This window comes from Panulirus ornatus, chromosome 2 (assembly GCF_036320965.1).
Source record: "Panulirus ornatus isolate Po-2019 chromosome 2, ASM3632096v1, whole genome shotgun sequence".
NCBI lineage: Eukaryota > Metazoa > Arthropoda > Malacostraca > Decapoda > Palinuridae > Panulirus > Panulirus ornatus.
Window position 1 is genome coordinate 14,925,552 of NC_092225.1, and position 137,450 is coordinate 15,063,001.

The 137,450-nt window shown below is 41.8% G+C and overlaps 4 protein-coding genes across 6 annotated transcripts in view; 2 read left to right on the top strand and 2 right to left on the bottom strand.

Annotated features, from left to right (window-relative positions):
* Nucleotides 1–5,100: 5,100 nt before the first annotated feature.
* On the top strand, nt 5,101–7,503 carry LOC139753632 (uncharacterized). The gene is made up of 2 exons (XM_071670245.1): nt 5,101–5,819; nt 6,577–7,503. The coding sequence occupies exons 1-2, from the start codon at nt 5,397–5,399 to the stop codon at nt 7,384–7,386; spliced, it is 1,233 nt and encodes a 410-aa protein (XP_071526346.1). The 5' UTR covers nt 5,101–5,396; the 3' UTR covers nt 7,387–7,503.
* Nucleotides 7,504–7,764: 261 nt separating this feature from the next.
* LOC139752003 (uncharacterized) lies at nt 7,765–8,190 on the bottom strand. Its single transcript, XM_071667776.1, has one exon. The coding sequence runs from the start codon at nt 8,188–8,190 to the stop codon at nt 7,765–7,767; it is 426 nt and encodes a 141-aa protein (XP_071523877.1).
* Nucleotides 8,191–12,571: 4,381 nt separating this feature from the next.
* Nucleotides 12,572–88,570, bottom strand: Cmtr1 (Cap methyltransferase 1). The gene is made up of 16 exons (XM_071670255.1): nt 88,413–88,570; nt 85,963–86,180; nt 79,802–79,960; nt 77,248–77,415; nt 74,332–74,499; nt 67,163–67,370; nt 65,547–65,762; nt 62,316–62,448; nt 58,840–59,019; nt 54,884–55,080; nt 52,411–52,542; nt 49,314–49,536; nt 28,168–28,290; nt 22,769–22,896; nt 21,854–21,962; nt 12,572–13,566 (listed from the first exon to the last, which is right to left on the bottom strand). The coding sequence occupies exons 1-16, from the start codon at nt 88,450–88,452 to the stop codon at nt 13,440–13,442; spliced, it is 2,529 nt and encodes an 842-aa protein (XP_071526356.1). The 5' UTR covers nt 88,453–88,570; the 3' UTR covers nt 12,572–13,439.
* Nucleotides 88,571–104,858: 16,288 nt separating this feature from the next.
* LOC139753649 (post-GPI attachment to proteins factor 2-like) overlaps nt 104,859–137,450 on the top strand; it is a 377,354-nt gene continuing 344,762 nt past the window's right edge. The window contains exon 1 of one of the 3 annotated variants that reach the window (XM_071670296.1): nt 104,859–105,138. The gene's annotated coding sequence lies outside the window, so the exon portion shown is untranslated. Of the gene's footprint in view, nt 105,139–106,290; nt 106,595–137,450 lie in introns of those variants that run through there. The other 2 variants (XM_071670276.1, XM_071670267.1) reach the window with 2 other exon arrangements.

A 137,450-nucleotide genomic window follows, 5' to 3' on the forward strand; every position in this document is an offset into this window, starting at 1 on the left:
CCAGTACTTCCATTGATTCATCTCTTGCTCGTTTTCCATAATGAATACGACGTACCATAATCTCTTGTTATTCTTTAAGAAATACTGTACATTATATAACACCCAGGATTATCAAAGTACGATACTCGGAAGAAATGAAGGGGCACTGAATGACCACAAGCCCCACAGACATCTTGATGATGAAACAGACATTATTGTACAGTGAATCATTATGACGCAATAAACATTATGGTGAATCATTATAGTGCAATACAGAAATTGTTTCACTGATTCATTTTCAGATGATGTAGGTTATGGCACATTGAATCATACTTCAGCGAAGAAATTACCTAAGGTAATCTTTTCTAATAAGCCATGTGTCAATGGCGGGTCTAGGGCCTGACTTGCTGTCTCAGTAGAAGACTAAGTAAACAAGTCATTTGCATTATTCTCCGCTGCATGTGAAGAATATCCATGCACAGAAATACCAAACTCATTTCTCCTAATCCATTGCACACAACGGTACGACCCTTTGAGAACAACGCTACGATATTTGAGCACGACGGTACGACTCTTGGCCGTTACATAGTTAAGGGTTATCACTGGCTGAGACCTAAGTCAAAAGTTACATCTACTCGATCTAAGACTCCAAAATGAGAGATTTAATGTTGCCATCGTCGTAGAATGGAACTTGTCATAAGAGAATACCTGCAATTGTCAAAGACTGAGACAGGGAAAAAGATGTGGCGAACCAAGAAGGCATCAAACAGAAGCATTAATGATTACCTTTCATCTCCATCAACATGACGGTAAAACCCTTGAGCACGACAGTATGACCCTTGGACACGACAGTACGACTCCTCTGATCACGACAGTACGACCTTTGAGCACGGCAGTACGACCCCATGACCACGACAGTACGACCCCTTGATCACGACAGTACGACCTTTGAGCACGTCAATACGACCCTTGAACACGACAGTACGACACTTGAACACGACAGTACGACCCCTGCTCACGACTACGACCCCTGAACACAACAGTATGACTCTTGATCACAACAATACGACCCCTGACCCTTGGACACGAAAGTACGACCCCCCTGATCACGACAGTACGACCTTTGGACACGACAGTACGACCCCTTGATCACGACAGTACGACCCCTGAACACGACACAGTACGACCTTTGAACACGACGGCATAACCTTGAACAAACGGCACAACCTATGAGTTTTAATAGTGTAAGGACGCCCCGCCCCGTCATACCCCAGGAATGTTCTACAGTAAAGCATGACTTTACCTGACATGTTTAGACCCGTGGAAGTATTAAATTTACCTGACATGTTTAGACCCGTGGAAGTATTAAATTTACCTGACATGTTTAGACCCGTGGAAGTATTGCCTTAATATTTGTAATACGTGAATGATAAATAACATTTCGCCATTACGTAGTTATGAAATCCTTCAGATGTAAATTATAATTATTCTTTGTTATGATAGGGGGGGGGGATCTTTGGTGTAATCATATTCTTCAGTGGCTATCATTAAATGTTTAATACGTTCAGTAATTGGGAAGACAGCATTGAGATCATAGGGATTCATAATGTATATCCAGGCTGCAGCAAGGTTGGTGGGGACAACTGCGCAGCCTTGGCGGCACCACTCATGGCAGCCTGCCCTGGCGGTTATCGATTTTGTCGCCATGCGCAAGGTGGGCCGAGGTGTGGCCAGCTGGGTTGGGGATGTAGGTCATCCCTCCCATGTGCCAAGGCAGCCCTAGGTCTATGTCCTGACCAAAATCATGGTAAAATAAGAAGTTTCAATGGATCTGTTTCAGGTATAATTTTGATATAGCTTTCTGTACACTAATATGTAATATTTTTTAAGTACACATGTCTGAAGTAGCTTTGGATACACTCGTAAGTAAGCACTTTTAAGTACACTCATGTTCTAAATAGCTTTGGATACACTCATAAGTAACTTCTTTCAAGCACACACACTCATAAGTAAGCACTTTTAAGTACACACGTCCTAAATAGCTTTGGATACACTCATAACACTCATAGTAACTTCTTTCAAGCACACACATATCTTGAGAAGTTTTGGATCCACTCATAAGTCAGTTCTTATGAGTACACACATATCTTAGGTAGCTTTGGACACACTCATAGGTAAGTACTCTTAAGCACACATATCCTAAGTAGCTTTGGATACATTCATTAGTAAGTTCTTTTAAGCACACACACATATCTGCTCAATATAATTATGTTTGTCTCAACGTATGAGTCACCAAACACATGTATGACAATTTATGACAAAATGGCGTCTGAAGAAGTTCTAATTCTCTCCTGCCCATCATTGAGGACTAGATTAAGGGAACACGTGAACCTTTTAATTACCAGATGTTGACATCTAGTTTTTCGAAAGGAGAAACTCTGCAACCAGTGTTACCAAGAGGAAGCTGTACAAAGGACGGGTCAAGAACGACGCAAGCAAAGTTCCTTCGCAGTGGTGTAGAGGACAAGTAGAACAATCTACATACAGTAAGATTATGGGACAATGTATAGCTTGTATGATTAACACAATTTGTTGAGAGGTGGAGCCCACGAGAGTCAAAGTCCTATCACATTGCTTCAGATGTAATCGGGGGGGGGGGGGGGCGAAACAACAGGCTAGATAAAAATTAAGACTGTATCAGAATTGTTTTACTTAGACAATCATTCAGATTCAGATAACACCTACGATTTTTTAGTTGATGGTGGAAATATGCCCTTTTCAACTCTTTAATCACGAAAGTTGGAGTATGAATTATGTTAACAGCGCAATCAAATGAGCTCCTTGAGTAAGCATGCCAATTCCACCTCTCCTTAAGTAATCAATGATCTGTCATTGCAATAGGTTCCTCGACTGCCATGGAGGCCACCTTAGTTTCCAGAAGTCATGCTATATTTTTCACAAAACATTTCATTTCATATCTTACTAATCAAATCAACATATGGGATGCCATAACTACAGGTATGAGACACATAAGGTGGTATTGATAAGTATTTCTCAAAGGGAAACGGACATTACTAAGAATTACTCAGACGGCCATGTGACACATCTGTTTGCCACTACGTCATACACGTGAGGCTCTGAGCCCTGATTGGTCGCGGCACGTCTCCTACCATCACAGCTCTTAATTTCTTTATTCGACGCAGATAGTGTTCAACACATTCAGTTAAAGACATGTCATTTACAGACCACCACAATGACTAAATCGAGTTATCGATTTGTTCAGTGGTTATCTGCATAGAAATATCTACCAGTAGACTTTAAACATGACTGACCGAGCCACGCCGCCAGTTCACATTAGTCCGCCACACAACATAGTTCTCCTCTGGGATGTTTTTATTTCTCTTACAGCACTAAATGTGATGACCATGAATGTTTAAGATAAGCGATTATCAATATTTGGATATCCTATCTCTACAGTCCTTGACATCAGAACAAGTTCATCTACACACGTGTTGTGAAGCACGTAGAGTCGCGGTCAGAAATTTAACTTCAATATTCGTTTATTTTTTTGTTCACCAGAAACCTAAAAGGTTTGGAGAAATAGAAATGTAGTTTTAGTATGTAAATCACAAATCACAGAAATGTTAATCAAAAGGACTTGTGGTTTTCCGGAGTCAATTCAAACTTTCTACGAGCCCATCCTTTCCCTGCTTCTAATTGTAGCGTAGCCTTTAAATGCAGGACCCAATGAAAGTGGTATGGCGTTCATTATCTATATTGGGGCAAATAATCACAATAGGTAAGCTCTTATCAGTTACTTATAGATAAGTATTAAGCCGCGTTGGCTAATAATAAGCCATTACAAATGGCTTTGTATCAAGCATATTTCTTATTGTTTGCATCTCTTGTTTTTGTAAAGTCAATGACTAACATATGGATATATATCCATTTTTCCCTTAAGACTGTTTGCTAATTTTTCAGTACCAAATTCGCCTTAATGATGCGGTGTTTCGAAAATGGCCAATCTTTTTGTGTAATAATAATACTAAATAGAAAATACCCCTTCTAATGAAATAACGTCAGGCTAGTGATTGGGTAGAGCGTGTAACGGCGAAAGTTTGAAACAAATAAGAGAATGATGAGTAAAGTATATTGCTTTACGCCACAACAAATCCACTGTTGAATTCAACAGATGGAAACCACTATGTAGATGCATCAGTTTCGTTTAAACAGTTGCAACAGATTGGCTTCGTCCGTTCTGATGCAGTTTAAATATAAAACACGGTAGACGACTGTGTAGGTTGTTGTTGTTTGTCCAAGAGAAAAACAAGATAACGTCTACGTGGGCCCCTGATGTTGCCATATTACAGCCACATAATCTGTTTTATTTTACGTTTCGCCTTTCTACCTTTGTTATATATTGCGGGCATATTTTTATCGTCCTAACAGTATATTAACCAGATGTTACAATGTAAGGAAGTTCTCACAAGATCCTGTTTGTGGCCTACGTGCTGGCGGAGAAGGATGGTCTTATGTAAGGTCTATTATCAACTGCGACTCAACGCGAGACGTGCTCAGAGTAGTTTCCAATGTACAGTTTAAGATTTATTTTGGGAGTTCTATAGTATTATTTGCTTTGAAAGGAAAACAGTTGCGGCCAGTGTTAAGAATAATTGATCAATCGGACAAATTTAAAGGTTTCGGAAAAGGAAGAACGGGAGACGTCAAAGTTTACTAAAGGATATTGGGTAAGCAGAAAGCATGTGGGCTGTCCACATAGCTCATATGATGTTACCCCATGACAAAGCTACTGGAGGGACAACAAAAACGCGCAGTATAACCAGACATCCAGGTATCAGATGATCTGGATGGCAAGTATGTGTGTGATGCCATCACTTGGGCTCAGATTATACGTCAAACATGTGTCGTAATATTTAGCTTCCTTCAAATATGTAGTGAGTTGTCTCACGTACGTCCCATTCTGTTTCATATCTATATAAGATAAAATGAAAAACACTTATATGCTCTCAAATGCAGTGCAACACTGCCCCCCTCCCCCCCCTCTTCCCCAACGACGCGACGCCCTGGTTGCGCCAGGCAAGTCACGTGGTGTCATGGCCACATGTGGCGGGCTCACCCAGTGGGCTGCCAACCCACGCCACGTTTGAGTCTTTGTCATGTTATCTCAGTGTACAGCTTTATGGTCATTTTAATTTACTGCTATTCATTTCATGGCCACCCTTGACTGATTTTCTTGATTTCCATATGTTTTAAGAGTGTTATACCTATTTTACACGGTCAAGCATGTTGGCCAACACGCTCATCAAACCTCCAACACAACATGTTTGAAGAGTGTTTACACGTTCAAACCAAACTGACAGACAACCTCAGTCGGTGCCAAAAGGAGAAGGAGCAACATGTCACTTACCCAAGACGAGGTGATGGCAGTCGGGATAGTGATTGCCCTCAACGAAAAGAAAAGGAAGCGTTCAAAGTGGACAAAGGACTGGTTGCTGAAAAGGGACCAAATTTCACATACCAATTTAATGAAAGAGCTGAAATTAGACCCAGATGAATGGCGCAATTATATGCGCATGGATGAATCAACATATTTAGAACTTTTGAATATGGTCACTCCGTTCATTATATGTAAAGACACCGTAATGAGGAAGTCCATTAGCCCTCATGAACGGCTGATCGCAACACTGCGTTTCTTAGCAACAGGCCGATCTCTGCAAGACTTGAGATTTTCAGCTGTAATGGGAACTAGCACCTTATCCAAGATTATACCAGAAACTTGTGTTGCCATCTACAAAGTACTTAAGAAGGATTATTTAAAGGTGGGTTATGATATGCAATATGTAATGTTCATTTATTGAGGAAAATCAGTACATAGTAATATGTGAAAAATACTGAAACCTTCTGTTGAAATGTGCAATGCTTTCTAACCACAGTGGCAAACGAAGGGACAAAACCCAAACCAATCCAAAATTATAACCCTTTATATCTCACTCTTTGATTGCCAGCCACATATGAAATTGTTACAAGGGCTGAAAATTGGCAAATTATTGTGACATATTGGAATCACTATTAGAATTATCGCTTACATGAAAGGAACTTGACGACTGTGGTACTGGTGTTGCAAATGATTCATGTGAATGGTATGTGTCAGTTACAATTTTAGAATAGGCAGACAAATTCCCATTCTCTGCTTCAAAAAGCACATCATTTATCAGTTTCCTAGCAAAGCCTGCTGTTTTCTTGTCCAGGGAGTCGAGTGCTTGGCCTACGTACTTCCCAAATGTCTCGTTAGGAGTATCATGTCTCTCAGATCTCTCTTCTAAGTTACGAGCGACCAGGTTTAAAATGTAATCTGCCTTAGTAGTGTTTCCCCTGCTCCGTTTCACTACAGGAGCATTGCTGCATGAAGGTATTTCATCAGCTGGTGGCTCAGCAACACTCTAGAAAGGAGAACACCTATAAATATAGTGCAAGTCTCTCTCTCTCTCTCTCTCTCTCTCTCTCTCTCTCTCTCTCTCTCTCTCTCTCTCTCTCTCTCTCTCTCTCTCATAGCATTGTATCTTTTATCTGTTTCAGTTTCCGGCAACAGAAAAGGAGTGGAAGACTGTTGGAGAACAGTTCGAGTTTAGATGGAATTTTCCCCACTGTCTCGGTGCTGTTGATGGAAAGCATGTATGGATAACGCCGCCATCAGAATCAGGGTCTTATTATTGGAATTACAAAGGATACAACAGTCTTGTGTTAATTGCAGTTGTAAATGCGAACTACGAATTCATTATGGCAGACATTGGAACTAATGGTCGCGTATCAGATGGAGGGGTCATTGATAATACAGAATTTGGTAAGCGACTCAAAGATGAGAAGCTCTGCATCCCACATGAGTCAGTAACAGCTACTTCAAATTGTGTTTTGCCATATGTATTCGTGGGAGAGGAGGCATTTGCATTAAGGACAGATTTCTTGAAACCTTATTCTCAAAAGGACCTACATAGTGAGAAGCGAGTATTCAACTACAGGCTGTCAAGGGCACGGAGAGTGGCAGAAAATGCCTTCGGCATTATGGCTTCCCGGTTTAGAATTTTCCACACTTGTATAAATCTCAAATTGACAAGTATTGACAAAGTTGTCATGGCATGTGTTGTGCTACATAACTATTTGCGGCAAGCATGCCCTTCAGACTATTCCCCAGAGGAATGCTTCCATAGGGAGGATAGAATAAGCAAGATGATTTTGCCAGGCTTAACTGCAGATCCTAATTATTTAGCAGGTTTGCAACACGGTCAGGGATCACGAAACTATCCTGAAATTGCAAAGGTAGTAAGAGATAGATTTAAGGATTACTTTGTGAATGCCGGTGCAGTAGCATGGCAAAAAGACTTCATATAAATCATGAAAATAGGAAAGGCTAGTCTACACCTTCAAACTCAAACTGTACAGTCTGATTGGAATTGGCTTAAATAGTGTGCTGTAATATTTCTTTCCAAAATAAATTAATACAATGGTTATGATAAGTTTAATTGATTCATTATTCAAATGGCTGGCTCAAGTTTAGCCTTCAGATCCAGATTGACATGTTGGATTCTTAATGAAATGATGACTCATAATACAAAATTGTCTGAAACTTCAGACTAATATACCAGAGAAGTCAGGAGACACATGTTAAAACCTACAGATTATATGAAAGCACCCATGAAACTGAATAAAGTCATCTATGCATAGCCAATAAAAAAACGAATAAATAAACGGCCACTCTGGTTCTGAAGGTTACTTGTTATCCAGTTTTGGCAAATCCTTGCAACTCACCTCTTCATTAACAGATTCCATATTTGATGTACTCTCTCGTGGCAACTCTTGATCACATATGAACATCATGTCTTCAAAATACCAGAGAGTGGGCGTGTAAATGTCATCAGTTGAATTTCCAGACTTTTTAGAGCTCTCATGCTTTCGAAGTTCTCTTCTAAACGAACTACGGAGAGAATTTATTTTTTTCATCACATCATCCCGCGTACAATGTGGGTCAAGTACTTGTAGCTTTCCATGCAGTTCATCTATACCCTTATTTCTTAAATTCCTGTTTGAGTATTCTTTTGATTTCACCTTCCACAAAGCCACATGCTTCCTGTATATATTAATGAAATCCACCATTACTTCCCTTTCCTTATCCTTAACGGCACACGTGTCACTCATTTTGCAGCTGATACACTACGCCTGTCACTGAAGATGTTACAGATGTTACCTCGGCGAGATTTGAGTATGTATGACGGTTCAAGACTGATGACCGTTCACACGTTCAAACATGGACATGCACCGAGCAAGCTCCGCCCACAAAAGTCAGGCCCCGTCAGACATCCGTCCAACACCTTGGTCAAACATGTTTACCCCTTTCACACGTTCAAACATTCTCTCAAACGTCGTGTTGTCAAGCGTGTTGGCCAACATGCTTGACCGTGTAAAACCCCCATTATGTAACTTACATTTCCGCAAATCAATATTTAACCCAAAAAGGAGCATGGAAAACATGAGAGGAGCAATATATCTGCATCTGCGCGCTGGTGCGCACTTCAGAACTAACAAATGACCACTGTTGGTGTGGGCGGAAAGATTGGAGGGATGACATGATACCGGACAGTATTCCTTTTATTAGGGATAGACTGGAGATGAATACGAGAGCCGAGCAGAGAAACTGTAATTTGAATTATGAAAAGGACATCAGGATGAATATTTATGAATATTTGTATCAAGGTTGGCAGGACTCAAAGCGGGGGATCCGAGGCCACCGGCTGGTTCCCCTTTGCTCAGGGCCAACACCTCAAACTTTCACCGTACAGTGAATATCGTCACTCCGTTTTCTAATGAAATATAAATTTTGAATAAAAAATTCTAAATATCAGTCTTTGAGGTAGTATTCAATTCGATAACCTAACAAATGACAAAAAGGCCTCGGATGATGAAGAGGCAATGGAGTCAGTGATGTGCAAGGGGTTCGTCCTTAGACGTTATGATGTGAAATTCGTGAATCATCTCAGAGAACGTCCTGTGCATCACCTTGACAGTAGCCTGCTGGTTTACCCACGAAGAAGTTGGATATGCCAAAACTACAAATGGTACAGTATCCGAGATTATTCTCGCCTTTGGATGTCCAATAAGTGTCTCATTGATCTCAATAAGAATTTCCTAATGAATAATATCTTTAAAGTCTTTACGAAGGTGACTAAATACACACACACACCGTCGGCTAAGGAATTAAGGGAGCATCCCTAGACACGGGATGTACGGACCAAGAGGATTCAAGCGTTATAAAAAACTAATACATATGGAGTATTCACTGCTGCCTTCAGTGTTACCTGTACATAGGATAATCCTAAGCTTCGGCATCCATACGATGCTAAATTTACTTTGTTGTTGATGTTCAACAAACAAACCATGCAGAAGTCCCGACATGCCGAAAGCCGGACATGCTCACAAATGTTATTTTTAGTATATATGGCGCGGCAGAAGGACACCTATTCACCTCATTATCATTGGTGGGCAGCTGTGACTTGTGGAATAAAGAACAGTTTGCAGGGAGAACAAACGAGTGGCCAGTCTCATGGGTGAATTTTACTGGTTGTTTGTGTAACTGCAAGAAATTGCCACATTTTGTGGAATGATGTTTTTTTTGCGGGATTTACCTATATGGTTTGAACATCAGTCGTGGGACTTTTGTTCATAAAACCCATCTTCCCTGCTTCCATAAAAAAATCCACAAGTGGATATATTAAAATTTCTTGAACCATTATGTTAGTCACAATGGTAACACTACCAATGCTACTAACGCTGACAGCAGCCATCTCTTCTCTCCTTTCTGAAACCATTGGGTTGCTAGCCTTAAAGCTCATTTAATCCATCCATCCATCTTTTCGTAGCCTGCTAGGTCGACAGCTGGCATGCCAAGAAATGATATCATCTAGTTGTTAAATCTTACAAGAAGACATGCAGCACGCATGGGCGATTACTAGTTAAGGGGAAAGTTCTACACCCGTGTTGCCTCGTCTCTTAACCTTGTGTGTACATACTGAATCTTTACTCCCATATGTGTGTAGACACGCCAGATTTCTCCAGTCCATGGCATTCTGAAGAAATATATTTACCCCAAGACAGCGCAAAGGAGGTTCTTTCGCTATTAGCTTTCTGAGATTTATGCATTATCTACTTACGGACGTCACTTTTTGAAAGATATTGATAAGCTGATGTATATATAAGATTGGCAAGTATTCCATTATCGATGCCTAAATAAACTATAACCATTGAACAAAGTGTCCTGTGATAACATTTTGCTATAAACAGTGCTTTAAAGTTCTGCGTGTGACGTACAAACGGAGGGATTTTTCCCCACTTAGAGGCTTTAACAGGTTAGTGCACGCCATTTGCCGTGTCTGAAGAGGGTGAAAGTGAGTTTAGATCGTAATCTATTATACATATGACAAATGCACGGTTTCAAGATTTCTGGTAAATGAAAATCTGTTAATCTACAGAAATCCAAGTTTTCATAATGGAATCATCACTCAGGCCTGGGTTAGAGAAAAATAAAAACGGGCAACATGGCGTGGTGATACAACACTCAGCGTCTGGGGGAGAGCGTTCCAACCGCCACATGGTCGGTGCAGCTGCTGGTACCTGGCCTTGCCTCCAGCCCTCTCCTGGGAACTTTCCCCAAACCTTTTTATAAACCCAGGGGCGCTCAGGGGGATCCTTTGTCCGCTTAATACCCAAGATGTTGAGGGTAGCCCATGCTTTGTTGGTCTTGAAACTCAAAGGGGGATCTAAACGGCGACGGGACCAAGGGAGTGGTTTTGCTAGAGCAGATAAATCTAGAGAACCTCATATGGTAACATTGTTACCGATACCTGGGAGGCTCGCAACCGTCAACGGCTCCACCACCCAAGCCCCACGATGCATCTGTAGCTTCACACCTTTGGTGCATGAATGAACACGTAGTTTTCGCTCCCGAGCACTGCCTTTGGTAACATTTATTTCTATGTTAAATTTTTGAAAAGCCTGGTTGCGACAGTGGGGACGTTTTGTTGGGAGAAAGGCATGCACAAGAGTAAATTAGAGCGATGTGGTATAGAAAGTAGGCAACGCGGTGTTAATGGAGAGAACCAAGGCGTCCAAAGCAGCTGGGGCAAACTATAGAGAGGTCTGTGGGGTATGCTGTGGACAAGGAAGTTGTGGTTTCGGTGCCTCACACGAGAGCAAGAATATGATCCAATGAGGCCTAACACGGCGATGCGACATACAGCAAATAAGTATGAAAGATAAACGATTGCCATGAAGGACCCAGCCTTTGCTGTAAAGACCATCTGTTTAGCTAATAATATGTACTGGTGACAATCTGTAGGCATATGATTCTAAAAATATAAGATTCCAAAATCTGCTTGTTCACAATTACAAATCATTTTTAAACAACCTGTATTACCAAAAATATTTTTAGGTACCGTCATGTTTTTAATGAAACAACAGAATATTTATTTTTAGAATTTATATAAATTGTGTACTTATTAATGATGCAGGACTTTGCAACCCTAATACTTACCATGCGCGAGAAGTTCTACGGCAGTAAAGAAAGTTTACAATGTAGGACTACCTCCTTGTGCAGTACAGTTTATAAAAATGTAATTATGCAAGTAGCATGGACATATTTGAACCTATGAAAGAACTAAACATATAAAAGGTATGCAGATATGTACCCCAAGAATGTCCAGAAAATCAATATCAGATATATTATTCAAGATATCACGTGAATAAGATTCTTGAAGTATTACAGAGTCAAAACTACTAATTTTCGAGAAGTCATAAAAAAGTTGCCTCAATTACGTACAAGTGTCACGAATAAGCATGGTCTGCTAACTAATGGAAATAATAATAATGAGAGATGGCAGCAAATATTAGCTAAGAGGATCTATACTTCTGGTATCAACAGATTCAGAGGAAAGACATAATGTCTTTATATCGATATTTTATGAGGAAGCAATATAATCTTGGAAAACAAAGTTGTATGAATATGAATTTCTAGAATGCCAAAAGTTGGCTACTTCTTATTGTACTTTACAACTGGCTAATAAAAGAGGTCGATTTCCAGCTAGAATTATGAACGGAATCTTTACATAGAATGAATGGGGTGTCACCTTGTTTGAAAGGGAGGAAAAATACCTTGGACCCTTAATCTAACTGGTGTAAAACACTGGTCAAAAGAAAATGAATTGTTATGGAAAATGCTTGGAAGTAATGCAAGACATATCAAAAAGATGTAAAGTTAGAAGTGCTGTAGCTTCCAATATGATGTGGAGAAACAGCAAAAATGGTTACGTAAATGGCTGGTGAAATTTCACACAAGAACATGAGAAATGGGGAAAAACAAATTGAATTTTGAATGATCATACATGCTAGAACCATCAATCTGTAAAAGATTCCAAGTTCCTGCATTGCTTACCTTATCCTAAAAAGGCTTGCAAGGAAAGTAAAAAGCAAACCTTTGAAACTCAAAATAGCATTTATGGATAAGGTCAAGAAGATAATTAACAAAATGTCAACTGCGTATTCTTTATTTACATGAATGTGTGCATCACAAGCTTGGTCTCCACATAAGGAAACACATAATACTACTCGAGAAAGTCCAATGATACGAAAACAAAATGGTGTCATAAGTAAGAGGGATGAATCACAGGCAGTGACGAACACTAGAGAAATGGGAATCAAATGAAGACATGATAACATTTCATACTTCAAGGTTTATGATGATAATTACAAAGGTTATCTTTCAGATAAAAAAATGACCTTTTGTCAGAACAAAATACAAAGCAATAGTCATGGAGGGTTTGCAAAAATAATTCTTTACTTTCACAGCAGTGGATTGGTGAAACAAGCTAACTTTAAAAAAATCAAATCTATATGATGAAAACAGTATTTGACATACTGTTTTCATCATATAGATTTCACAAACGCAAAGGTCCCTCTTCGCATTAATAGATGAAGTAATTTAAGATGTACACAACCACATTCATACATTTGCTCACACTGACAAAAACACATACTGTATATAAATACTGTACATAACACTGTACCTCATTGATGAAAATTCCTTTGGAACTTTCTTGTAAAAAATTAATAATGCTCACATATGAAACTACCATAGGTATACGTAAAAAGATGATTATGGTGGGGATCAGAGCATATGATTTGGACATGTTTGTGCAAATACTGGGTGTGTGAAAATCACTTCAAATGGAAATGATCTACTGTTCTCTAAGTAAATCAATCATCAAACCAATACTCTTAAGAGGGATGAGTATGGATGAGTAAAAATGTGAAACAATTAGTGTGAGATGATGTGCCTCATGAAAAAAGGCATATTCAATGACAAGATGTGATGACATCTGTAGACAGAGATGGACGGATCAGCGATTTGCAGCAAGATGGGCTAGAATGTCTACACGATTAAGCTTGCCTCTTGTGGGTTCCTCAGATTCAAGGACTTGAACACCATTGTCCCACCACCAAACAACCCCTCCACCATATGATGACCTGAGGAACAGGAAATGTAATAATGGATATCTGTGTAATTACTGATAGTATTACATGATTCATAAATGAAGAGGCAAAGTTAATGCATTTCATTAACTCGAATCATATTAAAATATCTGAAGCTGTATAGATTCAAAGTATCATGTCAACATTTGCAACAGTTTTCAAAGCTAGTTCATGGACTTCATGAATCATGCAAATAAAAATTCAGAAAACTAGGTAAATATTTGTAGTATGTTAATGGCAGTCAAAGATTTCTTTGGGAAGATAAATTTACTATTCTTATATACCCTCCTATGCAAAACAAGCAACCATGACATGCAGGGTGTGATGTAATTTCTAGGAACACTAACACTCATCAGGTTGGCAGTACATCCATCAGTGGTTCCCATCTACAACCTAACATCCATAAAATGTGGCAACAATTTTAGTTCATACACTTGAGGATAATATCCCAGCTATCACTGAAAATCTTCAGTAATCTATCCTTTAAACACTTTTAAAACTCAATTATTGATGAAAATGAGTCTTAAAGAATTAAAAACTGTTTATTTAAGGGGCAGTGTCCAACAGAGAGAAAATGGCCATGATCTTACGATGTTAGAAACATCTGTTTTCATGAGAGTGTCTTTTACCCTATTAAAATGGCCAGTTATTGAGAAGAAATTTTGTTAAAAAAAAAAAAAAAAACGGTTTCTCTCCAGAGCAGTGTCCAACAATCTGAAACTCTCCATTATCCAGTTGTTAGAAACCTCTATTTTGGAGAGATAAATGTCCATCCTCCTTCACTAACCACCATACAGCATTAGTGGCTATGGCTTGCTCCAAGCATGCTCTCCTCCAATCATCAGTCATCTGGTGATAATATCACTATGGCTTGCTCCAAGCATGCTCCTCGCCCAATCAGCAGCCATCTGGTGATAATCTATGGCTATGAGGCTGCACAGGCTGACCATTTCATAACTGGGGAGTCACCCTAACAGTGACTATTGTCATTGATGGGGAGAGGTTTTCTAAAAGGACAAGAAACAACAGGAAAATTTGCTCATGAGACACTGCCTATGAGCAAAACTTTTCTCTTCAGGGTCAATTTGTCCCATGAGATATGACACCATAACAGCATGAAGGTGCAGGGTTCCTCTCTGGCTGATCTATTTCCGTGGTTTTGAATGGATTAGCCCCCCTTTCTCCATCAACAGTAATGTCCCCCTAGGGTGTGTCCTGTCTCCTACGCCTTTTTCTTCTTATCAATAATTTCCTTTCTTCTACAAATAACCAAATGCACTCATACGTTGATGACTCAAACTAAATTCCTCCACATCCTTAATTTCTGCTCCTTCTCTCACTCCGTTTGCATCTCATCTCCACATAAATTCCTCAATCATCTCAGACTTGGATGGGATATTTTGCTGGGGTAGGTGCATTCTGGTTAAGTTTAATGCTTCTAAAGCCAAGTTTTTGCCCATCTATCAAATATTCTGCACATCTTTGCTCTTCCTTTTGACAATTCTGTAATTCCATCTCTTAACTTGGTAAACATACTTAGCAATACTGTAACAGCTACACTATCTGGGAAACCCCACATTGTGGAATTAACTTTGTCTGCTTCGTAGGAAACTAAGACTCTTGTTTGAATGTTGAAACTGTCCTTGTATAGAGTACTGCTCTAACATCTGAGGTGGTTCTAGCTCTGGATCCTAACTTAACAGAGTTGAGTCAAAAACAGTCTGACTTATCAGCTCTCCCACACTAACTTTAAAATTTGACCCACATGCCTTGTGCTGCAATGTTGGTTCAACATTGGTGTCTAAACTAAGTGTTGAGGAATATCAAAGACTTCTGAAAATATCTCCAGAAAAAGCTACCTTAAAAAGGCTACTGGAGAAATTAATATTCTGATATAACAAAATGTTCCTTTACAGAGGGGTTGTAAGCTTCCTGGGCTAATATAAAAAGGGGCTACCTTGGTGACCTCTGAAGATTTCATGGTATTCTCTGAATTATTCAACTGGACATACAGGATGAAGTTCTTCAAAGAAGCAACAAAAGTGGATGTAGTCCAAACTTACATGTTTTCTCTTGTGAAAGCTGTGCTTTGAAAAGAACTTATCCCAGGACATGCTATCATAAGAAAATGACAAGCTTCTTTATGGCTGGACAGCCAGTAAAGTCTCTGACCATAACAACACCAAGACCTTTGCCAATCCCCATGCAAGTTGAAAGGAGTAAGGAGAGAAGGACCAGGTCTCAGGAAAAACAACCTGTGAGGCTATCCCAGTGAAGTTCCCAAATCTTGTTAATCCCAAAGCTACTGACAATGAAACCAAAAGGAGTTCTTTAAGATATATAATTTTTACTAACTTTTTTTGGAAGGGAGGAGAGAGGGGCTCAAAATAGCCTAAAATTCAAGAGAGCTTGAGAAATACAAAAAGAATCTGATTCTTTATGGAAATGAGGAAAAACTTTCAAAGCTGTTTCATACACTCTCTTAATCGACACTGAATGCTATGTAGCAAGTTGTCACATATTCCATAAGTTGCAGGCTAAAAGAATGTCTGAGAAAATCCATTCACTTCAGTCTCAAACATCCAATGCTTTCATGCTGACTTCTTAACCCAAGGATGAAGGTAATCTAAGGACACTTGCAGAATCAGCTGTGGGTAACTCCACAACTGAATTTCTGGAACCAAGAATGTCTCTCCAACTTGGGGGGTATCAGTCAATAAACCCTATTTTCTATGGTCTCAATTTCAGTGCCCCCCTAAACTATTTAATTTGGAATTGCCTCTCCTGACTTCCTCTTAATATGCCATTGACACTTTATGTTTCTTGACATTTATTCAAATGTTTTAAGTGAAAATTATGTTGAGAAATCTTCCCAAGGAACATAACACCTCTCTTAACCCACTAAACTCTATGATAAAATGGGATTCACTATTCATTGATTCCACTAAGTTGCTTTTTTCCAGGAATGCATTTCCGACATTAAGCAGGGACTTGGTGTATGTAATGAATTCAATGAAAGTACAAATTATTCAAAATAATACACAGCATACTATTATACCTCGTCTGAACTAAATCTTAAATGGATACTCATCCATGGTATGGTGAAAGAAGTTGGAATAAAGAAGGTTGGAACAAAATGTTCTGAGACTTATGATGCAACTAATGTGACAAGTTAATATGACCATGATGTTATCATTGAGTATAGGTTGCTGACTGGACAGAGTATGGAATCAGGTCGTGTTAGTAAGCCACCAGCACTGAATAAATGGTTAGCAAAGGTTGGGTGGCATATACCTTATCAAATGGTGAGGAGCTAAAGGTTTCTTATGCTTCCAAGATTCTTTTAAGGCTTGAGGGTCAAAATGACTTTGGAGAGAAAAGGTTTTCTGCATTCTTAAGGTCATTTTAAATATATTTGGGGGCCAAATTGTTTTTTCTTAAGGAAGAAATCTCCAATTATATAAAGAGAGTCTCTGGGAAAGTGGGTTCCATTTACTGCAATTCAGCTTTTCAGGAATGTATATATTCTATTATGTGAGGGATACTCACATTATGCAAAAGTATGAGAACAATTTAGGAGTGTATATATTCTATAATGTGGGGATACCCACATTATGCAAAAGTATAAGAACAACCAATGAATATGTTATGGTATTGTATATAGTTTCATGATAAGAGAAGTGGTCCAGGCAGTATGATACAGTGGTTAAATTGATGAAAACTACTATTGACGTTTGTGTAAATAAATCATACATTCCCCTTTTCCATAGCCAGAGGTTGAACCAATATGTGACATTCATTTTTTTTAATTTCATTTCAAGATAGAAGTTTCAGTTTTCTAAATTATTTCTTACATTTTTCATATGTATATATATATATATATGTGTGTGTATATGTGTGTATGTATGTGTATATGTGTATGTATGTTTGAAGGAATAGTGGTTCCAACAATGTTGTATGGTTGCGAGGCGTGGGCTATGGATAGAGTTGTGCGCAGGAGGATGGATGTGCTGGAAATGAGATGTTTGAGGACAATGTGTGGTGTGAGGTGGTTTGATCGAGTAAGTAACGTAAGGGTAAGAGAGATGTGTGGAAATAAAAAGAGCGTGGTTGAGAGAGCAGAAGAGGGTGTTTTGAAATGGTTTGGGCACATGGAGAGAATGAGTGAGGAAAGATTGACCAAGAGGATATATGTGTCGGAGGTGGAGGGAACGAGGAGAAGAGGGAGACCAAATTGGAGGTGGAAAGATGGAGTGAAAAAGATTTTGTGTGATCGGGGCCTGAACATGCAGGAGGGTGAAAGGAGGGCAAGGAATAGAGTGAATTGGAGCGATGTGGTATACAGGGGTTGACGTGCTGTCAGTGGATTGAATCAAGGCATGTGAAGCGTCTGGGGTAAACCATGGAAAGCTGTGTAGGTATGTATATTTGCGTGTGTGGACGTGTGTATGTACATGTGTATGGGGGGGGGGGGTTTGGGCCATTTCTTTCGTCTGTTTCCTTGCGCTACCTCGCAAACGCGGGAGACAGCGACAAAGTATAAAAAAAAAAAAAAAAAAAAAAAAAAAAATATATATATATATATATATATATATATATATATATATATATATATATATATGTATTATCCCTGGGGATAGGGGTGAAAGAATACTTCCCACGCATTCCTCACGTGTCGTAGAAGGCGACTAGAGGGGACGGGAGCGGGGGGCCAGAAATCCTCCCCTCCTTGTATTTTTAACTTTCTAAAAAATGGGAAACAGAAGGAGTCACGCGGGGAGTGCTCATCCTCCTCGTAGACTCAGGTTGGGGTGTCTAAATGTGTGTGGATGTAACCAAGATGTGAAAAAAGGACAGATAGGTAGTTTGTTTGAGGAAAGGAACCTGGAGGTTTTGGCTCTGAGTGAAACGAAGCTCAAGGGTAAAGGGGAAGAGTGGTTTGGGAATGTCTTGGGAGTAAAGTCAGGGGTTAGTGAGAGGACAAGAGCAAGGGAAGGAGTAGCAGCACTCCTGGAACAGGAGTTGTGGGAGTATGTGATAGAATGTAAGAAAGTAAATTCTCGATTAATATGGGTAAAACTGAAAGTTGATGGAGAGAGATGGGTGATTATTGGTGCATATGCACCTGGGTGTGAGAAGAAAGATCATGAGAGGCGAGTGTTTTGGGAGCAGCTAAATGAGTGTGTTAGTGGTTTTGATGCACGCGACCGGGTTATAGTGATGGGCGATTTGAATGCAAAGGTGAGTAATGTGGCAGTTGAGGGAATAATTGGTATACATGGGGTGTTCAGTGTTGTAAATGGAAATGGTGAAGAGCTTGTAGATTTATGTGCTGAAAAAGGACTGGTGATTGGGAATACCTGGTTTAAAAAGCGAGATATACATAAGTATACGTATGTAAGTAGGAGAGATGGCCAGAGAGCATTATTGGATTATGTGTTAATTGACAGGCGCACGAAAGAGAGACTTTTGGATGTAAATGTGCTGAGAGGTGCAACTGGAGGGATGTTTGATCATTATCTTGTGGAGGCTCAGGTGAAGATTTGTATGGGTTTGCAGAAAAGAAGAGTAAATGTTGGGGTGAAGAGGGTGGTGAGAGTAAGTGAGCTTGGGAAGGAGACTTGTGTGAGGAAGTACCAGGAGAGACTGAGTACAGAATGGAAAAAGGTGAGAACAATGGAAGTAAGGGGAGTGGGGGAGGAATGGGATGTATTTAGGGAATCAGTGATGGATTGCGCAAAAGATGCTTGTGGCATGAGAAGCGTTTGAGGTGGGTTGATTAGAAAGGGTAGTGAGTGGTGGGATGAAGAAGTAAGATTATTAGTGAAAGAGAAGAGAGAGGCATTTGGACAATTTTTGCAGGGAAAAAATGCAATTGAGTGGGAGATGTATAAAAGAAAGAGACAGGAGGTCAAGAGAAAGGTGCAAGAGGTGAAAAAGAGGGCAAATGAGAGTTGGGGTGAGAGTATCATTAAATTTTAGGGAGAATAAAAAGATGTTCTGGAAGGAGGTAAATAAAGTGCGTAAGACAAGGGAGCAAATGGGAACTTCAGTGAAGGGGGCTAATGGGGAGGTGATAACAAGTAGTGGTGATGTGAGAAGGAGATGGAGTGAGTATTTTGAAGGCTTGTTGAATGTGTTTGATGATAGAGTGGCAGATACAGGGTGTCTTGGTCGAGGTGGTGTGCAAAGTGAGAGGGTTGGGGAAAATGATTCGGTAAACAAAGAAGAGGTAGTAAAAGCTTTGTGGAAGATGAAAGCTGGCAAGGCAGCAGGTTTGGATGGTACTGCAGTGGAATTTATTAAAGAAGGGGGTGACTGTATTGTTGACTGGTTGGTAAGGTCATTTAATGTATGTATGACTCATGGTGAGGTGCCTGAGGATTGGCGGAATGCGTGCATAGTGCCATTGTACAAAGGCAAAGGGGATAAGAGTGAGTGCTCAAATTACAGAGGTATAAGTTTGTTGAGTATTCCTGGTAAATTATATGGGAGGGTATTGATTGAGAGGGTGAAGGCATGTACAGAGCATCAGATTGGGGAAGAGCAGTGTGGTTTCAGAAGTGGTAGAGGATGTGTGGATCAGGTGTTTGCTTTGAAGAATGTATGTGAGAAATACTTAGAAAAGCAAATGGATTTGTATGTAGCATTTATGGATCTGGAGAAGGCATATGATAGAGTTGATAGAGATGCTCTGTGGAAGGAATTAAGAATATATGGTGTGGGTGGCAAGTAGTTAGAAGCAGTGAAAAGTTTTTATCGAGGATGTTAGGCATGTGTACGTGTAGGAAGAGAGGAAAGTGATTGGTTCTCAGTGAATGTAGGTTTGCGGCAGGGGTGTGTGATGTCTCCATGGTTGTTTAATTTGTTTATGGATGGGGTTGTTAGGGAGGTGAATGCAAGAGTTTTGGAAAGAGGGGCAAGAATGAAGTCTGTTGTGGATGAAAGAGCTTGGGAAGTGAGTCAGTTGTTGTTCGCTGATGATACAGCGCTGGTGGCTGATTCATGTGAGAAACTGCAGAAGCTGGTGACTGAGTTTGGTAAAGTGTGTGAAAGAAGAAAGTTAAGAGTAAATGTGAATAAGAGCAAGGTTATTAGGTACAGTAGGGTTGAGGGTCAAGTCAATTGGGAGGTAAGTTTGAATGGAGAAAAACTGGAGGAAGTAAAGTGTTTTAGATATCTGGGAGTGGATCTGGTAGCGGATGGAACCATGGAAGCGGAAGTGAATCATAGGGTGGGGGAGGGGGCGAAAATCCTGGGAGCCTTGAAGAATGTGTGGAAGTCGAGAACATTATCTCGGAAAGCAAAAATGGGTATGTTTGAAGGAATAGTGGTTCCAACAATGTTGTATGGTTGCGAGGCGTGGGTTATGGATAGAGTTGTGCGCAGGAGGATGGATGTGCTGGAAATGAGATGTTTGAGGACAATGTGTGGTGTGAGGTGGTTTGATCGAGTAAGTAATGTAAGGGTAAGAGAGATGTGTGGAAATAAGAAGAGCGTGGTTGAGAGAGCAGAAGAGGGTGTTTTGAAATGGTTTGGGCACATGGAGAGAATGAGTGAGGAAAGATTGACCAAGAGGATATATGTGTCGGAGGTGGAGGGAACGAGGAGAAGTGGGAGACCAAATTGGAGGTGGAAAGATGGAGTGAAAAAGATTTTGAGTGATCGGGGCCTGAACATGCAGGAGGGTGAAAGGCGGGCAAGGAATAGAGTGAATTGGATCGATGTGGTATACCGGGGTTGACGTGCTGCCAGTGGATTGAATCAGGGCATGTGAAGCATCTGGGGTAAACCATGGAAAGTTGTGTGGGGCCTGGATGTGGAAAGGGAGCTGTGGTTTCGGGCATTATTGCATGACAGCTAGAGACTGAGTGTGAACAAATGAGGCCTTTGTTGTCTTTTTCCTAGCGCTACCCCGCACACATGAGGGGGGAGGGGGATGGTATTCCATGTGTGGTGGGGTGGTGATGGGAATGAGTACAGGCAGACAGTGTGAATTGTGTGCATGGGTATATATATATGTATGTGTCTGTGTGTGTATATGTATGTGTACATTGAGAAGTATAGGTATGTATATTTGCCTGTGTGGACATGTGTGTATATACATGTGTATGGGGGTGGGTTGGGCCATTTCTTTTGTCTGTTTCCTTGCGCTACCTCGCAAACGCAGGTGACAGCAAAAAAAAAAAAAAAAAAAAAAAAAATTATATACAGACAAAGAAATACTAAGTCATTCTCATACAGAATTGATATAAATTAAAAAGGGTTTCATGATACTTACCTGAAAGGAGCAATGACTTCTTTCTGGCAATCAAATGTTGCCTGTCGAGTTAAAGTGTTAAACCAATACTTTCTGCCTCTGCTTCTGCTGAATGCCATCATCCAAGGTTCTAGAAAGATATAATTATCAAAAACAAATGGTATAAAATAGATTTTGAAATACATGAAAAACCATTTTTTTTTTTCAATAAAGGTAAAGCCCTGTGAACACTAAAGAGAGCACTTTCCCATAAGAAAGGGTCAAAATACTATTTCACTCCCAGAACAGGGTGTTTCCACAAGTATTCATCCTCTCAGACTACCAAAATATCTGGGAGGTTCGTTAAACTTTCTTTATAGAGACCAAACAACCATATAGTAACCTGCCCAGGAATGTCATGTCACTGGCATAAAGGTGCAGGTGGAACATCTGGCCACCAAATATGCATCACTCACTCCCCACTGGCCTACTACTGTAAGGTGAGATGAGTTGGTTTGAGTGTGATTTTGAATGGAAAGCATGGAGGAAGTGGAATGCATGAATGGAACTGGAGGAGGTAGGTAACTGAAAGTGAACATAACAGCACAAGGAGCTATTGGAACTGTTGTGAACCATAGGGTGGGAAAGAGGTCGCAGGTCCTGGGTGCATTGAGCAGCATGTGAAAGGATATGTCAGTCTGTAAGGGTACATATGGGTATATCTGATGTTACAGCAGTCCCTGTGGTGTTGTATTACTGAACATTTTTGGCCCTATATGCAGAGTGGAAGAGGGTCGTCATGATGGAAATGAGTAAAGACGTTAATTTCATTAAGCAAGCCATATTTCAAAGAATGAACATTAATCATCAAATACTGAAACCAATTAAAGCAGAGATCAACTTGTACAGACAACTTATTATGATAAAAAGGATAAAAAAATACACAACAAAACAAACCTTTAGTTGCTTTGAGAAATAAGAGAGCAGTGGGAACTGTGTAGAATGTATCACGGTCCGAGTCTCCTTCCACCTCAGTGAAGACCCTCTTTGGCACTGGCCCTCCCTTCATCAGTCGGTAATGCAACCTATCAGAATTAATATCTTTTCTTATTTTCATTACTATATGAAATATCTTTGGCCATCACTGAAACTATGCAATGATCAAGTGAATCCAAAGCATATAACTTTTTCATCCCATAATCCAGATCCTATTAATCATCCATTTGATGAATTTAGCTCTGCAACCATTTAGATAGGAAATATTATGCATATGGAGTCTTTTCGTTCACTCCACATATCTTCAGTTTATATCTTATATAATAAAGTAAAAATCATTACATCACTTTTCAACAGGGAATTAAAAAAGACAATTCAGATCCTTTGCATATAATAAAAATCAGTAGTACAACTTTTTATTTCTATTACATAATACTTAACCAGTCTCCTGTGTTAGCGAGGTAGTGCAAGGAAACAGACGAAGAATGGCCCAACCCACCCACACACACATGCATATACACAAACGCCCACACACGCACATAAATATTTCAACATATACATACATATACATACATATACATATACATATACATATACATACACAAGAAAATTTTGGGAGCCTTGAAAAATGTGTGGAAGTCGAGAACATTATCTCGGAAAGCAAAAATGGGTATGTTTGAAGGAATAGTGGTTCCAACAATGTTGTATGGTTGCGAGGCGTGGGCTATGGATAGAGATGTGCGCAGGAGGATGGATGTGCTGGAAATGAGATGTTTGAGGACAATGTGTGGTGTGAGGTGGTTTGAGCGAGTGAGTAACGTAAGGGTAAGAGAGATGTGTGGAAATAAAAAGAGCGTGGTTGAGAGAGCAGAAGAGGGTGTTTTGAAATGGTTTGGGCACATGGAGAGAATGAGTGAGGAAAGATTGACCAAGAGGATATATGTGTCGGAGGTGGAGGGAACGAGGAGAAGAGGGAGACCAAATTGGAGGTGGAAAGATGGAGTGAAAAAGATTTTGTGTGATCGGGGCCTGAACATGCAGGAGGGTGAAAGGAGGGCAAGGAATAGAGTGAATTGGAGCGATGTGGTATACAGGGCTTGACGTGCTGTCAGTGGATTGAATCAAGGCATGTGAAGCGTCTGGGGTAAACCATGGAAAGCTGTGTAGGTATGTATATTTGCGTGTGTGGACGTATGTACATGTGTATGGGGGGGGGGTTGGGCCATTTCTTTCGTCTGTTTCCTTGCGCTACCTCGCAAACGCGGGAGACAGCGACAAAGTATAAAAAAAAAAAAAAAAAAAAAAAAACATACACAAGACATATACATATCCATACTTGATGCCTTTATCCATTCCCATCGCCACCCCGCCACACACAAACCAGCATACCCCCCCCAAGCAAGGCAGCACCAGGAACAGACAAAAAGGCCACATTTGTTCACACTCAGTCTCTAGCCGTCATATGTATCACACCAAAACCACAGCTCCCTTTCCGTGGAACAAGGGCAGGGGAAAGGAAATACGAGGTAAAATCATATAGTGTGAAGGCAGAGAGATTTTGGAGGACAGGATGGATAGGCTAGGCCAGAGATTAGGATTTGTGGCAATTTAATGGGATTGTATAAAGGAGAAGAAAGTCGGCGGGAGGGGTCGGGGTTGGGGGAGAGAGGCATTCTCTGAAGTGGGGGTATAAATCTATGAAGATGGTAAAGGCATGGGTAAGGTACGGAGTTGAACTGTTAATACGATATAATCGTGTAGGGAAGATTTAGCGGGGATGGAATTATAATTACCTCAGCGAGAACCACCTAAGAAATATATTGCACATGCGGGATAAGGAGGGATCTCTATTTTTGTTGGGGTGGTGTTCTGGGGGGCGGTGATAGTGGAAGGATTTCATGTTAAACTGGTGGGGGGGAGAGGTGTGTTTAGGGAGATGCAAGGGATATATGGAGATGAGGGAAAATTGTTGGGTATGTTGTTGACTGGGTTTGTGTTTGTTGTTCGTTGCTTGTTTTGTCTACTCTTGTTGTGTTAAGGGGGGGGGAGGGGGGGGAACGAACAGAACTAAAGGGGCAGTGAAGAGAAAAAAATTGTTTTTAGTATTGGGGGTTTTTTTTTGTTTTGACGAGTTTTTATAGGATGGGAAGAACTGGGAGGACAGGATCCATACTTTTGTTTTTTCCACAATTGGTTTATGTGCAAAAGCTTCGCGTATGTGCGAGGTTGAGTTTTTAAAGGGGAGAGGGGGGGGGGTGGATGGGGGTCGAGCGCAGCATTAGGGCGGAGGGATATACATAGGGAGGGGCTCAATTATTCTTGGGAATGCATGATGGGTACATGGGGTTTCATGTGCTCAAAAGCCGTTGATGGAACACACAAAAAAAACACACAAAACAGAAACAAAAAAACACAAAAAAAAAAATAAAAACGTTAATGAGGTCGTGGTGATATGATGTTATATTTAGGGTGATTAGGGGGCACCTTGGAAAAGAGGGAAGATGATCTCTATGCGTGTAGGATGTTAGGGCAAAAAAAAGAGGAATTTTTAGAGGGATGGATAAGAAAAGTTTTAAATAAAGTAGATGTAAATTTGGGTGGTTTATTAATGGAGGTGTATAATATATAAAAGGAGGATATGGGTATGTGATGGATGGGCGGGGAGACTAGGGTTCATGTGACTGGGGGAGAGAAGAGAGGAAGTCGGATGTATATGGAAGGTATGAGGGGAGGTGTGGGGGCGCCCCCTGGGGGGGGTTTTTAAGGGATTGAGGAGCTGCTGCAGGGGATTAGGTAGAATACATAATGTGTAGAGGGTTGGAAAGGAATGGGCTGAATGAAAGAAGAGTAATGAGGTGGGATGGATTGGTGAGTTGTGGAAAGAACGCAGAAGGTGAATGTTTGGAGTATGTATTTTGGATGAGGGGGGGAATTGCGGGGGGGAGGTATGTGTGGCAGGGATTTGCGATTTATAAGGTGAAATAATATGAGTAATAGGAGGGTTTAATATTAGGGGACGTGGGAGAGGGAAGATTGAGGTGGGGAGAGTGTATGAAGAGTTTGGACTACTCTATTTCCTAAAAAGAACTACCTACACACAAGAGATTAATTGTAAAAAAGACATGTGTTGGGGAATGGTTCTGAGAGATGAAGTGTTGAGGGAGGTGGAAGAAGGGAGTGGTGCGCGGTTATAGTTAAGCGGGGGGGTGAAAACGGGCGGAGGTGATGGTGTATTGGGATAGCCTTGAGGATGGATGGGCGGAATTTAGAAGAGTGGTAGGATAATGGTTGAATGATTGTTTAGGGGGTTGTGAAATAGGCTTAACTAAGTTAACTAATTAAAAATCCGTGAATAGGGGTCTCCATAACATTCTGAGTCTCAGCTTACAAGACGGGGGTGTTATGCCACTCGCATTGTGTAATAATTTAAGGAACGAAGGGACTGAGTGAGCGGTCACCTAGCGACACTTTGAATGGAGGGAATGGGTAAGAGGAGAGCGGGGGGGTCAATTTTAATGGGTGGAAAGACCTTAGAGGGATAGGGGAGACTCATAATAAAAAAAATTGATGAGGTAAAGTTTATTTTTTTACTTACATAAATGGAGAATGTGGGGGGGTGAGGATTAGAGTCATGATTGTTGGTAGTTTTATGGATATTGAAGGGCATTTTGTGGATGAATGAAAAGTAGGAGGATGTAGTGGTGGGTACAAGAAAAATGGGCGAAAAGGATAGGTTGGGGGGAAATGGTGACAAAAAGGATAAGTGCGGGAATGGGGGGAGAGGGTAGGTGGATAGGGTGGGTTGAAGGCATTTTATGAGGGGGTGAGAAATTTATGGGTTTGGTGTAGAGGATAAAAAATTACGAGATGGGGAAAAGGAGGGAGGGGGATACGCAGGGAGAGGGGGAGAGGTTACGCAGGCTGGGGGCAGGGGGTGTCTGCTCACATGGATGGGAAAGTAGGACCCGGGATTTTTATTTGGGGCAATTGGGACAGCGCGAAGGGAGGGATAGTTATGAGGGTAGGAGGCTGAAATAATGGTGAGTTTAAAGGGGAGTCTTGTAGAAATGAAGAAATCAGGGAGAGAGGGACTAATGGCATGAGAGGGGTGCATTGAATGATCGGACGGAAAAGTTCTGTATGATTGGGAGGGAAAATTAGAAGAGATGATCTGTGCGAGAGAGAATGGGGAATGGAGGCTAGGCTTGCTGGAGCACTCCTGGTTTTGAATCAATAAGGGTCTCCTGGCACCAAGATCACTTTACGCGCAACACTCTCTTCTCCCCATCATTCATCTCTTCTGGATAAATCATATAAAATATTTCTTCTATTAAAAACGTCCACCACCCTAGTACTATGTGAGCTACACATCCCTCCAGCTACCCCTCTCAGCACATTAACATCCAAAAGTCTCTCTCTTACATGCCTATCGATTAACACGTAATCCAATAATGCCCTTTGGCCATCTCTCCTACTCACATAAATACACTTATGTATATCTCTCTTTTTAAACCAGGTATTCCCAATCACCAGTCCTTTTTCAGCACAAATCTAAAAGCTCTTCACCATTTCCATTTACAACACTGAACACCCCAAGTACACCAATTATACCCTCAACTGCCACATTTCTCACCTTTGCATTTAAATCACCCATCACTATAACCCAGTCTAGAGCATCAAAGCTGCTAACACACTCACTCTGCTGCTCCCAAAATACTTGCCTCTCATGATCATTTTTCTCAAGACCAGGTGCACGGGCATCATTAATCACCCATCTCTCTCCATCCACTTTCAGTTTTACCCATATCAATCTGGAGTTTACTTTCTTACACTCTATCACATTTTCCCACAGCAACTGCTTCAGGAAGAGTGCTACTCCTTCCTTTGCTCTTGTCCTCTCACTAACCCATGACTTTACTCCCAAGACATTCCTAAACCACTCTTCCCCTTTACCACCGAGCTTCATTTCACTCAGAGCCAAAACATCCATGTTCCTTTCCTCAAAAATACTACCTATCTCTCCTTTTTTCTCATCTTGGTTACATCCACGCACATTTAGACATCCCAATCTAAGCCTTCGAGGAGGATGAGCACTCCCCGCATGATTCCTTCTTCTGTTTCCCCTTTCAGAAATTTAAATACTATACTGTATGGTAATATATATTTTCCATATTTTTCTTTTTCAAAAAGCACAACTATTCATGATATAAAATATTTGAAGGCTAATAGTAAGACAGATCAATAATCATTCTGTGTTAGGTGATATAATATAGACCAAAGTTTAGGTATTTTTCTTCTTTTATTCATACTGTGCATGGAAGGATTTTATACATGCAATCAACACATGAAAATAAACTTACCTAAGAGGTGCAAGGATGTCTTCAAGTGTTTCAAACTTATACAGCTCTTTACATCTGATTGGGGCAAGATCTGGTCGGCTTGTCTTGTTCAACGCTAATGCAAACTTCTTCAAATAACCGTGCCTAAAAATGCAGAAAAAATCAGTTTTAATATGGGTAAATCTTAAAATCTTCGAGTGGTTAAAAAAACTAAGAAAATCATGGTTCATAATTTCAAAGCTATTGTCCTTGATTGAGAAAAGCACTGAAGGATGCAAACATTTTCAACTGAGATACATGCTTTCTCACCACATGTTGAATTCTGTGCATACTAGGCATGAGTTGCTGGAGCAGTCTGGAGGACTCAGCAACCTGCTAGTGACCAAGGTGGGCAGTTGTGCTCCTTTTCTTGAGACGCACATTGTCTGTTGCACTTATTGCCATGCCCCCTCCACCCTCACTTAGGATGGGTCAGTTTGGTAAACAATGTTTTTTCTTAAACTAAAAATACTCAAATCTTTATTCATATGAAAACAACAACACAACAACAACATTGTTTTAATAGCTTTTTAACCTATTTACGTCAAAGAAAAAGTTATGAAGTGTAATTGAATGAAACTTGCATACATAAGACTAGTCAATCTAGTATATAATGTCTTTCCGTAAAAAAATCATAATTTTTTTTGTGCAACTTTTCAGTTTTTTTCCTCATACCTATTTGTCATTTCCCATGTTAGAGAGGTAGCCACAGGAACAGATGAGGACAGGCCTCATTTACTCACATATATTCTCTAGCTATCATGTGCAATGCTTCCAAACCACAGCCCACTATTCACAACCTGGAACCACAGACCTATCCATGGGTTCCCCAGCTGTTCCATATGCCTTGGTTCAGTCCCCAGATGGCATGTCACCCTCTGTATACACCCCTCTGCTTGTTCAAGCCCTGATTATTCAAGATCCTTTTCACTCCATCCTTCCATCTCCAATTTGGTTTCCCCCTTCTTGTTCCCTCCACTTCTGACATAGATATTCTCTGTCAACCTATCCCCACTCATTCCCTCCATACCTTCAATCCATTTCAGCACACAGTCTTCAACTCTCTCAACCATACTCTTCTAATTACCACACCTTTCTTTTACCCTTTTATTACTTACTTAATCAAACCAAATCGTACAACATATTACCCTCATACATTTCATTTCCACCACATTGAACCTCCTCAACACATCCTCAATACAGCCTATGCCTCAATCCATCCAACATTGTTGTGACTACCATACCTTCAAATATACCAATTTTCACCCTCCCAGATAGAGAACTCTTTCCACTCATTCCTCATTGCTCCAAGAACCTTCACTCCCTCACCCATCCTATGATTCACTTCCAATTCCATGGTTTCATTTGCTACCATATCCCTTTTTTTTATGTGAGCTGACACGGCACAAGCAGCTGAGGCCCTAATCAAGGCTATCCCATTAACACTATATATATAAATATATCTATTATTTTTTGATGGAGAGAGGTGGGTGATTATTGGTGCATATGCACCTGGGCATGAGAAGAAAGATCATGAGAGGCAAGTGTTTTGGGAGCAGCTGAATGAGTGTGTTAGTGGTTTTGATGCACGAGACCGGGTTATAGTGATGGGTGATTTGAATGCAAAGGTGAGTAATGTGGCAGTTGAGGGAATAATTGGTATACATGGGGTGTTCAGTGTTGTAAATGGAAATGGTGAAGAGCTTGTAGATTTATGTGCTGAAAAAGGACTGATGATTGGGAATACCTGGTTTAAAAAGCGAGATATACATAAGTATACTTATGTAAGTAGGAGAGATGGCCAGAGAGCGTTACTGGATTATGTGTTAATTGACAGGCGTGCGAAAGAGAGACTTTTGGATGTTAATGTGCTGAGAGGTGCAACTGGAGGGATGTCTGATCATTATCTTGAGGAGGCTAAGGTGAAGATTTGTATGGGTTTTCAGAAAAGAAGAGTGAATGTTGGGGTGAAGAGGGTGGTGAGAGTAAGTGAGCTTGGGAAGGAGACCTGTGTGAGGAAGTACCAGGAGAGACTGAGTACAGAATGGAAAAAGGTGAGAACAATGGAAGTAAGGGGAGTGGGGGAGGAATGGGATGTATTTAGGGAATCAGTGATGGATTGCGCAAAAGATGCTTGTGGCATGAGAAGAGTGGGAGGTGGGTTGATTAGAAAGGGTAGTGAGTGGTGGGATGAAGAAGTAAGAGTATTAGTGAAAGAGAAGAGAGAGGCATTTGGACGATTTTTGCAGGGAAAAAATGCAATTGAGTGGGAGATGTATAAAAGAAAGAGACAGGAGGTCAAGAGAAAGGTGCAAGAGGTGAAAAAAAGGGCAAATGAGAGTTGGGGTGAGAGAGTATCATTAAATTTTAGAGAGAATAAAAAGATGTTCTGGAAGGAGGTAAATAAAGTGCGTAAGACAAGGGAGCAAATGGGAACTTCAGTGAAGGGCGCAAATGGGGAGGTGATAACAAGTAGTGGTGATGTGAGAAGGAGATGGAGTGAGTATTTTGAAGGTTTGTTGAATGTGTTTGATGATAGAGTGGCAGATATAGGGTGTTTTGGTTGAGGTGGTGTGCAAAGTGAGAGGGTTAGGGAAAATGATTTGGTAAACAGAGAAGAGGTAGTGAAAGCTTTGCGGAAGATGAAAGCCGGCAAGGCAGCAGGTTTGGATGGTATTGCAGTGGAATTTATTAAAAAAGGGGGTGACTGTATTGTGGACTGGTTGGTAAGGTTATTTAATGTATGTATGACTCATGGTGAGGTGCCTGAGGATTGGCGGAATGCATGCATAGTGCCATTGTACAAAGGCAAAGGGGATAAGAGTGAGTGCTCAAATTACAGAGGTATAAGTTTATTGAGTATTCCTGGTAAATTATGTGGGAGGGTATTGATTGAGAGGGTGAAGGCATGTACAGAGCATCAGATCGGGGAAGAGCAGTGTGGTTTCAGAAGTGGTAGAGGATGTGTGGATCAGGTGTTTGCTTTGAAGAATGTATGTGAGAAATACTTAGAAAAGCAAATGGATTTGTATGTAGCATTTATGGATCTGGAGAAGGCATATGATAGAGTTGATAGAGATGCTCTGTGGAAGGTATTAAGAATATATGGTGTGGGAGGAAAGTTGTTAGAAGCAGTGAAAAGTTTTTATCGAGGATGTAAGGCATGTGTACGTGTAGGAAGAGAGGAAAGTGATTGGTTCTCAGTGAATGTAGGTTTGCGGCAGGGGTGTGTGATGTCTCCATGGTTGTTTAATTTGTTTATGGATGGGGTTGTTAGGGAGGTAAATGCAAGAGTTTTGGAAAGAGGGGCAAGTATGAAGTCTGTTGGGGATGAGAGAGCTTGGGAGGTGAGTCAGTTGTTGTTCGCTGATGATACAGCGCTGGTGGCTGATTCATGTGAGAAACTGCAGAAGCTGGTGACTGAGTTTGGTAAAGTGTGTGGAAGAAGAAAGTTAAGAGTAAATGTGAATAAGAGCAAGGTTATTAGGTACAGTAGGGTTGAGGGTCAAGTCAATTGGGAGGTGAGTTTGAATGGAGAAAAACTGGAGGAAGTGAAGTGTTTTAGATATCTGGGAGTGGATCTGGCAGCGGATGGAACCATGGAAGCAGAAGTGGATCATAGGGTGGGGGAGGGGACAAAAATTCTGGGGGCCTTGAAGAATGTGTGGAAGTCGAGAACATTATCTCGGAAAGCAAAAATGGGTATGTTTGAAGGAATAGTGGCTCCAACAATGTTGTATGGTTGCGAGGCGTGGGCTATGGATAGAGTTGTGCGCAGGAGGATGGATGTGCTGGAAATGAGATGTTTGAGGACAATGTGTGGTGTGAGGTGGTTTGATCGAGTGAGTAACGTAAGGGTAAGAGAGATGTGTGGAAATAAAAAGAGCGTGGTTGAGAGAGCAGAAGAGGGTGTTTTGAAGTGGTTTGGGCACATGGAGAGAATGAGTGAGGAAAGATTGACCAAGAGGATATATGTGTCGGAGGTGGAGGGAACGAGGAGAAGAGGGAGACCAAATTGGAGGTGGAAAGATGGAGTGAAAAAGATTTTGTGTGATTGGGGCCTGAACATGCAGGAGGGTGAAAGGAGGGCAAGGAATAGAGTGAATTGGAGCGATGTGGTATACCGGGGTTGACGTGCTGTCAGTGGATTGAATCAAGGCATGTGAAGCGTCTGGGGTAAACCATGGAAAGCTGCGTAGGTATGTATATTTGCGTGTGTGGACGTATGTATATACATGTGTATGGGGGGGGTTGGGCCATTTCTTTCGTCTGTTTCCTTGCGCTACCTCGCAAACGCGGGAGACAGCGACAAAGTATAATAAAAAAAAAATATATTATTTTTTATTCATGTATTACACTTAATCGCCATCTCCCATGTTTGTGAGGCAGCGCTAGGAAACAGACGAAAGAATGGCCTAAACCCACCCACATACACATGTATATACATAAATGCCCACACACACACATATACATGCCTATACATTTCAACATGTACATATTCATACTTGCTGCCTTCATCCATTCTCATCGCCACCCCGCCACACATGAAATAGCACCCCCTCCCTCCTGCACATGTGTGAGGTAGCGCTAGGAAAAGACAAAAAAGGCCACATTCATTCACACTCAGTGTCTAGCTGTTGCGTGTAATGCATCTAAACCACAATTCCCTTTCTACATCCAGGCCCCACAAAACTTTCCATGCTTTACCCCAGACGCTTCACATGCCCTGGTTCATTCCACTGACAGCATGTCGACCTTGGTATACCACATCGTTCCAATTCACTCTATTCCTTGCATGCCTTTCACCCTCCTCTATGTTCAGGCCCCGATCGCTCAAAATCTTTTTCACTCCATCCTTCCACCTCCACTTTGGTCTCTCACTTCTCCTTGTTCCCTCTACCTCTGACACATATATCCTCTTTGTCAATCTTTCCTCACTCATTCTCTCCATGTGACCAAACCATTTCAATACACCCTCTTCTGCTCTCTCAGCCACACTCTTTTTATTACCACACATCTCTCTTATCCTTTCATTACTCACTCGATCAAACTACCTCACACCACATACTGTCCTCAAACATCTCATTTCCAATGCATCCACCCTCCTCTGCACAACCCTATCTGTAGCCCATGCCTTGCAACCATATAACATTGTTGGAACCACTATTCCTTCAAACATACCCATTTTTGCTTTCCGAGATAATGTTCTCACCTTCCACGCATTCTTCAATGCTCCAAGAACCTTTGCCCCCTCCCCCACCCAGTGACTCACTTTCGCTTCCATGGTTCCATCCGCTGCTAAATCCACTCCCATATATCTAAAACACTTCACTTCCTCCAGTTTTTCTCCATTCAAACTTACCTCCCAATTGCCTTGTCCCTCAACCCTACTGTACCAAATAATCTTGCTCTTTTTCACTTTTACTCTCAGCTTTCTTCTTTCAAACACTACCAAACTCAGTTACCAACTTCTGTAGGGGGCAAATAATAAGTAGTAGTGAAGTGAGGGGGAGATGGAGTGAGTATTTTGAAGGTTTGTTGAATGTGTTTGATGATGGAGTGGCAGATATAGGATGTTTTGGTTGAGGTGGTGTGTGAAGTGAGAGGGGTCAGGGAGAATGATTTGGTAAACAGAGAAGAGGTAGTGAAAGCTTTGTGGAAGATGAAAGCCGGCAAGGCTGCAGGTTCGGATGGTATTGCTGTGGAATTTATTAAAAAAGGGAGTGACTGTGTTGTTGACTGGTTGGTGAGGATATTTATTGTATGTATGGTTCATGGTGAAGTGCCTGAGTATTGGTGGAATGTAAGTATGGTGCCATTGTACAAAGGCAAAGGGGATAAAGGTGAGTGTTCAAATTACAGAGGTAAAGGCAAAGGGGATAAAGGTGAGTGTTCAAATTACAGAGGTATAAGTTTGTTGAGTATTCCTGGGAAATTATATGGAAGGGTATTGATCGAGAGGGTCAAGGCATGTACAGAGGACCAGATTAGGGAGGAGCAGTGTGGTTTCAGAAGTGGTAGAAGATGTGTGGATCAGGTGTTTGCTTTGAAGAATGTATGTGAGAAATACTTAGAAAAGCAGATGGATTTGTATGTAGCATTTATGGATCTGGAGAAGGCATATGATAGAGTTGATAGAGATGCTCTGTGGAAGGTATTAAGAGTACATGGTGTGGGAGGTAAGTTGCTAGAAGCAGTGAAAAGTTTGTATCAGAGATGTAAGGCATGTGTACAAGTAGGAAGAAAGGAAAGTGATTGGTTCTCAGTGAATGTCGGTTAGTGTTAGCGAGGTAGCGCAAGGAAACAGACGAAAAAATGGCCCAACCCTTTTAGAAAGTTAAAATACAAGGCGGAGAGGGTTTCTAGCCCCCCACTCCCGTCCCCTTTAGTTGCCTTGTATGACAAGTGGGGAATGCGTGGGAAGTATTCTTTCTCCCCTATCCCCAGGGATAATACATATTTATATTTATTTATTTTTTTTTTTTTTTTTTTTTATACTTTGTCGCTGTCTCCCGCGTTTGCGAGGTAGCGCAAGGAAACAGACGAAAGAAATGGCCCAAACCCCCCCCCATACACATGTATATACATACGTCCACACACGCAAATATACATACCTACACAGCTTTCCATGGTTTACCCCAGACGCTTCACATGCCCTGCTTCAATCCACTGACAGCACGTCAACCCCGGTATACCACATCGCTCCAATTCACTCTATTCCTTGCCCTCCTTTCACCCTCCTGCATGTTCAGGCCCCGATCACACAAAATCTTTTTCACTCCATCTTTCCACCTCCAATTTGGTCTCCCTCTTCTCCTTGCTCCCTCCACCTCCGACACATATATCCTCTTGGTCAATCTTTCCTCACTCATCCTCTCCATGTGCCCAAACCACTTCAAAACACCCTCTTCTGCTCTCTCAACCACGCTCTTTTTATTTCCACACATCTCTCTTACCCTTACGTTGCTCACTCGATCAAACCACCTCACACCACACATTGTCCTCAAACATCTCATTTCCAGCACATCCATCCTCCTGCGCACAACTCTATCCATAGCCCACGCCTCGCAACCATACAACATTGTTGGAACCACTATTCCTTCAAACATACCCATTTTTGCTTTCCGAGATAATGTTCTCGACTTCCACACATTCTTCAAGGCCCCCAGAATTTTCGCCCCCTCCCCCACCCTATGATCCACTTCCGCTTCCATGGTTCCATCCGCTGCCAGATCCACTCCCAGATATCTAAAACACTTCACTTCCTCCAGTTTTTCTCCATTCAAACTCACCTCCCAATTGACTTGACCCTCAACCCTACTGTACCTAATAACCTTGCTCTTATTCACATTTACTCTTAACTTTCTTCTTTCACACACTTTACCAAACTCAGTCACCAGCTTCTGCAGTTTCTCACATGAATCAGCCACCAGCGCTGTATCATCAGCGAACAACAACTGACTCACTTCCCAAGCTCTCTCATCCCCAACAGACTTCATACTTGCCCCTCTTTCCAAAACTCTTGCATTTACCTCCCTAACAACCCCATCCATAAACAAATTAAACAACCATGGAGACATCACACACCCCTGCCGCAAACCTACATTCACTGAGAACCAATCACTTTCCTCTCTTCCTACACGTACACATGCCTTACATCCTCGATAAAAACTTTTCACTGCTTCTAACAACTTTCCTCCCACACCATATATTCTTAATACCTTCCACAGAGCATCTCTATCAACTCTATCATATGCCTTCTCCAGATCCATAAATGCTACATACAAATCCATTTGCTTTTCTAAGTATTTCTCACATACATTCTTCAAAGCAAACACCTGATCCACACATCCTCTACCACTTCTGAAACCACACTGCTCTTCCCCAATCTGATGCTCTGTACATGCCTTCACCCTCTCAATCAATACCCTCCCATATAATTTACCAGGAATACTCAACAAACTTATACCTCTGTAATTTGAGCACTCACTCTTATCCCCTTTGCCTTTGTACAATGGCACTATGCACGCATTCTGCCAATCCTCAGGCACCTCACCATGAGTCATACATACATTAAATAACCTTACCAACCAGTCAACAATACAGTCACCCCCTTTTTTAATAAATTCCACTGCAATACCATCCAAACCTGCTGCCTTGCCGGCTTTCATCTTCCGCAAAGCTTTTACTACCTCTTCTCTGTTTACTAAATCATTTTCCCTAACCCTCTCACTTTGCACACCACCTCGACCAAAACACCCTATATCTGCCACTCTATCATCAAACACATTCAACAAACCTTCAAAATACTCACTCCATCTCCTTCTCACATCACCACTACTTGTTATCACCTCCCCATTTGCGCCCTTCACTGAAGTTCCCATTTGCTCCCTTGTCTTACGCACTTTATTTACCTCCTTCCAGAACATCTTTTTATTCTCCCTAAAATTTAATGATACTCTCTCACCCCAACTCTCATTTGCCCTTTTTTTCACCTCTTGCACCTTTCTCTTGACCTCCTGTCTCTTTCTTTTATACATCTCCCACTCAATTGCATTTTTTCCCTGCAAAAATCGTCCAAATGCCTCTCTCTTCTCTTTCACTAATACTCTTACTTCTTCATCCCACCACTCACTACCCTTTATAATCAACCCATCTCCCACTCTTCTCATGCCACAAGCATCTTTTGCGCAATCCATCACTGATTCCCTAAATACATCCCATTCCTCCCCCACTCCCCTTACTTCCATTGTTCTCACCTTTTTCCATTCTGTACTCAGTCTCTCCTGGTACTTCCTCACACAAGTCTCCTTCCCAAGCTCACTTACTCGCACCACCCTCTTCACCCCAACATTCACTCTTCTTTTCTGAAAACCCATACAAATCTTCACCTTAGCCTCCACAAGATAATGATCAGACATCCCTCCAGTTGCACCTCTCAGCACATTAACATCCAAAAGTCTCTCTTTCGCGCGCCTGTCAATTAACACATAATCCAATAACGCTCTCTGGCCATCTCTCCAACTTACATAAGGATACTTATGTATATCTCGCTTTTTAAACCAGGTATTCCCAATCATCAGTCCTTTTTCAACACATAAATCTACAAGCTCTTCACCATTTCCATTTACAACACTGAACACCCCATGTATACCAATTATTCCCTCAACTGCCACATTACTCACCTTTGCATTCAAATCACCCATCACTATAACCCGGTCTCGTGCATCAAAACTGCTAACACACTCATTCAGCTGCTCCCAAAACACTTGCCTCGCATGATCTTTCTTCTCATGCCCAGGTGCATATGCACCAATAATCACCCATCTCTCTCCATCAACTTTCAGTTTTACCCATATTAATCGAGAATTTACTTTCTTACATTCTATCACATACTCCCACAACTCCTGTTTCAGGAGTATTGCTACTCCTTCCCTTGCTCTTGTCTTCTCACTAACCCCTGACTTTACTCCCAAGACCTTCCCAAACCACTCTTATCCTTTACCCTTGAGCTTCGTTTCACTCAGAGCCAAAACATCCAGGTTCCTTTCCTCAAACATACTACCTATCTCTCCTTTTTTCACATCTTGGTTACATCCACACACACACATATATATATATATATATATATATATATATATATATATATATATATGGAAAGCTGTGTAGGTATGTATATTTGCGTGTGTGGACGTATGTATATACATGTGTATGGGGGGGGGTTGGGCCATTTCTTTCATCTGTTTCCTTGCGCTACCTCGCAAACGCGGGAGACAGCGACAAAGTATAATAAAAAAAAAAAATATATATATATATATGTAATTTTTTTTTTTTTTTTTTTTTGCTTTGTTGCTGTCTCCTGCGCCTGTGAGGTAGCGCAAGGAAACAGACGAAAGAAATGGCCCAACCCACCCCCATACACATGTATATACACGTCCACACACACAAATATACATACCTACACAGCTTTCCATGGTTTACCCCAGACGCTTCACATGCCCTGATTCAATCCACTGACAGCACGTCAACCCCGGTATACCACATCGATCCAATTCACTCTATTCCTTGCTCTCCTTTCACCCTCCTGCATGTTCAGGTCCCGATCACACAAAATCTTTTTCACTCCATCTTTCCACCTCCAATTTGGTCTCCCACTTCTCCTCGTTCCCTCCACCTCCGACACATATATCCTCTTGGTCAATCTTTCCTCACTCATTCTCTCCATGAGCCCAAACCATTTCAAAACATCCTCTTCTGCTCTCTCAACCACGCTCTTTTTATTTCCACACATCTCTCTTACCCTTACGTTACTTACTCGATCAAACCACCTCACACCACACATTGTCCTCAAACATCTCATTTCCAGCACATCCATCCTCCTGCGCACAACTCTATCCATAGCCCACGCCTCGCAACCATACAACATTGTTGGAACCACTATTCCTTCAAACATACTCATTTTTGCTTTCCGAGATAATGTTCTCGACTTCCACACATTCTTCAAGGCTCCCAGGATTTTCGCCCCCTCCCCCACCCTATGATCCACTTCCGCTTCCATGGTTCCATCCGCTGACAGATCCCCTCCCAGATATCTAAAACACTTTACTTCCTCCAGTTTTTCTCCATTCAAACTTACCTCCCAATTGACTTGACCCTCAACCCTACTGTACCTAATAACCTTGCTCTTATTCACATTTACTCTTAACTTTCTTCTTTCACACACTTTACCAAACTCAGTCACCAGCTTCTGCAGTTTCTCACATGAATCAGCCACCAGCGCTGTATCATCAGCGAACAACAACTGACTCACTTCCCAAGCTCTCTCATCCACAACAGACTTCATACTTGCCCCTCTTTCCAAAACTCTTGCATTCACCTCCCTAACAACCCCATCCATAAACAAATTAAACAACCATGGAGACATCACACACCCCTGCCGCAAACCTACATTCACTGAGAACCAATCACTTTCCTCTCTTCCTACACGTACACATGCCTTACATCCTCGATAAAAACTTTTCACTGCTTCTAACAACTTGCCTCCCACTCCATATATTCTTAATACCTTCCACAGAGCATCTCTATCAACTCTATCATATGCCTTCTCCAGATCCATAAATGCTACATACAAATCCATTTGCTTTTCTAAGTATTTCTCACATACATTCTTCAAAGCAAACACCTGATCCACACATCCTCTACCACTTCTGAAACCACACTGCTCTTCCCCAATCTGATGCTCTGTACATGCCTTCACCCTCTCAATCAATACCCTCTCATAAAATTTACCAGGAATACTCAACACTTTTTTTTTTTTTTTTTTTTTATACCTCGCCGCTGTCTCCCGCGTTTGCGAGGTAGCGCAAGGAAACAGACGAAAGAAATGGCCCAATCCCCCCCCCATACACATGTACATACACACGTCCACACACGCAAATATACATACCTACACAGCTTTCCATGGTTTACCCCGGACGCTTCACATGCCTTGATTCAATCCACTGACAGCACGTCAACCCCTGTATACCACATCGCTCCAATTCACTCTATTCCTTGCCCTCCTTTCACCCTCCTGCATGTTCAGGCCCCGATCACACAAAATCCTTTTCACTCCATCTTTCCACCTTCAGTTTGGTCTCCCTCTTCTCCTCGTTCCCTCCACCTTCGACACATATATCCTCTTGGTCAATCTTTCCTCACTCATTCTCTCCATGTGCCCAAACCATTTCAAAACACCCTCTTCTGCTCTCTCAACCACGCTCTTTTTATTTCCACACATCTCTCTTACCCTTACGTTACTTACTCGATCAAACCACCTCACACCACACATTGTCCTCAAACATCTCATTTCCAGCACATCCATCCTCCTGCGAACAACTCTATCCATAGCCCACGCCTCGCAACCATACAACATTGTTGGAACCACTATTCCTTCAAACATACCCATTTTTGCTTTCCGGGATAATGTTCTCGACTTCCACACATTTTTCAAGGCTCCCAAAATTTTCGCCCCCTCCCCCACCCTATGATCCACTTCCGCTTCCATGGTTCCATCCGCTGACAGATCCACTCCCAGATATCTAAAACACTTCACTTCCTCCAGTTTTTCTCCATTCAAACTCACCTCCCAATTGACTTGACCTTCAACCCTACTGTACCTAATAACCTTGCTCTTATTCACATTTACTCTTAACTTTCTTCTTCCACACACTTTACCAAACTCCGTCACCAGCTTCTGCAGTTTCTCACATGAATCCGCCACCAGCGCTGTATCATCAGCGAACAACAACTGACTCACTTCCCAAGCTCTCTCATCTCCAACAGACTTCATACTTGCCCCTCTTTCCAAGACTCTTGCATTTACCTCCCTAACAACCCCATCCATAAACAAATTAAACAACCATGGAGACATCACACACCCCTGCCGCAAACCTACATTCACTGAGAACCAATCACTTTCCTCTCTTCCTACACGTACACATGCCTTACATCCTCGATAAAAACCTTTCACTGCTTCTAACAACTTTCCTCCCACACCATATATTCTTAATACCTTCCACAGAGCATCTCTATCAACTCTATCATATGCCTTCTCCAGATCCATAAATGCTACATACAAATCCATTTGCTTTTCTAAGTATTTCTCACATACATTCTTCAAAGCAAACACCTGATCCACACATCCTCTACCACTTCTGAAACCACACTGCTCTTCCCCAATCTGATGCTCTGTACATGCCTTCACCCTCTCAATCAATACCCTCCCATATAATTTACCAGGAATACTCAACAAACTTATACCTCTGTAATTTGAGCACTCACTCTTATCCCCTTTGCCTTTGTACAATGGCACTATGCACGCATTCCGCCAATCCTCAGGCACCTCACCATGAGTCATACACACATTAAATAACCTTACCAACCAGTCAACAACACAGTCACCCCCTTTTTTAATAAATTCCACTGCAGTACCATCCAAACCTGCTGCCTTGCCGGCTTTCATCTTCCGCAAAGCTTTTACTACCTCTTCTCTGTTTACCAAATCATTTTCCCTAACCCTCTCACTTTGCACACCACCTCGACCCAAACACCCTATATCTGCCACTCTGTCATCAGACACATTCAACAAACCTTCAAAATACTCATTCCATCTCCTTCTCACATCACCACTACTTGTTATCACCTCCCCATTTACGCCCTTCACTGAAGTTCCCATTTGCTCCCTTCTCTTACGCACCCTATTTACCTCCCTCCAGAACATCTTTTTATTCTCCCTAAAATTTAATGATACTCTCTCACCCCAACTCTCATTTGCCCTTTTTTTCACCTCTCGCACCTTTCTCTTGACCTCCTGTCTCTTTCTTTTATACTTCTCCCACTCAATTGCATTTTTTCCCTGCAAAAATCGTCCAAATGCCTCTCTCTTCTCTTTCACTAATACTCTTACTTCTTCATCCCACCACTCACTACCCTTTCTAAGCAGCCCACCTCCCACTCTTCTCATGCCACAAGCATCTTTTGCGCAATCCATCACTGATTCCCTAAATACATCCCATTCCTCCCCCACTCCCCTTACTTCCATTGTTCTCACCTTTTTCTATTCTGTACACAGTCTCTCCTGATACTTCCTCACACAGGTCTCCTTCCCAAGCTCACTTACTCTCACCACCTTCTTCACCCCAACATTCACTCTTCTTTTCTGAAAACCCATACTAATCTTCACCTTAGCCTCCACAAGATAATGATCAGACATCCCTCCAGTTGCTCCTCTCAGCACATTGACATCCAAAAGTCTCTCTTTCGCACGCCTGTCAATTAACACGTAATCCAATAACGCTCTCTGGCCATCTCTCCTACTTACATAAGTATACTTATGTATATCTCGCTTTTTAAACCAGGTATTCCCAATCATCAGTCCTTTTTCAGCACATAAATCTACAAGCTCTTCACCATTTCCATTTACAACACTGAACACCCCATGCATACCAATTATTCCCTCAACTGCCACATTACTCACCTTTGCATTCAAATCACCCATCACTATAACCCGGTCTCGTGCATCAAAACCGCTAACACACTCATTTAGCTGCTCCCAAAACACTTGCCTCTCATGATCTTTCTTCTCATGCCCAGGTGCATATGCACCAATAATCACCCACCTCTCTCCATCAACTTTCAATTTTACCCATATTAATCGAGAATTTACTTTCTTACATTCTATCACATACTCCCACAACTCCTGTTTCAGGAGTATTGCTACTCCTTCCCTTGCTCTTGTCCTCTCACTAACCCCTGACTTCACTCCCCAGACATTTCCTAACCACTCTTCCCCTTTACCCTTGAGCTTCGTTTCACTCAGAGCCAAAACATCCAGGTTCCTTTCCTCAAACATACTACCTATCTCTCCTTTTTTCACATCGTGGTTACATCCACACACATTTAGGCACCCCACTCTGAGCCTTCAACAAACTTATACCTCTGTAATTTGAGCACTCACTCTTATCCCCTTTGCCTTTGTACAATGGCACTATGCATGCATTCCGCCAATCCTCAGGCACCTCACCATGAGTCATACATACATTAAATAACCTTACCAACCAGTCAACAATACAGTCACCCCCTTTTTTAATAAATTCCACTGCAATACCATCCAAACCTGCTGCCTTGCCGGCTTTCATCTTTCGCAAAGCTTTTACTACCTCTTCTCTGTTTACCAAATCATTTTCCCTAACCCTCTCACTTTGCACACCACCTCGACCAAAACACCCTATATCTGCCACTCTATCATCAAACACATTCAACAAACCTTCAAAATACTCACTCCATCTCCTTCTCACATCACCACTACTTGTTATCACCTCCCCATTTGCGATCTTCACTGAAGTTCCCATTTGCTCCCTTGTCTTACGCACTTTATTTACCTCCTTCCAGAACATCTTTTTATTCTCCCTAAAATTTAATGATACTCTCTCACCCCAACTCTCATTTGCCCTCTTTTTCACCTCTTGCACCTTTCTCTTGACTATATATATTTTCTTTCTTCTTTTCTTTCATACAATTCGCCATTTCCCGCATTAGCGAGGTAGCGTTAAGAACAGAGGACTGGGCCTTTGAGGGAATATCCTCACATGGCCCCCTTCTCTGTTCCTTCTTTTGAAAAAAAAAAAAAAAAAAAAAAAAATATATATATATATGTTCTTAATGCTACCTCGCTGATGCAGGAAATGGCGAATAGTTTAAAAGAAAGAAAGAATATATATATTGGGAAGGATCACAATTTTGCACGTGATCAAGATATTCCTATGAGTCCACGGGGAAAATGAAACACGAAAAGTTCCCAAGTGCACTTTCGTGTAATAATCACATCATCAGGGGAGATACATGAGAGAAATATAACAGTCAGTTGATATACATCGAGGAGACGAAGCTAGGACACCATTTGGTAAACATGTTATCCCTGGGGATAGGGGAGAAAGAATACTTCCCACGTATTCCCTGCGTGTCGTAGAAGGCGACTAAAAGGGAAGGGAGCGGGGGGCTGGAAATCCTCCCCTCTCTTTTTTAATTTTCCAAAAGAAGGAACAGAGAAGGGGGCCAAGTGAGGATATTCCCTCAAAGGCTCAGTCCTCTCTTCTTAATACTACCTCGCTAATGCGGGAAATGGCAAGTAGTATGAACATGAACATATTGAGGGGATTGCGGAAGGAAACAGGTATTAGACATACCACTATGTAGATAAATAGATAGATAAATGACTACAGCTAGTCAAGGGGTATTATGCAAAATTGATTGCAGCATTATTGAGAGAGAATGGGACAGATATACAGTAAACCCTTCGTGTAACAGACTATTCGGGGGGGGGGTGTCCATTAATGCCAATATATACAATATACAGTAATACAGTATACAGTTGACATGCTTTCTTTTAACTCCTTTATCACTTGATGCCATTGGGAATTGTAAGGATTGTAAAGTTGTTTAAAATTGTTTTTATATCCCTGGGGATAGGGGAGAAAGAATACTTCCCACGTTTTCCCTCAGTGTTGTAGAAGGCGACTAAAAGGGAAGGGAGCGGGGGCTGGAAATCCTCCCCTCTCGTTTTTTTTTCTTTTTTAATTTTCTAAAAGATGGAACAGAGAAGGGGGCCAGGTGAGGATATTCCCTCAAAGGCCCAGTCCTCTGTTCTTAACGCTACCTCGCTATCGCGGGAAATGGCGAATAGTATGAAAAAAAAAATATATATATATATCTATATATATATATATATATATATATATATATATATATATATATATATATGTTCATGTTCATACTACTTGCCAGTTCCCACGTTAGCGAGGTGGTATTAAGAAGTTTTTATCGAGGATGTAAGGCATGTGTACGTGTAGGAAGAGAGGAAAGTGATTGGTTCTCAGTGAATGTAGGTTTGCGGCAGGGGTGTGTGATGTCTCCATGGTTGTTTAATTTGTTTATGGATGGGGTTGTTAGGGAGGTAAATGCAAGAGTTTTGGAAAGAGGGGCAAGTATGCAGTCTGTTGTGGATGAGAGAGCTTGGGAAGTGAGTCAGTTGTTGTTCGCTGACGATACAGCGCTGGTGGCTGATTCATGTAAGAAACTGCAGAAGGAAGATGGTGACTGAGTTCAGTAAAGTGTGTGAAAGAAGAAAGTTAAGAGTAAATGTGAATAAGAGCAAAGTTATTAGGTACAGTAGGGTTGAGGGTCAAGTCAATTGGGAGGTAAGTTTGAATGGAGAAAAACTGGAGGAAGTAAAGTGTTTTAGATATCTGGGAGTGGATCTGGCAGCGGATGGAACCATGGAAGCAGAAGTGAATCATAGGGTGGGGGAGGGGGCGAAAATTCTGGAAGCCTTGAAGAATGTTTGGAAGTCGAGAACATTATCTCGGAAAGCAAAAATGGGTATGTTTGAAGGGATAGTGGTTCCAACAATGTTGTATGGTTGCGAGGCGTGGGCTATGGATAGAGTTGTGCGCAGGAGGGTGGATGTGCTGGAAATGAGATGTATGAGGAGAATATGTGGTGTGAGGTGGTTTGATCGAGTAAGTAACGTAAGGGTAAGAGAGATGTGTGGAAATAAAAAGAGCGTGGTTGAGAGAGCAGAAGAGGATGTTTTGAAATGGTTTGGGCAAATGGAAAGAATGAGTGAGGAAAGATTAACCAAGAGGATATATGTGTCGGAGGTGGAGGGAACGAGGAGAAGTGGGAGACCAAATTGGAGGTGGAAAGATGGAGTGAAAAAGATTTTGTGTGATCGGGGCCTGAACATGCAGGAGGGTGAAAGGAGGGCAAGGAATAGAGTGAATTGGATCGATGTGGTATACCGGGGTTGATGTGCTGTCAGTGGATTGAATCAGGGCATGTGAAGCGTCTGGGGTAAACCATGGAAAGCTGTGTAGGTATGTATATTTGCGTGTGTGGACGTGTATGTATATACATGTGTATGGGGGTGGGTTGGGCCATTTCTTTAGTCTGTTTCCTTGCGCTACCTCGCAAACACGGGAGACAACGGCAAAAAAAAAAAAAAAAAAAAAAAAAAAAAAAAAAAAAAAAAATATATATATATATATATATATATATATATATATATATATATATATATATATATATATATATTTTTATTATACTTAGTCGCTGTCTCCCACATTAGTGAGGTAGCGTAAGGAAACAGACAAAAGAATGGCCCAACCCACCCACACACACATGTATATACATAAACACCCACACACGCACATATACATACATATACACTTCAATGTATACATACATATACATACACAGACATATACATACATAAACATGTACATATTCACACTTGCTGCCTTCATCCATTCCCACCACCACCACCGTCACACATGAGACAGTACCTCCCTCCCCCCGCACGCACGCAAGGTTGTGCTAGGAAAAGACAAAGGCCACATTTGCTCACACTCTCTCTCTAGCTGTCATACGTACATGCCTTTACCCTCTCTGTCAATACCCTCCCTTATAATTTCCGAGGAATACTCAACAAACTTATACCTCTGTAATTTGAACTCACCTTTATCCCTTTGTACAATGGTACTATGCATGCATTCTGCCAATCCTCAGGCACTTCGCCATGAACCATATATATATATATATATATATATATATATATATATATATATATATATATATATATATATATATTATCCCTGGGGCTAGGGGAGAAAGAATACTTCCCACGTATTCCCTGCGTGTCGTAGAAGGCGACTAAAAGGGGAGGGAGCGGAGGGCTGGAAATCCTCCCCTCTTTTTTTTTTTCCCCAAAAGAAGGATCAGAGAAAGGGGCCAGATGAGGATATTCCCTCAAAGGCCCAGTCCTCTGCTCTTAATGCTACCTCGCCAATGCGGGAAATGGCGAATAGTATGAAAGAAAAGAAAGAAAGAATATATATATATTTTTATTTATTTTGCTTTGTCGCTGTCTCCCACGTTAGTGAGGCAGTGCAAGAAAACAGACGAAAGAATGGCCCAACCCACCCACATACACATGTATATACATACACATCCACACATGCAAATATACAAACCTATACATCACAACGTATACATACATATACACACAGACATATACATATATATATATATATATATATATATATATATATATATATATATATATATATATTTCATTTTTTTTTTTTTTTCATACTATTCGCCATTTCCCGCGATAGCGAGGTAGCGTTAAGAACAGAGGACTGGGCCTTTGAGGGAATATCCTCACCTGGCCCCCTTCTCTGTTCCTTCTTTTGGAAAATTAAAAAAAAACAAGAGGGGAGGATTTCCAGCCCCCCGCTCCCTTCCCTTTTAGTCGCCTTCTACGACACGCAGGGAATACGTGGGAAGTATTCTTTCTCCCCTATCCCCAGGGATATATATATATATATATATATATATATATATATATATATATATATATATATATATATATATATATATATATATTTTTTTTTGCCTGGGGATAGGGGAGAAAGAATACTTCCCACGTATTCCCTGCGTGTCGTAGAAGACGACTAAAAGGGGAGGGAGCGGGGGGCTGGAAATCCTCCCTTCTCATTATTTTTTTTTTTTTTAATTTTCCAAAAGGAACAGAGAAGGGGGCCAGGTAAGGATATTCCCTCAAAGGCCCATTCCTCTGTTCTTAACGCTACCTCGCTAATGCGGGAAATGGCAAATAGTTTAAAAAAAAAAGAAAAAAAAATTTTTTTTTTTTTTGCTGCTGTCTCCCGCGTTTGCGAGGTAGCGCAAGGAAACAGACGAAAGAAATGGCCCAATCCACCCCCATACACATGTATATACGTACACGTCCCCACACGCAAATATACATACCCATACATTTCAATGTACACATATATATACATACACACAGACATATCCATATATACACATGCACACAATTCACACTGTCTGCCTTTATTCATTCCCATCGCCACCTTGCCACACATGGAATAACATCCCCCTCCCCCCCTCATGTGTGCGAGGTAGTGCTAGGAAAAGACAACAAAGGCCCCATTCGTTCACATTCAGTCTCTAGCTGTCATGCAATAATGCCCTAAACCACAGCTCCCTTTCCACATCCAGGCCCCACAGAACTTTCCATGGTTTACCCCAGATGCTTCACATGCCCTGATTCAATCCATTGACATCACATCGACCCCGGTATACCACAGCGATCCAATTCACTCTACTCCTTGCCCGCCTATTTTATTTATACCCGAGCCTGAGCCACGTACCCATTATATCGACCAACCCCTTGTGGTGGATGAACAGCTGGGTTGATTGTGGAGTGACTGCCGCAACCAGGATTTGAACCTATGCACTCGACCCCAGCCTGTGAATGCGTTGCTAACCTCTACACCACGGGGGTCCACTCCCAGGTATCTAAAATACTTCACATCCTCCAAATTTTCTCCATTTAAACTCACACCCTGTTAAGCCAAATAATGTTGCTTTTATTCTCATTTACTGTTAACTTCATTCCTTTCACACATTCTTCAAAACTCAGTCAGCAACTTCTGCAGTTTCTCACTCAAATCTACAGCACTTCAAATCTACTCCCAGTGCTCTCATCAGCAAACAAAAACTGATTAACTTCCCCAGGCCCCCCACACACTCAACAGACAGCATAATCACCCCTCTCTCAAAGACCCTGGCACTTAACTTAGACGTAAATTTCAGAAACTGTATGATAGAGGAAAATGTTTAAGAGATGGGGGCTCCATGAGCATAGAGCTTCCTCACCATATAATGCAAAAGGTAATAAACAGTGATAATACATCACACCTAAGCTAAACCAGTCAAGGATAATCATTAATGGTACGATGGAAGAAGCCACAATAAACAAAAAGCTGGTGCAGACCTTTCCTAGACGTGGATCTGATATATATAAAGTAGTTTGGTACCAATATCTACTAATGGAGGTTGCTAATTGGTTGGGGGATGGACCTGGGTTCAGCTGTAGGTGCCATCACAGTTTAGGTGACCAGTAAAAGGTGAGAGGCATTTACCTCACCTGGAGACAGGATGTTAAAGAGGTTCCTAACCCCTAGGGTTCCTTGAGATTCTTTCTGGTTTAAGGGAAGGACAAATCCTTGAAGGAAATACAAGGATAAACGTGGAAAGAGTATTATATAAGAAGAAATCATCTGAAGGCTACATGGATTCAAGTCATGTAAGATAATATGGCTATGTAAAAGTTATGGTAAATTACAGGTTGGTCAAAAACTACAGCAGTGGGGTAGATCATGGAAGAGTATGAGAAAAGCAGCGAGAGAAATGACTTAGGATACTTCATATAAGGATAAAGAAAAAAAAGAATGTTTGAGGTTCAGATGCAATAAAAGCATTTTGTGTAAAAAGGTAGTGTAAATGGAGCCATTGGTCTCACCGGATGAATTAGATTAAATATGTAAAATGAAAAAGTAATACTTTTATGAGTATGATAAGAGTCTATGTTTCATACTGGTACATGACACTGATGGAGGTGTGTGAATGATTTCAAAGGATGTCACTGATACATTCTATGAAACTGGGAATTAATTTAATAACAACAATAATCTACAGTGTCTGATATACCTTCAGGTACTCACCTCTCAACAATATGGAGGTTTCTTATGTCTTTTCCATTCAAAATCAATCCATCTATTAGGTGAAGTGTTGTTAATTTTCGTTGGGCCTTATGTTCACCTCGATGTTCAGTGACCAGTTCAGCATATACTAAAGTGTCTGGGGGGAGTTCTAATCTGGTATCCACACGCATCCATGAGCTACCACCTCGACCTTCCCATCGAAAGACATTACATCCACCAAGACCTAAAACATTATGTGAAATTACTCTTTATCTCACCTACAAATAGGTGATACCTTAACATAACAGAAAGTTATCATCACAGTGTGTTAACAAAATAATTTCTTCTCAGTTGATGCATTAGGACCATCAAAATAGTTATAATAGGGTTCAGGTAATAAAGTTCACAGAATGCATCATTAACTTTCCAAAAACAGCCCTCTGTTTGTCAGCAAGAAGCTGGAGAGCTTTTCTGAATTTTACCTCACTGTTTACTCTATTCATAATTAACCCATGACACATTTCTATGAAGGAGTCCTGGAGATACCAAGGGCCTTCTAAAGGCTCCTGCAGCCCAAGGATCTGCTTGCTTCCAGGAGCATGGAAATGTAGACAAGATTGTACTCCCAATGATAAAGTCTTGCCAGAGAAGACTTTTCATTCTTGGTGTAACCTCAAGCAGGAGGAGTCCAACAAGATTTCTTAATTTTACTTGTCATATAATCAGATTTTAGATTTCAAAAGTTTATACTCAAGAGAAGAGGGACCACATCCATAATAAAATGAGGCATTTGCATTACAATAATACCAGTTGCAAATGGCTGTACAGCTATATTATGACAGCATTATGAGAGGTATACATATTCAAATGATAATGTGTCTAGAATATCACAATGAATGAAGAAAGGAGGTAACTGACATATCCATAAGAATTAGCAGCAGATAAAGAACATAGCATATCATAATGTGAAAGAAAATACTTAAATGACATGTATATATGAAAGATGCTAAAGGGTGGAATAAACTTGCTAGGTAACTCTCCTAAAGGGAAAACCTGAGCTAACTTCTACTTTCAGATGTGTGCAAATTTTACAAATGTAGATTTCTCAAGAGAAAAAGATCCCAGTTGAATGAGTACTAGTAGGCTTATGAAATTACCAACCATACAAATCTCCTCCAGCAAAGCAAATATATATTTTAGACAATGATATACCTTAAAAGTCCAGAAACAAAACATGACCTTGACCCAATTCTAGATACTCCTTGTATAACATCATTATTACAGCCATTTTCCAATAAAGTACTGTAGCACCATATCAGTATGAGCTACTGTACCTGGGAACTGTTCAATGCAGCACAAGGGTCTATATTAATATGAACTACATGAAAATTGTTCAGTGCACTCACAAGATTGCAGAAAAGCCTATCCATATATCTAAATCCCTCATTCTCTTGGAGTTCCAATGTGTTGAATCAGGGCTCCATTGGTGCAATTCTTTCTCAGCTGAAAATTTCAAATTCTCCAGTTGGGTCACCAGACTGTTAATACACACATTTTAGGGGATTAGATATCCTCAAGATATCGGTGAAATGAGAATAATGTGAGAGGAAGAAAATCCATGGAGATTCATTGATTTTGTTTCTTGAAAAAAATTAATTAATATCACACAAAACTGATATGTATAAAAAAAGGTATATTAGCGAACACAAACACTATTGTCGTAGCATAACAGAAGCAAGAAAAATGCAATAGTACATTTATACTTCTGGCACCAATGTCTGGATGATGTCATGCATCACATGAAGCTTCACACTAACTGGATAACTAATTGCTTGCAAACCAGTTCTCCATTTCTGTGACTGGAAATACATACTCAATTCACTATCTGTCAAGTCATAAAAGTCTTATTTTTCGTTTCCCTTACGTCACTGATGGTGATATAATTTTGTCACAGGTGCCCTCTTAATCAGTCAGTCCTCACTCATAAACTCTATATGACCACAACATTTCACATTTCAGCACATCCTTTTCAGCTCTCTCCAACATACTCTTCTTCTTACTACCATACCTCTCTCACTATATTGTTTCTCACTCACTCAACCCTCCTTAGACCTCTTTGCCCATAAGTATTTAATTTCTAACAAATCCACCCCGTGGCCCACATCTCGCACCCTTAAAACACCATTAGGCCCACTATACAATCAAGCATACCCATGTTTACCCTCACAAACAGTGACCTGTCTTTCCACACACTCCTCAATGCACCAGGAACTCAGCCTCCCCATCTACCTTATGGCTTACTTCAGCTTCCATGGTTTCATCAGCTGCCGTGCACACTCCCAGGTATCTAAAACACTCCACTTTCTCTATTTCAAAATGCTTTCATTTCCTTTTCAATGTTCTCAGTTAAAACAATTCTCCCTCACAGAGTATATTTAACCACATTCTCCATCAAATCTACAAAAATGCATAATGTACAATTCATCAATGGTATTTGGCACAGAGGAATGTCCTTAGTTGTACATAGGTGTCACCAACACAAAAATGCTTAAGAGTGAATGCAACAAAAGGCTGAGAAGGAGGATGAGGTGTTTTGTGGTCACACAACACAAGAATTAACCTCTAATAACTGAAACTTGGTAGAATATCATTATATTCTAGAAGCAGCAATTCTTTTTTAAACAGTGTAAGTTTACTTCATTTCCCTTCATATCATTCCAAATAAAAAATTCAATTGCTATATCCTCACAATTAAGCAAATGAATGAAAAATATAAACTAACTTCATGATTGGCATCAATTATATGTTCAATGTGCCAAGAGGGTAAGAAATTATGCAAAATTTACATGTTCAGATCTTGTCTACTTCCTTTAAGCAATGACGTCAGTTGTTATATAAAGATATATCTATACTCAAAACAAGGTATATGAGCATGATCCTATTATCTATCTATCTATCTATCTATACCTCCTGGAACTCCATCATCAGGATGACCACAACAAAGGGGTCTCCATAACTAGTAAATTCCAAAGTTGCTTCTTAGCCTTCATGCCTCACCCTTACCAGACCACTGGCACAGGACAGCTCTAGTGCAGTGTTTGCAAAGTATAATCCTTACCAAGATAAAATGCTCGATCTTTTCGACCATCACGTGAGGACGCTAAAAGTAAGCAACGAAAGTCATAGGGACTGCGTAACTTTTCTTGAAGGTTGGCTACTGTTAGATCCTCTGGTACTCGTGACATATATTCTGCAATTAAAAAAAAAAAGTTGATATAGTTAAGTACAAAACTGCCTTCAAATATCTTCACTTACACAACTGTACTCAGAAATTCAAGTCATAGGGGTTAAACTAATTTTTCAAATTACTACCGGCAGAAAATATAGGTTCTAAAAATATAGGTTCAAAATAATAGGTTCTAAATCATCTTTTCATTCAAAGATGGTGACCACATAATGCATATTTTGGGCATGTAATTCACTTATTGTTTTTATTAGATGATGCTTGAACAAAATGAAATGGTAAAATTTCATTTCTTTCAATATCTAACCACCTTTCCCAGGAACAAACAAACCATGGCCTCCTTTGCACACATCCAATCTCGAGCTATCACATATAATGTACTGAAATCAGGGCCTGCCACCCATAGCCAAACCCCAATGACTATGCTACACATTACCTTGATCACTTCATATGTCCTAGTTTAGGCAACTGGTGGCATGTCATACCCCATACACTAAATCAGTCTAATTCATTCTAACCAATGCATGCCTCTTGCTCCCTTGAATGTTCAAGCCCCTTTTTCATTCCATCCTTTCATCTCCTTTTACTAAAGTAATAAAGACTGTAAAACAACTAATCAATAACAACCAATTCAATTAAGGTTAACACGGACTTGTATACAACCCTAATGCCTTCTAGCTCAAAAATTCTCTTCCTCTAAAGTCCTCTAGCTATGTACAAATATTTGACTGTTCCACTTCCTGCTACAAAAGAATGTTCTGTAATTCTACATGAAGGGCATTTCAATGCACATCACAAGATTGATAATACGGCTCTATCTGGGATGATTGTAGAGGAGCTGAGCCCTTTTCTTTTTCCCTTCTTTACAATTTGGAACATAATATATTCGAACACCCAAAATGAGTTACAGACTGTCATAACCACTCTCTCAACTTTTGAGCCTTCTTCCCAGTTACACTACTTCTGCCCTTTTAGGGTCCTCTAACCAAAATCATATTCATATTACTTTTAATTGGGCAAGCTCATCATCTATCTCCCTCCTGAAATGACAATTTTGACAATTTGAAGGAGTTTGGTGGTCATCTCTGCATGGTTTCTTTACTGACTTTCCCTGGAACAAGAATTGCTCTACTAGCCAGGATTCCTTGAGTAGTGCTGAACTCACACCAGAGGTTATTTTGGCCGTGTGGAATCCTACATCTGATCTTAAACTGAATCTTTCTACCTTCAGTCATAAGGTTGGTAGCTCATGCAACAGGGCCATGAAATTCTCTTCACATGAAACCCACTCTACTTTCAGTTCCGCTGAAAAAAATTGTTAATCTTATTTTAAAATCAGTAAATCATTATTTCATGACCAGTGGGTGTGTGATGCACATAAAGAATGACCACAATATATGCCTCTAATGTAACATCAATACATAAATGAGGATCTAAGCTGATACCTAAGCAGAACAAGCCAGTTAGCTTAGTCTTTGAATGAGTGATGAAAGAACACATTCAAGAGCAACTATACAAATGAGGGCCATCATTAATCTGCCTAAAGAAAAAGTATAGGAACTCAATCATTAGCTCAAGACAATAATATATGTCAAACTTTGATGCTTAATTCTGCCCATCACCAATCATCTAAGATTACTACATGACTGCTCCCATTATCACATGATGATACATGATGCTTTAACTTTTTCTGCCTATCCAGCTGATTTTTTTTCCATCATACCATTGATAATTCAAAGAGGTCTCCTAGACGGTGCAGGAAAAAATTCTTCTCTGTCATTACCCTTAAAACCATCCTGATAAGACCATTTCTGATAATTTGAAGCCACATATAGATATTGACCCTGCAGAAAATACACTGATTGTTGTGTGACCTAAGGAGAGGAGAACCCTTATATGTATCTGCTGGAAAGGAAAGTGAAGACAAATTACATAAGACATATTATGATGTAAGTTACTTAAGAGTAATCTTGGCGGGACTACACAAAGAGGAGGAGGAACACCATGAGAGGCCACCCCTAAAACCCTTGATATCCTACTCATAGCAGCCATGCACCAGACAGACTGACAGTCAGGGAGGATAGGTCATAAGACTTTTTGGAACCAGTGCCATGTGTGCATGAGCACAGTAAGAAAAGTGAAAAAAGAAAATTAGCTGGCACATGGTGTAGGAAGTATAGTGCCGGGATGTGTACTGGAGATCACTTCAGTGACTTTCACTTCCTGGGCAAGTAATACGACCATTAATATAGATAAAAGTACCTGGGCCAATTTCATCTTGACCCTTTAACATAGCCTTTACATATCATCCATTTGTCTCATACTCCCAACTGCAAGGTTCACTTACCATAATTTTCTCCTTCTATTAGTTCAAGAAATTTAACTTTTGCTTCTGAACGTTGTGGTGCTGTGCGAGAACGATCTGGCAACTGCCACAGATCGAGGCACCGAAGACGAAGATCTGACTGTCGTGTTTCAATCATTTGAGTGTCCTGACAAAACACTTGAATTTTTCGCAAGCTCACCATTTGCCGGAACCCTAATCTGGAGAGGAAGACGAGGACTGGTATAATTTCATACATATTATATGTATCATGTACTATCACATAATATAAAATACATACCTATCTATTTATATCTGATGCCTGTCTCAATTGGAACGCCCTTAAAGGGATGACCACGGCAACACAGTATCCATAACTAAAGAATTTGTGTCTTTTCTTAGCCTTTAGTGCTTCACCCTTGACAGGCCACTGGCTCAGGGCAAGTTTAGTGCAGTGTTTGCAGAGGCTCCTACCTAATGTACCTAATGACTACTTGTATCTAATGCTCATACCAACTACTTCTACTTAATATTTCTACCTAATGATCCTGCCTAAATCTTCCTACCTACTACTTCTACCAACTGCTCCTACTATTTTGTCAAAAGGCAGGGCTACCGCACAGTGCTCACTGCAGGAAAATCTAGAGTTATGAATAATAAGCTGCTTGAGTCAAGTGTTACATATGACAGGGAGAGATTGTGTGTTGTGGACAGAATGCCAGTAGTCCATGTGTAAGTGAGACAGAAAGAAAAGACAGCTATCTGGGTCAGAGGAGTGCAGACTGACAACCACTAAACTGCTGGCTCACTAAGCAGATGTCACTAACCCTCCTGATACCCAAGCAAGTAGTACTGGTAATATACCTCCCTGGTTAATGGCTACCTGCCAACTAACAACTAACCACAGCCAAGTCCCAAAAACAATTCTATGCTTTATCTCAACCACTTCTATGCCCTGGCTCAGCCCTCTTACAGCATGTTATCCCCAGTAAACCATATCAATCCAATTCATTCAATCCCAAGCACACCTCTCTCCCTCCTATATGTTCAGGTGCTAGTACACAAGAACCTCCTTCACTTCATTCATCTTGGTCTTCCCATCCCCCCCTACCTTCCTTCGCTTCTAACACAGAAAATAATTGCATGTTTAATATCATTTGGAAAAAAAATATAGGTACAATGGCTTTCAAATGTCTGCACAGAGCAACTTATCCAGTCTGTATTTCTCATTATTTCCTCCTCCTGCTAGCAAAGTAAGGAAACTGACCAGAAAACTAGGTAACCTACGTGAAGATTGGATAAGAACAGGTCTAACATGGGGTTCTCAATTGGTTGATGGAGGAGGGACCTTAAAACCTCTATTAGGATTCCAATGTGAACTACTGCATGGAGATGAAGGAAGAAACACACCTGTTCATGCTAAGGGATTTAAGATATATGCCTTATTCTTTTTAATTAGGCCCTGGTTCCTTCTTTTGCGTGGTTTCCAACCTTTAACATCTAAATCTTAAATTGGCTCAAAAACTACCCAACATGAAAGTGTCATTATAAGTCACAGACTGTGTAAAACATAAGAGTTTTGCTACCCAGACGTCAAGAATGGTCACTGCTGCTGAAGGAGTAACCCGTATTTATGGCTATTTACACATATTCTTTTTCATTTAACCTTTACATAATTATCGTGCTGATACACAAAAAATTTTATCAAATCATCTGAAATAGCAATTGTTCACCTTCTTATGTATCCTCACATGACTACATATACCCATGTGGTCAACCTATTCTCTCACTCTTTTTCGTCCCAAAACTTTCAAATACTCACTCTCTTGTCTGCCACCAGTTTTATTATCACACAAAATCTCACTTTGCAGCTTCTTATCTACTGATCAACACTCCCCCAAACCATTCTTCCTCAACACCCACCCATCAAACAAATTAACAACCATAGTGAAACCACTCTTGCACCCGACCAATCTTCACTCTGCTCTCTATTCCTTCTACACATTTTACTTTGGTAAACTTCTCGGCTTCCATTTTTCCCACAAAATTTTCGAGACTTCCACCAGGTATCCTATCAATAATTCATGGCTCCAATCCATGAAGATGCCATAAATAAAAATTACCAGTTCTCAAGTATTTCTCACCATTCTTAAGCTAAACACCATGATTCCACTATCCTACTTACCTATTCTGATACATACCTAACTTTCTTCTCCCAATTCCTAAACTAGTCACTTGCCCTTTAATCCATTTCATCTTGTGACCCACTTTTTTACCTTGCATTTTGCTGTGGTTCCCAATCCTTTTATCTCTTTTAAACTTTTAATTTCTTCATTAACCCCTGACTATTTTTTGGCACCTTTACCACCTGTTCTAGGTTTAAGCCATCACTAGTTCCCTAAAAAATTCTACACCATTAGGTTTTTAATCTCCACGTTCATGCATTCTCACAATGCTGCCGAGGATGTTCTATTTACAAGCTCATTTTTTCACTCAAACTGATTCAAATTATTTTCAAAGAACACTTTACAATTTCATCTGTCGCTAGCATAAACAATGTAAAATTGCCTTTACATCTAAGAATTCTTCATGCCTGTAATAATAGTAATTAGAATAATACACACATTCTTATTATACTTATAAATGATGCACTTTTTAAAACCATGATTGAATCACCAGTTCTTGAATTACTCTCAAATCTTTTTCGATACATTCAATTTTGTATATAATTTTACTGCATTTTTCATGAATGAGTATTGTAATATCAACAAACAACAACTGACTCACTTTGCAGGTCTTCTTATCCCCTACAGACTGCATACTTGCTCCTCTCTCCAAGACTTGCATTTACTTCCCTCACCACCCCACCCATAAACAAATTAAACAACCATAGTGAAAACACACACTCTTGCCACAGACCAATCTTCACTCTGCTCTCTTCCTGCTCGTACACATGCCTTATACTCTTGGTAAAAACTTCTCGCTGCTTCCAGTTTTCTTCCCACACCGTATTTTCTGAAGACTTTCCACCAGGTATCTCTATCAATAATATCATATGCTTTCTTCAGATCCACAAATGCCAAAAAACAAATCTACCAGTTCTAAGTATTTCTCACACATTCTTTAAGGCAAACACCTGATCCACCTATCCTCTACCACTTCTGAAACAACATTGCTTCTCCCTAATCTCCCTAAACTTCACTTGCCCTTTTTCATCCCATCCACCTTCATCTTGACCTACTCCCACTTTCTCTTACACAAACCCCCAATCATTTGCACTCCTCCCCTGTAAGTATCACCGAAATGCCTCTCTTTTCTCTTTCACTATCAACTTTATTTCTTCATCCTACCACTGACTTTCTAATCAGGCCACCTCCCACCTTTCACATGCATCTCTTGCACATGCCAGCACTATTTCCCTAAATACTTCCCATTCCTCACCCACTTCCAGTGCTTCATTTACTCTCACCTTTTGCCATTCTACACTCAATTCCTCCAGGCATTTCTTTTACAAGCTCACTTACACTCAACACTCGTCTCCCCAATGTTGTTTCCTCTTTTCCAAAAACCTCTACGAATCTTCGCTCTTCCCTACATAAGATAGTATCCAGACATCCCTCAGCACATTTACATCTAAAAATCTCTCTCACTTGCCTGTCAATTAATATGTAATTCAGTAATGCCCAATGACCATCTTTCCTACTCACATACTTATATCTATGGATGTCCCCTTTTTGAAAACCAGGTATTCTGAATCACCAGTTCTTTTTGGGTATATGAATTCTCACTCTTTTTCTGAATCACCAGTTCTTTTTGGGTATATGAATTCTCACTCTTTTTCAAAAGGTGGCAAATGCTTACAGATGAAAAATCAGGAAAAATGGTAGGACACTGGATGTTAACAAATTTGAAGATATTTTATGCAAGAATAGCAACTGACAACTGAAATCAGCAATATACTTACTCAAACAATAACTTACTCATTATTTGATGTGCATATGTAATCATAAAATTCTTTGTCTGCTTTAAGATGCTCCATGGGTACAAGCTCTGTTACATCCATGGAAGTAGACCTCAAACCTATGAGTCGTTCATTCATTTCAAACAGATATTTATAAACATCATCTGTTCCTTCCCTCTTCCATTTACAAATAATATACCTGAAAGGTAAATATCAACTATCAGTAAGTGCAACATTAAATTTTTCAATATGCAAATTACAGCACATTACAAAAATAGTTGTTTGACAAAAACAGTTGTTTCCCACCTCATTCTTCCTGTGTGCTGTTGCTGATAACAAAGATTCTTTACATGCTTTGGATGGGGGAACAATTAAGTAAAAAAGTAACATTTCAAATACTCATTTAAGAAATTTCTAAACTCAGGCAATGGCTTTTTTTTTCTTGAAGGCTGTCTCTCCTTGATTTCACTTATTATGAAATTATGAAACAAAATCATTAGTTCTGCTGCCATATGGCCAAGTCATGAACAAAGCCATAACGTATCCAAATAAATGCTGAGACCTCATTCTCTGCTTTAAACTGAACCAAAAACTTGATTTTCAAAAGTGGTGTCATTTCCATCTATGATATTCTTCAGCTCCTCTCTTCTTCAAATGGGTTTCTTTTATTAAAGCTTTTCCAAGTTTATAAGAGGGTAGCAGGGGGATGTTTCTTCCACTCATACACAGAGCTACCTTCTTTGTAAAGTGCTAGCACTATCAATGTCTGTTTACTATAATCATCCTCTCATTTCTCATTGTTTCCCCTTTTTTTGTGTATCCTATCATATTTCATCCTATTACAATTTCTTTGATTATTCCTGGTTTTTCAAGATACAACACCAATCTATAAATATGAATTTTTCTTCTTATCATAAGGGGCTGCTGATGCTGGTACAATCAAGTTGCCATCTGTTGGGAAGCTTGTTTACTTACTTTATCTATGCATCTTCTGTGCCTATGTTTGGGATTTCAACTCTTTTACCATTAAGATTTATGTGCTTATTGAATATTTCCCGTTTTTTGGATGATGTATACTTTCTAACACTCACAAAACTTGCTCTCAACAGGGGCAGTTTACATATCTACTACTGAACAAACAGTAGTTCTTCAAAATATCAAACAGCCTTAGGACCCTTATTTCATAGGTTCCTTCAGCTTTTGAGTTGCTCTCCAAACAGAAGTAGGGAAATAATGGACTACTTTGGACAGAAAGGTTCCTCAACAAGACTGTTCTCTTATTTGTCCACTGGTGATGATACAGCCTCAAAGGTGGCTTCTTGCCTGCAATGTAGCCACCTGTAGGAGCTCACCATTATGATCATCATTTCTTCACATTTCTCTTGTTATTCTTCACACTCATCACAAAATGGTACATATCAGAAATGTTCCACTTCATCACTTAGGTCAACTAACAATCTACATATTTTTTTTTTGTGGGGACACCATATTTGCACAACCTGCAGGATGATGACAGCACTTACAATGGAAGTTGAAAGAGTACTGGTGATACCAAAATGTTTTCCCTTGCCTCTACCTGGTGATGGATGAGACCCTTCTAGGCTACTAATGGTAAGTTGAATCAACTGGATTCTTAAACAAAGGTGTAAAAAGTGAACACATCAACTGGGGAAAGGTTGTTACTGTCTGAGACTAAACAAATTGATGTTGACAGCAATTTAAGGCTTTAGCTTCCACCTGTCCTAAAATTTTGTTCTAAATTTTGAAGATTCACAAATAAAATAAGGCGATAGGAAGTAAGATGATGTCAGCCGATGAATTTTAATATTTTAGAAACAGTTTCTTCTCCCACTAGACAAGGGACTTTTGGGTAATTATCTATTCTTTCTTTACATGTTTATCCATGAACCTTCTACATGTTTGATTTTGAGCCTCCTTCCTTGCTTTATCTTTACTATTTCATTCACCAGTTCAATGTTCAACACACAATCTGTTTACTAACATCTTTTCCTCAATTTAGTCTCCCTTATTCTTCTCCATAGATAAATCTTGTATTCTATATCTAATGTGACCACCTTTATACCCTGTATGTTTGAGTACAGATTTGATTCAAGACCAAAAGCTCTGAATCACCTTTCATATAATGTACTCATCCAAAATGCAGGTAACATGCACCTGTCCTAGACACTCATTTCCTAGCCACATCTCTGGACACAATACTACTTCTTAACACACTAACAAAAAATTGTGTTGACACTTTCCATTCAAAAACAAAAGGTTGGCATCAGAGATAATGGCAAATTCTTAAGGAGAATTTAAATATGTAATTGCTTCAGGTATTGCAATACTCGGTATATCTGAAAACACTTTACTTCCCGTTTTTACTATACATACCTACACAAAGTGTGGAGATATTTCTACACTGTGTTCACAATCTCATCACATGGCTTATTCTAGTCATCTACAGCTCCAATATTTTATAGTCTTTACATCTTTTTTATGAATCTCCTGTCTACATTTTTGTTTTGACCTCTTGCTGCTTTTTCTTTACATATTCATTCAACAGTTCAATGTTAACACTATCAATCTGATTTAGAAATCTTTTGGTTGTAATTAAGTCTTCCCTTATTCTTCTCCATTATGAGTAAACTTGTAGATTATATCTAATGTACCACCTTTGATACCCATGTATGGGGTGGGTGGAGTACAAGATGATTCAAGACCAAAAGGCTTGAGGGAGATACTGCATATAATGTTCCATCCAACTGCAGGTAAATGGCACCTTGAATACTATACAGCTTCAGTTTTCCTACCAATTCTGGAAAAATACTAAACTTTCTTAAAAAAAAAAAAAAATCTTCAGCTTGAGCAACTTTCCATAAAAACAAAAGGTAATGGGCATCAGAGATGATAGGCAAGATATATTGACAGAGGAATATAAAATGTGAGATATGCCTAGGATTGCAATATCTGGGTATGACTCTGGAAAAGCCACTCTTCTGTGTACTGCTTATCCACGTAAAAACTTTTTTTTTTTTTTTTTTTTTTTTTTTTAAACTATTCGCCATTTCCCGCATTAGCGAGGTAGCGTTAAGAACAGAGGAATGGGCCTTTGAGGGAATATCCTTACCGGGCCCCGTTCTCTGTTCCTTTTGGAAAATTAAAAAAAAATAATGAGAAGGGAGGATTTCCAGCCCCCCGCTCCCTCCCCTTTTAGTCGCCTTCTACGACACGCAGGGAATACGTGGGAAGTATTCTTTCTCCCCTATCCCCAGGGATAATATATATATATATATATATATATATATATATATATATATATATATATATCTTTTCTTTCTTTTAAACTATTCGCCATTTCCCGCGTTAGCGAGGTAGCGCTAAGAACAGAGGACTGGGCCTTTTTTTGGAATATCCTCAACTGGCCCCCTCTGTTCCTTCTTTTGGAAAATTAAAAAAAAAAAAAAAAAAAAAAAAAAAAAAAAAAAAACTTACCTCTCTGAATTAGCAGGTCGGCTTGTATTGGGTTTATGCAGAGTGACATACTTGAAACATCGATACATCAGGTACACCAGGCCAACACTGAATGTCGTAAATACATCAAAGAGCTTGCATACAAAATGGCCATCTGAAATGAAACTCTCCAATAAGCAAGTAACTGCAAATCTTCAGTTAGTTAAGCACTGCTTAACCTTGCACTGCAGTGGCTTATAATCTAGTGCTTCTGAGAAATAAAAAAAAAAAAAAGTCCTTATCCCTCATAACAAAAGCAGAAAAACATTTGAATGCATTATTTACACAAATGCTATAAAAGGGTGTGTATCATCTAAGCCAGTCAGCAGTGCCGGATATATCATAAGTAACTATGTGTCAACAGGGGTTGACGTGCTGTCAGTGGATTGAATCAAGGCATGTGAAGCGTCTGGGGTAAACCATGGAAAGCTGTGTAGGTATGTATATTTGCGTGTGTGGACGTGTGTATGTACATGTGTATGGGGGGGGGGTTGGGCCATTTCTTTCGTCTGTTTCCTTGCGCTACCTCGCAAACGCGGGAGACAGCGACAAAGTATAAAAAAAAAAAAAAAAAAAAAAAAAAAAAAAAAAAAAAAACTATGTGTACAGTAATGGAAGGGATTTCTACTCTTAAGGGGCCTCATACCTTGAACATTTCTACAAGCATACAATCTTTTAACCTTTGCAGTCAGTAATCATAAATTCATCATTAGTTTATTCTTACTTATCTTCTACCTTAATGCTATAAGTATGCTTTTGCATTTTCCTGCTTCTGTTACAACAGCACTGTATAGCAGTGGCTATCAGTGAAACTTAAGTTAACACTTCTATCAATCTGCAGTATATCGAGGTTAAAACTCAATTAGCCAACTGCTACCACAGCAGTAAAACACTGTTTTAATGCTCTCTTTGATGTCCTGAGGGTAATTAACCCATACATGGGAACATTAAGTGATCCACTTTAAGGCAACACATGTTGAGTGGCAAAGGAGAACACTAAATCAATACATTCCAACACCTTGTACAGCATTTATGAACATGAGAAATCACAATGCATGTTAAAAAGAGAGAAGGACATATAAATACCATCTACGGTAAAGGGTTTAAAAGCACAATTTCAATGGTGATTAAAACTCATAGTTAATTCTGACATAAAGCAAATGGAAATGATTCTGCACTGGTTTTGATGCATTATACATGACAGCTAAAGAATGGATGTGCACTAATGAGATCATTCTTATTCTGTTACTGCCACTTGCTATATGGGAAACAGTGAACAAGCATGGGGAATAAAACAATCCCTGAGGATATAGAGAAAGATTACGACCCAAATATTTCTAGCATGCTGCAGAGGGCTACCAAAAGGGGCTGGCAGTAAATCCCTCCCTCCTGTATTACACCTATATTGTGATTAGTGACATTTCAGCTTGAAACATTTCAAACTTGAAACAATTGAGAATTAAGGTACATTATCAACTTGCAACATGTACAATTCATACTAACGACAGACTTGAAATACAAAAAATTTCTACCTTTATATGGTCCCGCCAAATGCTGGAATCATTATCTCATTAGGAAGACCCCTGAACAGTCAAAACACTGGGGCATGTCTCAGCTCTAACCCATTTGTTTCCATACCTTCCTGTTTTCCACATTTGTCATAATGGATAATAGATAATGAGATATCTTGGGGATGGGACCCAAGTCTAAACACAAAATCCATTTATGTTTCATTTACAACTTATACAAATAGTCTAAAGGTAATGTATACAATATTTTCAATAATTTTGTGCATGAAATAAAATTTGTGTAACACTGAATCATCATAAAGCTACGGTGTCACAATGTCAGCCGCCCATGTGGACAATCTGTGGTTGTTTGACATCACCTTCATTCCTGAATCTGAATTTATAAGCTACTGATAAGCAATAATTTTCTTACACTTACTTACACAGAGCAGAGAATAAGCAAAAAACACAGTGAGTAATGCTTGTAGGTATGGCAGTGATGATGGTTTATAAAAAACTAGTACCAACAGAGAATCAGAGCTCAACATCAGCAAGTGAGACCAAGGGTGGAATTTTCCACTTGTAACGTCATGTCACCCCGCAGAAAGTTTCAAATTTTGGAGCATTTCAGATTTTCGGATTAAGGATGCTCAACCCATATAAAGGCAAGGGGAACAAAGAGAATGTTTGAATTACAGAGTTATAGGTCAGTTATATGAGCATCCACAAGAATTTTTCCAGAGCAGTGCCAAAATCAATTGGAAGAGCCTTTAAAGTGAAGCTCCTACAGGCAACAGGAACAGTATGTGGAAAGCTCCCAATTCTGGGATTTGATAGGTTTAACATCTTGGAGGTTTGCTATGATTTATTGTATGGCCACGGTCTTTTGAGAATACCTGGTACAATGTATGGGAGAGTGGTGATTAAGCATTCACAGAGCATCTGAGTAGCAGCAATCTGACTTTTAGAGTAGAAGAGGATATGTCAAGCAAGTGCTTGCTTCAAAAAATATGTATGAGAATTAGCTTGGAATATTACCAGTGGAGTTATCAGATTCCACCTGCTCAAGGTTACATTGCAAGTGAAAAGTTACCTGTGCCTAAACTGTATTAGAAGTATAGTCTCATCAAAGACCTTTTCACTCCAAAGGAGTTCATATTTCCCTGCTGCTGGAAGTAGCACAGTCTTGAGCTACAGGAGCCTCAGGAAAGAGATTCTAGGTAACATCATGACTGTTTCTTGGAAACTGGTCCTAATTATAAATAAATAAAAAAATGAATATGATTTTGCACTCTTTCGCAACTTTAGTCATTCCTTTTGGGCAGACTTCCACATGCATCACTCATTTACATCATCTTTTCCCTTATCATGTTGATTCTTCTAATATCCCCATCCTACAGCACTACTGTCCTGGACCCCACCTGTGTGTGGTTACACCACTACTGAAAAGTCACCGTTTGTCATAGGATAGGAGAACATTTACAATATGGTAGAATGTGAGATGTGACATGACTAGGTTATATAAAGCTTCTGCATGGAATAACTCAGCTGCAACTGAAGAAAATGGCATATTATGCAGTTAATGAGACAGAATTTTTTCATGAAATTTTACATTTTCACTTTATATATGTCCACCACCACATCTTTAATATTCACTAAATCTTAGCAAACAAAAAAGCCCATTTACATGATAACAAGAACATACCTGTTCTCACTATTCCTAAAGCAACCAAGAACTGGCAAAGATATAACTGCTTAGAAAGTATCTCCTGTATGTTTTCCTGGCCCTCAACACTGAACCCTCCATCTGCCATCATGAAGTGGACACCTTGTCCTCCTGTTGTCTTCTGTACAAAGTTAACAAAGCAGGTGATATTGTCTGGAACATAGATATCTCCATCCCCATTAGGTCCATTTTTACCTGTTGAAGATTAAATAAGGTAAACATACAGTTCCCTTTATATCATAAGCAAGCACAGATATGTCTTATTATGTATTATGGTTAAATTGTGATAACTGAAATTAGCTGATGCTACTTGTGCATGCTAATGCTATTTTCAATTAAAAACTAAAAAATTGTACAAGAAAAGAGAAAGCTAAATATCTAACTTGAGGTTACCTATCATACTTGACATACAGGAAGAAAGTATACAATAAGTTAAATCAGACTGACTAGGTGGCCTAAGCACTGCTATGTCAGATCTGGTCAAGTTAGGTTTGCTAATCAAGGTGAGTTTAGGTTGGACTAGGAGAGGTGTGGTACAATGAGATGAAGTTTGGTTTGGGAAGTTTTGGATTTAAAGATTCTGTTTATCTATAATCTTACAAAATATCGTTGGAATTGGACAGAAGATAGCTCCAGTGCATTCTACATACTGAACAAACCAAAACAATAATTTCATCTTGCCGTTTTAAAAAACAATGATTACACTATCTATGTTTTCAAGATGATGAAAGGCTGGTGTACAATACTTACTTAAGAGTCATACAATGTCAATAAATAACATGCAGTTACAATGACATTTCTGTTTACAGACTCTTACATATGAATGCATTAATCAAATAAAGAAAGTGTTACTGTAAAGAAGCATAGGGGAATTACATAATATCATTCACTTTGACGATATCTGTAAAATATTTGTCATTCAAGTTTTACTGAAAAATTGTATCCAACAGTGTATTCCAATACTCTCATGTATAAGATGTACATCTACATAATACATGAAACGTTTAATTTTTATATACAAGAAAAGCAGGCTAACAGCAATCTCTGAAAATTACCTTTTTCCATCTATTTAGTGCACAGCAATATCATTCTTGTATAATTCTTATGAAAATATACATTTCTTATCTTCAAAGTTCTATTATTAGGGAGTTCCCAAAGGGAAGCGACATCTAAGACACAGACAGAAAATTCTGTCAAATTTTCACTGTGAGTCAATTTGGCATATTCCATAAGTCTGGTGTGCTAAAGATTGTCTCAGCATGGAACAAGCTTAGTGTCAAGTTCCTTTTTCTTAATCTTTCTATCTGTAGCTCTAATGCCTGTACCCTCCAGGAACTCCCTCAAGGGGGTGGACATGGCAAAAGAATCTGCCTGTTCCCTCGAGGAACTCCCTCAAGGGGGTGGCCATGGCAAAAGAATCTCCTAAATGGTGAACTCATGTCCTGTTTCTTAGCCTTTAGTGTCTCATCCTTAACAGGCAACTGGAAAAGGCAACTCAAATGCAGAGTTTCCAGGGGCTCCAACCCAATGTTCCTAGCACCTAAATTCTACCTAATGCTATGTTTCATACACCAAACAATAATTCTGTAACTCACCATAATGAGGTTCAAAGAACTCAGCAGGTGCAGCAAAAAAGTCATGAAGCTTGAAGTCATTTGCTTGTAAGGTAAAACCAAATCCTTTTGCATCACAAAAACCATGAGAATCTGTTTTTCGGCGCCACAATACATATTCTGAAAAACCTCCAGGAGCTGCACACACATCAGCAAAATACAGCAAGTCGTCTGGCCCAACTTGTGGTTCCTGGAGGAAAAAAAAAAAAAAAAAAAAAAAAAAAAAAAAAAAAATTAAATTCATGTCAGACAGCCTTTGAATGCTACCCATATACATGCAAATCACCATTCATATTGTGTTAGCACGGAAAAAAAAAAAATAGGTTTTGAGTATGGAGAAGCTATCTCTCCACAAGAGGAACACCACAAACACCTTGAGCAAGTGCAGTTTATACAAGGCTCACAAGGGGTCAGAATCGTATAAGCCCCCAAATGGAGAGAATTCACTAAAATTCCCTGTCCCCTTTCAACCTTAATAATAGGGCCACACAGATGTTCATTACCAGAACTCACTAGTCAGTTAGTGACCACACAGACCTATGATATTACCATCTTGGCTAATGCTGGGACTCATGCATCAACTGAACCATCACTTCTTTGTTGATTGTTAGCATCTGCTTTAGACCTGTTGGCGCAAGAACTTGACACTGTCAATGCACCTGCCCAAACGTTATAAACTCAAGGTAAAAAGGCTTGAATAAACTGAGCCTTTGAGACTGCCAGGAAAGGAATATAGTCTGTTAATTCCTTCCTACTGATATCTCAAAGAATTGGATATTTGCCCATAACTCTGCTCTGATGTGATCTGAAGAAAGGTAACACTAGCTAGGATCTGAAGCATGAGTCTGTCTATCAGTATATTCATCAGGGCTCTCCAAGGCATAGGTCTAGTAGATATTTCTTGAACTACCATTCTGGGTCCTAGCAGAGAACTGCAGAATTTCTCTCAAAACATCTTTCTATGGGAAGGAGCTTCTTTTCCTAAAAGGTCACTCATTTACTTTGTAGCTTAACCAAGTGAATGGACACTCCGAAAAAACTGCTTTCCCAGTGAATGTTCCAACAACTCGTGGGATGTCACTCAAGAGAAAATGTTCTAGGACATCTAAGTCAACTGGCATATGTGCTGGTTTAATTAGGTGCATCTAGTTGTATGTTAACAATAAGTAACATGGTATAAAAAGAATTGTATTACATATCAAAAGCACAAAAATGCAGACTATACTGTACTAATAATGTTCTATAAGAGAGAAAACTCACAAAATCTTAGAAAGAAAATTGGATAAAGGGCTGAATATATTAGTGTTTTGGAGTGTAGCTGAAGAAGACAAGAAACATTTTGAATTCAGCAAGATGCTCCAGGGAGTGCTAAGCACTAGTTTATTGAATTCAACAAGATGCTTCAGGGAGTGCTAAGCACTAGACCTGCCTCAGGCAAAATCTTTCTCAAGGGTACTTTTTATGCAGTGGTATAGCAGATAGAGTTGATAGAGATGCTCTGTGGAAGGTATTAAGAATATATGGTGTGGGAGGAAAGTTGTTAGAAGCAGTGAAAAGTTTTTATCGAGGATGTAAGGCATGTGTACGTGTAGAAAGAGAGGAAAGTGATTGGTTCTCAGTGAATGTAGGTTTGCGGCAGGGGTGTGTGATGTCTCCATGGTTGTTTAATTTGTTTATGGATGGGGTTGTTAGGGAGGTAAATGCAAGAGTTTTGGAAAGAGGGGCAAGTATGAAGTCTGTTGGGGATGAGAGAGCTTGGGAAGTGAGTCAGTTGTTGTTCGCTGATGATACAGCGCTGGTGGCTGATTCATGTGAGAAACTGCAGAAGCTGGTGACTGAGTTTGGAAAAGTGTGTGGAAGAAGAAAGTTAAGAGTAAATGTGAATAAGAGCAAGGTTATTAGGTACAGTAGGGTTGAGGGTCAAGTCAACTGGGAGGTGAGTTTGAATGGAGAAAAACTGGAGGAAGTGAAGTGTTTTAGATATCTGGGAGTGGATCTGGCAGCGGATGGAACCATGGAAGCGGAAGTGGATCATAGGGTGGGGGAGGGGGCGAAAATCCTGGGGGCCTTGAAGAATGTGTGGAAGTCGAGAACATTATCTCGGAAAGCAAAAATGGGTATGTTTGAAGGAATAGTGGTTCCAACAATGTTGTATGGTTGCAAGGCGTGGGCTATGGATAGAGTTGTGCGCAGGAGGATGGATGTGCTGGAAATGAGATGTTTGAGGACAATGTGTGGTGTGAGGTGGTTTGATCGAGTGAGTAACGTAAGGGTAAGAGAGATGTGTGGAAATAAAAAGAGCGTGGTTGAGAGAGCAGAAGAGGGTGTTTTGAAGTGGTTTGGGCACATGGAGAGGATGAGTGAGGAAAGATTGACCAAGAGGATATATGTGTCGGAGGTGGAGGGAACGAGGAGAAGTGGGAGACCAAATTGGAGGTGGAAAGATGGAGTGAAAAAGATTTTGTGTGATCGGGGCCTGAACATGCAGGAGGGTGAAAGGAGGGCAAGGAATAGAGTGAATTGGAGCGATGTGGTATACCGGGGTTGACGTGCTGTCAGTGGATTGAAGCAGGGCATGTGAAGCGTCTGGGGTAAACCATGGAAAGCTGGGTAGGTATGTATATTTGCGTGTGTGGACGTATGTATATACATGTGTATGGGGGTGGGTTGGGCCATTTCTTTCGTCTGTTTCCTTGCGCTACCTCGCAAACGCGGGAGACAGCGACAAAGTATAATAAAATAAATATAAATATAAATGTTAGCTATGTATTAATTAGCTCAAAAGTCCAAACAGAGATAAAGAATGACAATGGTTGCATTAGTTTACAGGGGAATCTGTACAAACTCCAAAGCTAATCTGATAAACGTTTAATATTTAATGTTTTCACAAAGTCTGTTCAGGTCCCTCTGAAAGCTGATATAATCACAGACTCATTGTCATTCCTTACCTCATTTCACTTGCAACTTTGGCATCATCTGCAAACATGGTCAGGTAAGAGTCCAATATATAAGGCAGGTCATATACAGACACCAAGAATAGATAGAGGCCCTAGATCAAGCCCTGCAACACCTAACCAGTGGTTTGAGATGAAACCATGTACATGGAACTTTAAGCAAGAGATGTAGATCTGTATAGATAAATTGGAATGTGAAAGGTATAAATATCTCATGTAGAAGGATGGAAATTGTTGACACTTTTAGGGGGGGAAACTTGGACGTATCAGGTATACGTGTGACAAAGCTGGAAGTGAAACCACGGAGTGAAATGGAATGAAGGGAGTGAAACCAAGCCACATAATGGTGTAATTGGTATGTAAGAGAAGGTATGGCACAGGTACCTGAAGATAAGTGCTTTGGAAAGACGTTTGAATGAAAGCGTGTCAGTGCATGATTATCAGTTTCAAAGTTCAAGTGTACCATGTAATGACAGTGAAGAGGAGGTAAAGAATGCCTTTCAGAGAGATCTTGAAAAATAACAGTGAATGCAGATTCAGGACAGAAACTATGTGATGGAATAACAGGTGGCTTTAGGGTCACAAATGTACATGAAAGTGGAAAAAAAATACCTGTGTTGTATGCATCAACATGCATATGTAGTACAATTACATACCTTAAACATTTATGTTCATAAATACACATTGTACAAACATAGGAGAGAGTAGGCTATCTATCTATCCATATATCTGATGTCTGTTCCCACCTGGAACTCTCTCAAGGGGGTGGCCACAGAAATAGTCCCACAACTAGTGAGCTCCAGCGGTGTTTCTTAGCCTTTAGTGCCTTACCCTTAACAGGCCAATGGCAGAGGGCAACTTTAGTCTTAGTGTTTGCAGAGGCTCCTATCTTATGTTCCTACCGACTATTTCTACCTAATGCTCCTGACTAATGTTCCTACCTACTTCTTCTACCTATTGTTTCTACCTAATGTTCCTGCCTAACTGTTCCTATCCACTACTATTATCTACTGCTCCTACTTTTTTTGCCAATAGGCAGGGCTAGTGCATAGTGCTCATTAGAGGAAAATCTAAAGTTATGAAGAAAGAGCCATGTTAGTTAAGTGCTGTCAAATCTTATGTATGACAAGAAGAGATTGTATGTTTGTGGACAAAATGCCAGGAGTCCACATGTGGATGAGGATGAAAGAAAAGACAGCTACCTGGGTCGGAGGAATGAACTTGACAACCACTTAAGTGTTCGCTCACTACGCAGCTGTCACAGAATAGATAAGTAAACAGTCCACTTGCCTCTGGTATGAAATACAACAGGAAGCATGAAGATGAGCTGTCTAGTAGGTTAGGATGGCTTCCAAATACTATGACTATGTAAAATGAGGCTTAGCCTTCCATTGTAAATGGTGCAGGACTATATATAAGAGTGAAAAGATGAGAGAGATAAAGCATAAATGCTAAAGAATGAATGTGTAAAGCATATCTTTCAAGAAAAGTTTAATGAAAAGCTGGGAGAATCCAAAGTAGTACAAGGTGAGGTGAGGTGATGTGAAGTCAGCTTAAGTTTACATTACTAAAGGCTGCTGTGGAACTGTGTGACACTGCATGTACAGTTTGTGGAAAGAGAGCCAGAGTATAGTGGTATAAAGATTTCAGGAAGTCAGTGGTGGAGAAAAAGAGTTAAGAAGTTTAATATTTTTGAATGGAAAAAGAAATGGTGGGCAAAGAGTGCAGAATATAAAGTAATGAAAAGAAAAGTTAAGATGTTGATACACATGAATAAAAGGAAATCAAATGAAACTCTTTGGACAAAATGAATGAGAATTTAAAGGATACAAACAAACTTTTCTAAAAGGGGGTAAATGAAGAAGAAAAGTATGTCACATGACTGTAACAAAGGATTTATCTAGTAAGAGGAGAGAATATATTTCAAAACAATGAGTGGATATCATGGTGAAAGAGACAGAAGTAGTAGGTAAGAACATCTGGTATACACATTAAGTAAATGTAGGAGGCAGGAACATTTAGGAACATTACGTTGAAGTAGTAGGTTGGAACATTTGACAAGAACACTAAGTAGACACATTAGGTAATAATCAATATGAACATTAGGTAGGGCACCTGGAAACACTGTGCTACAGTTGCCCTCTGCCAGTAGCCTGTTAAGGGAGAAGCTGTAAACGTTACGAAGCAGCACCAGAGCTCTCTAGTTATGGAGACTCACGTGCCGTGTCAGAGATATAGACAGACAGAGATGTGTCTGGTGGTACAGCAGGATTACTGAAACATGCACTTGGATAAGTGAGAGATTTACTAACATCAAACGGGCTCTTTTCATGATGTATAAAACGATCTAGAATTAAGTCGAACTAATAAAAGTTTCTAAATTTGTTGCAGATATAAAAACAGCACATAGGGACACTAAAAAAATGATTTCGGAATTATCCAAAATGAGCAATGTAAACAGTCAACCAAGTTCAAAGATGAGGTTAAAGAAATTCAATGTATGCATACGTAAAGTTATATGTTCTGTATATGAAAATAAAAAACACAAATATAGGAAGTCTGGATAAGGGCTTATCTATACCATAATAATGCATTCTTGTCTGTCTGTCCATCTGTCTTCTGTAGGCATAGCAAGGAAGTTGCCAGGCACATGACAACTAACCTACATACACAGTTGTAAACACGTTGAGAAAGTTGTCACATGCACACCCAACCTCCATAAATAGTTGTCCATAATAAATTCATAATAAATTACTTTCCTTGGCAGGAGAGAAACTACTGGTCACTGGGATGAAATATTTTCAAGAAAATATTTCATTACTGAGCGGGAAGGTTGTGCTGGCAATATGGGAAGTATGAAAAGTAGATGGATAATTGCTGGGTGAGTGCTTGGAAGCAATTAAGAATGTTATCTGCCATTCAGGGTGAGGAGGTGAAGGTGAGTATGGTAGACTGGGTGGGAGACAGTGGAAGTGGTATGGGAAGGTGTGGTGACCAGGAAGGGTGAATGTGAAGGTGTTGAGTCCTAGATGAAAGAGGATGGTTGTGGTGAGAGAGGGTGTGGTAGCTAGGGAGAAAGGGAGAAGTGGCATAGGGCATGGTGGTGGTGTGGTAGGGTGTGGTAGCTGAGGAAGGAGGGTGTGGTGGCCAGTGTGGGAAGGTATAGTTGTGGTGAGGGAGTGTATGGTAAATCATCTGCAGGAGTGAATAGAGGAAGGCCTCAAGAGCCTGAATTTGCTAAGTCTCAAAACTGAGGGATCTTGTAGTTATTAGTAATAATCTGAAAGTTACGAACAAAAAACAAAAGATCACCCTCCACAGCAACCCTCAACAACTTTCTTGTAAGATCACATACTGAACATTAGGTAGAGTTCTGCAATCCAAATAAAAAAAAGGACAAAGTCAGGCCAAGTCCAGAATAGGGCATCAACAATAACACTTGTACAAAGAATCAATCCATATGATAACAGATTAAAGTAATATTAATCTTATACTCTTCTCAGGATGGAAGCAAAAGCTTCTTCATGACTTAACAGAAATTTTTAAGATCCTATAAATCTTTGGGAATTTCAATAAAGAGACAATTTAAGACATACAGGTAACCAGTGACAATGGGCTAATGAACTGAGGGAAAGTTTTCACACATGTACAGAAGAGTACTTTGCAAATACCATGACTGAAAACTGAAATAAGAATCATGTTAATTTTCATTTTACTCACCAGTTTAATCAGGATGCTCTTTCTCTCTTTTCATAAACTTTTCTCTCTCCATATCAGTACCCTACAACTTCTGTCTTCTACCCTTCCTCTCTCTCTGTTCCACTCTATCTCTCAATTTTGTCTCCCTTTCTCTCACCTCTCCTCTTTTCAATGGTACTTTTCTTGATAACTATCACCATTTCTTCAAACTACTGTTTTCAAACCTATTGCTACCATGAGCTTTTTTTTTTCCATACATATTCACCATTTCATGCAGTAGCGTTAAGAACAGAAGACTGAGCCTTAGAGAGAAAGTTTGCATTTGGCCCCCTTCTCTGTACCCTCTTTCAGAAAAGTAAAAACAGGAGGGGAGGATTTCCAGTGCCCCTGCTCCCTCCCCATTTAGTCGCCTTCTATGGCACGCAGGGAATATGTGGGAAGTAATCTTTCTCCCCTATCCTTAGGGATAGGGGATATGAGCTATGTCAAAATATTTACCCCAGTTTCATTCGTTGGCCGTGTAAACATAAAATCAAAAACTGCATCCATGTTGGCCATTTTCAGAGCTGCTCTGTTTTGGAAAAACAATTTTCCCAGTGTTTCGAATGGATTACAACGTGATCGACTTCTTTGTAGCTCCCTGCCATCAAGCTGATCAAATACAGTCTGTAAAGAATAAAACAATACAGATCAATGAAAAGTTTTTAGAAACAAAATTAATGACAGTATGATATGTAATGCAGGAAATGGCAATGAAGTACAATAAATTATTTATTTATTTATTTTGCTTTGTCGCTGTCTCCCGCGTTTGCGAGGTAGCGCAAGGAAACAGACGAAAGAAATGTCCCAACCCACCTCCATACACATGTATATACATACACGTCCACACACGTAAATATACATACCTATACATCTCAATGTACACATATATATACACACACAGACACATACATATATACCCATGCACACAATTCACATTGTCTGCCTTTATTCATTCCCATCGTCACCTCGCCACACATGGAATACCATCCCCCTCCCCCCTCATGTGTGCGAGGTAGCGCTAGGAAAAGACAACAAAGGCCCCATTCGTTCACACTCAGTCTCTAGCTGTCATGCAATAATGCCCGAAACCACAGCTCCCTTTCCACATCCAGGCCCCACACAACTTTCCATGGTTTACCCCAGACGCTTCACATGCCCTGATTCAATCCACTGACAGCACGTCAGCCCTGGTATACCACATCGATCCAATTCACTCTATTCCTTGCCCGCCATTCACCCTCCTGCATGTTCAGGCCCCGATCACTCAAAATCTTTTTCACTCCATCTTTCCACCTCCAATTTGGTCTCCCACTTCTCCTCGTTCCCTCCACCTCCGACACATATATCCTCTTGGTCAATCTTTCCTCACTCATTCTCTCCATATGCCCAAACAATAAATAAATAAATAAATAAATATATCTATTGATTGAGAGGGCCAAAGCATGCACAGAGCATCAGATTCGGGATGAGCAGTGTGGTTTCAGAAGTGGTAGAGGATGTGTGGATCAGGTGTTTGCTTTGAAGAATGTATGTGAGAAATACTTAGAAAAGCAGATGGATTTGTATGTAGCATTTATGGATCTTGAGAAGGCATATGATAGAGTTGATAGAGATGCTCTGTGGAAGGTATTAAGAGTATATGGTGTGGAAGGTAAAATGCTAGCAGTGAAAAGCTTTTATTGAGGATGTAAGACATGTGTACGAGTAGGAAGAGAGGAAAATGATTGGTTCCCACTGAATGTTGGTTTGCAGCAGGGATGCATGATGTCTCCATGGTTGTTTAATTTGTTTATGGATGGGGTTGTTAGGGAAGTGAATGCAAGAGTTGTGGAGAGAGGGGCAAGTACGCAGTCTGTTGGGGATGAGAGGGCTTGAGTTGTGAGTCAGTTGTTCGCTGATGATACAGCGCTGGTGGCTGATTCATGTGAGAAACTGCAGAAGTTGGTGACTGAATTTGGTAAAGTGTGTGAAAGAAAGCTGAGAGTAAATGTGATTAAGAGCAAGGTTATTAGGTTCAGTAGGGTTGAGGGACAAGTCAATTGGGAGGTAAGTTTGAATGGAGAAAAACTGGAGGAAGTGAAGTGTTTTAGACATCTGGGAGTGGATTTGGCAGCGGATGGAACCATGGAAGCGGAAGTGAGTCACTGGGTGGGGGAGGGGGCGAAGGTTCTGGGAGCCTTGAAGAATGTGTGGAAGGCAAGAACATTATCTCTGAAAGCAAAAATGGGAGTCTGAAGGAACAGTGGTTCCAACAATGTCATATGGTTGTGAGGCATGGGTGATAGATAGGATTGTGCGGAGGAGGGGGGATGTGATGGAAATGAGATGTTTGAGGACAATATGTGGTGTGGGGTGGTTTGATAGAGTAAGTAATGAAAGGTTAAGAGAGATGTGTGGTAATAAAGAGAGTGTGGTTGAGAGAGCAGAAGAGGGTGTTTTGAAATGGTTTGGTCACATGGAGAGAATAAGTGAGGAAAGATTGACAAAGAGGATATATATGTCAGAGGTAGAAGGAACGAGGAGAAGTGGGAGACCAAATTGGAGGTGGAAGGATGGAGTGAAAAAGATTGTGAGTGATCAGGGCCTGAACATGCAGGAGGCTGAAAGGCGTGTAAGGAATAAAGTGAATTGAAACAATGTGGTATACCAGGGTCAACGTGCTGTCAATGGATTAAACCAGGGCATGTGAAGCGTCTGGGGTAAACCATGGAAAGTTTTGTGGGGCCTGGATGTGGAAAGGGAGCTGTGGTTTTGGTGCATTATACATGACAGCTAGAGACGGAGTGTGAATGAATGTGACCTTTGTTGTCTTTTTCTAGTGCTACCTCGCGCACATGCGGGGGAGGGGGGTTGTCATTCCATGTGTGGAGGGGTGGCGACGGGAATGAATAAAGGCAGCAAGTATGAATTATGTGCGTGTATATATGTATATGTCTGTGACTGTATATATATGTATACGCAGAAATGTATAGGTATGTATATGGGCGTGTGGACGTGTATGTATATACATGTGTGTGTGGGTGGGTTGGGCCATTCTTTCATCTGTTTCCTTGCGCTACCTCGCTAGCATGGGAGACAGCGACAAAGTATAATACATAATACATGTTAAGCAAACATAAACACACAAACAGTAACAGATCACTGCAGCTCACTTCTGAGACTACAGCTCAAATGTACTAAATATCATTATAAGATCACATAAGGTAGAAATGTTTATGCTCATGAACTAAAAACTGACACAAACAGAAGTACATAAATCTCTATTTTAATATAATAATTCTAAATGATGATTTTAGTTTGAAATCATAATGCAGAAAATTACTCTAAGACTGACTAAGTAAGGTTACATGGAAAACTAAATCCTACACATACTTTTGCATTGAGAACACCCTCAAGAATTTTTTGTTCACAGAAGTTAGTTTCATCAGATATATCGAGCTTCTTTTCACCATCTTGGGACCAAGACAGAAGGATATCTAGATCAGGTGGTGGATCTGGGTTGTGTGGTAGCCAAGATACCTCTTCCTCAGCTTCAACATGCTGAAAATCATGTGAAATATTGCTATGATATAGGTTTCTGCAGAAAATTTTTCTTGACAATGAAAAATTACAATTAACCTTTTAAGCAAAACAACACAAACCTTGAGCTTGATGGTATGACCTTTGATTATGATAGTTCTGAACATTTCTTGTATCTGATGGCTTCATCTTTAACCTGATCCTTAAAGAGTAATTAATCAGTTCTCATGGAAGTATTAATATTAAAACAGGCAGCATAAAATTCTGATCTGCATCTTTTATGTATCTAAAAAATACAGTTATAAAGCAACACTGCTTCTCCCTAAGCAGATGTTCTTCCATGCCACCATCATATCAATGGCCTCTCTCTTATAAATCTCAGGCACCTCATTGTGTGGAATAAAATTGTCAAATAGGTATGTGGAACAGGTGTTTGCTTCCAAGAATGTGCATTCTTTAGTTTGAAAAATCTCTTCTCTCCAAGCAAAGCCAAGAGCTTTAAGGTAAGGTTCCAGAGTAAAGGCTGAACTTATCTGAAAAAAAAAGCAAAAAAAAACTGAGGTATCCAGCACAAAGGCTGTTCATACCAAAGATACCAAATCACAAAAGAACTATAGTCTGTGAAGAATGTTTTCTTGAAGATTACTGTGATAATTCCAGCCAAGCACAGAAAACTGGACAGAAATATCTTTGCATTAACAAATCAGCACTGGTGGCAAAGACATCCACCAAGTAGCCAATACTACGAAAACATCCTGCCAAGAGCATCTATACCTAAAGATAATAATGCTGGCATCATATTTACATCTGTGCAGAGCTTGCATACTCCTCGTACATAAAATCTTTAAGAAAAAAGGTCTGAGGACAATGCCAAAATTTTTTGTTTACAGTGAGAAAAAAGGTATCTGCAAGAACCTCTGTCCATCAAGCTACTAAGAATGACAATATGTTCCATCATATGATAATTTTTGCATCCTAACTCAGGATATTCTTCAAGATGAAAATCATAATACCACAATTCCTTTTATACTCAACCCTTCAGTGAATAAAAGCGTTATCCCTGATACGATGCATCAACACACACTGCCAGAGAAGAATGTAGGCCTCACTATAGCATGGGTTTTGGAGAGTCTCTATGTAAATGTGCTAATATACATGTTTGAATTCTTTGGGAAGCATTCTTAATAGATCTCTGGTTCTTGCAGAAAAATATTTATAGCCTCTACATAATATTGTACAAGAATGCAAAACTGAACTGCTACAAAGATGAACTGGTTAACGTAAAACTCTACAGCTAATGCAAAAAATGCATGATCCAAATCTTTGTTCCTGAGATGACAAATAAGGGGACTACCTGAGAACACCCATCTATCCCTTGCCATATACAACTGCGACTGGGATTTAAGCAGGACTTGTAAAGAATACAAGACCACCCAATTTTTGAAAAGTGTTCAGAACTTGTAGGTCTAATCTGCTCCTTTAATTTAAGGGGTTTCACACGTCAAAGGCCATCACCCACTGGGGCATGGGTACCAAAATGAATGCCATAAACTTCATTCTGGCATGAACCACAATGTGTCAAAGAGTGTCCTTAAGCCCAATCTGAAGTTTTGCTGTCTTACTGAAGGGTTTGGTGGATGCTTTGCACTGTGGTCAATTGAACTTGTACTTCAGGATTTAAGTGTTTTCTTATAACAAATCCCACCTTAATCTTTATTTGTTTGATTCCCTTTTTCTCAGAAAAAAAAAAAAAAGATCAAACCCAGTGTAATTACAGGCTGTAGCTACAAAGTCCTTTCATATCAATTTCATGATGCAATCCTTTAAGAATTGAATTCATTTGCAGTTCCTCTACAGTTTTCCTTGACGGGTGGCTGAGAAATCTACCTTCACACTTGACCTCTATCAACACTGGATATATCCACTTTTCAAACTCTATGAGTCCCATAAGTTTTAAGAGTTGACTCTGACTAGTAAAGGAAATATTCTGAGAAACTGTTTAAGAGTGAAGCTGGATTGCCTCATAGGGCTGCCACAAAAGGACAGCTCCGTCTATGGAATGGATGAGCTTCTAAAAGGAATAACATGCACAGGCAAATCCCATAGAAATACTTTTAAGACAAGGAGTGACAAGATCCTGAACTGAGTAGTATAGTGAGCAACTGAAATGAAACCCTATCCGTCAGAAGCAGAAAAACTTATTAAAATCTAAGTTACACCTCTAATCCCTGGTTCCTTATATCTTCATTACTTTATATTTTCTAGTTCTGTTTAGCACAGAACCATCATTAAAATTTTATATTAGTTTTTGTTACTGCAAATTTTGAGGCCAAATTAAACATCAATGCTTTCTAATACCACCAAATGATTAACTTCTAACTTAAACTACTATCTTTTCCTTACTAACCTCCTGACTACTATCCCATGTCAAGTTGCTTGATGCCTCAAGACCTTTAAGCCGAAGACCAAGACCTCTGCGTCCTCTCTGCTTGCTTGCCTCCACTGGAGCTACAAGACCCTGGCCATATTTTCCCAAGCCTTTGCCTTCTTCGTAACCCATGTTTTTCTGAAAAGGTATCACTTATTAATATTCAAAATTATGGAAAGCAATTCAACAAGTGTAAACATACAAAGACCATCAATCAAATTATGCAAAAAAAATGCACACACAAACAAACAGATTAAAGATGTACTAGTGATAGACCAAAGCCTATTGTATACAAGGAGACAAGGATTTCTTTACTGAGTACTTGTGAACATGTACATAGATAACACGAGTGTTATCGGACTCTGCCTATGTGAGGTTACACTGGGTGTGAAAATTCATCTTTCATAAGACTGTATCACTGAGAGTACAATCTTATCAAAAAACATCTCACTCCTCGGGAAAATTCACCCTTTCCCTGATCCTGGAAGTAATGTAGCTAGTGAGCTCTGTGCTGACTGTGACTGAACAACAAAAAGAAGCCAAAGCCTACCACATTCAAGGGGACAAGACTTTCTGTACCGAGTGTCTGAACCAAGTAAGATAATAAGACTTGGGTGTCATCGGACAGTGGCAGCATGAGTTTACACTGGGAGTGAAAAGTCACCTCAACTCTAGCAAGGGTGTATCATTTGGAGCAAAGTCTTATCAAAAAATTTCTCTTTCTTAAGGAATATACCATTTCCCTGCTACTGGTAGTACAGCCTTGGAGGCCTTGGCAAGAATAAATAAATTAACAAAAAATAACTGAATAAATAAACACCTTTTTTTCATACTTGTTTATCATTTCTTGAACAAGCATGCTCTGAGCATGCCACCACCACGTCAATCACCACCCTTCCATACAACTTTCCATGCACACTCAACATTTGTCCCTTGTGTCTCTATACAGTGGCACTATACATTCATTCCTCCCATCCTCAGGCACCTTACCATGATCCATACATACAATGAGAATCCTAACTAACTAATCAACAAAGTCACCTCCTTTCTTAAGAAATTCAACAGCAATACCATCATCTACAACTGCTTTGCCAAATTCTCTTTTCACCAAACCAATTGTCATAATCCTTACTTCACATACCTCCCCAACTCAAACAACCTACATCTGCCATCTATTAACAAACACATTTAACAAACATACAAAGAACTCACTCCATCTCTTCACCTCAATCTGTTATCACCTCCCCATTTGCCCCTTTAACCAATGTTCCCATTTGTCTCTTGTTTTTCTTGTACAATAATCTCATTCCAAATATTTTCTTGTTCTCATTTAAGTTTGGCAGTACTTGCTCACTTTAAAACTCATATGTATAGCATAGGTTTCACATGTAATTCTGGTATATTTTTTCAAAAAAACTCTAGCAGACTGTGTGTGTGTGTGTGTATGTGTGCAGAAATGTTACTTGTTGACTCAAAAAGGCATTAAAATTTTGCAAAACTTTGCCAGGCTTTACTCATTGTGCATATCAATGAATGACAGGAACCTCACTTGGTGTCTACACTGTCATTTCATTATGATGCATATATGTTTCATCAGTGTCATGTTTGGGGGATGGTAGGATCTGTAGGTAGTAAGATGTTGAAGTGTGAAAAAGGAAAAAGCTTTTTATGTCTACTTGGGGGTTGGAAGTTGTGAGTCTAGTGCTCTTGCAAAGATATTAATGAGGTTGTATCAAAAATATATTTGTTTCACTGTGCAAATGGTGAATATTTGCAGTTCTTATGCAGCCAGGAATTGCTCAGTGCTGTTTCATGTGGTTTTTATCTGTATTATATTCCCTTTTGGCAGCTAGGTTGCCCAGGCAGGTGAAGAGTAGTGTAAAGTAAAATGGATGAACTGTCTGTGGAGGATACGAAAGGTTCTTTTTCTTGTCCAAATCTAGTAACGTGAAGTGTTTTGAGGGTGTTCATTTTGTTTATAGTCTTTGCGCTGATGTTTGTTGTGTGGGGAGTATGTATCATACATAATACTGGGTAAGTCAAGTTTGTCATGTGGGAGTAGCTGTCCAGTCTGGGAGGAAGCAGGTCAGATTTATGTCTGCCAAGGTTAAGATGAGCAATGGTAAATGTCTGGGAAAACATAAGCATTCTCTTTTGAGTGATTCAGTGCTCTTATTATGAATGTGTGCAATGGTGCATGTTAACTGTTGCCTGGCTAGTGTCAAGGAGCTGTGATGTGACTGTGAAGTCATTTGCCTTAAGGAAAGACTTTAACAGTGTGGTCAGAAAGAGGTGACAGGTGACAAGAGATCAAATATGAAGAGATTTAGGAAGGCTTGAGATAGAGATACTTTTTAGGGAACTCCACTGTAGAGCTTGAAGATTTTAGAGGTAACTCCTTCATGAATGACTCTAGCTTGGCAGTCAGTTGTGTAATTAGCTAACCATATTTTGTCATTATTACTGAGGATGGTGTGGAATATGTTTTGTACATGGATATGTTGAATGCTTTATCAATATCTACTGCTAATGAAATTGTGTTGGAGGTGGGGAGTTTGTAGTTGGTTGAAATCAATGACAAAAAGTTTTTATGCAGCGTTGAAGTTGAGTGATTAGGCCTAAAGCCATTACATATGGGTGACGATGGCAAAATCTTGACTGATTCATGTGTATTGGGGGGTGTATTGGGGGGTGGGGGTTGTGTGTGAGTGGTTTGGAGGGTGTTAAGATAGGTCCTATGTTCTAAAGTTTCCAGATGCCTTGAATTTAGTTGTATAACCAGGAGTGTCAAAGATATTTGTAAGCACAGTACTTGAAATGCAATTAGACTAAAGAGTTACATTTGAGTCTGATATGCTGTCAACCCCTGTTGCAGAGAAGTTCTTTAACCCTTTCACAGCTTATTGTTTCTGTTTTGTGTATTCCCCAGTCCAAAAAGGAATTACAGAATATCTATTAAAAAATAATGCCCCAAAAAGCAATATACTTTCCTGTGTTGATGTAGAAAGGAGATGAAATGACATGAGGTAGAATGTTGGCATAGATCCTCACTATTTATTTACTTGAGTATGTGACAAGTATGGGATATTTTTGGTGTGATTTCATTTTGCATACACCTAAACACATTATATACTTTATGTTTTTTTGTTTTGTTTTTGAAAGCATGATTTTGCACATCCCATACACATCATTTACAAATCTATACATTTTCATAGTGAAAGCTCCAGTCATGGAAAAAAGTCCATATCATGGTCAGGCCTTAAATGAAATATAGCAGCGCCATGAAAGGGAAAAAGAAAAGGCAAGGGAAAGTATTTATAAATTTTGGAGGAAGGGAAAACCTCTTTTAAAATGTGTTAGGTCATAATGATTGGGAAAGACATGAGAAGGTAGAGAATTCCAAAGCTTCAAAGTGTAGAGATAGAAGCAGTTATCAAAATGGCCCACTCTTGAGTTGCAAATGGTCACACAGCAATCATGTGACTCAGCAGCTTGCTGAATATTGCATGGTCTTGCTAGTGGTGGAAGTACACAAGCAGCCACCTCTCGGGAGCAAAAACCAAAGTAATACCTATAGAAGAGGGAAATTGAACCAACATTGCAGTGCAGGGCAAGAGGGTCAAGTTTGGAATTTAGCCTGGGACAGTTTATAAGTTGGGCAGCTTTTGACTCAACTCTGTCAGGTAAGGATGCAGGGCTAGAACCACTCTAGATGTGAAAGCAGTACTCCACTCAAGAATGAATCAATCCTTTGTATAAACAGAGCAACTATTCGGGAGAAAAGAATTTTCGACATCTGAACAAGATACCTAGTTTCTTAGAGGCAGACTTAGCTATTCCCATAATGTGGGGTTTCCAAGAAAGAGTGGAAGTTACAATAATACCAAGTATGTTCATTGAGTCAAGAGGTGGAAGTACAGAATTGTCAAAAGTGAGACGAGAGTCGTGAAGAGTTTTCAATAGAAAGATGGGTAGAAAGTGGGTCTTGGAGATATGAAATTTAACTAGATTTCATCTAACCTCATGAGATATCCTTTCCAAGTTGACATTATTGAGGAAGCTGTGACAATATGATATACATATCGAGTGAGAGAAGGAGCAGAATTGAAGGCTGAGGATGAATGCTGTGCTAAGTCATCAGCGTATGAGTGCATTTGATTATTTGTGGAACAGCAGAAATCGGTGAAAAAAGGAGAAAAAGTGTAGGGGGACAGGACAGAACCTTGAGGGACACTGCAACTGATGCAGAAAAAGGAGGAAGCTGATCCATCAATAACCTCAGAGACAGATATGAAGGAGCAAAGTGAGGGAGGGAAGCCAAAAGAAGGGAGCTTATAGATGTGATCCTGATGCCACACCCTGTCAAAAAGCTGTGGATATGTCAGGGGTAACACAAAATCTTTCACAGATGATGACCAGACATTATTGAGATAGAAAAAATATCACCATTGGATCTTACCTTATGGATGTCATACTGGTGATCAGAGAGAAGACTGTGGTTTTCGAAGTGTCTAAGGATATGGGAGGTGAGAAGGGATTCAAAGAATTTGGAAATAGTAGAAGTCAAAGCAGCAGGACGATAGTTAGAGGGGTTGGAATGGTCACCCTTCTTAGGGATAGGATGTATCAATGACAGACAAGCAAGCAAAGTATTTATATCTTTATGTATTATTTTCATATCATTTACACTGAAAGGACAATATTCATATAAATTAATAAAAAACGATTTTTGTCAAATACATAAACAATAATATTGGAGAAGCTGTTTCTTTACTGTTAAACTGACAATAGTTGTTTAGTAAATCTCTCAACCTGCAATGATGATGCAGTTATGGATGATTGTGATGTGTGATATTCTTCCCACCTGTGATTTCAGGCTCTAGGCAACATCTGTGGATAAGATATAGTCATACGTAAGCTGGGAATTCAAATGGGGATGCAAAGATTTAGGTCCACAGTCATTGTGTGGTGCACTCTATTATGGCCAGCCACAACAGTGGCACAACATAATAAAAAGGTTAAGACTTTAAGTGAGTTGTGTTTCAGTAGGTTAAGGGTGGGTGTAAGGGTGTTTCAAGGCGATTTTTTCATGGCTGTCTTGTTTTGGGTAGTGGTTGGTTGTGGCAAATTTTTGAGCAGTTTTTCACATGAATGTCTGTTTGCTCCTTGGGAGAAGGGATGATGTTGGATTGGGTTACTGGTATGTTATTCACCACAGTTGGGTGTTGTTGGTTTTATGGTTCACCGTGTAATGAAAGGACTTTAGAGTGGTTAAGTTGGTGACTGATCTTTTAGAATGAATTTCTTCGATGATATCTGTTGATGGTTAATGATTTTGAATGTTTCCTTGCATTATGAGGTTTACAACTTGTAGGGGGTGGTTTGTACTACCATTCAACTGCTTTGAGATCTATTTGAGAGAAGTTTGAGTTAAATTGTTTTCTATGTCCAAGTATAGACTTAAAAATCCTGCCTTGGTTGACAGATCTGATAAAGCATTGGCAGTGTGACTGTATGGCCTAGGGATGCAAAATGATTTAAGAAGATTTGGAGCTTGGATGATATAAACTGAGCAAATTCTGGCCAACTTGTTTTCTTACATCATTTTTGCTGTGTGAGGTGAAATGTTTTCAGAATGGGTTTGAAGTCACAGAAGACTTCATGTAATGTGTAGTGTTAGTATGTAAAAGGTAATGTCTAGTGAAGCTGGCTTCTGGAGGTGGTAGGTTGTAAGTCTGGCTGGTAGGTTGCACTGGTAGAGAATTTCAAAGGAATGCATTTGGTTTCTGAACAGTTCACCTCAGGGATCTTGAGTGTGTGTTGAGCCAAGCCTAATGGAAGGCAATGAAATTTCTGTATAAATAAATGTATATCAGTCTCTATTTAAATTTACAACATGGCGTAATGTGCACTAACTGGCTAAACTCGGTCTTTATGCTACATTCTGGTTTAAAGAACAATACCACTTCCTCTGTTTATTGGTCTGCTGAGCATTCTTATTTCAACAGCATAGTGGTGAAACAAATGCATTCTAGTCAGATTAATGGGAAGGCATGTCAATAACAGAAGAAGTCAGGGTATTCCCTGAAATGAGTGAAGCTCTCTATGGTTCTTCCTGAGAGAATACACAGCATGCCTACCATCATACGTTGTGCAAAACTGCTGTAACTGCTATTGTTGGGCAAGCCAATTTTGCTGTCACTCTGTTGTGATGAGCTGTTTCCATTTTTCAAGTTATTTTCCTCACTTTCACTTTCTGTTGAAATTTCTCTATCATCCACATCTATGCTGAGGCGAGGATGCCGCCTAGATCCTTTCAATGAAAAACTAGGAGTCTCATCTTCTGATGATGATGTATCTGTCAAAACAGTTGTAAAAAGTATTCAAGGCATGATTTATATTTTAAAAAAATCCCACCAAACAGAAAGGACTAATTACTGATAAGCTTGGTGAGTATAGTGTGACATATTCTTAAAAGCAATATCCACCCAATATCATTACACCATTCTCAAGTGAAACCTAATATCATTACTACATTCCCAAGTGCAAATTACAGATGCTTCTCGACTTATGGTGGGTTATATTCTGGTAAACCCATTGTAAATTGAAAATATCGTGAGTCGAAAATACATTTAATACGGTACATCTAACCTACCAAACACCACAGCTTAGCCTAGCATACCCTGAATGTACTCAGAACACTTACATTAGCCTACAGTTGGACAAAATCATCTAACACAAAGTCTATCTTAAAGTAAAGTGTTGAATATTGCACCTCTGTAAATTTGAAAAGCTGTAAGTCGGGAGCATCTGTACTTCCATTATTCCATTCCCAATTAAATCAGGTAGATCAGGTACATAAGCCTCTTCAACTTCACTTACACATCCTCAACCCATGCTAAGTGTGTTAGAGAGAAGCATGGACCTCCTTCCTCATAAAAATGCTCCCTACTTTTTCACTTTACAAACTAAGATGATTCTTCAATTGGGATCAGTGTCTCCATTCATACCACCTCCACTCATACACACACACTGGCTCCACAACATTCAATTATCAAGAGAACTCCAGTGCTGCTTCTTAGCCTTTAGTGCCTCACCTTTAACAGGCAACTGGCAGAGGGCAAGTCTTGTGCAGTATTTGTAAAGGCTCCTACCTTAGGTTCCCACTAACTACCTCTACCTAATGTTCCTACTATTACTTAAATCTACTGCTCCTAAATTTTTGCCAAAAGGCAGGGCTAGCACAAAGCACTCACCACAGGAAAATCTTTAGTTATGAAGAATGAGCTGTGTATGTTAAGCGTTATGTGTGTCAAGAAAAGACTGTTTTTTGGCTAGAATGCCAGTAGTCTATGTGTGGGTGTCGCAGAAAAAAAAAGACAACTACCTGGGTCAGAGGAGTGCAGCCTGACAACTACTGAAGTGCTAGCTCACCACGCAAATGTCGCTTAACCCTCCCAATACCCTGGCAAGTAGTACTGGTGGTGTACCTTCCTGGTCATTGGCTGCCAACCAACTACTACCTAATAACAGATCACATATTCCATGTCTAGCACTGAAATGAAATTTACATTGTGCTTTTCACAATTCATGATACTTTACTTGGATACAGGGAACCAATACATGTTTATGGAGATGTAAACTACTTTCATGTTTTTGCATTAATCAATTTTCATTAAGCCCCACATTTTTCTTTTCATAATACACCTCTATCAAATCAATTATCGAGAAAAGTGTTGCAGAAAAAAAACTATTCATAACTCCTTTTTGGTATATCATGCAATGTTTCCATTGGAGAATATCGAAGATTCTAAAGCTCGAGCTTGCCCACCCTCTTCATGTTCCCTTTCACTCTTTCAGCTCGAGCTTGCCCACCCTCTTTATGTTCCCTTCCACTCTTTCAGGATATCAGGGTCTCAAAAGTTTCTATGATTTCTACGAGTGTGTCACCTATGTCAACATCAATGAACCACACATTTTTCAAGATCTTCGAAACCTCACCACAAAAGTCTTGCATTTCATCACAAAAAAGTACTATTTACCATCATGTTTTCCATTTAAACAACACCTTCGCAAAATATCACTTACCACTAATCTGGTAGTTTACTATTTCGGCTTCTAGACTTGGTTAAGTGAGGTTTTGATTATTTGTATAACTTTCTAAAGGGGTTTCACAAAGTTTCACATTAATCAAACACCTATTTTCTCTTATGCTCATAACCCTTAGCACTATCTGCTTATCTATAATAGTAAAATAAATACAATACATGAACTGATCCCAATAAAAATGAACTACGCTTATTCTGTTACATACGTAATGAAGTACATTTCCAAATTATCATTCAAATTCTAAATGGGCCAGAGTTGCGCCAGTGAACAGGTACATTAATAATATACTATGCTAAAGTTCTGTTGGCAACATTTAGATTCTTAGATATAGAGCACAACAATAGGATATAAGAAAAGAACCAAGATTTTTCGTATTCTTTCTATTTCCTTCATCGTGAAGGCCACGATAAGCTTACATGACCAATGACTAGCCAGGACATGAACCTGGTATGACACTGTTAGCGGTGGCTTGTTAACTTACCTGACTCACTGAGAGTCCGCTTTAGACCTTTATTTTCCATTTTGATGAAGCTAATCTCAGTCAAATTGTAATTTTTAGGCGACTACCATAGGCCATCAAAACTCGAAGCGTGTGTGTATCGAAACAAAATAAACATATATACAGCGGTTAGTAATACAAACAATCTCCAACTTGAAACACTAATTTCTAGATATGTAAATATTTCTGTACCATACATGTTTCATAAAAACTCAATATACATATTTTGCTATAAGTATTTGTCTCCGTAACGCGTAAATGAAGATATATCAAAAAGATAAACACATTGGAGAAAGGCTTCGGTATAATTTCAACAAGGATTGAATGAAATTGATATACAGGCACTTTACTTGTCATGAACAAGTAAAAGAATTCGGGTTCCAAATTGATTCTTTGTCGAAAGATATATTTAGTATTTTCATTATGTAAGAGTTCAGTTAAGAAAGCTAGTTTATCTAATAATGATTAAGTAATCAATTAATAGAGATCTTGTATGAGTCCTAGATTACATTTTTTTTTCTGTATCCCATTGCTCACAGCAATTTATTTTTCTATAGGAACACCAAGCTTTGGATGTAGTTTTCTTGTGGCTGTGAACAATGGTATTTGCCCCCATTTCTTACAGTCACAACTGTAAAGAGACGGTTGACTAAATTATGTTTCTTTACAGCCTAAAACAAAAGAAGATGTCTGTTGATAGACTGGTACCCCTGATTCTTTTAACTGTCCACTGTTGGACTGGTACTCTATCCTGCATCTTTCTTTCGCCTGCAGACTAAATAATCCGGTCAGATATTTGACTGGATTCCATGCGCATGTGCGGTACGTTTCAAAACAAAACCACGTGTAAAATCAGCTGGCAAATGGCGTCCCGCGAAATGTAAATATGCAACTTTCATTAGTTCGGTAATGAATACGGAAAAATACTTCCACAAAAGTAAGTCTGCCTGTAAGAGTAGCAATACGCTAAGATACAAGGCTACGAGTTGAGTGCACTAGTGACATCTGGCATATCTCCAGCCAATCAATTGACCACAGTCATCGAATGATTCCTGATATTAGTGTAAGCGTACCAAATGGTGGACAAATAATTAACTCTGCTCTTGTCTCTATGTAAACGAATAACAATCATCGCTGATGCTTGCAGTTCCTTAGGTAAATGCTGATGAAAACGGTCATTTGATTTGTTTAACGCAGATGAATGCTTTGGATTTACTAAACGTCACCAAGTAACCCTGTGCTTCTGCCTCGCTGCTCTCGACAATAGATATACGTTATTGTTGCTTTTCTCGTATGATGTTAATAAGACACTTGAAAGTTGTATATTGCTTGCTGATTCTTCATTTGGTTTTGTTTCAGATCGTGTTGCGCATGCGCACTAAGTCCGGTCAAAATTATGATCGGCTTCAATAGCTGGAACCTGTGTTTTCTAAAATCGGCTAAAATGTCAACATACAAATTCCACTTGTTCTTATCATAAGTGAGGTATATAAGAAAATCTAACAAAAGAGTAAAGGGTAGGTGTTTAAGAAAGAGAAGCAGGATGTGTGACTATAGTACCAATTAAGGTACATGCTAGACATATCGCAATTTAGAAACCAATCGAATGGTAGCCCTCCTCGGGCGATGACTATCGTTCATGGAAGATAGACTGAAGATAAATGACAAACCTCATGTGCAGTCAATAATGACACATGACAATTTAACAGGGGGAAAAATAATTAGATCTAATTTTGTTAAGTTGCGGAAAAACAGATAGCAAGCACGTCGTCTGCAAATGTTTACACTCTTACAGAGAGCGACGTTTGAATCATGGATCTTGGCGTAACTCGTGGGTGCACCATGTGTTTAAGAATACAAGAGAAAAACTGAAAGATACAATTCCGTAGGTTTTCTACAGCTGTAGTTCGGTAGGTAAACCATGTAACACTTTTGTCTAATTCAACAATGCCTAGAATCGTATATGGAGACAAAAGATAGATGACATCCCTTCCCTAAAGGTATGATTTACGAAGTTCTTATGCAAACTATTTTTTTTTCAAGAAATATTCTTTCTTTCTCTTTTAGGTATTCTTATGTTCTAGGTTTCGGCAATTTTAACATCATTGTCGACGAAAATCATATATTTGGACTCCTTATAGATAGTAGAATTATCCCCACTTCAGGGATCACGTAATGTTAGATCAGTTTGTTGTGGATTAGTTTAGATTAGATATTAATTGGGTTGATATTGATCTTTATACAAGTGGATATGCAAATGAATACTACTAACTCGAAATAACGTAACTTTAGCCAACATTAAGTGAACGCTGTATGATTGGATTTTCAAGTAACGAGTCCTTAGATATAATTTTTAACGATTCTCAAGTTATAGTAGCTGCACCCCGGAGCTGAATAATTTCACCTGTTCTTGCTGTCTTTATTATCACCAAGTTATTAGAGGCAGAATCAGCCAATGATTTTGACATCACATAAACTCGATAGCGGGCAAGACAATGAGGGAAAGTGGGGTAAAGCGATGCCTATTCAAAAGCTTATATATATATATATATATATATATATATATATATATATATATATATATATATATATATATATATATATGATACAATGGTATGATAGATTTTTTCATAAGGAAAGTGCTCTTCCCACTGCCATTCTCCTTACGCCTAAATTTCTTCAACTCGTCAAATCAGTTCAAACAATTTGAGGAAACTTACTGGTGAGGAAATGGAGTTTTTTTTTTCTTTCTTCTGAGATGCATTAAATCTAAAACTTGGAAAATACTCGGCAAACATTACTCAACTTTACCTAATGTTGGTGGTGCACCACACGAGAGGATTCAAATTCATAAGAATTACAAACGGGTAACGTAAGTGTATTCAGCGCCATCTTATAAGTCATTCATCTGAGAAATAAAGACGAAAAGTACCTATCAGTCGCACAGGAACTTTTTCTGGTGGCATGGATACAGATCATAAGAACTAAAATAGGAAGCATGTCCTTATGTGCTTTGAACCGTAGCGTTTCGAGAAATACGTCAGCACTGATATTCTATGCAACTTCATAGCATTGCCCCGCAATCTTATTGTAACCAAATGAGGTAATGAAGACTTTAAAGCAAAGCGAATTAATGTCGTTATAAGAATGGTGTAGCAAGTGATGTACCACTGAAAGCTGAGCTGTTAAATGTGTTGGATGACAAAGTGGCGGACGTGGGATGTGTCGGGCGAGGTGGTGTGAGAGGTGAGAGAGTTCTGCCAAAAGGCTTGGTGAAAAGAGAGGACGTAATGAAAATCTTGTGTGAGATGAAGTGTAGCAAAGCGGCGGAAGTGTAGAGGATTGTGGTATCATTTCATGAAAGGGGATGAGAGTGTTTTTGACTGGTTTGTTAGGCTATGTAACATTTGTATAACCCAAGGTGAGGTGTGTGAAGACTGACGCAGTACATTTATAATGCTCTTATATAGAAGCATATGGGGATGGAGGGCAGCGGTGAATGCGCTTATTGAAGAGGTATACGTCTCTTGATTATACCAGAATGAGTGATGGCATGCACAGAACATCAAACTGGGTGTAGGAACAGTGTGGCTTTTGGGAAAGTAGAGAATGCATGGATGATGTGTTTGCTCAGAAAAAAGAAAATGCTAGCAGGAAGTTAGTTTCATCACTTATTCTCCTAAGGTGGAAATCTGGCTAGAGACGCTGTCAACTCCCAAGTCTGACTCAGTCAAGCATTCCTGCAGCCTATCCCTTCGAGAGTGATATTTATATCGTGTGCTTGTATCGCTGTGACTTAACCTCGTTACTTTACGTTTACTCGTGTTGAATCTGTGTGTGTGTGTGTGTGTGTGTGTGTGTGTGTGTGTGTAAGTACGGCTGAAGAAAATAACTGGCGAAGTTGTAGCTGTAGACATTGTTTAACCAAGGAACTCCGGGGGAATCGGTGGGAAGGAAGGAAGGGAGGGAGGCGGTAGGTGGCGGTATGACGCCATGGCCTCACAGTATCCACTTTAACGGGTGACCTGCCAGGTGGCAGGCCACCCTGACTCCCTCCCCCGGCCTGTGGATGTGCCTCACATGGACTAGCCTAGCCTGACGCACACCTCATCCTTCCTTCCTTTCTTCTTCCTTTTCTTCTTCTTCTTCTTCTTCTTCTTCTTCTTCTTCTTCTTCTTCTTCTTCTTCTAGGATTTCAAGTGAAAAGAAAGCAAACTTTGTAGGGACACCGCTACAGGAGGATGTTATCTGCAATAGGATACTGTAAAAGGAAGTTTATTTATGTTCGTATACTGCAAGAGGAAGGCCATATGTATTAGGGACACTGTAACGGGAAGATTACCCACAACATGAGGGTTATCTGCAGTAGGATCACTGCAATATAAACATTATCTGCAGGATGGACACTGCAATGGGAAGATTATCTGCAGCAGGGATAAAAAAACAGAGAAATTATCTGTAACGGACGCCGCAACAGGGAGATGGATGGGTTCATCTGTTCTTGGGCTCATTAAGTTAACTGTTGCCTGTACTGTTGACTCAGTACGAAGAGGTCCAAAAAAAGAACGAAAAAGAATGAGTGGATCATGATACGAAAACTTCTGAAATAATGCAAATGTTCGCTTCTTTCTGTTTAACCTCCCCCCCCATTCTATTGTGACCTTCCCCTCCCTCGTGACCTACTTAATTACCCGAAGATTCCAATGGTAATGAGCTGTTATGACGGACATTTTGCATTGGCCTAACCACTGCCGCTTATATGTGTGTGTGTGTGTGTGTGTGTGTGTGTCTCCTTCATGTCCACATTCTGTATTCTTCCCCATTCACGCTACTCGCCCACAGTAAACATTCTCTCGGCAGCTTACCCACACACCCATCCCCCCCCACGCAAGATGTACACCCTACCATAGCCCCCACACAAAGGCGGGACCCTTCCCACGGTGTCCAAGTTAAAACCATTTTCTTTTATATATTGTTGTAAAGTTCTTGACAAAAGTAAGAGGTTATTAGTTCTTACGCTTGCCTTTAAAAAATGGACGGGGTTCAGGCGAAGGGTGTCTACTGCAAGAGGAGGAGAGCGAGAGAGGGGGTTATGTCGTCGTAGTCATAGAATTAAGCCATCATAGTTATGGGTTACGTGGTCGTCACGGGGTTAAATCGTTGCACTCAAGTGGTTCATCCACTGCACTCAGTGGGTTTAGTCGTCGGGCAAAGGAGGTTAAATTGTCGTGCTGAAGAGGTCAAGTTGTCGAGCTGAAGAGGTTATATTGTCGTGCTGAAGAGGTTAAGTTGTCGAGCTGAAGAGGTTAAGTTGTCGTGCTGAAGAGGTTATATTGTCGTGCTGAAGAGGTTAGGTTGTCGTGCTGAAGAGGTTATATTGTCGTGCTGAAGAGGTTAAGTTGTCGAGCTGAAGAGGTTAAGTTGTCGTGCTGAAGAGGTTATATTGTCGTGCTGAAGAGGTTACATTGTCGTGCTGAAGAGGTTAGGTTGTCGTGCTGAAGAGGTTATATTGTCGTGCTGAAGAGGTTAAGTTGTCGTGCTGAAGAGGTTATATTGTCGTGCTGAAGAGGTTACATTGTCGTGCTGAAGAGGTTAAGTTGTCGTGCTGAGGAGTCGGAAGACCGAGAATATGGTCAAGTTGCCCCGGTCAGCTGACTGGCCTATAACAACGAGCCGGTGCAACCATGGTCACAATCATGTCATAACCATGGTCACAATCACGTCACAACCATGGTCACAATCATGTCACAACCATGTCACAGCTTCAACCACAACTTACATCTCTTCTCGTAAGTCGTTCGTCCAACAATGTCACGGCTTCCTGAACCACAGCTCAAAATTCTGCCATTGCCATAAATCTGATATTACGAAGAACTTAGAAGAATGTCCATAAATATAAAAGATATTCACCTGATACAGCATTTGAGATAAACCTGGGATGGTTTACCTATCATATGAGTAAACAATGGTTTACCCAACATATGACTGGACGATGGTTTACCTAACGTATGAGTGAACCATTTACAAAAATTATTGATCCAATTTGTGAAGGCCAGAATATTTCCCAAGGTGTGTGGACACTGCCTGCCATATTACACTTCGTCCAACATATCTGGTGTTGTAGACCAGGATGTGACCACACCCAGGCGATAGCAGGGCTGCAGGGAGGACGTCACCCACACCAGGGACCACACCCACGCCAAGGACCACACCCACACCAGGGACCACACCCACGCCAAGGACCACACCCACACCAGGGACCACACCCACGCCAAGGACCACACCACGCCAAGGACCACACCCATACTAGGGACCACACGCATACCAGGGACTGCACACACGTCAAGGACCATACCCACACCAGTGACCACACCCACACCAGGGACTACACCCATACTAGGGACCACACACACGTCACGGACCACACCCACACCAGGCATCACACCCAAACCAGGCACCACACCCACACCAGGCACCACGCCCACATCAGGCACCACGCCCACATCAGGCACCACGCCCACACCAGGCATCACACCCACACCAGGCATCACACCCAAACCAGGCACCACACCCACACCAGGCACCACACCCACACCAGGCACCACGCCCACATCAGGCACCACACCCACTATTTTATCACTGCTGCCCTTAGATAAGTTCCCATGACACCACTTTTCATCACCCTTATGCAGTCCCTCCGACTCGAAGTATGTAAATGTCAAGGACGTCTGATCCGAAGGATGAAAATATCAAGGACGTCTGACCCGAAGGATGTAGATATCAAGGACGTCTGACCCGAAGGATGTAGATATCAAGGACGTCTGACCCGAAGGATGTAGATATCAAGGACGTCTGACCCGAAGGATGTAGATATCAAGGACGTCTGACCCGAGGGATGTAGATATCAAGGACGTCTGACCTGAAGGATGAAGATATCAAGGACGTCTGACCCGAGGGATGAAGATATCAAGGACGTCTGACCCGAAGGATGTAGATATCAAGGACGTCTGACCTGAAGGATGTAGATATCAAGGACGTCTGACCCGAAGGATGTAGATATCAAGGACGTCTGACCCGAAAGATGTAGATATCAAGGACGTCTGACCTGAAGGATGAAGATATCAAGGACGTCTGACCAGAGGGATGAAGATATCAAGGACGTCTGACCCGAAGGATATAGATATCAAGGACGTCTGACCCGAAGGATGAAAATATCAAGAACGTCTGACCCCAAGGGTATAGATATCAAGGACGTCTGATCCGAAGGATATAGATATCAGACTCCTACCTGGGGATGGAGGGTGATCATTGGTATGGGTTCTACTCATTGATATTGTCAAGGCACGCCCGCGTATGGAAGACGTTGGAGACAGACAGCCACAACAGGATCACGGGGAGTGGCGGCCACCTGGTGCAGATACGTGGATGACGTGAGAGCCACGTGACATGGATACGACGATGACGTAAAAGTAAGTTCCTCCCACAAAAAAAACCGTAGGCGAAGAATTGCAAATTTTGAACAGTGTCAACAGAGACGTGCAGTTTGCTGTGGAAGAGGAGGAGACTGCGAGCTGCCGTTATCAGATAAGTTGATGTGGAGGTCTCAGTGTGCCGTAAACCCGCCACCAAGACAGATTTCACTCGTTATCAACGAAAGAACGAAGCGTGTAGTCATCATTGATTTTATTTTTTTTCCCGAGGGCAGTTAGAACATGGAATGATGTGTGCTTGGAAGAAGAGGGTAGATGTACCGCCAAGTCGTTCAAAATGGAAAGGAGCAGAGAGGAAAGTTTTGACAACGACAACAACACTGGAACAAACAGGTACATAACAGTCCCAGATTCAAGGAAGTTCTCGAGTAGGAGTAGATGCTTATGCAAGACGAGAGTAGACATCGCTACTTCGTCAGGGGTGAGGACAGGTGATAGTCTGAAAAAACAACAAGTGGGAGAAGGTCCAGTAAGAATAGTGTGGTGTACAGTATACTTTATACTGGATGTCTGGCCATGTGCCATAGGGAAAACGAGGCAAGATTCAGCCAAAATAATCTGTGAACATAAAGCTGATGTACGTCATCATAAGACATCTAATGCCCTCTTACTTTTCATCCACGTACATAAGTATGGACACCTACCAAGATGGCAAGGGGCTGGAGTGATGCGTGAACGATTGTGCAAACAAAAGCGAGAAGCATTAGAAGCAGCCCACATATGCCTAGAAGTGACCAACTACCAAGTAGGTTTCTTACGTTGGGCCAGACCGACAGTAAGAAAAACGGCGGAAGAATCTAGGGGGGAAGGGGTATCCAGACTACACGGTGTGGCGTCCAGTAACGAAGAAGTATTCAGCTGGCTCCCAACATTCTACATAAGACCAAAACTAGAATATGCTTCTCGAATCTGGTGGTCACCGCACCTTAAGGAAGCATAAAGAGCTGGTAGAAAAGATCCAGAGGAGGGCAACAAAGATGGCACCAGAATTAAGTTACAGGAAAAGGTTAGAGACTTTGATTTTTTGCCTATCTTGGAAGAGAGAGGAGTAAGGAGTGACCTGATCATAATCCTTCATTTTTTTGTGAACCAGATTGATGGCGTAACTAGTAAACAGTTCTTTGAAAGATGTAGGGTTAGGACAACCAATGATACTGGAATGAAAATTAGTCTATAAACCTGTTAAAAGACGTATTGAAGTATCTTTATACAGTATAAGAGTTGCATATGAATGGAATAGAATGACTGAAAACATGGTTGATGCAGACAACATACATACACTTAAAAGATTGTTTGACAGGGGAGAATGTTCAAGAGATGGGTTTCGACGAATGTAAAACTCCCTCCCCGTACAGTACAAAGGTAATTCGACACACACACACGCGCTTGCTTGCTTGGTTGCTTGTTTGCTTGCTTGCATGCATGGCAGCAACAGCAACAACAGCAGGTGGGACTCAAGGCTTGGGAGATTATTTGTTGATATTGCTCTTCAGAAACATCTATTTTACAGGTAACGTGGGCAGGGACACACACAGGGGCCCCAGGAGTGTTTTCAAATGTAAATATTCATGGAAACAGTGGCGAATTAGGTGATAAATTAAGTCCAAGTCTGGCGGCGGTCGAGGGTACAAACTACGACGATCGCGAGATCTGGCGGTCGAGGATGTAAACAACGACGATCGCGGAGCATCGGCGGTGTTGAACGTCCACCGTTAACATGATCTCAGAACATCCACAAAGTTGACTCGTATCAGAGCAAGTTATTAGAATGAGCTGCTGGGCTGTTATGATGACACGCAATGAGGAGAGCAACGCTAAGAAGACGGGAAGAAAACTGTTCATCGGAACTGGCACTACGTTAGACCGTTAGTGATCTCTTTTATAGCGGGTCATGTTTCTCGAGAGTTTTGAGCCACAGGGTAAATAAACTTTTATCCACAGTCACTTGCGAGTGTATAATAAGGCCATTAGCACTATATCATCCAAGCAAGTAAGGTACTTTTGAGCCACAGAGTAAAGAATAGACTTCTCAAGTCATTTTCCAAGAGAACCTGTCTTTAAGTTCGACACCAGACTATACTAGTTGTTGGAAAGATGAGAAAAGGAAAGAATGAAGGGGACTTATTCGAAACGAGGAACGAGAATATTGAATGAAGAGGACATATCTGGGACGAGGAACGAGAATATTGAAGGAGTGAATATTGGGAGTGTGGTTAAACTGACTGATACTACCAGGATATTTGGTGAGGGGTCTATAGTGTAGAATCATGCTAGGCTGAAATTTTCAAGAGTGTGAAGTTATCACTAAGGAGATGGGGTATTTGACAGCTGGTGGCGCTCATATCAGCTGTTGGCACCCTTATCAGCTAGTGGAGCTCATATTTCAGCTGTTGTAAAAACAGTAAGATTAGAATATCCCACTTAGAAGAAACAGTGAAGAAATTGGAGGACTATGGAAATGCTAGAGAACAGTAGAGATGGTGGACATCTGGGATGGACTGCTCTTAACATGGGGACATATAAAGCTGGGGGGCTCCCAAGAAAAGGCAGACGAGGGATCAGGAAGACAGTCTGCCCAGTAGTCAAAGCCCGGGGAACAATGGAGGTGAGGAGAGGGTGGCACGGGGGAGATGCCTCTGAGGCTGAGGAACGTCACAAGGCAGGGATGAATGGAGGGGAGCAGGAGTCTGGGTATTGGGAATCAGATTGGCGGAACGAAGCATGGAGTAGAGCCAGAGAGGAGGCAGACACAGGACGGTCAGGGGAGCCATGGCAGCAACGGCTGGTAGATTTAAGAGGACAAAAGTCGTTCAGGACAGTTGTACGGCGATGAGAGACAGACTTTTCAGGTAAGATTAAAGATAAGGGGAGCATGTTTTGCACGGTTACAGAAGATAGCAGAGGGAAGGGTCACCATGCAAATGCGTGGGGAATTGTACGGAGAGAGAGGTTATCAAACGTTAAGTCTGCGATGATCTTTGAGCTGGAAGAAGGCCATTATCTGAATAACGAGGAAAGGGAAACCAGAGAAGGGAAATCATGACAACAAACTACCGATGGAAATGAAAGAATTTGGGGGAACTGTTGAACACAGGCAAGATGCTAAGGTAAGGCCGCTGAGGATGACCTCTGACTTTGGAGATCTGTAGCCAAGAGGTGCTTATTGTAGGCCACTAGTAAACTCCCTTAAAAAATAAGGTGAAGTTCAAAGTGCCGAGCCGAAAGAAGATAGATAGATAGATAGATAGATAGATAGAGATAGATAGATAGATAGATAGATGATAGATAGATAGATAGATAGATAGAGAGAGAGAGAGAGAGAGAGAGAGAGAGAGAGAGAGAGAGAGAGAGAGAGAGAGAGAGAGAGAGAGAGAGAGAGAGAGAGGAGAGAGAGAACAGAAAAAAAAAAATGATCCAGAGGGAAAGATAGCACTTTTACTTGTAGTGTAGGGAGACTGGAAGTGATCGATAGCACTGTGTGCCTTTGGATGAAGATTTTATATACGACGATGGACTGGCGGTAAGTGAAAGAGAACGAGGGTTCAGAGATTTTGTCAGGTGGTAGATAACTCCACCATTGTTGGAGTGGTGGAGACACAACTCACACACACAAAAAAAAAGGCTGAAATTTAACCTGACCTGGCCAGAAGGGCACAGGACAGTCAGGCTGGATATAGAAGATATAGGAAGGAGGAGGGAATTGGCCCTCTTGGTGAAGACTGCCATTCAATTCCTGGATGAAGTCAGTGGATACCGCATTCGCACACCACATAACGAGTCATATCACCGTGGTAGGGAAGTGATAAGTAGTGCTGCTGGTTCACAACCCTATAAGGAATTGTACTGACCCAGAGCAGGTGTAGGTTGATAACACTGAAGGAATGATTAGGATGGTATAGAAAACGAGGAAACACTCTTTCTTCTGAGTTGCTATAAGGAAGTAGACTTAGGAAAACTTAGGATTCTCATGGAGGTAGAAAGTCATGGAGACACAAGCTCCTGGAATGTATGCAGAAGACTTCCCCCCGTATTAGCACGTCAAGTAACATACGACAACGCGGGAACGATACACCATCTCTGCCAGACCTTGTCTTTGCTCATGTTGATATGGAAATAAAACATCAAAAATATGTAATTCACCAGACAGAAATAGCGATCATGTAGCCCTTGATTTTGACTATGTGTTTGAAAAGATAACATGAGGGAGCTCAATGGGTGGGATGAGGGGACAAGATCCGAAGAGGAATTGTAATCGTGGTGACTACGTATACCTGATCAACTTCTTTGACAACACAAATCAGGAAAAGGAGTTCCATAAACAGAGTAAGGAGAGGTTGACAAAAAGGATAAGTGCGTCAAACGTAAAGGGGATGAAGAGGTAGGGGAGACCAAATTGAAGATGGAAGGATGGAGTGAATAAGATTTCGAGGGCTCAGGGCCTGAACATGTAGGAGGGTGAAAGGTGTGCACGGGATAGAGGGAATTGGAGCATTGTGGTATTCAGGGGGCGACGTGTTGTCAATGGACTGAACCAGGACATATGGAGCATCCATGAGAAACCATTAAAGGGTTTGTAGGGCCTGGTTGTGGATAGAGAGCTGGGGTTTCGGTGCATTACACATGCCAGCTAGAGAATGGATGTGAGTGGATATGTGGCCTTCGTCTGTTTCTAGCGCTACCTAGCAAATGTGGGATGCGGCGAACAAGTATGAAAATAGTATATCTATCTATCTATCTCCCGTGTGTGTGTGTGTGTGTGTGTGTGTGTGTGTGTGTGTGTGTGTTTGTGTGTGTACGACCACGAATGTAGCGCATATGAACGCTCACTTTCATAGAACACATAATACTCTACAACAGCTATGACTCGAACCCTGGCTTTTAGAGGGTATCATGTGTGTGTGTGTGTGTGTGTGTGTGTGTGTGTGTGTGTGTGTGTGTAATTTTGCTTTTTTATCTGTATTATTAAACTATGAAGTTGATGTTTACGACTTGACCGTTGAGGGGTCAGGTCAAAGGTCAGGCCATCATACTTTAGACTGGTACCGTCATGCTTGCGAGTCGTACCGTCATGCTTGAGGGTCGTACCGTCATGCTCGAAGGTCGTGCTGTTATGCTGTAGGGTCGTGCCGTTGTGCTCAAGGATCTTACAGTGGTGCATCAGGATCGCACTGTTGTACTGGAGGGTCGTACTGTCATGTTCAGGTATTGTACCGTTGCATTATGGGGTTGTACTGTCGTGCTGTAGGGTCGTATTTTCGTGCTGTAGGGTCGTATCTTCGTGCTCTAAGGCCGCAACGTCTTGACCTAGGGTCGTTCAGTCGTTCCCGAGGGGTTCACGTGCCCAATATTCCTATCAAAACAGTTGAGAACGTGGGCGGCTTGGGACGACCATGCGGCCGGGTCGTCTTTAAAAGTCGTACTCCTCTGGGGTCATGGCCGCTCCCGGCACATGGGGCTTCATCGAAAATTAACTGTGGTGGGATGTGAGACAGTGGAAGCACCTTTTAATTTCCACGTCTATTTTGAAACCCAAAAGTCCACCTTGTAAGTTCAGCATTCGAACCAGTGCTTCAAATGGTTCATAAAACTGAAATGTTGCCAGCGTGTCCATTTCATTTATCAGGTGATGGACAGCAGTCGCCCAGGGAAGTACTGTCCTTCAGACTTCGGTGTGCTGAAGTGATGGTCGGAACCATCTTACACCCTCCGTGTCAGTAGGTTGTAAACAGCAGCCGGCCAGGGCAGTACTGCCACCATGACTTACGGAGTGTTGAAGTGATGCCTGGAGTCATCTTACTCTCTTTATGTCGTAGGTGGTCATCTTACTCTCTGCTGTACTGATACAAAGCTGTCGGAATGACTTTCATTCAAGCATCATACGTCTATTCTGCTCTTCATTTTACGACTTCCTATAACACATTCTCCCTCGTTTTATATCATTATCTTTTTCACATAAACCCTGTCTTTATTTAGGGCCTTTGAAAAAAAGAAATACAAAATCACGTACGGCCAGCTTTTGCACCTCCCATGATAACAGTTTCCACTGGCATGAGTTTCCTTAAGCTGTTGCATGACTACTTCACATTGTACGTGTCCTTATTACTCATGTTCCTCCCCTGCAATGTTCTGCTCTGCATCCACAAGTCTGGCGTTACTGGCGAACATACTAATTTGAATGTCCCTCAGCCACTCATTCAACTTGGGTCTAATACATCAACGGTCCCAGCATCCAGCCCTGAGGCATCACACAGGGCACATTCGTCTGGATGGGAGAGAGGCGTCCTAGCCACAACCCTTCCTACTTTAAGGTACGCAGGGAGGAAGTCAGCGTCGCTATCATCTTGGAAATCCACGAGTCTGTAACAATGAAAGTATGTCAAGATTTAGGGGAGTCTTAGTTAATGAACAGGTACTTCATATTAACGAATTTCGTCATTATGAAGAAAAAGAAAAGGTAATCACACACACACACACACACACACACACACACACACACACACGGGACTCGGTATTGCAGTTGTCGCCGACGTTTTGACTTGCCCTTCTAACGGTCCCGGACAGGGAGGGAGGCTAGCTGAGGTGCTCCCAGCCTGCCTAGCTGCTCATCCTCCTTCCCTTTTGGGGCTAGTCGATGAATGGGGTACCTGGCGTCAGCTAAGGTGAGTGTACGTGTTTGTATACAAGGTTAAGACATGGGGGGCAAAACGAGTGTAAACCTTTTCTCTCTCCCCCGTAACATACATAATTAGTAATCGCGAAAGGTAATTAAACACGTTGTCGCAGAAATACGACAGTCGGCTACGCAGTAAATTAGCTCTGCCGACAGAATTAGTGAGAAATGAGGGATAGTGAAGGTATGACGAGATGTGAGGTGTGGAAAGCATTGAGCTTCCCTGGGGTCGCTACTCATGCCATAAACCCACTCCACCTCACACATCTGGACAAGATACGACGGTACAGCCTTTGAGCACGACGGTACGAACCACTGGCACAACGGTATGATTCCTGGGTATGATGGCCTGGCCAGGGGTCGTACCGTCGTGATCACGGGTCGTACCGACATGCTTAAGTGGCGTGCCGTCGTGAACTAAGGTCGTACCGGCATGTTCAAGGGTCGTACCGTCATGATCAAGAGTAGCACCGGCATGCTTAAGGGGCATACCGTCGTGCTCGAGGGCCGAAACGTCGTGCTCGAGGGCCGTACCGTCGTTCTCAAGGGCCTTACCGTCCTGTTCAAGGTCCGTACCGTCGTGCTCGAGGGCCGAAACGTCGTGCTCAAGACCCGTACCGTCGTGTTCAAGGGCCGTACTGTCGTGCTTGAGGGCCGTACCATCGTGCTTAAGGTCTGTACCGTCATGCTCGAGGGCCGTACCGTCGTGCCCGAGGGCCGTACCGTCATGCTCGAGGGCCGAAACGTCGTGCTCAAGAGCCGTACCGTCGTGCACAAGGTCCTTACTGTCGTGCTTGAGGGCCGTACCATCGTGCTTAAGGTCCGTACCGTCGTGCTCAAGGGCCGTACCGTCGTGCCCGAGGGCCGTACCGTCATGCTCGAGGGCCGTACCGTCGTGCACAAGGTCCTTACTGTCGTGCTTGAGGGCCGTACCATCGTGCTTAAGGTCCGTACCGTCGTGCTCAAGGGCCGTACCGTCGTGCCCGAGGGCCGTACCGTCATGCTCGAGGGCCGTACCGTCGTGCACAAGGTCCTTACTGTCGTGCTTGAGGGCCGTACCATCGTGATTAAGGTCCGTACTGTCGTGCTCAAGAGCCGTACCGTCGTGCTCGAGGGCCGTACCGTCGTGCTCAAGAGCCGTACCATCGTGCTCAAGGTCCGTACCGTCGTGCTCAAGGGTCGTACTGTCGTGCTTAAGGGCCGTACTGCCGTGCTCAAGGGCCGTACCGTCGTGCTCAAGAGCCGTACCGTCGTGCCCAAGGGTCGTATCACCGTCGTCGGTCTAATAAGTCATATCTGAGGGATTGTCGGCACTCCAGCCGCGCAAGTTTCGTCAAATTTTCCATGAAAGATTCTTTAAAGGCCATTAATTATGGGGCAAGTTTGGCGGAGCCTGGAGGAACAGTTGGGGAACTTGGGGCGTTGCCTTGGCCCGGCAGTGTCGAGGATATTATCTTCCCGTGATAACATGAGCTGTCAAGACCTGTGTATCCGAGAAACATGAGCTGGCTGCCTCTCTCTCTCTCTCTCTCTCTCTCTCTCTCTCTCTCTCTCTCTCTCACACACACACATCGTCGTTTCGCGTACCATTTTTCCGTCACATTTCCTTCTAAGTTAAACTTCCGATGCGGCAGACTCGTAGGAAGCTGATAGTTATGTGTTTGTGGACCAAAACACCGATGCTGGTCTGTCCTCTGGTAGCCTGGCGGACTGTGGCACATTCAGACTCTCTCTCTCTCTCTCTCTCTCTCTCTCTCTCTCTCTCTCTCTCTCTCTCTCTCTCTCGTGAAATACGCTAATCCTTCCGTCCATGGATTAATAACACCCATGGTTTATCATCAGGTTGACCGTGTATCATATTGCCTGTAATATATAACGTATGAAGAGTTCGTTGATATATCACGATATGACAATTACCACATACGTTCACATACCATTCAGAAGATGCAGAAATATCAAGGGGAAAGTAAATATTACGAGTTTTTTTTGGGGAATTCGACGCAATGGTCAACCTTATATGATTATCAAACATAGAGAGACGTGCGTAACTGATGAACTGGCGAGGTAATGAGGCGGCTTGGTGGTTAAACTACCGATTGCGCAGTTTCTCCAAGCCAGTTGATGGGGGTAGACAGATGATTGGCTGAGGCCGGAACTCAGGGGGGAAGGATGTGATTGGCTGAGGCAGAACTCAGTGGGAAGGATGTGATTGGCTCAGGCAGAACTCAGTGGGAAGGATGTGATTGGCTGAGGCAGAACTCAGTGGGAAGGATGTGATTGGCTAAAGAGCCTCTACTCCCCATACGGATGCGTGTAGCCGTAATAACACAACGCAACTTAAGAGAAACACTGACTAGGTTCATTTTAGTTGTGTCGGCCAGAGGCAGGTGGCGCCACCACCGACCCCGTATCGTCTGCAGTGATTCTGTTACGTCTTCAGCTGGTGAGGTTCAAAATGGCTCCACCAGGTTATCACGCGGGTGTACTGTGTAGTGTGTTAGTAGAAAAGGACCCCAGACATGTCAGACTTCATCTCTTTCCCAAGGAGGTAAGTAACGCGTTAGACAAGTGTGTGTGTGTGTGTGTGTGTGTGTGTGATTAAACAGAAAATGCCACAACACAATGAAAAACGGAATGTGGTAAGAACTGTTTACCCTTAACATGCTTCTAAGGCTATGGTCGTTGTTGGATTTACCAGATCAGTATAAACAAATATATACATCCTACTCCATAGTAGGAATATACCCTTTGCATGATATATGTGAGAACAAGGTTGATATTAACCTTCGTTATAGATAAGTGATGTAAGGGTCTCGGATGATTTCATTGTAGGCAGTGTCGATGATCCAGATTTACTGTAGCAATACATGCGATGATACATGGATGGTATATTTTGATGTTCATAGCAGCGGGAATGTTTTCCCTCAGTACGCCCGTCCTCCCTCAGCAATCATGCACAAGTTGCCATTATTTTGTTTCTCGTGAACGTTTGATATGGTCGTTAACATATATTTGTTTGCTATGTTTACCTGTGTAACGAGGAGATTTGTGAGTTGGATGTTAGTTTTTTTTTTTTTTTTACTGTGCATGCTATAGTGGTGCGTCAGTTATTGTATATTATACGAGATTATCCATGTAAATATATAATACATTATCCATGCAAATATATTATACGAGATTATCCGTGTAGATATATTTTACGAGATTATCCATGTAAATATGTGTTAAATACCTGTTTGTAAATAATGTCTTTTGCTTTTTTGTGTGTAGTTGCTTGGGTATTTGCTTAATTGCTGCACGACATAAACTACTACATAAATTATGTATATGCTGGACTTACCCCTGGCTTTGCATAACTTCGTATTTCTGCTTCAGCCCGATGAAAATTTCTTATGTATTAACAATGCCATCAGTAAATTCATGAATTAATCGTTGCAATGTTTGAACTGATATTGCATACATGATCTAACGACAAATTTAAGTCATTGCACAGTACTGCACATCCTATAAAAATACCAAGCTACCCCCTAATGTAAACAAAGACTCAAAATTACCCGTAAAATATCAAAAATCTTCATAATTTCCTATTTTCTATGATTATTCATTTTTAGTCGTGTCGGTCAGGGTCACATGGCGCTGTGAACGGCCATATGTGAAAGGTAGGGCATATCAACGGCAGTCTAACTTGTGTACTCTCGATCTTCCCTGAACAGTGTGGTGGTGGTGGTGGTGAGGAGGAGTGGAGGAAGACCCTGGGACTGAGGTAGAGAACACCACACCCACAGGGCATCGGGTCGTTCATCTAGCCACCAGGCAACACGTCTAAAGGCACCGGGCAATACAGGGTTTGTGAAGATCCTCCGTCGTAATCGTGTCTTTGCTGTGATTCCGCTGGGGTAGAGACAAGCCCCCGAGGGTTCGTCATGCGAGCGTGAGCGGTTACAACGCTGATGGCGCGTGAGATACCACCCTAACATGATGGGAGAACTGCACCTGTTATAATGGTAAGTTGCCGTATGCCTTGCGAGCAAATATATACTTGTGTGTTGCTACGCTGGTTGATTATAGACTTTTTATTACGGTAGCGATGTTTACGTGAGGATTGGAATTGAGAGCAATATGTCGGTTGTTAGATTGTGGATTAATACGGGTTGTAGTCATAACAGGTTGTGGGTTATTTTAGATTGTGTTGGATTATACACTTTAGGGTGATGATTGTGTATGGTCGCCACGGTAATCCTTCGCTGTGAAGTTTGAACGTGAGATCATAGAGCCGCGGACAAGTGGGTTTAACCAGCGTGTGATTTTGGGGAGTACTTTGGGTTTAAGTTGCATAAAGTGTAGCAGGCTGCACTCCGTAGGGTATTTATGTAAGTGTGGAGAGTGGTGGTGTGGCGAGATACGTGAGCTAAGATGTGTGTGGAGGGGAATACGTGTGTTCTCCAGTGACCAACGACCTCTGTTACTACCACCACTATTAACATCAGCACTCTTACTACCACCTCTACCATCACCACTACTATCACCACCACCACCACGATTATCACCACCACTACCACCACCATTACCTCGACTACTATCACCACTACCATTACCACCACCACCGTGGAAAAATCTGGACCATATTACTTGCACTTGGTGGAGCAACGTGGCCGTAAGTCATGGCGAAGAAAGGATCGCTTCCTCCGTTATTTGTAGACCCGCCCGGCTTGGGTAGGGGGGGGGGTGTTTGCCACCTGCCGGGGCCGGCTCAAAACACTGTTGTTGACACCGCGTCGGCCCGGGGGGGGGGGGGGGGGGGGGGAATGTGCGCGTTGTATTACAGTAGGAGAGGCGTGGGGGAGCTCAAGGGCTTATATATACACAGGGAGGGGGATGTTTACAATAGGCTGGGTAAATAGTCGTATATAATGTAAGGTGACGTGTAGTAGGTTGGGTCAAGTTCTGTCTTGCCTTTCCCCGATGACAGCCATCATGCCTTACCTTAGTCGCCTCCCTTCATGCCATCCTCCCTTTACACTCTCCTTTACCTTAAATTTTTTTTTTTTAGCCCTTTTTCGTTAGTTTGGCCGGCTGTGGAGGCAAGATACACGGTTGCTCTCTGTCCTTCATCACCACTCGGTCGCACAGTTAATATTTGTAGTCTTGAAAGGTATTATTAAACTTGGATTCGGTGTTTGCTGTAGTCATCAGCACATCAACAAAGGTGTGAGGACTCTATGCAGTAGATCCAGTGTCTTTCCGATCTGTCTGCGTGTATCCCAAGGCTTGGTTGGACGCATTACTCGAGTCTGGCTGCTGTTGCTTCCCATAGTTTATGTGTGGACACCAGCCACACGAAGATTGACCGTTATCGTACTCCCTTTTCCCCTCGAACAGCAAAGCTCTTGAAATTCTCGTCCTTCTCTTATTCCACTTCTCATCTTCCCATAGCCATTCTTCCTATAAGAGTCAGGTCTGCTGACACTTGAGAACCTCTGATTAATCTAATTCTTCTTTGATTAATCTCCTCATTCTTATTTGATTAATCTCCTTATTCTTATTTGATCTCCTTATTCTTTTTTTGATTAGTCTCGTCATTCTTATTTGATTAATCTCCTTATTCTTATTTGATCCCATTATTGTTTGATAAATCTCCTTTTTCCTTTTTGATTAATCTCCTCGTTCTTTTTTTTCTACTCTAATTTCCTGTCACCTGAGATAGCCATGGCTGGTGTATGTTTAGCCCGTTCAATGTTGGTCGATGTGTAAAAAAAAAAAAAAAAAAAAACTACACTTTAGCCCGTGATATATACTGAACCCGCGCTATCACGGAAACGTTCTGCTTATGTTTATTTAGAGATAAATCCTTCCAGAATTCCATGAAAGAATATGAAATACAGGTCTAGCTTTGCCCACGACAGGCTGAAATACATAGCGTGTCTCGAAGTCCGGACTCTGAGGCAGAATTCACTATTTACTTTAAAGTTCAACAAAAGGTTCAAATCGCGTGATATGAACTGGCCGGAGTCCGGACTTCGATGCATCCAGGATAGGACTTTGGTGGCAGTAACTTTGGAACTTGGGTCACCGAGACTAAAAAAAAAAAGTGATGGTAAATTGAAGATGATAATGGAAGGTGAAAAATCATAGTCTGGCGAATAATGTGTGTGTGTGTGTGTGTGTGTGTGTGTGTGTGTGTGTGAGAGAGAGAGAGAGAGAGAGAGAGAGAGAGAGAGAGAGAGAGAGAGAGAGAGAGAGAGAGAGGTGTCTGCTTCACCGTTCGGTCGCTGATGCGTTTGAAGCTCTGGCGACCATGAAGTATTCACAGCTGATGATTAAGGAATTTCCATTGAAACGATCGATGCACAGTGGTTGTGGCAACGCGTTGTTTGACCGTCTGGAGGTCACCTCGTTGTCGAATGTTGATCCCGTGTGCGTGGGAGTACATGGGAAGGATAGACAACAGAAGACCTGGTGGTCTGTGACATGGTTATCTGCTGGAGGACAGTACATGGGAAGGACAGATAACGGCAGACTTGATGGCGAGGTTATCTGGTGGAGGACAGTACATGGGAAGGATAGACAACAGAAGACCTGTTGGTCTATGACTAGGTCATCTGCTGGAGGACAGTACATGGGAAGGACAGATGACAGAAGACCTGTTGGTCTATGACGAGGTTATCTGCTGGAGGACAGCACATGGTAAGGATAAATAAGACCCGATGATGGGCCATGAGGTAATCTGCCGCCTCAAACAACCGTAGAACCAGGAGAGCAAATCAGGAGGCACCTTGTAAGTGCATACGACACTCAAGATCCACCGCTGGAGAGGTCTTGATCATCCAGAAGGCTAGTACTTCGTTGATGTACAGCGTTGAATCACCCTACACTCGTCCTAGTGGCCTGGCATTTCCACGCACCTCTGATAACATCGGCCGCTTTTAGGAGGGGGTAGGACGCCCTTGCCCTAGGTGATGAGAAGATGGTAATCTACTTTCCACTTCACACACCTCCAGCAGCGACGGCTCTCTGCACCGACCTGACTGGTCTAGCCTTCTTTGGGCGTCTGTGTTTCTGTATTATCTTACGATGAGTTTGTTTGCTTCGATGTATGATTAGTTCTGACGTCAGTCTCCGCTGTGTCAGTGGGATGGATGCCTCGTATTATCAAATGGTTCTGCGTCTCTCGTCAGGTTTTCATCATCAGATCTAGAGAGATCCGGTCATGGATCATCATCAAATCAAGTCGAGAGCCCCGGTCACGGACGATCATCAGGTCCAGAGCTCCGGTCACGGATAAAGGCCCACACTGAAGCCAGGTCTTGCACACATTACAAAGACGGAGAAGAGCGATAGAGAGACACGGGGGTAGAGACGATTGATAATCCAAGACCATCTTAGAAAATTGTTCACTCGCTCTTGAACTATATCCGGGTGGTTGTTGTTGGGGGAAATGTCGTTCTGACGTTCTGGTAACTTGGGTGGCGTTGTTGTCGCATGTTCCAGTAGCCTTGTGACCTGGTAATGGTGTAAGAACCTCTTCTGTTGGCCTTGTGAACTGATAACGTTTTGACATCTTGTCCTCGTTGCCTTGTGTTCTGGTAACGTTGTAACATCTTGTCCTGGTAGCCTTGTGACCTGGTAACGTTATAATCTGTCCTATTGGCTTTGTGACCTGGTAACGTTGTAACATCTTGTCCTAGTAGCTTTGTGTCCTGGTAACTTTGTCACATCTTGTTCTACTGGCCTTGTAACGTTGTGTCTTTCTGGTATCCTTATGTTTCCATCTAGTAACCTTGAGTCGTCAGGTCACGTTTTATAAGTCCCTCTGGTAACCTCGTTATGTGTTTCCCGCTTAGTTTCTGTTCCCTGGTAACCTAGTTGTGTCCCCTGGTAACCTAGTTATGTATCCCTTGGTAACCTAGTTATGTATCCCCTGGTAACCTAGTTATGTATCCCCTGGTAACCTAGTTATGTATCCCCTGTTAACTTAGTTATGTATCCCCTGGTAACCTAGTTGTGTCCCCTGGTAACCTAGTTATGTATCCCTTGGTAACCTAGTTATGTATCCCTTGGTAACCTAGTTATGTATCCCCTGGTAACCTAGTTATGTATCCCCTGGTAACCTAGTTATGTATCCCCTGTTCACTTAGTTATGTATCCCCTGGTAACCTAGTTGTGTCCCCTGGTAACCTAGTTATGTATCCCTTGGTAACCTAGTTATGTATCCCCTGGTAACCTAGTTATGTATCCCTTGGTAACCTAGTTATGTATCCCTTGGTAAAAGTGAAGTCGTTTCTCGGTCTGTTGTATTTTACTTCAGCTTCCGTCTTCTGTTTGGTTCACAGTTGGAGCAACTGCCCTGTTGTTGGCCTCTGGGAGGCAAAGGTTTATGGAGAAAAGAACATAATCGTAAGAGTGAAGGGGAGTGTAAGGGGAAAGGGAGGATACGTGACTCTGAAATACGTTATGAGTGTGTAAAAGAAGCGGAAAAGATGAGAGGAAGAAGGAAAGGAAGAAGAAAAATGAGAAGAGGTGGAGGAGTACGAGAAGTATATTTCATGTCAAGCATCAACCTAACAAGAGGTACAAAACAGGATCTTTGTAACCGAAATGGAACGTTTGTAGTGTACAGGGCGTTTGAAAAGTCCGTATTCAGGAGTGCTTGGTTCTGTATTTACTTTTAGTTCATGAAATGTACGAATTTGCATGACAGTGATGTGGCATCCACTTGGGTATGTGTGTGCCATCTCATGTCATGCCGTTCGAACATTTGTAGAACTAAAAGTAAATATTGAATCCTGCCTCCTGAGTCTGGGCTTTTGAGACGCCCTGTATGATGTCTTGGGTTTTGTTTACACAGGGAGGGCGCTCCCCTGGGGGCGTGGTAGGACGCCACGCCTTACATGCTCACACCGCAGCTAGGCCACAGCCAGGCCACAACGTGGCCACAGGATACAATATGGCCACCACCACGAGGGCCACAGGATACAATGTGGCCGTATGAAGAGGGAAGATTTGAAGGGAGATGAGAGGAGTCCTGACGAAGGTTATGGGATCCATTATTCTGACGTCCATCCTTCTCGAAGAGGATCAGGGTCCCTGATCTCTCTCTCTCTCTCTCTCTCTCTCTCTCTCTCTCTCTCTCTCTCTCTCTCTCTCTCTCTCTCTCTCTCCTGGTCCTGGTTCCTCTCTGTCCTGCAACCGTCCCCTCCTCAATCCGTTGCCGTTTCCTCCTCTGTCCGCTCCTGGTCCTGCGACTGTCCCTCCTGGTGGTGCTACTGTCTCCCCCTCCTGGTGGTTGTTCCACTGTCCCCTCTCCAGTATCATCGAGGTCCTACTATTGTTCCTCCTGATGGTCCTCCTGATGGTCCTCCTGATGGTCCTCCTGATGGTCCTCCTGGCCCCACCAGCACCTTTCTCCTACCGTCTTTCTCCACTGTCTGTCTCCGACCGTCTCCATCCTCTGTCTCCTGCCGTCTCCATCCACTGTCTCCTGCTGTCTTCTTCCATCTCCTACCGTCCCTTCCACTGTCTCATGTCGTCTCTTTCCTCTGTCTCCTACCGTCTCTTCCACTGTCTCCTACCGTCTCTTCCACTGTCTCCTACCGTCTCTTCCACTGTCTCATGCCGTCTCTTTCCTCTGTCTCCTGCCGTCCCCCCCCACTGTCTCCTGCCGTGCCGTCCACTCTTCCTTTTCTCCTCCATAATATCCTATCTCCTCCCACCTCCCTCCATTGTTCCGTCGCGTCCCATGCCAGTGGTGCCTCTTTACGGAATTCTTTGTGGAATCATTTTTTTTTCCAGTAAAAAATGTGGGAGTTGGAGGACGAGGGTGTTAAAAGAAATAAGGGAGAGGGGCGCTTTACCTTGAAGGGGGGGAGGGGCGGCGTAAATCATAACTAGAATAACACTGGAACAAAAAGACCGACCCTAACAGCGTCGATGGCAGTTGGATGCAATTTAGCGTCTTGGGGGGAAAGTGGGGTGGTAACAGGGGCTGCTACCCCGTGCCAGACGTGCTGCTCATCTCCTGTGGTTGATAGAGCAAGAAAGGGATTACGGAGGTCGCTAAATGGCCAGCTATAACGCACGATGTTGCAAGGATGAGTCATTATGTAGGCTTATAAAACACACACACACACACACACACACACACACACACACACACACACACACACACACACACACCATTCCCGTTTGATACCCGTAAGATCGAGGTTTCGACCCCATGGCCTTTGGTGACCTGGCCATCGATTTGACCCCTAAGGATCAGGTGAAAAGGCCTAGGGTCGTACTGCTGAACACCATTGATCGGACCGTCGAACCTTCAGGGATTATGAAAGACTCTGCCATAAGATCTCTCAGGTACGTCCAGATCAGTTCACATCACTGTTGCAAAATATGGGACGCTCTATTTCCCACTAGTAAATCCAAATCCTATCACATACCCTCCCCCCTTCTCTCTCTCTCTCTCTCTCTCTCTCTCTCTCTCTCTCTCTCTCTCTCTCTCTCTCTCTCTCTCTCTCCCCTGCCGCAACTCTGGAATACCTCTTCATAAAAGTTCAAATTCAAAACATAAAGTTAGTATTTAGCAAAGAGAAACTATAAGGATGATTTCTCCTTTGCAAGTTAGAGATTATTTTTTTCTTTTCCTTATTCACCACGAGCGAGACGTTAGGTAAAGACATTTGTCTCGTACTGAGTGTGTGAGGGGCTGGGGCTTGCAGAACTCTGGGATCAGGGGCAGACGTGTGTCATGAGATGGTACGTGCTGTCCTTTACCCACTGGGGTAACTAGGTGAAGTGGTGATGTATACTTCACCCACTAGGGAAACTATTTTTTTTTGTTAGCTGAGACGGCACGGGCAGCTGGGGCCCTAATCAAGGCCATCCTATTAACAATATATATCCTAGCCTGAGCCAGGTAACCTATTTTATCGACCAACTCCTATGGGTGGATGAACAGCTGGGTTGACGGTGGAACGACTGCCGTAACCAGGATTCGAACCTATGCGACCGATACTGGGCTGGCCCGCGTATGCATCACGGTCAGTAACGCTAACCGCTACACCACAGGTAGTCTGATTTCCACAAGTGAACAACGCGTTTGGGTTGTCCACTCGCTTCCCCATGTTCTTGTACAGGGATGACGTGTTGAACAACAAGGAGGCTGGGTAATACGGAGTCCCGCTGGTGTATGTTTTCCTGTAGTGCTCTCAGTGCTTCAGATGGGCTGGTAGCCATCTTTACCTGAAGTGCCTTTATACTCGAGATGGGCTGGCCACTTAAAGAGCTTGTGTGCGGTTGCGAAATACCAATGTGTACGTTGAATATTGATACATGTTTAGAACATGTGAACCAGTTTGTCCAATACTGTTCCAAAGTGTACGATACATTTGGACAAAACCCGCCACGTCGTGGGGAGCCATATATGATAAATATAGAGGAGTTGTGGAAACTCGTCGACGATTTACTCCATAAATATGAAATGTTCTGTAACTTTGTTTCAACTTTGGGGAAGTTATGTAATTCATGCATATAACCTCGCTTAACTTCTTGGTCCAACACTTGGGCTGGGAGTGGCCAGGCCTTTGACCTAACCCTGCAGGGTCGGATGTAAGGTCTGGCTATCGTACTCAAGGGTCGCATCGTCGTGCTCAAGGGTCGTATCGTCTTGCTTAAGGATCGTACCGTCTTGCTCAAGGATCGTACCGTTGCGCAAAAGGATCAAATGATATATTCAGAAATTCGTCTTTTTGATAATTTTGGTTTTGCGCCATTCCTTCATTTTAGGGACGATTGACTTGCTACTGGGGAGCAAGGTTCTCGACTGAATACTTCCATACGAGTCATCTCTTCATTTTTAAGACTTGAAGTCTCTGAAAGAATTTCATGGTGGTCAGAGGTCAAAGAGCCCAACATCGTACATTTCGGTCAACTGTTCCTTACAGTCACAACCAGTTGAGACCAGAGACTCCTTACAGACACCTGTCCACAAGGATCACACAGTGCCCGTGATAGTGTAATCCGAGTTATTTCTCCCATTTTCTAGCTGTCAAAATTCACAGAAAAGACAGTTTTCCTGTGATTTCTTTGCTACATTTTAGGCAGTGTCTATGAAGTCTGCAACACAAATGTCTCAGGCAGTCTATGAAGTCTGCAACACAGATGTCTCGGACAGTGTCTATGAAGTCTGCAACACAGATGTCTCGGACAGTGTCTATGAAGTCTGCGACACAGATGTCTCGGACAGTGTCTATGAAGTCTGCAACACAAATGTCTCAGGCAGTCTGTGAAGTCTGCAATACAAATGTCTCAGGCAGTCTATGAAGTCTGCAACACAAATGTCTCAGGCAGTCTATGAAGTCTGCAACACAAATGTCTCAGGCAGTCTATGAAGTCTGCAACACAGATGTCTCGGACAGTGTCTATGAAGTCTGCAACACAGATGTCTCGGACAGTGTCTATGAAGTCTGCAACACAGATGTCTCGGACAGTGTCTATGAAGTCTGCAACACAGATGTCTCGGACAGTGTCTATGAAGTCTGCAACACAGATGTCTCGGGCAGTCTATGAAGTCTGCAACACAGATGTCTCAGGCAGTCTATGAAGTCTGCAACACAAATGTCTCAGGCAGTCTATGAAGTCTGCAACACAAATGTCTCAGGCAGTCTATGAAGTCTGCAACACAGATGTCTCGGGCAGTCTATGAAGTCTGCAACACAGATGTCTCGGGCAGTCTATGAAGTCTGCAACACAGATGTCTCAGGCAGTCTATGAAGTCTGCAACACAGATGTCTCAGGCAGTCTATGAAGTCTGCAACACAAATGTCTCAGGCACACTTGAGCGTCTATGAAATTGTGATTTCGTGTTTCTTTAGTTACTCTGATGGTCAAAGTTCATACAAAAACTCCAGGGTTTATTTTTTTTTTTCATTAAGATAACTTGTCCATATTTAAGGCAGCTTAAGGTAAGATGATACCGAACGCCTCTGGGTTGGCGAAGGATGTGTGTGGGTTTCCCTGCACCAACTGTAGTGTCAGAAAGCCACCCACAGCCAGGGAGCCCCTCTCCTGCTACACCACCGATGTGCTTGGTCTTCCCAGCACCACGTCCCAGGTGTGGAGGTGTCGTTAGTGCCGACAGCAGCAACAGGTGATGAGAAAGCTCGGCTCAGCTCCTCTTCCACTCGTGGACCGTGAGGTTGTTAAGCTGATGTATGCGAGGAGTGCGTTGTTTTGTGTCTGGTGGCCTGGCATTTGGCACTGAGCCTTAAAGGTTGGGTCAGAGGCCAGGGCATTGTACCCAAGGGTCGCAAGGTCCTTCGTGCTCAAGGGTTTGGATTAACCTCTGGCGCTGGGCCTGATGCTCGTTTGCCACATCCATTTGAATAACTTGATGATTTACATTCGTTTTCTCCCAGTTTATCTAATTATTCATTCATATTTTTGATTTTTTTTCCCTTTTTGATGACCTTTAGCAGCAAGGGTTTAGTAACCTTCAACTATAGTGGCAGGGGTTTTTGTGGCTTTCCTTGTAGTGGCTTGAGTGTTGGTGGTCTTCATCAGTGGTGGCCTGGGTGTTGGTGGTCTTCACCAGTGGTGTCCTGGGTGTTAGTGGTCTTCACCAGTGGTGTCCTGGGTGTTGGTGGTCTTCACCAGTGGTGTCCTGGGTGTTAGTGGTCTTCACCAGTGGTGTCCTGGGTGTTGGTGGTCTTCACCAGTGGTGTCCTGGGTGTTGGTGGTCTTCACCAGTGGTGTCCTGGGTGTTGGTGGTCTTCACCAGTGGTGTCCTCGGTGTTGGTGGTCTTCACCAGTGGTGTCCTGGCTGTTGGTGGTGGCGGGAGGTAGAGGTATCGCGTTACTCGTGCAAGACAGTGGTGGAGAGTGGGTCTCGCCAGTCTCTCACCAGTTGGTAAACTCGTGTCTCCCAAGTTCTTGAGGATCCGCTTCCTCCCCACTTGTGACTTCCTCGGACTACTTCTTCACCTCTCTCTCTCTCTCTCTCTCTCTCTCTTCTCTCTCTCTCTCTCTCTCTCTCTCTCTCTCTCTCTCTCTCTCTCTCTCTCTCTCTCTTCGTCTTCTAAGGCCTTTTAGATTTTTTTTCGTTTGCACTAATTATGTCTCCATTAATGTTATTACCCTCATATGTTATTTTTTTGTACTATTCTCTCTATTTATTTCCTAAAACTTCTCATTCTGGTGCTGCTTTAGCCATCCCCTGTTCACCTCTTACCCCTGTCTGGTCTGTGCCTGTCTATATATCACGTTCACTCTTCCTCACTTTCCCTTTCTATTGACTCGCATTCTTTTTTTAATGTTTCTTCGTCGCTCTTTTATTGTATCTATTTTTTTTTCATTTTTCAGTGCTCTGTCTGTCTCTGTCCGTCTGTCTCTTGCAGAAGAAAGGGAAATGCTCTCGGTCATGATAATGTAGCAGCTGTATCCCATTGCTTCCTCCTCCTCTTTCTGTAGAGTTCCAGGTACATATTGTATTGTCTCGTACGTAAATTTTGATATATACGTGTTTCTTGAGTCTGGGAGACTGTAATTTTCCTTCTCCACTCCTTGAAGCGATGGGACGACCCTTGAACTCGAGGGAACGACTTTTGAGCTCAACGTGACGATCCTTGAGCACGAGGATACGACCCTTGGGTATATAGTGGCCCTACTAATGTGCCAGGCCAAAGGCGAGTCCATTATACCATGAGGTCGTGCCTTTGTCCTCAAGGGTCATACCGTCGTGATCAAGGGTCATACCGTCGTACTCAAGGGTCATACCGTCGTGTTCAAGGGTCATACCGTCGTGTTCAAGGGTTGTTCCGTCATGCTCAAGGGTCGTACCATCGTGCTCAAGGGTCATACCGTCGTGCTCAAGGGTCATACCGTCGTGTTCAAGGGTCGGACCGTCGTGTTCAAGGGTCGCACCATCAGCCTCAAAGGGTCATACCGTCGTGTTCAAGGGTTGTTCCGTCATGCTCAAGGGTCGTACCATCGTGCTCAAGGGTCATACCGTCGTGCTCAAGGGTCATACCATCATGCTCAAGGGTCATACCGTCGTGTTCAAGGGTCGGACCGTCGTGTTCAAGGGTCGTACCATCAGCCTCAAAGGGTCATACCGTCGTGTTCAAGGGTCGTACCGTCGTGTTCAAGGGTCGTACCATCAGCCTCAAAGGGTCATACCGTCATGTACAAGAAGTCATCACCGAGACAGTACCACCTCCGTCCACCATAGCTCTCCTCACGCCTTAATGTGTTTTCTTGTATACCTTTCCACTTTAATGTATTCTCTTCAGGTCATTAGGAATTTCTCTTGTTGTGGGTACAGGCTAGCTAGAATTGTATGTACTCGGTCAAAGGGCACGGTGGAGGACACGGTTTAACTGCAGAATACTGGAGACAATTTGGCACCTGTTGATCCTGCAGTGTTTTGTATAAGACGTGTTTTCCTTGAATAGCTCTATCCATTGTGTAGGTACGACAGATTCTGTATTGACAAGGCTTCAGGATATTCATTTGAAAATGTCCTTACACACACACACACACACACACACACACACACAGATATATGAGGGCCCAAGTGTCTGTCAGTCTGTCAGTCCAGATAGATAACAACACACATCATGGCAGTTATATGACACTGGACTCGTCCCAATGTCTTCGTCAAAGACAATCCAGTTACATTTCTCCTAAACTTATTATTCCTGACTATGAGGGTGTCCCCGAGGCCCATCGTTGGACGAGAGGAAAGCGTCAGATTTCTTCTTCTAAAGCTTTATTTTGAGGGTCGTGTGACAGAAATGTGTCATTCTCGTGCAGCGTGGAGCGGCCGGTGGCCAAATAATGAACTTCGGGAACTCTGCTCTCGTACCCAGAGACGTGTGGGCCCGGAGTGGTGAGGGGGTTTTATGACCCACAGGAATTACTGAATAGGAAATGCCTGGTAGAAAAGTGCTGGTGTAGTACAGGCGAGAGGCAGGAGTTTTCCGTGAAGCCTCTCGGGGCATTTATTATTTTTTGTTCAGTTATGAGTTTTTTATTTAAACACACACATTCTCTCTCTCTCTCTCTCTCTCTCTCTCTCTCTCTCTCTCTCTCATTCCGCATATTGCACAGTAAAAGTAATTAAAAGTTGGTAATTGCCCAACAAAATGCTTCCATTACATTAGATCCTGGTTCACTCCTATGTAATCAAAGCGCACAGCAGCATGCAACCTCAGAGAGAGAGAGAGAGAGAAGAGAGAGAGAGAGAGAGAGAGAGAGAGAGAGAGAGAGAGAGAGAGAGAGAGAGAGAGAGACCCGGAAGCACCAGGGTGTAAACAGGAAAATCATTCAAGCAGGAAAAACTTGGCAAAATTGGTAAACGTATTGGAGGATGGTGTAAAATTCGTAGCAAGTGTTTCTGGGAGGCTTTTCCAAATGTGAGCTCCCTTCCTTCGTGTGATATATATATATATATATATATATATATATATATATATATATATATATATATATATATATATATATATTCCTATGAGTCCACGGGGAAAATGAAACACGAAAAGTTCCCAAGTGCACTTTCGTGTAATAATCACATCATCAGGGGAGACACAAGAGAGAAATATAACAGTCAGTTGATATACATGTATATCAACTGACTGTTATATTTCTCTCTTGTGTCTCCCCTGATGATGTGATTATTACACGAAAGTGCACTTGGGAACTTTTCGTGTTTCATTTTCCCCGTGGACTCATAGGAATATATATACATATATATATATATATATATATATATATATATATATATATATATATATATATATATATATATATATAATATATATATATATATATATATATATATATATATATATATATATATATATATATATATATATATATATCACACGAAGGAAGGGAGCTCACATTTGGAAAAGCCTCCCAGAAACACTTGCTACGAATTTTACACCATCCTCCAATACGTTTACCAATTTTGCCAAGTTTTTCCTGCTTGAATGATTTTCCTGTTTACACCCTGGTGCTTCCGGGTCTCTCTCTCTCTCTCTCTCTCTCTCTCTCTCTCTCTCTCTGAGGTTGCATGCTGCTGTGCGCTTTGATTACATAGGAGTGAACCAGGATCTGATGTAATGGAAGCATTTTGTTGGGCAATTACCAACTTGTAATTACTTTTACTGTGCAATATGCAGAATGAGAGAGAGAGAGAGAGAGAGAGAGAGAGAGAGAGAGAGAGAGAGAGAGAGAGAGAGAGAGAGAGAGTGTCCCCCATCTCCCGTATATGGAGCTTATGAAATGGAAATGTTGGTGTCACTTGACGGTTTTTGAACTCTCTCTGTCCAATGAAAAAATAAGAGGCACTTTTATACGTGTGGGATGTCCATGTCCCCCCCCCCCCCACTCCTTACCCCCTAGCACAGTGAGCAACGGTCGAGGTCGCGAGTAATTTTGTATTTTGAGGTCTCACGTGCCCGATCGATCTCGTGAAAACGAGAGGCTGAGTAAATGATGACGAAAATAGATAATTTCCTCGTTTCCCCTGAGGGTGTGGTGTGGGTGTAAGTAAGTGGGCAGTGATGCCGGAGGCGAGCCAGAAGAATCGATAGTGGCTTGTGTGCCGTGATCAGCTAAATGTTTCATATACATCACCTCAATGCAACACAGGGCAGCCGAGCTGCTGCTCCTCTCTGTAAAGGTGATGGCTTGTTTCTCCTTTGGTCGTGCTGGTGGGCTGACACTGATGATGGTCTAGTTATCACGGTGGCTGACCTTGGGTTCCACGGATGTGTGTGTGTGTGTGTGTGTGTGTGTGTGTGGTGTTGGTAAAGCGTATGTATGTGATGGTTTCTGGCTGTGTTGCTTGAGAGGGGGCGTGTCGCAAATCGGGCCATTGTGTGTGTGTTCTTGACGCCGCCTGGCTCAGGTGGTAAATGCGAATTAGATACAAGATGCTGCTGGTAACGAGTGAAGTTGATAATGTGGCATCCTGTTGTACCGAAGTCTCAAGTGCGGTGGTGTGCAATGGTGTTGACGAGATGATGTATTGCACGAACGTGTTGATGCATTTTGTCCTTGTGGACGCCATTGTAAAAAGAGGAGGTTGACCAGGTAGATGAACCATAGTATAAAGTGGAGGGGATATGCTGTCTTTGAAGGGGATTCTGAGCTGGCCTTTTTAAAGTCCAGTGCTTGGTGATGTTCTGAGGTTATTTATGCTAGAGAACTTCATGTTTGTAGTGTGGGGAGGGGGTAATGGCAACTCGTGTGTGTGTGATGCATGATTTGGTTGGCATTGTGTTGTGTGGGTGTGGTCGGTCATTAAGGGTGAGTGAGTGAGTGAGGGTGCGGGTCGGATTGGCGTCTTTGAGGGAGGACTGTGGATGTCTGGAGGGGCCGTCGTCAATCTCATTTGTTGTTGCCAGTGATCACCTCGAGTCTGTAGTGGTACAGGTTTACTGTTGCACGAGGTAATGGTCGTAGTAGTATAACTCTGGCGTCGTCTGCATATAACGGCGTTCACACTGTGGTTTGCGGAGGAGGATAAGTGAAGGGAAGTCATGCAGGAAGGGATTGGAAAGAGGTGGAGAAAGAACACCGCCCTTGGGGACTCCCTTGTAGAGCTGGATTGTTTTATGATATGTGATCTCTTTAGTTGACTTTGGAGTGGCTGTCGGCTCTAACGCTGACCTGGCATTTAGTCTGTCTTGGGAGGATATGCTGAGGATGTGGATGTCGTCAGAGAGCTTTGCTATGATATCTCTCAGCGCCTCGTACTGTGCGGGAGGAGAGCTGTGGTTGGGTAAAGCCTTCCAGAATGTGGTGCGAGAAGTTGGTATGTAGTTTGGAAATGGAGTGTCTGAGAGGCTTGTTCCGTGCTGGGTGGGTTAGAGTTGGTTGTTTTGGTTAATTCTGTCATGTGCAGTGAATATATTTTTTTTTTTTTTGAGGGAGTTAGGGAACTGATGATAGCTGTGATCTAGGACAGTGGGAGGAGAGAAAGAAAGATCATTCAGGATCTCAGGATGGATGTTATGCTGGGAAGTTTCCAGCTGTGTGGGGTTTTGCTGTATAGCCGGAGGTAGTTTGAACGTGTCGACGAGTGTGTGGATACCTATTTGTCAAGGACAGCTGTGAGGGAACGCTTTAGGGGTTTTAACTGAGGCATGAGCGTCGGTAGAAGTAAAGAGGATAGAGCTGATGTATCAAGAGTGGATTGTATATGTTTTTGTGATTGTCGTGTTAAGGGCTGTAATAGGCTTGTTTGTAGCGGATTTTCATTTTTTTTTTTTATGGGAACGTTTGTGTGTTGTTCGAAAGGCGGTATGTTGCTATTTTGGGTTAGCAGTGACTCGTAAGGTAGCGAGGCTGACCACTAAGCCACGGAGACTGCTACCCAAAAAATGTGAAAGGCAAATTGCATTCCGTTCACTTTAAGATGTCTCCGCTCCATAGATCAAATACGGGATTAAAATGTCCACTTTTTCAGAGTGGAAGTATTTCAGAGGGAGAGAGAGAGAGAGAGAGAGAGAGAGAGAGAGAGAGAGAGAGAGAGAGAGAGAGAGAGAGGGAACACAAATAGACGGATCGATATGTAGACATACAGATGCATAGATAGATAGATAGTTAGTTAGGTAGGTAGACAGACAGACAGACACAAACACATAGATATATGAAGAGATCCCTGCTTCAACACGGTGAACCACAGAGCCCCCAGCACATGACTCCGGCGAACAATAAAGAATAATGTGGCACCTCCCACACCAGCCCGGCCCCCCAACACACGAGACACACGACCCTCCTGTCAGCTCCAGGGTTATCACTAGGACTGTGGCTGGCCGCCGTCAGCCACTATATGGCCCCCACAAAAAATATGTGCTCCAGCGACCACAGGACTGTCAGTAGGAATCTGGGGGAGGAAGGTCGTTCTCTGAATCAAATACGAAGCACAGATCGACCATAACACATCACTGAGGCAATGCTGGTATCGTCTACCGGGCTCAGTATTTACTACGTGGGGGTCTCTATATTCACACGAGTGACGCGAAGGATTTGAATATCATAAAAGTATGGCATGCGACCAAAAGACCCGGCATGGAACCTAAAATCTGGCATGCAATCGAAAGTCTGGTATACGACCCAAAATAAATTCTTCTTGGGGCCTTAAAACTTCCGGCATAGAACCTTGAAAATCCGGCAAGGGACCTTTAAAATCCGGCATAGAACCTTGAAAATCCGGCATGGGACCTGAAATTCGGCATGGGACCTGAAATTCGGCATACGACCGAGGATCTGGCATGCGACCAAGAAGCGTCCCGGCTCCTGACGGCGGTGAAGGACATTGCGGCTCTCGTGCCAAGGAGTCGTTTGGGGCGTGGCCTTGGGAGTGGAGGAGGTCGGCTGGAGGAATGTCACGAACACGGTAGTGTCATGACACACCCTGGCTTCACCTAAGAACCCCTCTGTCGTTGTAAAGTCGGGTCTTCTCAGCCCCCTATGGAGTCCACCAAGTCGGGTCTTCTTAGCCCCCTATGGAGTCCACCAAGTCGGGTCTTCTTAGCCCCCTATGGAGTCCACCAAGTCGGGTCTTCTCAGCCCCCTATGGAGTCCACCAAGTCGGGTCTTCTTAGCCCCCTATGGAGTCCACCAAGTCGGGTCTTCTTAGCCCCCTATGGAGTCCACCAAGTCGGGTCTTCTCAGCCCCCCATGGAGTCGACCGCCACCATCCTTAGAGCACGACGGTAACAACCCGTGAACCCCGTACTGACAACCCCTGAGCACGGAGGTGACAGCCTTCGAGAACGACGGAACGACCCATGGGTATAAAGGCCTATAAACCAGGTCGGTGATCATGGCCGTTCATATCCAAGGGTCGTACTGTCGTGGCCAAGGGTCGTGTAGCGCTCAGGGGGTCGTCCCCTCGCACTCGAGCGTCTAAGGCCGACCAGATAGCGGTAAGTGTGCTTCCTGCATTCGATAACTGTAAGTGCCCGAGCTCTAATATGCATCAGGTAGTCGAGCTGGGGTTCATGAATTATGGAAGCATAAACATGTGTATTGGAGATCCTCTTTCAGTGTCGAGCTTCAGTATACTCGGTATCCTAGCTATTTTGGCTGTGTTATGTGCCTATTAGCCGCGAACATTAAGGTACGTTAGATGGTGTTGGGAAAGCTTAACTTTCGATGTAATTTAACTCCATTGACTAAACTCAATTTCATGTCCCTAATAGTTATTGATGGTGCTCATTAGAATGGTGTTGAAATCTATTGGTCAAAAACCATATAAGAACGGATAAAGTGTACACTGATTGTTCTCGTGGCTGCTGTGTTTTAGTATGACAATACGTAGAAAAAATATTTCTGGCTATATATATATATTGTACAATGTGACTGCGCTGGAGCACCCGAGTGGGGAATGGCTAGTGTTAAGAGCAAATAACTTCATCGTGTAAAGGTACAATCATTGGCTTTTCCAGCAACACACAGTACATGGAATTTGTATTTATTTTTATAGCCATTATTTTTATAGCCGACTGGTAGTGTGGGACTTGTATGTTTTTTTTTTGTAGCCATTTTACTTGGTGGTAAGGGTTGTTGGAGGAAAAGGTTATTGCTCCTTTTCTTCTGCAATGAGAACAACAGGTACCGTCCATAGAACGACCGGCATCGTACATGCAACAACCGGCATCGTACATAAAACAACCGGCATTGTATCTTAGTATACTGGACACACGGTCTTTGAAGCAGCTAGTAAAGCTAATGGCCCTGACCTTGAAGGCTAGAGCTTCAACACACACACACACACACACACACACGTTGTAGGCATCATGAAAACCAACGCGCATCACAATATATATCGCCGATATATGCAGTCCATCAGCTTGAGGCAAATTTGTACTGGATACAGACGACGTGAAGACACGGTAGAAGATAGATCATCATGGCAAGGGATACAGCTGATGTTGTCTACTGTAGCAGCAGTGAAATACATCAGCAGGCAGCGTTTTTGTTCTTTGTTGGTGTGGTTCGTTGTTCGTCGGTCATCGTCAGACACATCATTCTCTCTCTCTCTCTCTCTCTCTCTCTCTCTCTCTCTCTCTCTCTCTCTCTCTCTCTCTCTCTCTCTCTCTCTCTCTCTTTGTTACAGTCTTGCGTGTAACACCTTCTGTATCCATTACATAACTGTTACAGGAGTAACGGGTGACGGTCTCAAACGAGTCTTTTGCGGTTATAGTTGAGAGAGAGGTCTGAGAGAGAGAGAGAGAGAGAGAGAGAGAGAGAGAGAGAGAGAGAGAGAGAGAGAGAGAGAGAGAGAGGTGAACTCGTCATTTTTGGGTTCGTTGAGATTACAGTAGGTTTGATCAGCACGGCGCGTCGGTACGACCTATGAGTATGATGGGTTTGGCTTACGACCAGAGCCCGTGAGCATCATGCCCAAGGGACGTATCTCCTTGCTCAGAGGTTGCGGTCGTTTCGTCTTGCTCTAGAGTCGTCCCTTTGTGCTCAGGGGTCGTACTACCTTCGTGCTCAGGGGGTCGTACTGAGGGGTCGCACTCTCGTATCATCGTTCTCAAGTCTCATACCATCGTACTCGAGAGTCGTATATTGTTGTCAAGTCTCGTACCATCGCACTCGAGGGTCGTACATCGTGCTTAAGTCTCGTACCATCGTACTCAAGGGTCGTTCCATCGTGTTCACGGGGTTGTTAAGCTTGAGATATCCACCCCTCCCCCCCCTTACAACCAGGTCATACAACAACGGGTCATCACATTTCATTGCCTCGTCGGACATATTGACCCTAGCCACTACTGCCAGCCTTACAGGTCGTACCGGCTCCCGGAACGACTTTAAACTGCCATCCACGACCCAACGTTACAGTGAACTACCTGTTGAAACATTAATGGCGGGAGATGCTAGTGCTAGGGAGCCGCTCTTGCCACGGCTGAGGGGATATATATAATATGTATATATATATATATATATATATATATATATATATATATATATATATATATATATATATATATTTAGAGAGAGAGAGAGAGAGAGAGAGAGAGAGAGAGAGAGAGAGAGAGAGAGAGAGAGAGAGAGAGAGATTCTCCAGAATGAGGATATCACAAAAAAGAAAATGGGTTTGCTTTTGCATCATTTTCTGCATTTCTACAGATTATCTCGGTATTATCTATAGATTGAGAAAATTGTCAAGACTCTTCTGTAATTCAGGAAGGACACGAGTTTGTTCAGCACGTTCCCCTGATTTAGGAAGGACACGAATTGGTTCGTTCAGCACGTTCCCCTGATTTACACGGGGCACGGATTAGTCCATTCCGCACGTTCCTTTAATTTAGGAAGGACGTGAGTTAGATCGTTCCACATGTTCCTCTGATTTAGGAAGGATACGAGGTGGTCTGTTTCGCGCGTTCCTCTGATTTAGGAAGGACACGAGATGATCTATTCCACACGTTCCTCTGATATAGAAGTTCGATGTTCTCGGTACGTCAATAGTCCACTGGTACAGCTTTCTGCATTTGTTTCTTATTTGCACAGTTGATCCAACTTGTCGATAATACGCGAGAATATCGTGTATGCATTGCATAATTTTCACATATGATATCTGTATCATAATTTATCTTACTGTATAGTTATATCTCTATGGCCAAAGTTGCTGAGCAGAAGGAGATGCTGCTGGTTTTCAATTTTGAGGATCTGATGTACGTCATGGCATCCCATGCCTGGCTGACCTAGCCATGAACCATACATGCACAGAGTTCTACACCTCGTGAGGTTGATACGAGGATGAGGGTTCAACCATGTCAGGTTCACGGAGACCATGTGAAGTGCTGGTAAAATGTTTGTGTACAGGACGTGCGAAGATTGGGTGGGTGCCAGTCGACCAGCTTGTATGCCATGGATATTAAAAGGAAAGTTTTACACTGGAATGGGTTTTGGAGGTCAGCGATGAAGGTCACAAGGTGATAATTAACTGGTGGGAATGTACAACCACAGGTATCGAGGCCAATATGAACAAAAGGATGAAAAGGTGGAGGAGGAAGGAGAGAAGAGGAGGATATGCCTTTTCTTTTTCAAAAAAAGGGGTCAGGTCTTCGCTGATGGGAGAGGCATGAGATGGTAAAGAGTTCCAGACTTTCGTGGGGGGTAGGGGAAGCCATCACAGGAGATGGAAAGGTTGTGAGGGATTTCAGAAAGAGACGCCGGGGAGAAATTGGGTCTTGGAGGCTTGAAACTTATCTAGGTTGGGAGTGTTCCGCTGGGGGAGTTCTTGAATCTGTCTGAATTTATAGAGGCAGTTGAGACGCGACGAGACTTGAGAGAGAGAGAGAGAGAGAGAGAGAGAGAGAGAGAGAGAGAGAGAGAGAGAGAGAGAGAGAGAGAGAGAGAGAGAGTGGAGCGGATTTGAAAGAAATCGAGGAATGCAGTGTTGACACGTCATCGTATGAGTGCATTTGATTATCTGGTGAAGAAAGGAAAGTGATGGCCAGAGTCATCTTACGTCCTTCGTGTCAGCAGGTTGTAGACATGAGCCGCCCAGGGCAGTACTGCCCTCATGACTTAGGAGTGATGGCCGGGACCATCTCACATCCTCCGTGCCAGAATTTAGATATCAAGTTTTGTCTCGTTTAGACCAAGTCATCGAGCTCGTCTCATCCTATCCTCACATGTACCGCACTCTACAGCGTCCCCATTTTACCTTCGTTTCTTCGCGCACTTTCTCGAACCTCTCTTTTTTTTTTCTTCATATGTATCGCCTCTTTATCTAACAGGCACTAGTATCACCTCTAAGGAGAATAGGTTTTCCAGTTCCAAGTCTGATATATCTTTTCCCCATCTCTCTTCTTTCTCCTAGCTTCACCGAGGACTTGGAAAGATATTAAAAACCACTGGTTAACTATAATATACGTTTAGCGATAGATTCTTCCGTGCTAATTCACCAGGAGACAGAGAACATGGAGAACACACAATCTCACATTATACTGATGAAATTATTTTCAAGTCAAACGTCAATGATTTCGTACCTTGGAAGACACCCCCCCCCCCTCCCCATCTGGGAGTCTTGCAACAGTCGGCCTTTACTTGGCATTTCAGCCTCTGGCATCGTGAATGTTTCAGCAGGAGTGTTTGGGAGGCAATGTTTTCAACACGGGCGAAGCTGAGGTTCTCGCACTGTCCAGAGCTCCAAGCAGGTTTTTTTTTTTTTTTTCCCAAGCGCATCTTTTAGGCCGGAACTTCCGTGTTATAGATCTGTCTACATATACTTCGAGTGCCAGGGTTCCATATCTACGAGTAAGACACGAAGCACAGCGTGAGGAGTGGGGAGTTCGGGGCAATGCCAGCCACCTTTCCACACTCGCATCTGCTGCCTATCACAGAGCTTCGTGGTTTCAGGAAAGGCCCATTACCATACATGTGTCCTCTCCACATGACATGCATCCAGAGACCTAAATTGCAAACCTTGCTTGACTCTCCTCCAAAACACAGTTACACATCTGACTGACCACAACAATCCCTTAATCCACACCTGACTCTTAGTATTATCTCTTGCTCGATCTACTGTCACCTCGCACCACACCTGCCTCTGTAAATTCAGCTTTAGGAAGACTTTCCACGTAGGGAAAGAGACGTGGACGTCCTTAGGTTGATTCTCTAAAGCCCACTTTACTCGCTAAATCTCTCTCAAAGACTCTTCACGATGTTCCAGGTATATCATGACCCAGAGAAGTCCACGACTAAACACAATGAACATACATGGTATCACGGTGACGTATGGTCTATCTTCTGGAACTCGACATTAGCACAAATAGTAAGTGTCTTAAGAAACTGGGAATCCTGTTCAGATACCAGAACCTCATCTCTTCTGTACAGTTGCCCCGCTTATACAAAGGGGGTTGATCCGTCCTTGTATGAAGCACCGCTCTCGCATCTGAAGCAGGTTCTAACTCTACGTAATTCCTTGACAGAGTAGAGTCCAATCTGACTGATCGACTCCCTCAGTCTGACCTGGGAACTTGACCCACTTGCCCCCACGCCAAAGTGTTGTATCTTATTTCCTTTTCTCTTGATGTCGCCCCGGTCTCTACTCCCGAGTGTTGACTGACTGCGTGTCTCCACCATTAGCTAAACCACGTAGTATTCAAGCTTCCCTCCCGGGGCGTGTGATTACCCTGTGGCCGTCGGCAACTCAAGGGTGGGAATCTCTCTCTCTCTCTCTCTCTCTCTCTCTCTCTCTCTCTCTCTCTCTCTCTCTCTCTCTCTCTCTCTCACCGCCACTAATCTTTGGAACTCTTTACCTTCTCGCTTCTCTTTAAACAACTTAAGTACTTACATCGTCTCAAAGGAAAAGGCATCAGTCTCCTCAAAGACACTTTTTCCTTTTCTTTTTTGAAGCCTTCTGTCCGGGACTAAAGGCTTCGGGAGAAAAGGTGTACTGTGTCTTTGTCCAGAAAGGCCACTTGCAGGGTTTGATGTGGTGAGCTACTCTAGCCGCTAAACCATACGTAATGATAGACCACAAGGAGCCTGTAGACCAGGTTAGATATTGTATCTCAGGGGAGTAGTGGCTCAACTGCGTCTCGCATGTTCCTTGAGAACAAATACATGTTGATTCAGGTGAGCCTTCCGGTAACTCTGTGTATCATGTCAAAAAGAGGACCTTACTCGTGAAAACATGGAATATGGTTGTATATAAGAGCATTTGAATATTTAAGCTGTACGTGAATACGTTATTCGTGAATAGTGGGAAACAACATATCAAAACGATATAATCCTTATCTATCTATCTATCTATCTATCTATCTATCTATATATATATATATATATATATATATATATATATATATATATATATATATATATATATATATATATATATATATATATCTTTTCTTTTCTTTCAAACTATTCGCCATTTCCCGCATTAGCGAGGTAGCGTTAAGAACAGAGGAGTGGGCCTTTGAGGGAATACCCTCACCTGGCCCAATTCTCTGTTCCTTCTTTTGGAAAATTAAAAAAAAAACAAGAGGGGAGGATTTCCAGCCCCCCGCTCCCTCCCCTTTTAGTCGCCTTCTACGACACGCAGGGAATACGTGGGAAGTATTCTTTCTCCCCTATCCCCAGGGATATATATATATATATATATATATATATATATATATATATATATATATATATATATATATATATATATATATGGTGGCTGATTCATGTGAGAAACTGCAGAAGCTGGTGACTGAGTTTGGTAAAGTGTGCGTAAGAAGAATGCTGAGAGTAAATGTGAATAAGAGCAAGGTTATTAGGTACAGTAGGGTTGAGGGTCAAGTCAATTGGGAGGTAAGTTTGAATGGAGAAAAACTGGAGGAAGTAAAGTGTTTTAGATATCTGGGAGTGGATCTAGCACCGGATGGAACCATGGAAGCGGAAGTGAATCATAGGGTGGGGGAGGGGGCGAAAATCCTGGGAGCCTTGAAGAATGTGTGGAAGTCGAGAACATTATCTCGGAAAGCAAAAATGGGTATGTTTGAAGGAATAGTGGTTCCAACAATGTTGTATGGTTGCGAGGCGTGGGCTATGGATAGAGTTGTGCGCAGGAGGGTGGATGTGCTGGAAATGAGATGTATGAGGAGAATATGTGGTATGAGGTGGTTTGACCGAGTAAGTAATGTAAGGGTAAGAGAGATGTGTGGAAATAAAAAGAGCGTGGTTGAGAGAGCAGAAGAGGGTGTTTTGAAATGGTTTGGGCACATGGAGAGAATGAGTGAGGAAAGATTGACCAAGAGGATATATGTGTCGGAGGTGGAGGGAACGAGGAGAAGTGGGAGACCAAATTGGAGGTGGAAAGATGGAGTGAAAAAGATTTTGAGTGATCGGGGCCTGAACATGCAGGAGGGTGAAAGGCGGGCAAGGAATAGAGTGAATTGGATCGATGTGGTATACCGGGGTTGACGTGCTGTCAGTGGATTGAATCAAGGCATGTGAAGCGTCTGGGGTAAACCATGGAAAGTAGTGTGGGGCCTGGATGTGGAAAGGGAGCTGTGTTTCGGGCATTATTGCATGACAGCTAGAGACTGAGTGTGAACGAATGGGGCCTTTGTTGTCTTTTCCTAGCGCTACCTCGCACACATGAGGGGAAGGGGGATGGTATTCCATGTGTGGCGAGGTGGCGATGGGAATGAATAAAGGCAGACAGTGTGAATTGTGTGCATGGGTATATATGTATGTGTGTGTGTATATATATATATGTGTACATTGAGATGTATAGGTATGTATATTTGCGTGTGTGGACGTGTATGTATATACATGTGTATGGGGGTGGGTTGGGCCATTTCTTTCGTCTGTTTCCTTGCGCTACCTCGCAAACGCGGGAGACAACGACAAAGCAAAATAGATAAATAGAATATATATATATATATATATATATATAATATGGATCTGGAGAAGGCATATAATAGAGTTGATAGATATGCTCTGTGGAACGTATTAAGAATATATGGTGTGGGAGGCAAGTTGTTAGCAGTGAAAAGTTTTTATCGAGGATGTAAGGCATGTGTAAGTGTAGGAAGAGAGGAAAGTGATTGGTTCTCAGTGAATGTAGGTTTGCAGCAGGGGTGTGTGATGTCTCCATGGTTGTTTAATTTGTTTATGGATTGGGTTGTTAGGGAGGTGAATGCAAGAGTTTTGGAAAGAGGGGCAAGTATGCAGTCTGTGGTGGATGAAAGATCTTGGGAAGTGAGTCAGTTGTTGTTCGCTGATGATATAGCGCTGGTGGTCGATTCATGTGAGAAACTGCAGAAGCTGGTGACTGAGTTTGCTAAATTGTGTGTAAGAAGAATGCTGAGAGTAAATGTGAATAACAGCAAGGTTATTAGGTACAGTAGGGTTGAGGGACAAGTCAACTGGGAGGTAACTTTGAACGGAGAAAAACTGGAGGAAATGAAGTGTTTTAGATATCTGTGAGTGGATTTGGCAGCGGATGGAACCATGGAAGCGGAAGTGAATCATAGGGTGGGGGAGGGGGCAAAAGTTCTGGGAACGTTGAAGAATGTGTGGAAGTCGAACATTATCTCGGAAAGCATAAATGGGTATGTTTGAAGGAATAGTGGTTCCAACAATGTTATATGGTCGCGAGGCGTGGGCTATGGATAGAGATGTGCACAGGAGGGTGGATGTGCTGGAAATGAGATGTTTGAGGACAATGTGGTGTTAGGTGGTTTGATCGAGTCGGTAATGATAGGGTAAGAGAGATGTGTGGTAATAAAAAGGGTGTGGTTGAGAGAGCAGAAGAGGGTGTTTTGAAATGGTTTGGTCACATGGAGAGAATGAGTGAGGAGAGATTGACCAAGAGGATATATGTGTCAGGTGGAGGGAACGAGAAGTGGGAGACCAAATTGGAGGTGGAAAGATGGAGTGAAAAAGATTTTGAGTGATCGGGGCCTGAACATGCAAGAGGGTGAAAGGTGTACAAGGAATAGTGAATTGGAACGATATGGTATACCGGGGTCGACGTGCTGTCAGTGGATTGAACCAGGGCATGTGAAGTGTCTGGGGTAAACCATGGAAAGTTGTGTGGGGCCTGGATGTGGAAGGGGAGCTGTTGTTTCGGTGCATTATTACATGACAGCTAGAGACTGAGTGTGAACGAATGTGGCCTTTGTTGTCTTTTCCTAGCGCTACCTCGCGCACATGAGGGGGAGGGGGTTGTTATTTCATATGGCGGGGTGGCGATGGGAATGAATAAAGGCAGACAGTATGAACTATGTACATGTGTATATGTCGTGTGTGTATATATATGTAGTGGAGAGGATTCGAGATGTATACGTTGAGATGTATAGGTATGTATATTTCCGTGTGTGGACGTATGTATATACATGTGTATGTGGGTGGGTTGGGCCATTCTTTCGTCTGTTTCCTTGCGATACCTCGCTAACGCGGGAGACAGCGACAAAGCAAAATGAATATATGTCAATAAATAAATGAATGAATAAATAAATAAATTATATATATATATATATATATATATATATATATATGTATATATATATATATATATATATATATATATATATATATATATATATATATATATATATATTTGTGTTACCGTACTCGGCCTGAATATAGTTACAGTGCGACTGTACAAGTCGCCTTCGGCCAGGTTGTATCGCAGTCAGTGGACTAGAGTGATTGTCTCGTCAAGGAACTAAGCGCCCAAAAAGAGTCTGTCATTTACCTCCTGGTGATTGGAGGGCAGTCATGAAGTTGTGGACGCCACATAAAGGGGGCTGTAGGACTGAACAATCAAACTGAATCGCTCTAACCTGTCAGTGTGAATGTCACTAACACCATTAAGTAGGATCAAGCGGAGAGAAGATATTATCAGAATAGTTACGGCTAAAAGTACGTCAGATGCGGTAAGGTGGCAGGACGCACAAGTGCACACATCTTCAGTCCTTCTGCTGGGGAGGTTGTGTGTACCTGACAAGCAGCGCTGTGTGGGTAGTGTGTGATGTTGCCACCCCACGTTGGGCAGGACGATCTATTTTTACGACGCATTCAGTCACATATCCGTCATTTACGTTCTTTGTTGGGTACGAATTTTACAACCGGATGATGCAATGTTTTTTTTTTCTTCCATTTGGTCGTAATCGATGCTGCCTTACAACTGGCGTAGGGGAATATGGAACGAGTTAGGTAAGGTTAAGTTTGTTATCCCAGTGGGGGACACTGGCGCCGTCCTGTTCGTAAGCGATGGCTGGCTCTTTGGGTCTCCGTACTGTTGTGCTTTTGTGTCAGAGGGGCAGCTTGAATGGTTGGATATCATGGCAGAGCGGGCGGGAGACGAGGGCAGATAATGATGGCAAAGGAACTTTGAGACGAGTGTTAAGTCTGCCGTCGGAAATGGCACCCATCTGGCGAAGTAGAAGTGTGTGATACTGAAGATAATGATGTAATGGAAGTCTTTTGAGAGAAAGGGACTCTGGTGTAGTGGAGTATAGAGGAGGAATTGGTGAAGTCTGGCTTAGGGAGCGAGTTAAGGGATATAGCATGGTGATTGACCGAGTCTGTGAGATGTGCTGGTGGCCAGCCAGGGTCCCAGCCAGCCTCGCAAATTGTGTTGTCTCTGATGTTCTCGGCGTGTGACCTGCCTTTCCTCTGTGTGGCAGTCGAGGGACTTAATCATGGTGATCTCCTGAGGATATTGTTCATCAACCCCTTGAGGACGACGGTACGATCCTTGAGCACGACGGTATGACTGTCGAGGACGACTGTACGATCCTTTAGCACGACGTTACGATCCTTTAACACGACGGTACAATCTTTGAACAAGACGTTACGACGGCTCATCACGACTGCTGCATGACCCTTGGGCATGATTACCTGGCTTTTTACCAAACCCTCAGAGACCAAGGCCATCATACCCAGGGTCGTATTCGCTGTCGTTCTCAAAGGGATCAGACTGCGGTAGGCATGAGTCATTCAACTTCTGGTGTTGTCATGTGAGGAGTATGTCGACACGTGCCTGTAATGACATTAACAGAAACAAGAATTAGATTTATGAAAGGCCATGTTAAACAGTTGGCGTCCTACTGGCCTCAATTTTACAGTAAACAAAGCAAGACATTCTTGTAAGGAAATCAAATCTGCTACGCCGGTTTCATTCTAGGGTTTACGTTTTACGATTCAAGCGAGTCAAATCATAAGTGACGGACGTTGATGCCTTAGTCTTTTAACTACACTTCCTGTATTACTGGCCTCGGATTGTGCTCTGATGTTTGCATGCTTGGTTTTGAGAGAGGAGGCTCAGGCAACAGTAGCACCGCTCCCTGCCATGATCCTCTCCCATGTAATGGACCCGACTGTTCATCCGTTAATTGACTTGACGTTGGCAGCCTATTCCCCAAACCTGTATTGTGTGAAACACCATCTGACTTTCTCCTGTCGTACGCTCGCGTCACATCCCTTATCATGCAATCTCGGGTGTTCAGTGATGTTTTCATGAATCATTGTCATACCGTCCACTGTATCCTTTACCCAGGATTCTACTTCGGAAGAGGAATCGGTGATTTTTTTTTTTCTAACACAAACACTCCTGGTTCATGGACCTTGAGTCTCGAGGCTTGAACGACATGTGTCTTCAAGATTTGTCTCCAGACTACCACTATGTTTTATCACCACAGGTTTTGTAATGCTCTCAGACTATCCGAGTCCTTGCCTCGAGGCCAGTGTTGACATCCTCTTGTGTCCTCGAGCTGAGGTTCCCCGGTCAAGGAGATACCAGGGTTAACGAAGGAATTTCTCAGCGAACACATGTGGTAGGCGGTGGTGGGGTTGGTTGAAACCTTCGCGCCATTATATTTTCATGGTCGTTGATACGAAACAAATCGTCAACCACCCTGTTCGCACCTCAGGCCGTCAGGACGGACCATTTTATCAACGCTTGATCTTTTATTTCTCTCTATTCATTCGCGTTATGGCTCGACAACTTTTACTCCGATTGGCTCACCCGACACACTTTTTGAAAGCTTCTGTATACCCACCGCATCTCCTCCCGCAACTGGCGGCTTTAAACGCCAATATTGGCTCGTTAATAGCGGTGGCTGGCCCGACTTACGAAAATCCTTTTTTTTCTGTATTTTTTTTTTCTTCTTGGACAGATTATTGCCTCTCCTCGGGTGATGCTCCAGTCAATACAGAGCATATAGCAAAGGTTATTGTTGCGGGAATGGAGACATATATATATATATATATATATATATATATATATATATATATATATATATATATATATATATATATATATATATTCCCGCTTCCTCTTATGACCATTTCATTTTGCAAACCGTAGTTCAACCGTTCGTATTCTGGGGGCCATTCAAGGTAAGGGGACCGGTATCGGACACCTGGGGGAACTTTCAATTCCCGCGACACGTAATCAGCTTTCATCTCCCTCGGAAACAATAGCGTAACGTGTCACTAGCGAAGCACAACGTTCTTCATCTAAAGGGAGCGCCGAGTGCGTTTTGCAACATTTTCTCATCCGTCAGTGATAAAGCTTTCAAATCTTTGACCCAAAATCATCTTTCCTTTGCTTGTCATTTCCGACGATCCTATAGCCTTCTATCTGTACGACAGAGCAAGAAATATAGCCTCTCTCTCTCTCTCTCTCTCTCTCTCTCTCTCTCTCTCTCTCTCTCTCTCTCTCTCTGCCTTGGATGACTGTAACGTTCCCTCGTCCCCTCAGGCACTTCTTTACTGATACTGTGCCCCTCCCTATTGTCTTACTCACAACCCAGAAGGCATTTTCATTTAGAACACAAGAAAGGCGTATTGGCTACACACAAGCCCTTCTCGTGTCTCGAACTCGTGTGAATCTGACCTTTTTTTATTTTGTTACGTGGAGATTAGAACTTTGCTTCTTGTTAACCAGCACTGGTAAATCCTATTTCAAAGAGGAAGCGATCGTTCTAAGTCGTTATTTTGCCTTTTCTGCAATTTCCAATCATCGAATTGATATTTGCAATCATTGGATTACTGTTTCCCTGAGCATTTTACACCTCCGAGTCTTTTCTTTATCAGCACAGCTTGCAGAAGGCGAGATACATCAGTGATATCCTTTTCTAAGTTGATTACGTCTAGTCTTTCTTTCACAGAGATTTTGAGGAATTCTCTTTTGTAACCCTTGATTTATCGAAAGCTTCTGACAGGATCTCCAAACACCCCACTCTTGGCTCTCCTCTTTCACTGTCAACCTCTGTGTCTGGTGATGGATAAGCCTCTCTTTCCCTATCAAGCAGCAGCAGCAGTGTCTTGTAAGGGTCTGATATTTTTCTATTTGAAGCTCTTCCTCTTCATTTTATCAACAATTTCCTGTCTTCAAAATATAACCGGTTGCCTTCATACTCTGAACGATTCAGGACTGCATGCCTTCATGTCTTTTCACTCCTCTTCATCTTCTCTCGCTCGATCTACGTCTTGTCTTGTCTCAAGTACCTCCAAAAACCCAGGTCTGGACGAGATTTCTCTGTGAGGCAGATAGAGCCTAGTTAAGTTTTAACACCCCTAGAATTCCCCACCCCCCTTCCCTGCTCAGCATCTTCCTGCTACCCTTTCTGAAACCATTCCAGGTTTCCCATCTCCTCTGATGGCTCTGTAATTTCACCGCTCATCAAAACAGACACACTCGGGTATCATGGTAAACATCCGATTTATCTTTGTTACCCCGCACATCGTACGAATAGCCACGTCTCCCGATAACAAAATGACTCATCTCTTCTGATGCTCCGATTATATACAGAATGACCGGTTTGTCCTTCAGTGGAGTACTGCTCGTACATCTGGGAAGGTTCTGACTCTATTTACCTTATCTTGGAGTCGAGTCGAAAGCTATCCAACTCGACACTTGATCTCGCCTGCTTATTTGACCCCACTTGTTCTACGCCGCAGTGTTAGTTTTCTTTCCTGTTTCTGTCAGTTATTACTCCGGGTTCTGTCACGAAGAGCTGGCTTCCTGTGTGTGTGTCCAACGCCATTATGTAGAGGAGGGGATTCTCGAGAAATCACCGCGTCACATGAATACTGTGTGTGTGGACGTTTGCGACTTGAGGTTGACGGGCCTTTGCGATGTCTGTTTCTTTCCCTACACCGCTAAACTTTGGAACTCTTTACCTCTTCAGTGTCTTCCGTCTTTCCTCCTTTCTTTTCGATTTCTTTAGCCCTGGCCTCGAGGAGGATACATATCCCCAACTAGGACCCCGTGTCAAAATAGTGATATGATAACCGAGATTTTCAAATCGTATGTGAAAATCATGAACCGTCTTCAGTATGCCAACATTCTAAGGAAGACATACTGCACATACGAACGTACAGACA

Bases quoted from the DNA above. Each gene is read 5' to 3' on its own strand.
- Cmtr1 (XM_071670255.1), bottom strand. From the start codon at position 88,452: ATGGAAAATAAAGGTCTAAAGCGGACTCTCAGTGAGTCAG. The intron at 59,020-62,315 runs GTAAGTTTTTTT...TTTACCTTTCAG, and splicing joins CGACCTGCTAATTCAGAGAG to GTATATTATTTGTAAATGGA. The intron at 52,543-54,883 runs GTAAGTGAACCT...TTTTAATTGCAG, and splicing joins AATAGAAGGAGAAAATTATG to AATATATGTCACGAGTACCA.
- LOC139753632 (XM_071670245.1), top strand. From the start codon at position 5,397: ATGTCACTTACCCAAGACGAGGTGATGGCAGTCGGGATAGTGATTGCC. The intron at 5,820-6,576 runs GTGGGTTATGAT...TATCTGTTTCAG, and splicing joins TTAAGAAGGATTATTTAAAG to TTTCCGGCAACAGAAAAGGA.
- LOC139752003 (XM_071667776.1), bottom strand. From the start codon at position 8,190: ATGAGTGACACGTGTGCCGTTAAGGATAAGGAAAGGGAAGTAATGGTG.